Source organism: Oncorhynchus clarkii, chromosome 17, assembly GCF_045791955.1.
Source record: "Oncorhynchus clarkii lewisi isolate Uvic-CL-2024 chromosome 17, UVic_Ocla_1.0, whole genome shotgun sequence".
Lineage (NCBI taxonomy): Eukaryota > Metazoa > Chordata > Actinopteri > Salmoniformes > Salmonidae > Oncorhynchus > Oncorhynchus clarkii.
The window spans coordinates 65,467,556-65,589,451 of NC_092163.1; the positions used below are offsets into that span (position 1 = coordinate 65,467,556).

The 121,896-nt window shown below is 41.5% G+C and overlaps 4 protein-coding genes across 6 annotated transcripts; 1 reads left to right on the plus strand and 3 right to left on the minus strand.

The window, feature by feature from the left end:
* Nucleotides 1-22,517: 22,517 nt before the first annotated feature.
* On the minus strand, nt 22,518-23,797 carry LOC139369883 (vasopressin V2 receptor-like). The gene is made up of 2 exons (XM_071109165.1): nt 22,933-23,797; nt 22,518-22,723 (listed from the first exon to the last, which is right to left on the minus strand). The coding sequence occupies exons 1-2, from the start codon at nt 23,795-23,797 to the stop codon at nt 22,518-22,520; spliced, it is 1,071 nt and encodes a 356-aa protein (XP_070965266.1).
* A 566-nt stretch (nt 23,798-24,363) lies between these two features.
* Nucleotides 24,364-29,524, minus strand: LOC139371281 (tRNA nucleotidyl transferase, CCA-adding, 1). Its single transcript, XM_071111566.1, has 8 exons — nt 29,401-29,524; nt 28,921-29,063; nt 26,903-27,096; nt 26,529-26,667; nt 26,303-26,429; nt 25,965-26,158; nt 25,496-25,749; nt 24,364-25,343 (listed from the first exon to the last, which is right to left on the minus strand). The coding sequence occupies exons 2-8, from the start codon at nt 29,054-29,056 to the stop codon at nt 25,095-25,097; spliced, it is 1,293 nt and encodes a 430-aa protein (XP_070967667.1). The 5' UTR covers nt 29,057-29,063; nt 29,401-29,524; the 3' UTR covers nt 24,364-25,094.
* A 447-nt stretch (nt 29,525-29,971) lies between these two features.
* On the plus strand, nt 29,972-33,639 carry LOC139369884 (PRA1 family protein 3-like). The gene is made up of 3 exons (XM_071109166.1): nt 29,972-30,244; nt 32,124-32,341; nt 32,532-33,639. Exons 1-3 carry the CDS (start codon nt 30,066-30,068, stop codon nt 32,708-32,710), a joined length of 576 nt encoding a protein of 191 aa, XP_070965267.1. The 5' UTR covers nt 29,972-30,065; the 3' UTR covers nt 32,711-33,639.
* A 15,964-nt stretch (nt 33,640-49,603) lies between these two features.
* On the minus strand, nt 49,604-117,141 carry LOC139371283 (FERM domain-containing protein 4B-like). Of its 3 annotated transcripts, none has more exons than XM_071111569.1 (22): nt 116,947-117,141; nt 84,734-84,799; nt 84,520-84,614; nt 83,956-84,048; nt 83,181-83,265; nt 78,072-78,128; nt 77,618-77,640; nt 67,117-67,200; nt 66,327-66,392; nt 65,766-65,823; nt 65,178-65,264; nt 60,621-60,697; nt 59,865-60,003; nt 57,071-57,212; nt 56,804-56,940; nt 56,605-56,721; nt 56,101-56,329; nt 55,814-55,870; nt 55,541-55,688; nt 52,791-53,536; nt 52,422-52,554; nt 49,604-50,789 (listed from the first exon to the last, which is right to left on the minus strand). In XM_071111569.1, exons 2-22 carry the CDS (start codon nt 84,797-84,799, stop codon nt 50,666-50,668), a joined length of 2,763 nt encoding a protein of 920 aa, XP_070967670.1. In that variant the 5' UTR covers nt 116,947-117,141; the 3' UTR covers nt 49,604-50,665. The 3 variants fall into 3 exon arrangements, with proteins under 3 accessions (XP_070967670.1, XP_070967668.1, XP_070967669.1); XM_071111567.1 differs by lacking the exon at nt 116,947-117,141 and adding an exon at nt 54,769-54,906 and having other exon boundaries at nt 84,734-84,964; XM_071111568.1 differs by lacking the exon at nt 116,947-117,141 and having other exon boundaries at nt 84,734-84,965.
* Between the last annotated feature and the right edge of the window lie 4,755 nt (nt 117,142-121,896).

Here is a 121,896-nt window from a genome sequence, read left to right on the forward strand (position 1 = left end):
GAAAGAGTCGACGATTTGCTGAACATATGTGCTCTACAAATGTTTTATTTCCTTTTGGATGCAGATGTAAGATGCAGAGAGTGAGCTCTGCTTAATTAAAACTACCTGATCTCCAAAGTCCACGTCTATTTTCTCAATCAACCACACACAACGCAGAGTTACAGCGGTGCCGTATAGCACCGTTTACACAAACATTAACTAGCTGGCTTGCTCACTAAAAACTTGTCAATAAAAAGGTCACACCAGTCATTATGCTAGCCTACGCTGGTTTTCATTTTACTTGTAAGGAAGGGTAACGTGTGTTGTAAATCTAAATACATTCGGTGGTTATCTAGAAAGTTTTCATAAGCACCTAGCTAACCACAGATCTTTACCGGAACCAAAATAGCTTGTTAGCACCTAGCAAACAGAGCTTACCTTATCACACGGCTCCAGCAATGCCTCTAGCTTACAGAGGTCGGAAAATGATAAAACGCACGTGTGCTTATCAGAGTAGTATTTACAATCTGGTAGATAGCACAGAATCATCCTTGCTTCTGATTGACAGAGAGACCTAAGGTTAGCTAGTTAGTTACAAAGGCTGGGGTAATTAAAACAATTACAGTAATTAAGAAAATGCTAAGGTAGGTCATTTGAAAGATGTTAAACAACAACACACATGATAAATACATGTTATTAATTATTTAAACGAGAAAAGGCTATAATATCTACTAGTTATTCTATTTTACTTTACTTACTAGGTTACTTGCTACTTGTTGCTGAGAGTTCTTTGTGGAGAAGTTTTGTGGGGGTAAATACAGGTGAATATATTGATTAAAGTTACGTTTTCCTAGAGAAATGTACGTGGTTATCAAAATGTCACGCCATGTTAAGCATACACGAAACACAGGCCTTATATGAAGTCGTTCTAATGTCCCCTATGGAAAAATTAATGGTGGAAAAACGATTGTAACCATTACCATGTTTGACCACTAGGTTTTATGGGTATTTTGACTCATACTGTGGTACTCAATAGACAACAATATTATACAAAGTTAACATTGATGATATTGAACAATATCAATTTATTGCCATTTACATTCTGTATAAATTGGGTGTTTTTTGTGCTACTGTACCCTTTAAGACCACTTAAGCCCACTTGAGATAAATGTCACATTTACAAAAAAGGCATCTACGTATAACAATGCAAGGTTCATTTAAATTAACAGTAAATAAGACATATTTTCAATTGGCAAGAAATAGTCATTAATAACCATGTAGTAAGCTATCATATGCAACACATTCATTTCTTAATTTTACATTCAAAATTTGGTGTGGTGGCGACTCGCAGATTAAATGGAAGAAGTTTGGAACCACCAAACTCTTCCTAGAGCTGGCCGCCCTGCCAAACTGAGCTTTCGGGGGAGAGGGGCCTTGGTCAGGGAGGTGAGCTTTCAGGGGAGAAGGGCCTTGGTCAGGGAGGTGACCAAGAACCCGATGGTCACTCTGACAGAGCTCCAGAGTTCCTCTGCTTTGCATTCCAGAAGGACAACCATCTTTGTATCACTCCACCAATCAGGCCTTTATAGTAGAGTGGCCAGGCGGAAGTCACTCTTCAGTAAAAGACACATTACAGCCCGCTTGGAGTTTACCAAAAGGCACCCAAAGTATTCTCAGACCACGAGAAACAAGATTCTCTGGTCTGATGAAACCAAGATTGAACTCTTTGGCCTGAATGTCAAGCATCATGTCTGGAGGAAACCTGGCACCATTCCCACGGTGAAGCATGGTGGTGGAAGTATTATGCTGTGGGGATGTTTTTAGAAGCAAGGACGGGACGACTAGTCAGGTTTGAGGGAAAGATGAACAAAGCAAAGTACAGAGAGATGCTTGATGAAGCTGTACTCCAGACCTGCCAAGAGGAACGATGTTAAGTGCCACATGCCTTTTAATGCATGACTTTGAACACCTTGAAATGCATTTGTTGTTAGAACTGTGCTATATAAATAAAGTTTGATTTGATTGATGACATTACAGCTGTAGAATATTTAATTTTCACGAGGATAGGTTTTCCATTAACGTTTAGTTGATAACTTTTTTAGCACTTGACATAGCAATCATACAGTGTGAAAGATCCTATACATGAAGACTGTCTGGCTTCATGTACCACTCCAAATAAATAAATACTGTGCCTTTGAAGATTTGTCTCTGGTAATGTAACTACAATACAGGCTGGATGTCTAAACAAAGTCAAATTCTGAATGTCAATGTATTTGTTGATTAATTCTCATCAATGAAAACATTCTAGAACTAAATTATCACTTATCTCAAGTCTGGTATCGGGGGTAATCTGGTTAATGATTATATAATAGCATTTTAAGTGGCTCTTTCCTTGCAGAATGTTAACAACTGTATAGAACACATTGTATTGCAAATATGCTCAAACTTAACTTAATAGCTACACTCAGTGACACAGGATAAACGTTATCCCTCATGCTGGCCCTAACCAAAATGGTAAGTTGCCTAGACACCAAAATTCGACATACTGTTGTCATGACGTTGGCCTGGGGGGTAGGTTTATGTCATAAATACCTCTTCCCCCCCTTTTCCTCTCTCTACCCTACCGAGGTTACATTTCTAAAACACTTGGTTAGCATAGAGTTTCTGGGAACATCAGAAGGTGGGGGGAAATGAACTATATTCTGGTAATCCGACCAATGGAACATATGCGGTGGTACTTAATGAATATGATGTCAGTTCGGTTGTCATCTGAGACATTCTCATCAATGATAAGATGACATAAACTATACAGTGGAAAGTCTACACATCAGAGTTATCGGATTCACATGGAATTGTTGTTCAACTTAAATGTTTGAATATGAAATTATTCGTGATGGGATGAAATGCGATTTTAGCTTCTAAAATGTGAGATTTGGGTTTTCATAAGACAGGGCTCTGCTCAATCAGTGGCCCGCCCCTGTGAAGGGACATGGGCTATACAACTTTTCAAACACGCCCTCCTCTCCCTTCCTATATAAGCCCTTGACGACAATGAAACCTTCTGTTCCGAAGATGTAGGACGACGGTCCGATATCAGAATGGTTCAGATAATAACTACAGAATGAAACCAACATCAGCGTGAGCTTGGTTGCGAATGGTATGAACTTGGAAGTCTTATTCACTACAGAAGTGATACCTCCTAGCTGTTGAGTTAGCAACAGCAGCTGCAAATGCAGGATAGGAAGGAACAGACAGAGTGTCCCGTCTACCACACAACGACGTTACTACAACGTATCCAATTGACAACCAGAGACATTCTTCAAAGGACTCGGTTGGGCAACACTGCCTTCCATCTACCACCAACCAACAGAAGCGCAGCTCAGAGTAAATATTTATTGCATTTTCCTTTTCCAAATGGACGGTAATTTAGAATGCATAAGATACTGTATTTACGATAGCACAGCTTCGGCCTTTGTTCCTCAGTCTTCCCGCTCCTTCACTCAAACCCAGCCCCTTTTCGTTTGTGTAACAAGCTGTCATATCTGTTCTGCCCGCTAGGGACGTTTTCCTTTATGACGTCATTTGTAATCAAGTTATGATTTGATTATGTGTATGTGTAATTCTGTGTGATTAGTTAGGTATTTAGTAAATAAATAATTAAACCCAATTTTGTATTGCTGATTCAACTTGTGAGCCAGGGTTCGTGCAGTTAACCAAGAATTGACAACTTTCAGATGAGACTGAATTAAGATGACGATTAATATTGACTGCTATTGATGTAAAATATTACTAGGTCTTTAAGAGTTAAGAGTTTAAGTGCCCGACTCTCTAGTTAATTACATTTACATGATTAGCTCAATCAGGTGATATTAATTACGGATAAATTATTTTATAGAATAGCATGTCATATCACTTAATCCAGCATAGCCAAAGACACAACACTGTACAAACAATTATCTAGGCTAAGTCAAACAAAATATGTTTTCATCTACTGCTCTGCCAGCTAGCCAGCTAAAGTGTAGCCAGAAGCTAACTAAGACAGAGAAAGGGGATGTAAGAAGTTCAACACTTTATTCAATTAATTTCAATACACCACATGGATTCATCATGGATTGGGCACAGAAGTTCTCTGATTGCTCTGGTGAATGATAGCTGACAGTGTTGGTTAGAGATGACATGCAAGAGCTTCCTGCAGGAATCTTTAGTCTTACTGAGGTTTTCTCTGTTGCTAATTAGCATTTCAATTTAGAGTAAATGTAGGTAAATATATTGATAAAACTCACTTTGTCCGAGAGAGAACTACACGGTTATCAAAACGTAAGCCTACACCACACACATACTTCATTTGAAGTGTTTGTAAAATTCACAATGAATGATGGAAACATGATTGAGCGCTAGGTTTAATGTGTGTATTATGACCGTCCACTATGGAGGACTATAGTGTATATTTACACACCAGACCATTGGTTTCCAAATATTTTATGAGTAAACTTTGATATGCTGTCTTTTTTATCATAAATCATTGTTGTTCCAACTAAGCCCAGTATGCTCCTATTAAGCCCGGTTTGCATTAAAACACATGGGGATTTTTCCTATCACTAATATTTAATTAATCTGAGCATGAATGTTTTATGCATCTATACATGGTGCCTTTACAAAGATTGAAAAACAATTAACCTCTTATGGCTGCATCCCTTATTAAGAACATTTAAATGCCTCTGTACTCTCCCCTGTACTCTCTCTGTCACGTATACTCCCTCTCTGGTGCTCTAGGTCACCAGGCTGCTCATTACTAAGCACACCTGTCACCATCGTTACGTGCGCCAGCGCCTCATCAGACTCACTTGGACTCAATTACCTGCCTGATTACCTTCCCTATACTGTATATGTCACTCCCTTTAGTTCCTTCTCCAGTTGTTATTGTTCCTGTTTCAATGTCATGTCTGTGCTTTGTGTTGTGTCATGGTTCTTGGTTTGTATGTTGTTAGTTTATTTATTAAATGATTCACTCCCTAAACTTGCGTCCCAGCTCACAGTGTTACACTCTGATGCAGAGAGAGAGAAAAATAAGATCAAATGTCTTTACAAATGAGGGACAAGAAGATGACTATTAGATAACTACTCATACAGTTAGGGCTGGGGAATTGTCATTTTGTTGTCCCTCTTTTATCCATGTTTACATTTTTGGGTTCACCACATTCATCATTGAAATACAACAGAGGGAGATATAAAACTGTCTTCAAACATGCTTTAAGGAGATAAGTTGAACAAATAAACAAAAACAGTACAGCAAAATGCAAACCAGTTTTGCGACAATTCAGTATAAATGGTTTGCGGTATGGTCTATGTGCATGGTGTCTTATCCACAGAGGTGTGGGTGCAGGTTTTGTTCTAATCAAGCAGTAGCACACCTGATTCAACTAATCAAGTCGTGATTGAAGAATATGATTAGTTGATTATATATTAGTTGATTATATGATTAGAACAAAAGTCTAGGCCTAGATCTCTGCAGATACATTTGGGCACCCCCTGTTATGAGTGCTACTTCCATGATGAGTAATAATGATAAATAGATTTTAATAACTTTGGGGGAGAGGATTATAATTTAAGCATACATGTCAGTTTAAGTTTTCAACATCTGGAAATGAATTACAAATTGATCATTTAAGAGGTGGGCTTCTTTGTAACACCCTTAGGCTTAAAGGGTACATTCAATACCCATTAAGCCCAATGTGGATTTTCACATATTTTATCAAAGATTTTTCTCTTACATAACAAATATGGTGTACGTCTAGTCATAAAATTTCACATGAGAGATTCATCTCTCATTTGATCTCCAAAAAGTAGAGCAGTATATATTAGAAATGTCTAAAAGTAGATTTTGGTGGGCTTAATAGGTCAACTTACCCTGCACACTACTATATCATTTAAATTCTCCAGTCCTTATATATACAGGTCAATCAACATAGGTAAGTCATGACACTTGTGGTTCAATGAACAGTCCTCATTTAGCTTTTTTTCATAGGGAGTGTTTGCTATGTATGATAATACCATATGTTTTGTAAGCTACTTATTTACACAACTTTCCTTCATTACCATTGTCCCATTCTGGTCTTAGTCACTGTCCGCTCCCACGTTGGGATGCATTGACACTGACTTGTTATTTCTGGGATAGCTGGTCATATTCTTCTCTCCTCCTGCTCTCTCAGTATAGTCACTCACTATCAGATCTGAAGTATCATTGACGTCAATGTGATACCTTTGTGGTATAATCATGTCAGGTAAAAATAGAGTCAATTGCCTCAAAATACAGCTGTACACTTTAATAGACCAACCTTATGTAAGGCCTCAGAGACACATAACAAAGCAAATCATCTCCGGTACTTGTTTTTCTCAATAGGCTCCAGAGCTTCCATAGTCTAGGCTACTATTAAGTAATAAATAACCTTCCTGTCAATCTGAGCTTCCATAGTCTAGACTACTATTAAGTAACAAATAACCTTCCTGTCAATCTGTGCTGCCTCCGCTCCCCTCCAGCTCCCCTTACTTTGACGCAAGTGATTGTTTCACTAACAATGATCAGAGAGGCACTAGCTATCTACCTGCTCTCTGGCAGAAGCACTGTCTTATTTAAAATCACAGAATGCAGAGTAACTTGACAACTCTCTCCTAAATAATCCCACGTCTGCACCTGAGTTTGGGGGCTTGTCTCTTTAGTTTGTCCCCTTGATGACGCCAGTGTACCACTAATTAACAATGAGTGGAAGCCATAAGGCAGAGGAGGCAACAGGATTCCAGCACCGGTTTTGATTCTTCTCTTCTTAGTGTCACACAGTTGTCAACCGTTCAGTGTGTGGTACTCAGAGACAGCGTATGTATTAACAGTGCACTCCGTGACTTATCTGTATTGTGCCTTATGAGTTTAGCTACGACTCTGTTACTGTTGCATCCCTTGTTTAGTTATTGCAATGAGAAACTCGACAGTATAAAGCATTATCACAAAGAAGGTTTATTTTCAACATGACAGCGGATATAACTTACCGGTTCCAAGCTGAGTCCATCTGCACCTGCTCAAAGGTAGCACACTTGAATACCATGGCCAACAACCAATGAGGACCTGTCAATAAAGCTATGCACATCCAAACAGATACATATTTCCAAAACCACGCACTGAACACCAGCATACCATTTTAACCAGGTGTGCATAATAACATGCTGCTTATCTCTCAAACACAACAGTTACTTGAACCTTTCCTTCACTCAGCATTATGCAGTTATAACAAATCTCAAGGGGCACAGCTCTCAGACGTATCTCAACCCTCACACCTGGAAACGCCAACATAAAGTGTTTTAACAGGGCGTTGGGCCACCACGTTCCGCCAGAGACATTGATAATGTATGATGATTTGATTGTATTGTTATGGTAGGGGAATAGCTCATTTATTTCAATTTGATGGGAGAGGGGTGCCAGGTAGCCTGCTAGTGGTTAGGGCGTTGGACTAGTAACCAAAAGGTTGGAAGATTGAATCCCTGAGCTGACAAGGTAAAAATCATTCTGCCCCTGAACAAGGCAGTTAACCCACTGTTCCTAGGCCGTCATTGAAAATACGAATTTGTTCTTAACTGACTTGCCTGGTTAAATAAAGGGAAAAAATAATAATAATTTGGAACATAGTAACAACCCACTGGGCACAAACAGGTTGAATCAACATTGTTTCAATGTCATTTGTCAAGATATTGGTGACGTGTGGAAAATACATTGGATTTTCAAAAAGTCATCAACTGGATAGCTGTTGATAGGTGGTGTTTTGAGGATGAACACACAGCATTATGTCATCATGGTAACCAATTTTCAACATGGACAAACCTTATATATAATATGTTGAATCCGACCTTTGAAACAACGTCATATCTTCAACGTTATATCTACTATCAGAAAAAAATAACAATAGGCTGGGCAGCACCTGAAGAGTTTAATAAAATCTAACTTGAAATGCACTTTAAATATAGTTTGATTTGGTTTGGCCTATTCTTAAACTTTTTTTGGTTGAGATGGAGTCCAAACCGAACTGGAGTTAAAGCCAGACTAAGTCTGTGGCACAGATGGAACTATACAAGCAGAATATCCATTCCCTTCAAACTGTCAGGTTCTAATTCTCAGAGTAAAACAGTCAACAGACATTATGAAAGCTTAACCAAGTTTATTCTTCCCAGAGGATCAATACAGCTGCATTAGACAAAAAACCACCACAAGTATATATACTCCAATTTAGGCACTCTTCCTCTCCAATCCTTACATGTATTATGGTTTGACAGGAAGACGAAGTAATAGGGTAATAAACCATAATTTCTCCCTTAAGGGGATCTGACCTTACCTCAACCCCTCATTTGCCTAATCCACAGATGTCCACCCATATGCGCAATAGCAATCCTATGACTTCCTCCCGTCCACCCAGCACATTCCAAAGCCATCTGTCTCCTACAGATAAGCATTAACTTCTGATGTAAAAACAAGTCTCTAGGATAGCAATGTTCACCCATTTTGAACATTTTAACTCCATACTGTTCAACATTACATACCTTGGAAATGACTTATAAATGAACAAACAATAATAATAAAACATGAACAAAAATAAATAAAACATGATTATAAATGAATGAACGATGATAACAAAACATTCACCGGGAGGTTTACAAACTCAGAGACTTATGGCCTCTGATCTATGATCACACCATACACAATCTTATTTTCATCTCTCATCACACAACAGAATGACATTCCAGCTGAAGCTGGTGGATTCCTCCACTTCAGCTTTTAGTTTCTCCACTTTCTGCTTCTGGTTCCTAAGAGAGTGACAGTATAAGACTTGGAAAGCAACAAAAAGACACACAAGACATAACATTATTAACAATGTGGTAAGCTATGCATAATTATATATGCATGAAAACCAAAGTTTGAGACCATGACAATTTCCACTCTCTCTTCACCTGACTCTATGCCTCCAGGATACTTTTCTGCTGGATTCCACAAAAATGAAAGCCCTAAAAAGCCTCCTCATGCTTTCACCCAGTCTTTCCCTTTCTGGCCACAGATTCCGAGAGGTGTTCCCAAGTCATCTCATTTTCACTTTGTTCCCCATCTCCTCCATTTTCACCTGATAGGCATGTCACCTGATAGGCAAGTGCATATCCCTAATCAACACTACATCCTCTTGAGGTAACTCAGCACTGTATATGCTTTCACATCAATGCCTTCAAAATGTTGTTTAGAGTACAATTACCCCAACGTCTATCCTCTTTCATATGATGCATATGATGCTAACCCAACTAAACTATGATGTTTATAGTAGCTCCCAGCCCCAACCCATTTGCATGTCATACAGTGGAATCTAGCCTCTCTTTCTCTCTTTAGCTCCACTTTGTCTGTCATGGTGTCTTCAAGCTCACCCATTATGAGCAATGCTCTCACTTCACATGAGAACTATGCACCCACCGAGGAGAGACATGATCATTACCACTGCAGGTGCTGTAAGGAGTACTGACCAGACCAAAGCTGTCCCAACACCCCCGCCTGGTGTATCTTGATGTAACAGTATAGCTTCCGTCTCTCTCTTCGCCCCTACCTGGGCTCGAACCAGGGACCCTCTGCACACATCGACAACTGACACCCTCGAAGCATCGTTACCCATCGCGCCACAAAAGCTGCAGCCTTTGCAGAGCAAGGGGAACAACTACTTCAGGTCTCAGAGCAAGTGATGTCACTTGATAGAAACGCTATTAGCGCGCACCACCGCTAACTACCTAGCCATTTCACATCGGTTACACTGATCTCCACACTCAATCTCCAGAATTCAGCCCCTGCCCTCAATTATCTCCTGCTCCTCATGTGCTGCTTTAACCTGAGGAGAAACACACTGCAACACATGGGTCATTTCCTGACAACATAGACTCTCCTCTTATGGCAAGATTACTAATTTGTGACATTTGAATAACAACCCCTTCTGTACTCCCATCGGTATCTCAGTTACCAGTTACCAAGCCATGTGGCATGAGTCTTCATAAACTGATATGCCAACAATGCTACTAAAATAACCCCTGCTACTACTAACATGGCCCATGACTATAGCCTCCTTTAATTACAGTCCCTGCAGCGACTGCCGTGAGAATAACTACTGCATGTAAAGTGTTTTCCGGCTGTTAGAAATTGGGATAGAATGAAAGAGTTGGAAGAATATCCAACCTAACAAAACTCATAGTCACAGGTTGCTTGAAAGTTTACCATAGTGTCTGAAATGCCACCACTATTTATTCTACTCTCACCATGATCTGGGTATGTTTAATGTTCAATTTAACTTCATAATAGTCCCTATATTGTGCACAGTTAGCTGTCCTCCCTCTCCTATGAGCTTTATCCTGCAACAATATACATAGTCTCTGGAAATGATACCCCTCTACCACCACAACCTTAATTTATGAGCCCCCACAGATCTCCACTGCAGTCACGTTCCATCCCACTTAACAGCCCTATGTAAACATTCTGTGTCAAACACCTCACCTCCTGCTACAGATACATTTGCACATATAACATTCAATCTAACCCATAACACACTAGTCACTAGTCCTAATGCAATTCTACTGTCACAACTTCCGCCGAAGTCGGTCCCTCTCCTTGTTCGGGTGGTGTTCGGCGGTCGACGTCACTGACCTTCTAGCCATCATTGATCCATTTTTCATTTTCCATTGGTTTTGTCTTGTCTTCCTACACACCTGGTTCCAATCCCATCAATTACATGTTATGTATTTAACCCTCTGTTTCCCCTCATGTCCTTGTCGGAGATTGTTTGTTGTACTGTATGTAGGTGTTTATTGTTAATTCTGGTGTGCGAGGGGTCAAAACATCAGAAATCCCATAATTTAAATTCCTCAAAACATACAAGTATTATCCACCATTTTAAAGATAAACTTCTTGTAAATCTAACCACAGTGTCCGATTTCAAAAAGGCTTTACTGCGAAAGCACACCATGCGATTATGTTAGGTCAGCACCTAGTCACAGAAAACCATACAGCCATTTTTCCAGCCAAAGAGAGGAGTCACAAAAAACAGAAATGGAGATAAAATGAATCACTAACCTTTGATGACCTTCATCAGATGGCACTTATAGGACTTCATGTTACACAATACATGTATGTTTTGTTCGATAAAGTTCATATTTATATCCAAAATTCTTTAGTTTGCATTGGCGCGTTATGGTCAGAAGGGCATTGTCTCAAACAAACATCCGGTGAAAGTGAAAGTGCCACATCAAATTACAGAAATACTCATCATAAACATTGATAAACGATACAAGTGTTAAACATACAAATAAAGATAAACTTCTCCTTAATGCAACCGTTGTGTCCGATTTCAAAAAGGCTTTACGGAGAAAGCACAATTTGCGATTATGTTAGGTCTGCACCTAGCCACAGAAACCCATACAGCCATTTTCCAGCCAAGGAGAGTGTCACAAAAGTCAGATATAGCATTCAAATTAATCACTTACCTTTGATGATCTTCATCTGGTGGCACTCCCAAGTCTCCATGTTAGACAATAAATGTTTGTTTTGTTCAATAATGTCCCTCTTTATGGCCAAATACCTCCTTTTTGTTTGCGCGTTTTGTCCAGTAATCCGAATGCTTAAGGCGCGTGCACTAAGTCCAGACGAAAAGTTTTAAAAAGTACAATAAAAGTAAGTATAAACATGCCAAACGATGTTTAAAAACAATACTCTGGTTGTTTTTGTCATAAATAATCAATTATATTTCAACCGGACAAAAGCTTTGTCAATAGGAAAGGAGAAACAAGAAAGGCGCGTTCCCGAATAGGCGCATGGCTGATGAATGGAAATTTCCACTGGCCACTGATTGAAAGTGCTGTATCTCCCTCATTTTTCACAGTAAAAGCCTGAAACAATGCCTAAAGACTGGCCACAATGCCTAAAGAAAGCCACAGAGCTCATGAACTGGGTCTTAAGTCTTTGTATGGTGGATAGGCTTTCAATGGAAAAAGCCTTTCCAAAAAAAGCCTTTCAAAATAATAGTACTTCCTGGTTGGATTTTCCTCGGGTTTTCGCCTGCCATATCAGTTCTGTTATACTCACAGGCATTATTTGAACAGTTTTGGAAATGTTAGAGTGTTTTCTATCCAAATATAGAACCTGCACGCACCACATTACATCTACAGTTATAAACATACTAAAACATTCTCAAATCAATCAGTCAATATACATCAGTCCCATCAGTCTGTCATCCCTGTTTAACATATATCCTTTCCTTCTATATGCAGACTGAACAACGAACAGTTGTATATTTACCCAAAGACCAGGACCCCAGGGAACTGGTAATTTTCCCTTCAGACACATGACTCACATCGTGATTCAAAAACAACATGTTAAATAGAAAATAAACACATTTGAATAACCAATCAACTTATCTCATAAGGCAATGGTGAAATAGAACAAAAAAAATTGTTTCTCATTCATTTTATAATTAAATCCCACCTGTTTCTATAATTTCTGGTGAGATTGAGCAGACCTCACCAGAAAGTCAGGATACAGGACATTTAACACCATGGTGCCAGGTTTCCTCCAGACGTGATGCTTGGCATTGAGGCCAAAGTGTTCAATCTTGGTTTCATCAGACCAGAGAATCTTGTTTCTCATGGTCTGAGAGTTTTTAGGTTCTGCAGAGATGGTTGTCCTTGTGGAAGGTTCTCCCATCTCCACAGAGGAACTCTTGAGCTCTGTCAGAGTGAACGTCGGGTTCTTGCACACCTCCCTGACCAAGGTCCTTCTCCACCGATTGCTCAGTTTGGCCTGGGTGCTAAGCTCTCGATGGTTGCAATCTTCTTCCATTTAAGAATGATGGAGGCCATTGTGTTCTTGGGGACCTTGCTGCAGAAATGTTTTGGTAGCCTTCCCCAGATCTGTTGATCGACACAAAGCTGTCTCGGAGCTCTACAGACAATTCCTTCAACCTCATGGCTTGGTTTTTGATCTGACATGCACTGTCAACTTTTGGACCTTTCTAAATCATGTCCAATCAATTGATTTTACCACAGGTGGACTCCAATCAAGTTGTAGACACATTTCAAGGATGATCAATGGAAACAGGATGCACCTGAGCTCAATTTCGAGTCTCATAGCAAAGGGTCTGAATCCGTATTTAAATAAGGTATTTCTGTTTTTATTTTGAATACATTTGAAAACATTTCTAAAAACCTGTTTTCACTTTGTCATTATGGTGTATTGTGTGTAGATTGATGAGGGAGGAAATGATTTCATCCGTTTTAGAATAAAGATGTAACACAACAAAATGTGCAACAAGTAAGGTCTGAATAATTTCCGAATGCACTGTAGATAAGTATTCATCCCAAGTATTCAATACATGTTAGAATCACCTTGGGCAGCAATTACAGCTGTGAGTCTTTCTGGGTAATTCTCTAAGAGCTCTCTACACCTGGATTGTGCAATATTTGCCGATTATTCTTTGCGAAATTCTTCAAGTCTGTCAAGTTGGTTGTTGATCAATGCTAGCCAGAAATTTCCAAGTCTTGCCATAGATTTTTAAGCCGATTTAAGTCAAAACTATAGCTCGGCCACTGTCTTCCTGGTAAGCATCTCCAGTGTAGATTTTGCCTTGTGTTTAGGTTATTGTCCTGTAGAAAGGTGAATTAATCTCCCAGTGTATGGTGGAAAGCAGATTGAAACAAGTTTTCTTCAAGTATTTTGCCTGTGCTTAACTCCGTTCTGATTCTTTTTTATCCTGAAAAACTCCCCATTCCTTAACAGTTACAAGCATACCCATAACATAATGCAGCCACCACTATGCTTGAAAATATAGAGAGTGGTACTCAGTGATGTGTTGTATTGGATTTGCCACAAACATAACACTTTGCATTCGGAATAAAAAGTTAATTGCAAACAAGATGCATGCTTTGGAATATTTTTGTTGTGTATGAGCTTATTTTCACTCATCATTTATGTTAGTATTGTGGAGTAACTGCAATGTTGCTGATCCCTCCTCAGTTTTCTCCTATCACAGCCATTAAACTCTGTAACAGTTTTAAAGTCACCATTGGCCATTGGCCAATCCATGATTGGTTTTCTTCCTCTCTGCCAACTGAATTAGGAAGGACACCTGCATCTTTGTAGGGATTGGGTGAATTGATACACCATCCAAAATGTAATTAATAACTTTACCTTGGACAAAGGGATATTCAATGTCTATTTTTTTTTTACCCATCTACCAACAGGTGCCCTTTGCGAGGCATTGGAAAACCTACCTGGTCTTTGTAGTTGAATCTGTGTTTGAAATTCACTAGTCGACTGAGGGACCTTACAGATATGTGTGGGGTACAGAGATGAGGTAGTTAATCAATAATCATGCTAAACACTATTATTGCACACGGAGTCCATGCAACTTATTATGTTACTTGTTCAGCACATTTTTACTCCTGAACATATTTAGGCTTTCCATAACAAAGGGTTTGAATACTTATTGACTCAAGACATTTCAGCTTTTCATTTTTTATTAATTTGTAAACATTTCTCTAAACATAATTCCACTTTGACATTATGAGGTATTCTTTGTAGGCCAGTGACTCAATTTAATATATTTTAAATTCAGGCTGTAACAAAACACATTGTGTAAAAAGTCAAGGAGTGGGAATACTGTATACTGTATAATTCTCCTGTGAAATTTCCATTACATCTTGGTAATATTCATATTTACCCTTATGCAATGAATGGCATAATTTGAACATAGTAAACATGAGGCATTTCTTATTAGAAAGAATCCTGTCTGTCAAGTGGTTGTTGTTAAAAAATATATATTTCACAAATATCAGTGTGATGGTAATGGGTCCAACATGAGCAATGCATTTCTGTCTCATTAATGATCCGATTAAATACGGAGAAGGGAACATTGGAACACCAACGGATGACATCCAACATTGATGAACCAATCTGATTCACAAAGTAGCCTGCGTATGTCATACATCAAGAGATGATTGCTATTCCCTGCCATTTTGAAGACATTGTGTGCTTTGTCTGTGTCGCACAACCATGGAATCGATCATACGTTATTTGTCTTTGTTCGTTTGTTCGTTGTATTTCTAAAAATAAATCACTTTCAGCTGTCCTATTTTGCCTGGGGATCTTAAATTTATAGCCTATCTCATTGCATTATACAACCATCACCTCAACAGGTCATTATTTTTGTCTTTCATTATATCACATACTCTAACAAAACCATACAAATGAAATCGAATGTAATGAATACATCTCGTTAAACACTAACACTATCTATCAGTCAGTGCTACACTCCCCATGTTTTCACTTCTCCACTGGTTTTGTTTTCATGCGGTACTCATGGATCGACTTTGGTGATTGTTATCACAGCATGGAAATACACCTCTTTGGAATTGCAATGAGATACATTAGTGGAGCCTAAATACAAAGTAAATCTAAAACACTGTGTTTAAAGGCACTTATTAGAGCTAGCTAGTCTTACTTTCCTATGTTGACGATTAGATTTGTTTAGGGTTAATTAAGCCATCTGTAATAACATTTGTGCACATGCAATCATTGGTATTTAGAAATTACTATTGCATTTTAGCAAATAACGGTGATTATTGGTTTAATTTGTATTTCTAATCAAATATATTCTGTGCAGCAGATTTTAATGGAATAGCTTTCAACCATAATGTGTGAGTCATCCCTTTTACACGCTTACTTTTGTAAGGTGGCTGGTGTGAGGGAAGGAGTGAGTGAGTGAGTGAGTGAGTGAGTGAGTGAGTGAGTGAGTGAGTGAGTGAGTGAGTGAGTGAGTGAGTGAGTGAGTGAGTGAGTGAGTGAGTGAGTGAGTGAGACCAACAGACAGACAGACAGACAGAAAGAGAGAGAGAACATTACGAACGTACATGTGTGTACTGCAGTATGTGGTTTGATTTCTAATACAGCTTTGATTCCACTCCCCAGGACGTCTTCCTGAAGGAACAAACTGATTGACAAAGTAGTCTGTTTGTCAGGAAGCTGGATAATGATGGATGGTGTGAATGCTTTATCAGAAAAGGTCAAAGCTGAGACCTGAGACAGCTGCCACACTGGAGAAGATAACAGATAGCAGGACACTGGGCTCAACACACACCCTACTGCTCAAAGGCTTTTAATGCACCAGTCTTCCAGTGTTATGAAGTGGGACTGGACTAGATTCATTGAGCGTCCTTAATTCAGGATATTGAAACATGATAAGAACCTCATTCTCTTTTTGATTAAATGTGCTGTGCATGATCATTTTCAAAACGTCTCAGAGAATGGACCATGGTATGATAAAATAACAGTTCCAGAATATTATAATCATGACTAGGGACCATACTATTTCAACAGAACTTCAATGCACGACTACAACAACAACCTTTTTTTATTAAGCTAGGCCTACTGAGTCAGAGTCAGATTTAGCTGATGGAATCAAACGGCCCTCATCATTAGATGTGATAGCCGTCGATGACAGGCTGCTATTTTGCTGTAAGCAGCAGATTTTTTCCAAACCTTTGCTTGGCAATACTCAATCCATTCTCAATTGAGAAGTCAACGTTGTCTTCTAAACTCTCATGGCTAGTTGCAGGGGGAACATTTAAAATTTGAAAATGCCCCGATTCATTATTAAATTAAATCAATTTTTGCGCCATGAAGTAATCCAACAATGTATACATCATCTTGTTTATTTTTGATCCTCTCTCATTAATAAAGCCAGGTGAGTGACATTCAAAGCAACGCTTGATTTCTTAGTTTCGCTCATGATGTGCAGCCCTTTGGGCTGGACACCCACCTGTCTCGAACTTCGAGAGAATGTCAGAAATGGACAAGAGGATGGCGTATACATTGTTGGATTACTTCTTGGAATTTTTTAAAATTTAGTAACAGAGCATTTTCTCAACACTAGCCATGGGATTTCAGAAAACACAGGTGACTTCCGAATTGAGAACAAAGAAAGTATCACCAAGTAAAGGTTGGTTAAGAATCTGCTGCTTACTGCTAAATAGCAGCGTTTTGAACAGCCATCACAGCTGATGATGAGAGCCGTTTCATTAGAGAGCCATCAACTAGATAGAATTGTGGATGGGCCATAGTGAGAAAGAAAGTTTAGTGCCATAGTCCATCACAATTTTTATAATGTGGGAACCAAAGAGCTGATCAGACATTACATTGAGGATTAGTTTGAATCCATATTAGGTTTTCAAATGCCATGTGAATGCTCAGCAGGGACTCCAGTTAGACCGTGATTTGGCAGAATAGGCAATTCATGTCTCAACCATATCCTCTGTAGCTGACTACAACAACATTTAGTATATTTTCTATGCCTTTGAGTAATTATTAATGGTTCACAGAAAAGCTGTGAAACCTATTGTTATTGTTAGATTTTTTTTCCCCTTGACATGGTCAAATAACTCAGCTATAGATAGGTTTAAAAAAAATTGGGGGGCACACAAAAATAAGAGGCCATGAGTAACTTGGTAAAAAATAATAGCCTATAGGTGACGCTGTTATAAGCATTCTCAGTTAGACCCTTATATCCAACACCCCATTTTACCTAGAAACTTGAAACTTTGTATGTACAGTTGAAGTTGGAAGTTTACATACACGTAGGTTGGAGTCATTAAAACTGTTTTTTCAACCACTCCAGAAATGTCTTGTTAGCAAACTATAGTTTTGGCAAGTCAGTTATGATGTCATGGCTTTAGAAGCTTCTAACAGGCTAATTTACATCATTTGAGTCAATTGGAGGTGTATCTGTGGATGTATTTCAAGGCCTACCTTCAAACTCAAAGCTTCTTTGCTTGACATCATGGGAAAATCAAAAGAAATCAGCCAAGACCTCAGAAAAAAGATTGTAGACCTCCACAAGTCTGGTTCATCATTGGGAGCAATTTCCAAACACCTGAAGATATCACGTTCATCTTTACAAACAATAGTACGCAAGTATAAGCAACATGGGACCACGCAGCCGTCATACCGCTCAGGAAGGAGATGTGTTCTGTCTCCTAGAGATTAACGTACTTTGGTGAGAAAAGTGCAAATCAATCCCAGAACAACAGCAAAGGACCTTGTGAAGATGCTGGAGGAAATAGTTACAAAAGTATCAAAGATCGTACTTTTTGGAGAAATGTCCTCTGGTCTGATGAAACTAAAATAGAACTGTTTGGCCATAATGACCATCGTTATGTTTGGAGGAAAAATGGGGAGGCTTGCAAGCCGAAGAATGCCAACCCAACTGTGAAGCACGGGGGTGGCAGCATCATGTTGTGGGGTTCCTTTGCTGCAGGAGGGACTGGTATACTTCACAAAATAGATGGCATCATGAGGGTGGAAAATTATGTGGATATATTGAAGCAACAATTCAAAACATCAGTTAAAACTTGGTTGCAAATGGGTCTTCCAAATGGACAATGACCCCAAGCATACTTCCAAAGTTGTGGCAAAATGGCTTAAGGACAACAAAGTCAAGGTATTGGAGTGGCCATCACAAAGCCCTGACCTCAATCCTATAGAAAATCTGTTGGCAGAACTGAAAAAACGTGTGCGAGCAAGGAGGCCTACAAACCTGACTCAGTTACACCAGCTCTGTCAGTAGAAATGGGCCAAAATTCACCCAATTTATTGTGGGAAGCTTGTGGAAGGCTACCCGAAACGTTTGACCCAAGTTAAACAATTTAAAAGGCAATGCTACCAAATACTAATTGAGTGTATGTAAACTTCTGACCCAATGGGAATGTGTGATGAAAAAAAATAAAAGCTGACATAAATCATTCTCTCTACTATTATTCTGACATTTCACATTCTTAAAATAAAGTGGTGATCCTAACGGACCTAAAACAGGGAATGTTTACTTGGATTAAATGTCAGGAATTGTGATAAACTGAGTTTAAATGTATTTGGTTAAGGTGTATGTAAACGTCCGACTTCAACTGTATGTGTCTTTCTTCATGCTGAACCAATTTGCCTCAAGGACCCAAAAGTTCCATTAGTATAGATTTTCCTCAATCTTGGTAATTTTGGATAACCTTTGACAAACGTATTTTCATTCAAATTTATGTCCAAATTCAGTATTTAAGCTCATGTTACATCCCTTAACTTAATTTGAGAAGAGCTAAGGCATTGGTTAGGAGATGGCTGAGTTATTCATACATCAGTAAATCTGATATTATGTGTCCATTTAAATCTTTTGTAAATCCACATCACAATGGTCTCCACTCTAAATGTTTTAGCATCATCAAAGGGGATCCCGAGTGGCGCAGCGGTCTAATGCACTGCATCTCAGTGCTAGGGTTAGGGTTAGCGCAAACTGGCTCTTATGGTTAGGGTTAGCGCAAACTGACCCTCTAGAAAGAGTTCCTCTGTCCAGTGTCTGTGTTCTTTTGCCCATCGTAATCTTTTATTTTTATTGGCCAGTCTGAGATATGGCTTTTTCTTTGCAACTCTGCCTAGAAGGCCAGCATCCCGGAGTTGCCTCTTCACTGTTGACATTGAGACTGGTGTTTTGCGGGTACTATTTAATGAAGCTGCCATTTGAGAAGTTGTGAGGCATCTGTTTCTCAAACTAGACACTCTAATGTACTTGTCCTCTTGCTCAGTTGTGCACCGGGGCCTCCCACTCCTCTTTCTATTCTGGTTAGTGCCAGTTTATGCTGTTCTGTGAATCAAATCAAATCAAATCAAATGTATTTATATAGCCCTTCGTACATCAGCTGATATCTCAAAGTGCTGTACAGAAACCCAGCCTAAAACCCCAAACAGCAAGCAATGCAGGTGTAGAAGCACGGTGGCTAGGAAAAACTCCCTAGAAAGGCCAAAACCTAGGAAGAAACCTAGAGAGGAACCAGGCTATGTGGGGTGGCCAGTCCTCTTCTGGCTGTGCCGGGTGGAGATTATAACAGAACATGGTCAAGATGTGAAGGGAGTAATCCACAGCGTTGTACAAGATCTTCAGTTTCTTGGCAATTTCTCGCATGGAATAGCCTTCTATTTCTCAGAACAAGAATAGACTGACGAGTTTCAGAGGAAAGTACTTTGTTTCTGGGCATTTTGAGCCTGTAATCGAACCCACAAATGCTGATGCTCCAGATAATCAACTAGTCGAAAGAAGGCCAGTTTAATTTCTTCTTTAATCAGCACAACAGTTTTCAGCTCTTCTAACATAATTGCAAAAGAGTTTTCTAATGATCAACTAGCCTTTTAAAATGATAAAATTGGATTAGCTAACACAACGTCACATTGGAACACAGGATTGATGGTTGCTGATAATGTGCCTCTGTACGCCTATGTAGATATTCCATTATCAATCAGCCGTTTCCAGCTACAAATAGTCATTTACAACATAAACAATGTCTACACTGTATTTCTGATCAATTTGATGTTATTTTAATGGACAAAAACAGTGCTTTTCTTTCAAAACAAGGACATTTCTAAGTGACCCCATACTTTTGAACAGTAGTGTATGTTGATTTTACTGTGTATATATCATGTAACCAGCTCAATGGTTGGATTTTAAAATTCATGCCATGAGATTTAGAACATCTCTGAATCATCATTAGCCTTATCTCTATGTTCAAATGTACACGTGCAACAAGGTTTCTTAACATTGTCAGTGGGCCTATTTACATATTTGTACACAGCTCCCAGTCTATATTCATTTTCAGAGTTAAAAAAACAAACAGATGTGCTATAACATTTTGTTGTGTATGACATGTACAAAAATAATTATCATTTTTTCCCTAAGATATAGATGATCTTAGAATGACCTGTATACGGAATATGCTCTTTATATCTACAGTTGAAGTCGGAAGTTTACATACGCCTTAGCAAAATACATTCAAACTCAGTTTATCACAATTCCTGACATTTATTCCTAGTAACAATTCCCTGTATTAGGTCAGTTAGGATCACCACTTTATTTTAAGACGGTGAAATGTCAGAATAATAGTAGAGAGAATGATTTATTTCAGCTTTTATTTCTTTCATCACATTCCCAGGGGGTCAAAAGTATACATACACTCAATTAGTATTCGGTAGCATTGCCATTAAATTGTTTAACTTGGGTCAAATGTTTCGGGTAGCCTTCCACAAGCTTCCCATAATGAGTTGGGTGAATTGTGGCCCATTCCTACTGACAGAGCTGGTGTAACTGAGTCAGGCTTGTAGGCCTCCTTGCTCACACATGCTTTTTCAGTTCTGCCAACAGATTTTCTATAGGATTGAGGTCAGGGCTTTGTGATGGCCACTCCAATACCTTGACTTTGTTGTCTTTAAGCCATTTTGCCACAACTTTGGAAGTATGCTTGGGGTCATTGTCCATTTGGAAGACCCATTTGTGACCAAGCTTTAATTTCCTGACTGATGTCTTGAGATGTTGCTTCAATATATCCACGTAATTTTCCACCCTCATGATGCCATCTCTTTTGTGAAGTAGACCAGTCCCTCCTGCAGCAAAGCACTCCCACAACATGATGCTGCCACCCCGGGGGTTCACGGTTGGGATGGTAGTCTTCGGCTTGCAAGCCTCCCCATTTTTCCTCCAAACATAACGATGGTCATTATGACCAAACAGTTCTGTTTTTGTTTCATCAGACCAGAGGACATTTCTCCAAAAAGTACGATCTTTGGCCCCATGTGCAGTTGCAAACCGTAGTCTGGCTTTTTCATGGTGGTTTTGGAGCAGTGGCTTCTTCCTTGCTGAGCGGCCTTTCAGGTTATGTCGATGTAGGACTCGTTTTACTGTGGATATAGATACTTTTGTACCTATTTCCTCCAGCATCTTCACAAGGTCCTTTGCTGTTGTTCTGGGATTGATTTGCACTTTTTGCACAAAAGTACGTTAATCTCTAGGAGACAGAACACGTCTCCTTTCTGAGCGGTATGATGGCTGCGTGGTCCTATGGTGTTTATACTTGCGTACTATTGTTTGTACAGATGAACGTGGTACCTTCAGGCATTTGGAAATTGCTCCCAAGGATGAACCAGACTTGTGGAGGTCTACAATTCTGGCTGATTTCTTTTGATTTTCCCATGATGTCAAGCAAAGAGGCTTTGAGTTTGAAGGTAGGCCTTGAAATACATCCACAGATACACCTCCAATTGACTCAATGATGTCATTTAGCCTATCAGAAGCTTCTAAAGCCATGACATAATTTTATGGAATTTTCCAAGCTGTTTAAAGGCACAGTCAACTTAGTGTGTGTAAACTTCTGTCCCACTGGAATTGTGATACAGTGAATTATAAGTGAAATAATCTGTCTGTAAACAATTGTTGAGAAAAATGACTTGTGTCATGCAGAAAGTAGATGTCCTAATCAACTTGCCAAAACTATAGTTTGTTAACAATACATTTGTGGAGTGGTTGAAAAATGAGTTTTAAGGGCTCCAACCTAAGTGTATGTAAACTTCCAACTTCAACTGTGTACATCAAGCTCTATCAGCCCGAGAGAGCGCTGTGCCGCTTGTTTCATCTGGATTCGGAAAGGCTCTTAAAACTGATGTACAAGGAGCTGACCACAGTGGCTTCTTCTTGTATGGAGTCCTTAATGTCCGACTGGCTAACACACACCGCCATGAGTCTCTTGGGGAGCTTCCCGCTGAAGAGCAGGTAGATGCAGGGGTTTGCACAGCTGTTCAGACTTGCCAGAAGCATCAGGATAGAGAAAGTTGCAGCTGAAATCGATATTAAAACACAGAATATTATTAAAAAGTAGCAGCATCCTGATTCATAATTCTATACATTTTAGCATAGGCCTACCCCAATAGAAGATAAATAAATTAAACCTACGTTGTAAAGTTTTAATTCAGGCATTAAAACATTTGACAATATGATTGAATTCTAGTAGAATTGTAAGTTTTTCTGAATATTGAAGAGCACTTACTCTCAGTGGGTGCTTGGACATCCCAGACAGACCACAGCTGGACAGTGAAGAAAGGAGTCCAACAGATAATGTAGACAAGAACAATAACCACAGTCATCTTCACGGTCTTAATCCTGGCTTTGGACACTCCAGCAACACTACTGGTCCTGGAGTGCAGAGGTTTGGTGACAATTTCCGATGCTTGATGTGTTTTCATGTGAAAGTTGATTTGAACAGCTCGGCAAATACGCACCTGGCAAACGATAACAGTTAAGATTGGCAACACAAATATCACCAGAGTGGTCCAGGTCACGTAAGCTTTTAGTCCCCAAGGTTTGATGAAGTCAGCCCAGCAGTCATAGACACCAGGCGCAATTTGAACTCGGGAGAAGATGAACAGTTGAGGGAGACTGCCGAAGAGGGACACGGACCATGCAACGCACACAGGCACGTTCCAGCTCGCTCTGCGCCTTTGGAAAGTCACCATGGGGTTACAGATGGCTTGGTAGCGATCAATGGTCATCACTACAATCATGTAAGTGGAGGCAAACATGCCAACGACCTGCATGTATTTCACCAGGCGGCACATTATGTCAGGACCAATGAATCTGTCCGTTACATCCCACATCAGCTGCGGACAAACTTGGAAAAAGGTGACCACCAGGTCTGCCAGGCAAAGGTGAAAAACAAAGACGCGCATCCTCGACAGCTGCTTCCTCCGCTTCCACAGCACCAATAGCAGTACAAAGTTTAACATTGCGGCACTGAAAAATATGATGCTCAAAAGGGCTATTTCAACTCGAGCCAAGCGCTCATCACGAGGCACATCTTCTGCCAATTCCGTTTCCAAACTTATATTACTATTATTTGAAGTAAAGAAAGTCATACTTTAGCTACAAAATGACACAATTTTAAGAGAAAAACTCAAATAATTCGGTCTTTAAGTTAATGTTCACGAATAGTTCAAATATAACCTATCAACTGCACAGCATATCACAATTACCAAAATCTGCCTTGGAAAATATATGCAACTGAAATACAATTTTCCTTGTGAAAATGTACACATAATTATTAACAGACTAAAGACGTGAACTGTTCTACAGCAATTGTTTAAAGGATAGACCTAGAAAGCGTCTTGACGCGCGAAAACTTTGGAGGTGGATGTCACCAAGTGCGTGCAACGATGTGAATAGAGGAGAGTCGGCAGCAGCAAATTATTTATATATACATTGGATGCGCAGCAGGAGGGAGGGGCTATGCTTCTGCGTCCTTACAATAACGCCTTCTATACATTTTATAAATAAATTATACATCTGGAAAGGTTATACCGGTACTCACTGCAAAAGGCAGAAAGTGGCATGCAATAGTACAACATGATAGGACTAATAGGCATCACACAGTAAGCAGCATATATATATATATATATGAATATCAAAATTAAGTAGAATACCATTTGTATTTTGTTCAAGTCAAGCTTGGGCTTTATTATGTGTCACTTAAGTATCATCCTTTCAAAGTTAGGCTATAGTTGAACCTTTTACACACCATCTGCTTTATCTATGAAACATTAATTAAATAGACTAAATATTTAATAAGAGAAAACACACTATACACAAGCTGATTTCACCCTCAAGCCATTTGATGAGTTGTCAAAAAAAAAAAATCTAAATTCCTGGAGTCATGTTTTTTCTCAGCCCATGAAATACAGATTTATTCAGTTCACTATATTGGTCAAAGAAGACCAGCTTTCTGAGATATGATTATAGGGCATTTAAAACAATTACACATTGCTCATTAGCCTTTCATTGCTCAAATCTCTCCAATCACCATTGAGAATTGGCAAAATATCCAGTTTTCCACTTAATCGTATTGACTGAATCCCAACTAAAATCCCAACAGCAGACTGGCCAATCTCAAAGGAATTGCGGGGGCAGGAAATGTACAAAATAATAGTTCTGATATCAATAATGCCACAGATGTTGAGATACTGCAGTGGCTTAGGTTGATTACAAACTTTCTTCATAGGACAGCGGTGCAGCTGAGAGCATAATACCCAAACTCTAAGTGCTGCACTGGGCTAAATTAGTTAAACACAGTAAATATGATTCAGTCCTTGTGGGTTTCTTTCTCATTCTCATATTCAACACTGTGTATGAGCGGGTAACACCTGATACACACTGGAATTATGTCTTGTTAACATGACAAAGCAGCTCGTCTTTGTCCATCTGGTAACGGCTCCTTTTCCACACGTCTCGTAGGTTCTGTAGGGTAGTACCGATCTCCTTGCCTGAGGTGATGCCCATCTTCCTCAAGTCATGCCCACTCACAGGGAAGCGAGGAATGGACCATCTGCTCATCTCTGCCAGTAACTTGTCCTCTCCCTGGTACTTGAGCAGTTCACATACTTTACTCTGAGCATCCACCTCCCGACTCTACAAACAAGATACATAGAAATGATCTATCAGACCATGTGGTTCTGTCAGATTGGGCTTCATACACTCAGTTCCAAAAAGGACACCATCTTGACAGTCTTAATTTAAATACAGTAAGTGGTATTACATCAACTCATTTTGACTGTGCTTACATCGATGATAAAGTCAGTGTAGGGCTTCAGGCTGTCTGGATCATCCTGGGACTTATGGAGGTCCTGTCTGTGTTTGACCAGGAACAGACCCAGGTTCTTCTCCTCCCTGGAGACCTTCAGCCTCAGGTCCATCTTCTCCACATCCTGGGAGCAGCGGAACAGGGCCGACAGAACAGTCACAGGCTTGGGAGAATGGTCCTTCACATGCTCCCAGATCCGCTTCATCTCCTCCACGTCGCCCTCTGCAGGTAAACCTTGGAATAAAAGTATAACTCTTACACAACTACAATTACAATAACATCTAAAAATACCTATGCTCTAGCTGAGAACATTTCTAGTGGTCTGTCACCGGGACGCCCTAAATATAGTGCTTTGAGGTATGCTTTATGTAGTTGGTTGCATGGTTACTATAATTGGTTGCATGATTCCCCATAACATTGTTCTTAGCAAACAGGGCTTTCTCCCTCACCTATGTACTGAGCCAGGCCCAGCTCATACATGACCTTTAGTAGGTGGGCAGCATGGTTACCCACCACCATCTTCTTCAGCTCAACCCAGATGCGCTCCCCTGATATGGCTGCCAGGCCACGGGCGTTTTCCCTGATGGCCTCCAAGGTGGCAGGGTCATGTTCTGCTGCCTTTACTGACACCCGGCCATAAAACCTGGGGGCAGACCGAGGGAAATACACAAGTAAGGACAGAAATAACATGCAGAAACCCTCATATACTAAAGTTGAATTTGTTAATAGCCATAGCCAAGTCCAACAAACACCTGCCCCATTTACACCCCAGACAAGTCTAGATTACCTGAAGTATCGTAATATTCTCAAGTAGTCCTCCTGAATCCTTTGCTCAGCACAGCCAACAAACTGAACCTTTCGGTTCTTGAGGTCCTCATATCCTTGGAAGTAATCATATAGGGTCCCATCTAACCCTGTTTGGTCAGAAATCAAATAAGACATGGTTTATCCCCCCTTCTAATGTCAAGTTTGGCATTCATTTCAGAAGGGGTGAAAATATACTATAAACACACCTAAAAACATGGAGTTGATGGTGAGGTCTCTACGCTCTGCGTCTTTTTGCCAGTCTGTTGTGAACTCTACCTCTGCATGACGTCCATCCGTCTCAACATCTACACGCAGTGTGGTCACTTCAAAGTTCTCATTGTGAAGCTAGAGATGAAAAGACAAATGTCATGTGTTTTAAAGCAACAAACACACAGGCCTACGGTACAGCAGAATTCACGCTACATTGACTTTTAACACTTCACCCCATCGTAACAAAATCAGACTGTAGAAAGAAATGTAGTGTAAGAGAACATTTCAGCATCCAAAATGTGAGACTGATGTGATCTGGAATATTTGTGTATAGCTGGTCAAACTGCACATCAATCTTGGGTACTCTTACTCGAGCAGTGATGGTCCCATGCTTCTCCCCTTTATTGTTGATCATCCTGATCCCTGCATTCTGGAACATGCTCTTCATCTCCTCTGGTGTTGCTGTGGTCGCAAAGTCCACATCCTCTGGCCGCTTCCCAGACAAGAGGTCCCTCACAGCACCCCCTGCTATCCTCAGCTCAAACTTGTGCTTCTCAAAGATCTCTATGGAGAAATACAGTGGGGCAGAAAAGTATTTAGTCAGCCACCAATTGTGCAAGTTCTCCCACTTAAAAGGATGAGAGAGGCCTGTAATTTTCATCATAGGTACACTTCAACTATGACAGAGAAAATGAGAAAAAAAATCCAGAAAATCACATTGTAGGATTTTTTATGAATTTCTTTGCAAATTATGGTGGAAAATAAGTATTTGGTCACCTACAAACAAGCAAGATTTCTGGCTCTCACAGACCTGTAACGAGTGGAGGACAGGCTCCTCTGTCCTCCACTCGTTACCTGTATTAATGGCACCTGTTTGAACTTGTTATCAGTATAAAAGACACCTGTCCACAACCTCAAACAGTCACACTCCAAACTCCACTATGGCCAAGACCAAAGAGCTGTCAAAGGACACCAGAAACAAAATTGTAGACCTGCACCAGGCTGGGAAGACTGAATCTGCAATAGGTAAGCAGCTTGGTTTGAAAAAAATCAACTGTGGGAGCAATTATTAGGAAATGGAAGACATACAAGACCACTGATAATCTCCCTCGATCTGGGGCTCCACACAAGATCTCACCCCGTGGGGTCAAAATGATCACAAGAACGGTGAGCAAAAATCCCAGAACCACATGGGGGGTCCTAGGGAATGACCTGCAGAGAGCTGGGACCAAAGTAACAAAGCCTACCATCAGTAACACACTACGCCGCCAGGGACTCAAATCCTGCAGTGCCAGACGTGTCCCCCTGCTTAAGCCAGTACATGTCCAGGCCCGTCTGAAGTTTGCTAGACAGCATTTGGATGATCCAGAAGAAGATTGGGAGAGTGTCATATGGTCAGATGAAACCAAAATATAACTTTTTGGTAAACTCAACTTATCGTGTTTGGAGGACAAAGAATGCTGAGTTGCATCCAAAGAACACCATACCTACTGTGAAGCATGGGGATGGAAACATCATGCTTTGGGGCTGTTTTTCTGCAAAGGGACCAGGACGACTGATCCGTGTAAAGGAAAGAATGAATGGGGCCATGTATCGTGAGATTTTGAGTGAAAACCTCCTTCCATCAGCAAGGGAATTGAAGATGAAACGTGGCTGGGTCTTTCAGCATGACAATGATCCCAAACACACCGCCCGGGCAACGAAGGAGTGGCTTCGTAAGAAGCATTTCAAGGTCCTGGAGTGGCATAGCCAGTCTCCAGATCTCAACCCCTTAGAAAATCTTTGGAGGGAGTTGAAAGTCTGTGTTGCCCAGCAACAGCCCCAAAACATCACTGCTCTAGAGGAGATCTGCATGGGGGAATGGGCCAAAATACCAGCAACAGTGTGTGAAAACCTTGTGAAGACTTACTGAAAACGTTTGACCTCTGTCATTGCCAACAAAGGGTATATAATTGAGAAACTTTTGTTATTGACCAAATACTTATTTTTCACCATAATTTGCAAATAAATTAATTAAATGCTACAATGTGATTTTCTGGATTTTTTCTCCTCATTTTGTCTGTCATAGTTGAAGTGTACCTATGATAAATTACAGGCCTCTCATCTTTTTAAGTGGGAGAACTTGCACAATTGGTGGCTGACTAAATACTTTTTTGCCCCACTGTACAGGGCTCCCTTGTGAAAGCGTTCTCTCAATGTCCCGGTTTAAATAAAGGTTCATAATATTACAAATCACTAAGTAGAGAAATGGGTTATTTTTAAACTCCCGAGGATAAACTTATTCTGAGCAGTTCTCATCTTCCACTTTCTGCTTGTGAGGTTAAGTGCCACTGACCTAGACTTTGATATAGCCAAATTGGTTGGTAGCAAAAATGTACCTGCTCTCACCTGCTATGCCATTCAGTCCATCGCTGAATAAAGACTTGAACTCTGTAGTCTTCAGCTGCATGGTGAAGAGACTTCTGGCACTCCAAGTGAGACGAACTCTGCTACTCACCACAGGATTCAGGATTCTCCCCCACATCTAGATACTGTCGTTGAGCAGAGCAAGTCAATGTTAGCTATAGCTAGCTGTGGTTAGCTAGCTAACGTTAACTATTGATGTGCAATTGCAGTGAATTAACTTGTGGGGGTTGCCACACACATTCAGCTAGTTTAGAGACCAAACAACTATCGTAATATTATCATTACAGCTAGTTGCTGGTTAGCACAGAAATTGGATTCCATGTTCCACTAGCTATTGCTAGATAATTTAGCAAACTGAAGCGAGCATATTGGCTCTTGTAAGCGACATATATTTAAAAAGTTAATCTGGTAAAATATAATTGTATCATCATGCAGCTGGCTATTAATTTCATATGGACGGACCTGCAATAAAATATGAATAATTTCCCTTCTTTGGGGATGTTGGTAGAAACATTATTCCCGTTCCATACTTGTTCTGCTACAACAGGAAGTGTACTTCCTTTCACCACAGGAAGTCGCTGACTGTGACCAATAAGAGTGTGATTCGTCATAAAAAGGGCGGGGTACAGAAGAAACAACGCGCGATTTCATTCGAATAATTTTTTGAATTACTGTTACTTTGTTGCAATTTATTTGACACTTTTGGTCTCAGTCACTTTGTTACTACAGTTGCGCAATGTCTAGCAGCGTAGAACATTTCCCTAAACTAAGTACTAATGCCATATTTCCACTTGTCAGCTCATTTTGACTGAGCGAGAGAGAGATGAAAATACTGTAAATATATGTATGGTTGATAACTATTTTAAATTGATTCAATAAATTACTCTAAAATCAATTAACTGTTATCAGAGAGATGATAAAACGCATTTTCAGCACGTTAGATAAATGACTCCGTGGCCTTTGATCAGACCATTCATTGATCTATGGGTTCTACAGGGTGGTACTTCGAAAGCTATCGCGAGAAACTGAACATTTTTTATTTAGTGACTCTTGAATCTGATCTTCTGTTTGCTGTAGCCTACAACAAGCCGAGTCATTATATTATACACTCTTCACACAGTAGCCACATGGCTAGGGTAGAACTCACACCGCTGAAACCCTGGGACGATTTCTTCCCAGGTTCCGACCGATTTGCTAAACCAGACGCGAGAGATTTACCTAGATGGAACAACAGGGTTGTCAACAACTTGCTTTATTATCAGACAAACTATTTTACAATGGCTATCATTGTTTTCCTTATTGTGGGGTAAGTAGCATGAGACACTGTCCACAATTTGTATCGAGAACATAAAATATCTGGTGTGTCATACTACACTCAGGTTAAAATGGGCTGGGTGGTATATTAAATGTGCAGAAATCACTCAGCCATTTCCTGTTTGCTAAAATGTTAATAGTTTGCCTAATTTCAGTTTATGTGATTAAACAAGCAATGAATGGTGTCGATAATCATTGTACCTTCAAATCTGCAGTACAATATATTTTCAATGCCAGGAAATAGTATTTTCAGCTGTTTGGAGCTAGTTTATAAAATCGAAAGTAAAAAGACAAACTAAACGTAAGGACGGGAAGCATATAAATAGTGAACATTTAATAGATATACTGCTTCTTAGACTTGCTCTATAACTTTCATTTTTATGTGAATCTGGTCTGTCGCCTAAAAAGTTACATATTGCAGCTTTAAGTGTTGGGAAATCTGATTTACTGTAGTTCACCATCACTAGTTATAACAGTTAACATCAATTAAAACTACAATCTTGGATTCGTTTATCAGCTAAATGTTTTGGTATACATTGTTAGGTTTTTCTTGTTTGTGTGTGTGTGTATGAACAATGGAGTATAATTTGTGATGTGATAGGGTAAAACAGTTGTGCTATTGAGCTGAGCCATTTATAAGTTCTTAAAGAATAATTTTATCAATGGCCATTAAACAGATTCTCAGATCCCAGATTGCACCTTTCACTAATGCCTGAAATTAAAGTTGGGTCTCATTAGCTAATTATGGATGCAGGGACTCACTTTAAAGTCTAAACATAGGCGCTGCCCATAGCAGCTGTTATGGCACTATGTGGCTACTATGCATGATGTTGATGTTCCTCCAAACGTCACTCTGTAGGTACTGGTCCTCTATTGCCAAACATGTAGCACCCACCTGGGTGATGCAATGGCTGCTGAAAAGCACACAAAAAGCCACCACATCTTGGCAGTGGTTAATCTCTGGATGCAGCATGCAGTCCTTGTTGTGGTTATTCCCAACAGATGAAAGCCGGGACTGCATTATTTAAATTCAAACAGCCATTTAGTCAGCTATTGCAAATGCAATGCTTTTCTATGTATGTTATCACATTAACATTTCATTTATTTAATTTCACAATGCTTTTAGAAAATTAATATAAACCCTTGCTAGTGTCTAATTCGTTATTTTGTTTTCTAGAATTGCTCAGATTTACAATGTGTAATTTCACAAATGGTGGTATCCTGTCATGACTGCATAACTAACAATTGATCACCAAAATCACTATAGAGGAAGGGTTTTTACTTTAAAAATGTGGATTCAGTTTTTCCCAAAAAAATTCATCTTTTGGCTAGACCAACATGGTTATGATGACACACCGCTGCTATGGTGGTCAACTACTAGGCCCCTAATCCCTGCTCACTTATCAGCTGCTGTTCTAGATCACAGGGATATGAGAAACAGCTGTCGTTATTCACTGGAGGTTGGGCAAAGTTCACTATTGGAGTCAGAAGACATAACGTCCAGGAGTCATCTTATCTTAAACAACACTCTTGAATTAAGTTTGAGACAAACCATTGGAAATGATAGCCCTATGGTGCAATGTTAGGAATGTTATGTCAAAACTACTTGCTGTGTAAATGTCCCACTCATCCTTCAGTGGGTTATTCTTTTGTAGATTCACTTCTGTAACATGTCATCATAATCTTTGAAATTGCTCTCATTGTGGTTGTTAATGAAACATCTTTTGTATAAATATTTGCATTTGGGCTAAAAAGTCACGTTGATGTGTTGACAACCTATCACCACTAGATGGTATCCATGACTACATGAAATATCAACTGTTCCACCCACCCAGCCCTCTCATTATGTTGTGGTATGTGTTTCCCTGCAGGTTTCTCAACCCTATGGGGATGTTCATGGGCATGGCAGTGGTGTCGCTGGTCTTCCTGGGCTCAGTGTGGGCTGGAGAGAATAAGGCCATGATCAAAGACTTTAAGAGGCAGAACCCCACATTATTTGTCATGGCAGTGATGGTAGCCAGCTACTTTCTTATGTCTCTCTTCGATGGTGTCATGGTCTTCATGTTTGGGATCACATTTCCTATTCTCTGTAAGTTTAACGGTTTGGTATTAAATGTTTCTTTAAGTTACACCACAATTATGCCATTGGTAAATAAATAGGCAAACTTGAATTGAAGTTATTCCAATTTGAAAATATCCTGGAGGTATTACTTACATTGGTGTTTTTACATTAGTGCAAAGTAAGGGTATTAATCTGCTTCTATATATTTTGACTTCAGTGATCTTTGTACACGCCTCACTTCGACTTCGCAACATGAAGAATAAACTGGAGAATAAGATAGAGGGGGCGGGGCTGAAGAAGTCACCAATGGGTATTCTACTGGAGGCGCTGGGCCAGCAGGAAGAGAGCCTGCAGAAGATCCAGGAGTTCCTTGAGGGGAAACCCAAGGAAGGATGAACTCTACACAGAAAACCAACAACACACACGCCACAGTCCCTATGTTGTCATAGGTCCCCTATCACATCCCTGGCCTCTGATTAATGGGAACGCGTTCCTTTGCACACCCCCTTTAATGTGCAGTCTCAATGCATTCAATCAATGTTGGATAGAAATCATTGTAATACATGTTTGAATACTTCAGCTACAAACCGTATAGCCTATCTCGCATGCAGGTATATGTGTTTGTTGGTTTATTCTAGAGAACATGTGTTGAAAACCAAAGCTTTAATTTTACTTCAGAATATTTGTTACTCCACCCAGAACTTGTCAGAACCCTTCTTTCAAGTAGTGATGACAGCATCTCGATACTGGCTCACATCCTTGCTATGCAATGTTGCAAACAAGTTGCAAATTACTATTCCTTGTTGAATGTATTTGTGTGTGTAGGTGGGCAAATGTTTCCAAATCCCACATGCAATATTTACACAACCTGTTCATGCTTTGTGACTTTTGTAAATATAACAAGAGTGAAAACATTGTGGTGTTAAAAGCACATATGTGACCTGACAGATTGAGGTCACTTGGTTTGAAAAAATAAACAAACAGAACTATGTTTTATTGTTCCATGAATGAATTCAGTTCTCGCAAATGACGCGGTAGTGAATTAGTTTTTTTAAACGCTGTGGATTCTCTCTGAAGTGTATACAAACATTGTAATGTGAAAATCCTGATTTGTGGAGAGTAGAACTTTACTACCTTTATTTCTAAGCTTTACTACTTTTTGGGTTACCGTCTTCAAAGGATCTGAATTATTTAATTTATGCATAATTATTTTCAATTAAGAGAATCTGACAGGATTGCCTATGAGAGGCTGTGAAATCACTGTGGATGATTCATTATTGTGTGAAATAAATATATCACTGCCAAACTATTCTGAAGGCAAGAAAGTATCAAGTGTTTTATTTTGTACAGGGTGTTTTTCCTCACTAAATTCAAAGGTGTATTTAACTACAACATTGGATGGAAAGTAGCCCTACATTTTACTCTAATAAAATGAGAACCAGACTAAAGAACCAAGCCAATGCTTTGTGTCCTGGTGCATATGAGAGAGATGTAGAACTTTAATGTGGTGTATTTCATAATCGCATCAAATGGTCTTTAAACAAGTATTTGATTTAGAACTTCAAAGTAATAAGGGGTACTAACCTATGTCCATCAGCATTCACTCAGCACCTCACACTATCTAATCTCCATAGTACCTCCAAGGTTATGGATGACCTAACTTCTCCCTCCTTCCCACTTGTCCCAATGCTAATCAATAGGCTGCAGTAGATTATAGTGAAGAGCAGAGTACTGCACAGTCAGTGACAGAGTGGATTCATCTGCAGTCACTCGCTTCCCAACCCCTAAACCTTCTCTGGATTGCGGTGTCAGCTACTTCAACCAGGCTCACATTGGAAATGTATTACAAATCCCAAAGTGGGCTCTCTCTATTGCACTCTCCACTTAGACATCTTGCACATAAAGTTTTTAAGAAAGGTTTATGATTTACATAACAATAGTCTTTAGGGGTGTGTGTGCATATGGGGGAGAGAGAGATAAAGACAAAGTAGAGGGCAGGAGCTGATGACCTCAGGTGCAGTGCTTTAAGTTCATGTTCAGCTGCAAAGCCTTATTTGAGCTCTCAGAGAACTGATTCATGTCCCCTCCTGCAGTACTCTTCCTTCATGCAGACTACATTGATCAACCTGGGAGCACACGAACGCACACGGCCCAGCGGCAGTAAACCCAAGTAAAGTCTCAGAGCAGAAAACACAGTGGAGGCCCTTGTTCTCTATCTCTCTCCCCTGCAGCTGTTGTACTTATCCACACAAACATAAGTGTCTGTTGTGTGCAGCAGCTCACCCAACAGGCATGTGTCTTTGGTCTATTGCCTCCTGATCTGAACAGACGTGAAGTGTGAGGCTTTAAGAACAGACACATTACTCTGGCAAGGAGCCTGGTGAGGAAACATCCTTTGTGCTGCAGAGACTCTCAAAAACACATGAATCTTTGTTGTAGTGTGTTTGGAATATTTCAACCTGGACTTAGGGGTAGACGTAACATAGTAAATGTAAATCTGGAACACTACAATTAGAATGATATGTTACGTTTCATATGGTATGTATTAATTTGAGGATTTCCATTATCCATTTTGTATGATATATTACGAATTGCAATTCTTACAATCTGTTAAGAATTTCTTGTGGCTAATATTAGCTAGATGGCTAACGCTAGCTCAGTGGATAATGTTAGCTAGACTAGGGGTTAGGGGTTAAGGTTGGGGTTAGGTTAGGAGTTAGGTTACAGGGTTAGTGTTAGGGTAAGGGTTAGCTAACATGATACGTAGTTGCAAAGTAGGTAAAAAGTAGTAAGTAAATTTGTTAAATAGCAAAGTTGTTAAATAGCTAAAATGCTAAACTTGCCCATGATGAGATTCAAGCACGCAACCTTTGGGTTGCTTGACGTTCACGTTATCCGCCCACCAATCCATCCACCACGACCAACCACGCTACTTTCGTTTTTGCCTTAAGTAACCTTCTGTCTTATGTAACCATACCAAATGTTACATATCATACTAATTTGAATGTCCCGGATTTAGGTTTACTATGTTATGTCTACTCTGAGACCTGGATGAGTCATTTGAACTGGGATTCAACAGTGTTATCTAATTGGTCATCACTGTCAGACCATGACCACACCAACAGGTGTCTTTTACTTTCCTGTATGAATACATTTGACCACAGTTGGCTGGCATGTAGTTTGTATTTAGCATTTTGACACACTGTGTTTTCCTCATGTGCTGGTTTGAAGATTACATCTGTCTCTTGTTCTCTTTGTTGCAACAACTCAGTCGTTGGCATGAAAGGTAGTAATTCAGCATAACGCAACATTCATTAAGTGTCAGCTAATCCAGACACACTTCAACCCTGTGAGCTGGCTGTGCATCCATTGACCCATCATGCCCCCCGGCATGCTTGGCTTGCCTGAGAGGCTTTGGGATGGTTAAGCTGGTTAGCCTCATCATCACTCCAACAAACAATCTGTCATTCACCAGCTTTGTGCTATGGGGTCTCTCATCGTAAAGCGTGATGTTCACTGTACAACACAGAGATGATGACCATAACAATCCTGTCAGTCTGTTATATCCTGATGAGACCACTTTAACCTGCAGAGGAGATATCTCTACCCTATATTACTCATGGGAATGTTATACATGATCTCATGAACAATGAACTCCAAGTTTAAGTGTGCAGGACACTGATCCAGCTATCCACTCCTCAACTATAAGGAGTATCCCACTGGGCAAAAACTGGTTGAATCAATGTTGTTTCCATGTCATTTCAACAAAAAAATGTAATGTGATGATGAATCAACATGAAAAACAGATTGGATTTGAAAGAAATTCATCAAAGTGAGGGAATTTCATTTTTTTTCACCAAATGTTTAACCTAAATCCAATGACATTGTGAATTTTTGATGATTTCACATTGAATTCACATTCGTTGATAACTCAACCAAATGCAAGTCAAGGTCTGTGCCCAGCGGGATTGTTCCCTGAGCAGAGATAGGATCTGCTGCCCTGAGGCGTGATGACTTACCATCCTGACTTACAGTTGCTTTAACCTGAGCATGGGTTAGCAGCAGGCACGGTCTAGCCACACATGGGACACATACCTGCATTTGACATCGGGGGAGTGTGTTTGTGGTGTATAGACATACAGAACATAGGGAGCCCATTGTTTGTGTAGTTGTGTGTCAGCTGGAACAGCAGTAGTGATATTCTAGTGCAGCTGGTGTCTAGGGAGGAAGCAGAGAGAGACTGGGGAAGACAGCTGCAGAAGAGTGTCTGTCACTCCCTCCCTTTCTCTTTCTCCTTCTCCCTCTCTGTCCAGGGTAAACTCAAGGACTTGGAAACCTCTGAGACCTACCCAGAGTTCACTGGAGTTTAGAAGCATAACACTGTGAGGAGATAGAGTTGAAGTCGGAAGTTTACATACACTTAGGTTGGAGTCATTAAAACTTGTTTTTCAACCACTCCACAAATTTCTTGTTAATTAACAAACTATAGTTTTGGCAAGTTGGTTAGGACATGACACGTAATTTTTCCAACAATTGTTTACATACAGATTATTTCACTTATAATTCACTGTACCAAAATTCCAGTGGGGCAAAAGTTTACATACACTAAGTTGGCTGTGCCTTTAAACAGCTTGGAAAATTCCATAAAATAATGTCATGGCTTTAGAAGCTTCTGAAAGGCTAATTGACATCATTTGAGGCAATTGGAGGTGTACCTGTGGATGTATTTCAAGGCCTACCTTCAAACTCAGTGCCTCTTTGCTTGACATCATGGGAAAATCAAAAGAAATCAGCCAAGACCTTAGAAAGAAAATTGTAGACATCCACAAAGTCTGGTTCATCCTTGGGAGCCATTTCCAAACACCTGAAGGTACCACGTTCATCTGTACAAACAATAGTACGCAAGTATAAACACCATGGGACCACGCAGCCGTCATACCGCTCAGGAAGGAGACGCATTCTGTCTCCTAGAGATGAACGTACTTTGGTGCAAAAAGTGCAAATCAATCCCAGAACAACAGCAAAGGACCTTGTGAAGATACTTGAGGAAACAGGTACAAAAGTATCTATATCCACAGTAAAACAAGTCCTATATCGACATAACCGGAAAGTACGCTCGGCAAGGAAGAAGCCACTACTCCAAAACAGCCATAAAAAAGCCAGACTACGGTTTGCAACTGCACATGTGGACAAATATCGTACTTTTCGGAGAAATGTTCTCTGGTCTGATGAAACAAAAATCGAACTGTTTGGCCATAATGACCATCGTTATGTTTGGAGGAAAAAGGGGGAGGTTTGCAAGCCGAAGAACACCATCCCAACCATGAAGCACGGGGGTGGCAGCATCATGTGGGGGTGCTTTGCTGCATGAGGGACTGGTGCACTTCACAAAATAGATGGCATCATGAGGGTGTAAAATTCTGTGGATATATTGAAGCAACATCTCAAGACATCAGTCAGGAAGTTAAAGCTTGGTTGCAAATGGATCTTCCAAATGGACAATGACCACAAGCATACTTCCAAAGTTGTGGCAAAATGGCATAAGGACAACAAAGTTAAGGTATTGGAGTGGCCATCACAAAGCCCTGACCTCAATCATATAGACAATTTGTTGGCAGAACTGAAAAAGCTTGAGCGGGCAAGACGGCCTACAAACCTGACTCAGTTACATCAGCTCTGTCAGAAGGAATGGGCCAAAATTCAACCACCTTGTGAATGTGATGAAATAAATAAAAGCTGAAATAAATCATTCTCTCTAATATTATTGTGACATTTCACATTATTAAAATAAAGTGGTGATCCTAACTGACCTTTTTTTACAAGGATTAAATGTCAGGAATTGTGAAAAACTGAGTTTAAATGTATTTGGCTAAGGTGTATATAAACTTCAGACTTCAACTGTACATACAACCCAAGCTGTTGAACCAGGGTATTTACAAACAGCACAGGAATTAAATCCTCCACATGTATTGATCACATATTTTGCTTTAAAGCAGTATCGAAATACATCGGATGTAGTGATTACAATTTGGTGGCCATATCTAGGAAAACCAAAAGTTCAAAAGGCTGGACCTAATATTGTGTATAAGAGGTTCTGCAAGAGGTTTTGTAGTGATTCCTATGTTGATGATGTAAATAATATTTGCTGGTCTGTGGTGCGTATTGACGAGCAATCAGACGCTGCACTTGACACATTTATGAAATTGCTTACTCCAGTTACTAATAAACATTCACCCATTAAGAATATGACTGTAAAAACTGTTAAATCCCTGTGGATTGCTCAGGAATTGAAAAATGTTGTGGTTGAGAGGGATGAGGCAAAAGGAATGGCAAATAAGTCTGGCTGCATAAGCGATTGGCAAACCTACTGCAAATTGAGAAATCATGTGACTAAACAGAACAAAAAGAAGAAGAAACTATACTATGAAACAAAGACAAATCATACAGTATATAAACCCAGCAAAAAATAAACGTCCTCTCACTGTCAACTGTGTTAATTTTCAGCAAACTTAACATGTGTAAATATTTGTTTGAACATAGGATTCAACAACTGAGACATAAACTGAACAGTTTCCACAGACATGTGACTAACAGAAATTTAATAATGTGTCCCTGAACAAAGGGGGGGGGGGTCAAAATCAAAAGTAACAGTATCTGGTGTGGCCACCAGCTGCATTAAGTACTGCAGTGCATCTCCTCCTCATGGACTGCACCAGATCTGCCAGTTCTTGCTGTGAGATGTTACCCCACTCTTCCACCAAGGCACCGGCAAGTTCCTGGACATTTCTGGGGGGAATGGCCCTATCCCTCACCCTCCGATCCAACAGGTCCCAGTCGTGCTCAATGGGATTGAGATCCAGGCTCTTCGCTGGCCATGGCAGAACACTGACATTCCTGTCTTGCACACCGAACGAGCAGTATGGCTGGTGACATTGTCATGCTGGAGGGTCATGTCAGGATGAGCCTGCAGGAAAGGTATCACATGAGGGAGGTGGATGTCTTCCCTGTAACGCACAGCATTGAGATTGCCTGCAATGACAACAAGCTCAGTCTGATGATGCTGTGACACACCACCCCAGACCATGACGGACCCTCCACCTCCAAATTGATCCCGCTCCACAGTACAGGCCTGGGTGTAACGCTCATTCCTTCGACGATAAACGCGAATCCGACCATCACCCCCGGTGAGACAAAACCGCGACTCATCAGTGAAGAGTACTTTTTGCCAGTCCTGTCTGGTCCAGCGACGGTGGGTTTGTGCCCATAGGCGACGTTGTTGCTGGTGATGTCTGGTGAGGACCTGCCTTAAAACAGGCCTACAAGCCCTCAGTCCAGCCTCTATCAGCCTATTGTGGACAGTCTGAGCACTGTTGGAGGGATTGTGCGTTCCTGGTGTAACTCAGGCAGTTGTTGTTGCCATCCTGTACCTGTCCCGCAGGTGTGATGTTTGGATGTTACGATCCTGCGCAGGTGTTGTTATACGTGGTCTGCCACTGCGAGGATGAACAGCTGTCCGTCATGTCTCCCTGTATAGCGCTGTCTTAGGCGTCTCACAGTACGGACATTGCAATTTATTGCCCTGACCACATCTGCAGTCCTCATGCTTCCTTGCAGCATGCCTAAAATACGTTCACACAGATGAGCAGGGACACTGGGCATTTATCTTTTGGTGTTTTTCAGAGTCAGTAGAAAGGCCTCTTTCGTGTCTTAAGTTTTCATAGCTGTGACCTAAATTGCCTACCGCATGTTCATTAATTGTTTATGGTTCATTGAGCGAGCATGGGAAACAGTGTTTAAACCCTTTACAATAAAGATCTGTAAAGTTAAAGGGATTTTTACGAATTATCTTTGAAAGACAGGGTCCTGAAAAAGGGATGTTTCTTTTTTTGCTGAGTTTAGTAGCATAGTAAAAAGCTTTGGAGCAGCTTAAATTAAATTTTGGGCAAAAAGGCAAACTCAGCTCCATCATTTATTGAATCAGATGGCGCATTCATCACAAAACCAACTGATATAGATTTTTTTCATTGGCAAGATGAGCAAACTCAGGCATGACATGCCAACAACAAATACGGAACCAACACATCCAAGTAAAACCGACCAAATTATGAAAGACAGAAACACATTGTGATTTTGAATACTGTAAAGTGAGTGTGGAAGAGGTAAAAACATTATTGTTGTCTATCAATAATGACAAGCCACCTGGGTCTGACAACTTGGTTGGAAAATTGCTGAGGATGATAGCGGACGATATTGCCACTCCTTTCTAACATTTCTTCAATCTAAGTTTACAGAAAAGTGTGTGCCCTCAGGGCTAGAGGAAAGCAAAAGTAATTATACTACCTAAGAATAGTAAAGCCCCCTTTACTGGCTCAAATAGCTGACCAATCAGCCTGTTATCAACCTTTGGTAAACCTTTGGAAGATGTGTGTTTGACCAGATACAATGCAATTTTACAGTAAATAAATTAACAACACACTTTCAGCACACGTATAGGGAAGCTCATTCAACATTCACGGCATTTACACAAATGACTGATGATTGGCTGAGAGAAAATTATAACAAAACGATTGTGGGAGCTGTTTTGTTAGACTTCAGTGCGGCTTTTGACATTATCGGTCATAGTATGTTGCTGGAAAAATGTATATGTTATGGCTTTTCACCCCCTACTATACAGTGCCAACGGAAAGTATTCAGACCCCTTGACTTTTTCCACATTTCATAACGTTACAGCCTTATTCTAAAATGTATTAAATGAAGATAAAAAATCCTTAGCAATCTACACACAATACCCAATAGTGACAAAGCAAAAACAGGTTTTAAGAAATACCTTCTTTATATAAGTATTCAGACCCTTTGCTATGAGACTCGAAATTGAGCTCAAGTGCATCCTGTTTCTACTGATCATCCTTGAGATGTTTCTTCAACTTGATTGGAGTCCACTTGTGGTAAATTAAATTGATTTAACAGGATTTGGAAAGGCACACACCTGTCTGTATAAGGTCCCACAGTTGACAGTGTATGTCAGAGCAAAAACCAAGCCATGAGGTGAAAGGAATTGTCTGTAATGCTCAGAACAGGATTGTGTCAAGGCACAGATCTGGGGAAGTGTGCCAAAAAATTGCTGCAGCATTGAAGGTCCCCAAGAACACAGTGGCCTCCATAATTCTTAATTGGAAGAAGTTTGGTACCGCCAAGACTCTTCCTAGGGCTGGCCGCCCGGCCAAACCAAGCTATCGGGGGAGAAGGGTCTTGGTCAAGGAGGTGACCAAGAACCCGATGGTCACTCTGACAGAGCTCTAGAGTTCCTCTGTAGAGATGGGAGAACATTCCAGAAGGACAACCATCTCTGCAGCACTCCACCAATCAGGCCTTTATGGTAGAGTGACCAGACGGAAGCCACTCCTCAGTAAAAGGCACATGACAGCCCGCTTGGAATTTGCCAAAAGGCACCTAAAGACTCTCAGACCATAAGAAACAATATTCTCTGGTCTGATGAAACCAAGATTGAACTATTTGGCCTGAAAGCCAAGCGTCACGTCTGGAGGAAACCTGGAACAATCCCTATGGTGATGCATGGTGGTGGCAGCATCATGCTGTAGAGATGTTTTTCTGTAGTAGGGACTAGGAGACTAGTAGGGATCAAGGCAAAGATAAACAGAGCAAAGTACATGAAGTCCTGAGCACTCTGTAGCAGGTTTTCAGACTGGGGTGAAAGTTCTCCTTCCAACAGAACAACGACCCTAAGCACACAGCCAAGACAACTCAGGAGTGGCATCTGGACACATGGAACTCTAATTCCACATCAAGTAACTCACTCAAGCAGTAAAATAAAAACGATAAAAATACACCTAATGGAACAGCGAGGACTGTGAAGAGTCACACACACGTACTGTATACCTAGATTGTGTGTTGTAGTACAGTGTCATGACGTTGCCTCTTTGGGTGTGGCGAGCCCCATCCCCCTCTCCCTGCCTCCCCCTTCCCTCCTTCAACTAGGCTGCTGTTGCCAGAGAGACGTCGTAAATTCCTGAGGATCTCCCCATGGACACACAGTATAGAGAGAGTACATTTTAATAGAGAACAAAGGAATTCCTTCCACCTCACAGAACTTGAGGTACGAACAAATTTCATGTTCCGGAGAAAGTATAAAGGATCGGTGAAGAATCCAGCTACGAACTGGTTAGTTTGTTACAACTTGGGGAAGCTCATGGGAGACGGGGTGGCCACATTACCATAACGGTGTTTATATAATAGCCTCAGATATGAGGTTTACATCTAATTGTTGTATAAGATGAATGAGTGAGTATGATACTGTTTACACAATTTTACAATGTGATTTTGGACTGTTTAATGAATGAAAACTCAAAAAGGGAATTGGAGTTAACTAAATCAGAGGACCGCCCCTGAGCCCAGTTAGGGACAGGCGTCCTGGGACAGCCCCTTTCTGCAATTCCGAATAAAACCCAACATTGAGAAATTATCACCAGGCCATGTACAGTGCCTTGCGAAAGTATTCGGCCCCCTTGAACTTTGCGACCTTTTGCCACATTTCAGGCTTCAAACATAAAGATATAAAACTGTATTTTTTTGTGAAGAATCAACAACAAGTTGGACACAATCATGAAGTGGAACAACATTTATTGGATATTTCAAACTTTTTTAACAAATCAAAAACTGAAAAATTGGGCGTGCAAAATTATTCAGCCCCTTTACTTTCAGTGCAGCAAACTCTCTCCAGAAGTTCAGTGAGGATCTCTGAATGATCCAATGTTGACCTAAATGACTAATGATGATAAATACAATCCACCTGTGTGTAATCAAGTCTCCGTATAAATGCACCTGCACTGTGATAGTCTCAGAGGTCCGTTAAAAGCGCAGAGAGCATCATGAAGAACAAGGAACACACCAGGCAGGTCCGAGATACTGTTGTGAAGAAGTTTAAAGCCGGATTTGGATACAAAAAGATTTCCCAAGCTTTAAACATCCCAAGGAGCACTGTGCAAGCGATAATATTGAAATGGAAGGAGTATCAGACCACTGCAAATCTACCAAGACCTGGCCGTCCCTCTAAACTTTCAGCTCATACAAGGAGAAGACTGATCAGAGATGCAGCCAAGATGCCCATGATCACTCTGGATGAACTGCAGAGATCTACAGCTGAGGTGGGAGACTCTGTCCATAGGACAACAATCAGTCGTATATTGCACAAATCTGGCCTTTATGGAAGAGTGGCAAGAAGAAAGCCATTTCTTAAAGATATCCATAAAAAGTGTCGTTTAAAGTTTGCCACAAGCCACCTGGGAGACACACCAAACATGTGGAAGAAGGTGCTCTGGTCAGATGAAACCAAAATTGAACAAATACAGGACCATTCTGGAAGAAAACCTGATGGAGTCTGCAAAAGACCTGAGACTGGGACGGAGATTTGTCTTCCAACAAGACAATGATCCAAAACATAAAGCAAAATCTACAATGGAATGGTTCAAAAATAAACATATCCAGGTGTTAGAATGGCCAAGTCAAAGTCCAGACCTGAATCCAATCGAGAATCTGTGGAAAGAACTGAAAACTGCTGTTCACAAATGCTCTCCATCCAACCTCACTGAGCTCGAGCTGTTTTGCAAGGAGGAATGGGAAAAAATGTCAGTCTCTCGATGTGCAAAACTGATAGAGACATACCCCAAGCGACTTACAGCTGTAATCGCAGCAAAAGGTGGCGCTACAAAGTATTAACTTAAGGGGGCTGAATAATTTTGCACGCCCAATTTTTCAGTTTTTGATTTGTTAAAAAAGTTTGAAATATCCAATAAATGTCGTTCCACTTCATGATTGTGTCCCACTTGTTGTTGATTCTTCACAAAAAAATACAGTTTTATATCTTTATGTTTTAAGCCTGAAATGTGGCAAAAGGTTGCAAAGTTCAAGGGGGCCGAATACTTTCGCAAGGCACTGTATTTCTCCATTAGGAGGGGACAAAGGTTGTAGACCATTGCTGAATCTTTTAACCATACCACGTGGTTAAACTCTTAGACTATCGATACCGACAGAATAAGAACAAGTCTTTGATATTAATTACTAGTCTGCAGCTCATGGGGGTCTCCACTGACAGATGACTAGCAACAACAACTGGAACCTGAAAGACACCCACCATGAGTGCCCACTGAATTTGCCCAAGAGGCAAACAAAAGAAAAACCCACAACTTAAAGATAAGAAGCAAACCAAAAAGGTGGAGCAAAACAAAATCAGATAAAATATTGTTTGTCTAGAAAAATAGGGCGAGTCACCTAAAGGTGTTAACCCTCCGCGTCTATCAAGACAACTTACAGTGGGGCAAAAAATAATTTAGTCAGCCACCAATATTGTGCAAGTTCTCCCACTTAAAAAGATGAGAGAGGCCTGTAATTTTCATCATAGGTACACCTCAACTATGACAGACAAAATGAGAAAAAAAATCCAGAAAATCATATTGTAGGATTTTTAATGAATTTATTTGCAAATTATGGTGGAAAATAAGTATTTGGTCAATAACAAAAGTTTATCTCAATACTTTGTTATATACCCTTTGTTGGCAATGACAGAGGTCAAACGTTTTCTGTAAGTCTTCACAAGGTTTTCACACACTGTTGCTGGTATTTTGGCCCATTCCTCCATACAGATCTCCTCTAGAGCAGTGATGTTTTGGGGCTGTTGCTGGGCAACACGGACTTTCAACTCCCTCCAAAGATTTTCTATGGGGTTGAGATCTGGAGACTGGCTAGGCCACTCCAGGACCTTGAAATGCTTCTTACGAAGCCACTCCTTCGTTGCCCGGGCGGTGTGTTTGGGATCATTGTCATGCTGAAAGACCCAGCCACGTTTCATCTTCAATGCCCTTGCTGATGGAAGGAGATTTTCACTCAAAATCTCACGATACATGGCCCCATTCATTCTTTCCTTTACACGGATCAGTCGTCCTGGTCCCTTTGCAGAAAAACAGCCCAAAAGCATGATGTTTCCACCCCCATGCTTCACAGTAGGTATGGTGTTCTTTGGATGCAACTCAGCATTCTTCATCCTCCAAGCACGACGAGTTGAGTTTTTAGCAACAAGTTATATTTTGGTTTCATCTGACCATATGACATTCTCCCAATCTTCTTCTGGATCATCCAAATGCTCTCTAGCAAACTTCAGAAGGGTCTGGACATGTACTGGCTTAAGCAGGGGGACACGTCTGGCACTGCAGGATTTGGGTCCCTGGCGGCGTAGTGTGTTACTGATGGTAGGCTTTGCTACTTTGGTCCCAGCTCTCTGCAGGTCATTCACTAGGTCCCCCCGTGTGGTTCTGGGATTTTTGTGATCATTTTGACCCCACGGTGTGAGATCTTGCGTGGAGCCCCAGATCGAGGGAGATTATCACTGGTCTTGTATGTCTTCCATTTCCTAATAATTGCTCCTACAGTTGATTTTTTCAAACCAAGCTGCTTACCTATTGCAGATTCAGTCTTCCCCGCCTGGTGCAGGTCTACAATTTTGTTTCTGGTGTCCTTTGACAGCTCTTTGGTCTTGGCCATAGTGGAGATTGGAGTGTGACTGTTTGAGGTTGTGGACAGGTGTCTTTTATACTGATAACAAGTTCAAACAGGTGCCATTAATACAGGTAACAAGTGGAGGACAGAGGAGCCTCTTAAAGAAGAAGTTACAGGTCTGTGAGAGCCAGAAATCTTGCTTGTTTGTAGGTGACCAAATACTTATTTTCTACCTTAATTTGCAAATAAATTCATTAAAAATCCTACAATGTGATTTTCTGGATTTTCTTCCTCATTTTGTCTGTCATAGTTGAAGTGTACCTATGATGAAAATTACAGGCCTCTCTCATCTTTTTAAGTGGGAGAACTTGCACAATTGGTGGCTGACTAAATACTTTTTTGCCCCACTGTAAATAGCACCTGGGCCAGCACAGGTGAAACACCTTTCCACTAACGAGATGGCAAATAGCACAGGTGTAACACATACTGACTAACAAGCTGACATCAATCGGTGCGCCCTACGTGCTATACGTGCTAACAAGCTATACGTGCTAACGCTAATGGGCTATACATGCTAAAGTCCAACCTTGATACATAAATGGAAAAACCAATGCTTGTAACAGTATATTACTGCCTTCATTTTTGCTGGACTCCAGTAAGAGTAGCTTCTGCCTTGGGGTCACATACTGGTCCACGCGGAAGAGTGGAGGCTCCATGTTCAGGAATCACACTCTCACTACATTGAGTATTGACTATCCAGTGAGGTGAAACCTTCAGAATGTAGAAAGAAATGTGATAAATAGAGCCAACACTTTTCCGCAGGTTGGCATTATTGGAATGACTCATGTACTGGAGGAAGCTCTGCAGGGTAGTCACTAGCTGCCACAGTCATAAAATATTATTTAAAACCTAACCACACTGCTAACCTTATGCCTAACCCTTATCTTAAATTAAGACCAAAAAGCACATTTTTCTTTTCATTCATCTTTACAATATATAGCCAATTTTGACATTGCAGCTGGCCCATCTAGTGGAAATTGCTCAGTTCAGCCTCCAAGACAAGATCAAATCAAATTAAATTACTGGTTGTGTAGTTTTGCACATTTTATCACAGGTGCAGCGAAACTCTTATGTTTCTATCTGTGTACAGATTCACCCCAATAAATGTCAACCTGCCTCATTTCCCAATGAGCATGACAATCATATGTACATTTCTATCTGAATGTTCTTCAATGTTGCACCCTCCTAAACGGGCCCAGGTTCAGTGCGGTTGACTTTAGCTTGTCATTCGTGGGAAGGACAGAGTGGGCGTCTGTCTTTAAACAAACTTTTTTCTCACCGCTGTGTAGTCAAACTGGTTTTGTCTCTGCATAAGCTGTAAACCAGACAAAACCAGTTTGACTACACAGCGGTGAGAAAATGGAGCCAAAACCTGAAGCTAGCAACAGTTGTTTACAGTTATGACACTTTCAATTGTTTACAGTTATGACACTTTATACTCTGCTACTCTGATATAGGTCAATCAAAGGTATTTATAAAGCCCTTTTTACATCAGCAGATGTCACAAAGTTCCATACAGAAACCCAGCCTAAAACCATAAACAGCAAGCAATGCAGATGTAGAAGCACGGTGGCTAGGAAAAAAACCCTAGAAAGGCAGGAACCTAGGAAGAAACCTAGTGAGGAACCAGGCTCTGAGGGGTGGCAAGTCCCCTTCTGACTGTGCCGGGTGGAGATTATAACAGTGCGTGGCCATTAAGGCCAGATTGTTCTCCAAGATGTTCAAACATTCATAGATGACGAGCAGGGTCAAATAATAATCACAGTGGTTGTAGGAGTAAATGTCTCTTGGCTTTTCATAGCCGGGCATTCAGAGGTTGAAATTGCAGGTGTGGTAGAGAGGTAGCACGTCCGGTGAACAGGTCAGGGTTCCATAGCCGAAGACAGAAGAGTGAAGCAGCAGCATGATCAGGTGAACTGGGGACAGCAATGGCATGGTCCTAGGGTTCAGGTCGTCCGAGAGGGGAGCGAGAGAGAATTAGAGGGGGCATACATAAATTCACACAGGACACCAGATAATACAAGCGAATAACACCAGATATAACAGACTGACACTAGCCCCCCAGCACATAGACTATTGCAGCATAGACACTGGAGGCTGAGACGGGGGGGGGCATATCAGATCCTGGACTTCCTGACGGGCTGCCCCCAGGTGGTAAGGGTAGGTAACAACACATCCGCCACACTGATCCTCAAACAGGGGCCCCTCAGGGGTGCGTGCTCAGCCCCCTCCTGTACTCCCTGTTCACTCATGACTGCACGGCCAGGCATGGCTCCAACACCATAGTTACATTTGCCGAAGACACAACAATGGTAGGCCTGATCACCGACAACAACGAGACAGCCTATAGGGAGGAGGTCAGAGACCTGGCCGTGTGGTGCCAGGACAACAATCTCTCCCTCAACGTGATCAAGACAAAGCAGATGATTGTGGACTACAGGAAAAAGAGGACAGAGCACGCCCCCATTCTCATCAACGGGGCTGCAGTGGAGCAGGTTGAGAGCTTCAAGTTCCTTGGTGTCCACATCACCAACAAACTAACATGGTCCAAGCACACCAAGACAGTCGTGAAGAGGGAACGACAAAACCTATTCCCCCTCAGGAGATTGAAAAGATTTGGCATGGGTCCTCAGATCCTCAAAACGTTCTACAGCTGCACCATCGAGAGCATCCTGACCGGTTGCATCACTGCCTGGTATGGCAACTGCTTGGCCTCCGACCGCAAGGCACTAGAGGGCAGTGCGAACGGCCCAGTATATGCCTGGGGCCAAACTTCCTGCCATCCAGTACCTCTATACCAGGCGGTGTCAGAGGAAGGCCCTAAAAATTGTCAAAGACTCCAGCCACCCTAGTCATAGACTGTTCTCTCTGCTACCACATGGCAAGTGGTACCAGAGCGCCGTCTAAGTCCAAGAGGCTTCTAAACAGCTTTTACCCCAAGCCACAAGACTCCTGAACATCTAGTCAAATGGCTACCCAGACTATTTGCTTTGAACCCCCTCCCCTCTCCACACCACTGCCACTCTGTTGTTATCTATGTATAGTCACTTTAATTAACACTACCTACATGTACATACTACATCAACTAACCGGCACATCGACTCTGTACTGGCAACCCACTGTATATATTGTTCTTTTTTACTGCTGCTCTTTAATTACTTGTTAATTCTTATCCGTATGTTTTGAAACTGCAGTGTTGTTTAGGGGCTCGTAAGTAAGCATTTCACCTGTTGTATTCGGCGCATAGGCCACGAAGATCTCCTCCACCGCACAAGCTCGAGGGGTTAACATCTTCTGTGTCAGGCATATTTCATCCCTCTAACTTGTCCCTAGCAAGTGCAGGGAGATAGATATGTTACTGTGGTGATGGTTAGAAACAGAAGTAGTAATTACATAGTCTGGTGGGAAAGAGGTTGAAAATGTTTGTCACAGTCACATTGAAAAACATCCCAATCCAAAGCCATTCATCTGACACTTTACTGAAACTGATTTATTTAGGGAGGGATTATAGCAACGTAAAAGAGTCATTATCGTCCTGAGCTCTTTAAGTTCATTATCTTAAGTTTAAAAAAGCATTGAACTTTCTTTACGGCTCTAGATTTAAATCCTATGTTTTACTGAATCAGTTACAGGAGATTTGTTTTTCACTTCTTCTCAGATCCTCAACAGACAGTCATCACAACCATTTTATAGACTAAAACATGAATAAACTGAGGACATAGCTCAAAATATTTGTTTTAATTCAAACGCATTTCAAATTATACAAACGACTAAGAACCAGCTTGACAAATGTGATGGTTTACTATTCATAACATGCTTCTTAAAATATATAAAAAATGCTCCAAAAACAGTTCTGTACAATCTATTTACATTATCAACATGTACATACAAATTCCTTATTGAGAGGAATCGAAAGCACCAGTCCATGGATTCCAGCATGGGATGCAATAAGCATTTAAAACTGACATTTTGTCTCACTGCACTGAGCAATAAAATGAAGCCATGTAATAGAGTGGACATATTACATAACTGGCATTGATAGTGTTAACATGGTCTTTGAAAGTATAAAAGCTGACATGGTTGAGTCTAGACTTTAATGGTTAGACTGAAGCATTTGGCAGTAAAGATGATCAAATTACTGAGAACAAGAGAGAGGTCCAAATACTGTGTTAAATGGCTGGTGCAAAAAGACTGACAACCTAAGAATAGCACAAAGTGCTGTACAGTATCTACAAACACTATCATAGAACGGGCTCTAGAAATTAGTAGTGACTGGAGAACGTTTCAGCAGGTCGCCATTGCTAGTCATCTTCACACTCAAAATCCAATTTCAATCCTTCATTTCAACATTTAAAAGTGTCAATATTGGAGAGATCTGTCATTGTAATGGCGAGTATAAAGCTTGCCCAATTATCGAAGTCATGTTCATTATCCTCCATCCTCATGCCAGCCTCTCAGACTAACCCAACCAGCCACAGCACCAAGTGCAACTCAGTGCATAGACAACCCCCCCCCCCAGCAATCCAGAACATTCAGATCAGGTGACCGTGTTGTAATTCTGCTTTTAGAGAGCGTACGCAGGTGGACCTACTTTGTTTGACAATTCCTTGTATGGGAACTCAAATCAGCTGTACTTAGACTTAAGGTCCTCCCCTGTGTGAATTCCACAGTGGTTGATATTTGATTCTTTGGATCCTTTTTCCATCCAGAAAAACAGGTAAGTGCTGTCCAAGGCACATGTTAGTGTCACAAAGTGGAAGTTGAGAGAGTTGATGGCCCTGACTGCTACACTATAGTTCCAGGTTTGGAGGAGCCCTCATGCCAGTAAAGTCTCTGGTCATCTGGATCCAAGCTGCAGTTCGTTTGGCTGTTGATGTAGGTTTCTGTTTGGTTCACATCTACATTGGGTCTGCAACACATACAGGATGTATACAGGTTAGGCTAGCAACAAAAAACTGATAAGTTGAAAAGTTATTTGAGTAATTTAACCCTGGGTTGTTACTTCATTGGAACACAGCACTGGAGAAATTAAATGGAGTTATATCCCAGTTTCAAAATGGCAGGTGTTAGTTAGTGTGTTCCACCAGGATTAAACTATTGACACACCTTAAAACAAAGCAGATGGACAGATGAACAACAAGCATCAAACACACGCAGCATTCAAATATCCAAAATGCAGGGTCACTTGCCTTCTTCCACAGATACCACCACTTCCAAAGCTGCTGCCCCACCACCCCCACCACCACCAGTGTACACCACCATAGAGTAAAGAGTACTAGGACAACCAAAGCAGTCTTGTGTTGTTGTTTTTTTACTGCCACACACAAAATGAGTCACCACCAACACCATATAATCTGTGGCGGTAGTTTGTTTCTTCTCCCACCCTTTCTTTAGCACGGGTGTTGATTTTCGGTGGTCAGAACTCAGTACCATGACAGGCACCAGAATCAAACCTCTCTAATGACCCTGTAGCCACTGCTGGCCCCGGCACCAGTCTATCACAGCTCCTCCACCCATACCCTGCCGTGGGACATCTGTGCACGAGAGGGTCAAAGGTCAGTGATAGTGATAATGGGGTGGGAGAGGAGACAGCGGGGGTAACTGACAGTTTAAGTGGTGTATGTCTATGCACACCCCTTAAGAGAAATGTGACCGCTGGATGACAATTTGGTATGGCAGCTGAAAGAGATGGCAGAAATGAACAACAATCATAAAAGCCATGCAGTTCCCTTATCATAGAGAGGGAGAGAGAGACAGCCCAAACAAACAGCTTTGATACTAATTGAAAAAGAGAAGCCCAAAGCACAGACCAGGACATTGTTTAAGCTCACTTTTAAAAAAAACAAGCAAGCAATGAAGTCACGCTGAGGACAGACTGGTAGCTGGTTACTTACTACTATCGTGGGCTACACTTAGCAAAGGAGACTTTACAAAGCCTCTGGCTTCTGTAGCTGTGGGGCTGCTGCAGGGGACTGGAGCCCTGGCCCTGGGCCCAGCCGGAGCCCACAGCCAGGGGAGGAGGAAGGAAAGGAGGAGAGGTGGTGGAGGATAAAGAGCTAGCAGGGACAAAGGCACAGCACCTCTGGCCATCAGGGATGTACCAAGAGCCCTTAGAGTGCTGGTAGGAGGAGCAAGAGGAGCCATATCTATGAAGAGAGCAGCCCAGTGGACAGTTAAAGCAGGAGAAGAAGAAGAACTATTCCTAAGGCCAGTAAGATGAAAAGCTAACCACTGGCTGCACAGACAGACGCTATAATCCATTTCTAGCAGCCATGCTAATTGGCCTGCAAGTGAGTGAGCTCCAACTATCAAACTGTTTCCAACACTTCTGGGACATATCATGGCCAGCAAGGGAATGTCAGACACACAGGTCACAATGGTGTGTGGCCGATAAAACCAAAGAGAAGCTTCATTTTTTCAGCGAGCATCCATTCTCCACAATGACACAGTAGTGGTGTTTAGCTCCATTGTTAATTAAGTAGGATCAGGGACAGCCAATCAGATACGGAGCTGAATTGGGACTAAGAATGACTTCTCTCACCTGTTGTGGGCGTGCTGGCTGTAGTGAGCGGTGCCGTAAGGCTGCTGCACCGGTAGGGGCATGTGGAACTCTGACATACCCCCTCCTAGGTGACCGCGCCAGCCTCCTGCTGTGGAGGACTGCTGTGACGAGACTGGAACAGAAACCACAACAAAGAAAAGTTACAATAGGATCATTTATCTCTGAGATATAGAACGCATATGAGTGACTGAATGTTAGCATTCATTGACATGCTTGAATGCAGAGAAGGCTGATGCGTGTCGTTTTGCATTGCCCATTTAAGTGAAACCAAATAATTGCCTTTGACTAACAGACTGGAATATCATTCTGTTTGCATGTGAGATGAGGGAGTTTGCAGGCTGTCTGTACCTGAGGAGTAGGATGTGTTCCTGCTGTAGGGAGCTGGCATGGTCTGGTAACCCAGGCTCTGCTGGGAACCCCTCTGGTTGTAGTCGTAAGTCTGTGGTTGCTTGTGGCTTGCATTGCGCTGGTACCAGCCTTTCAGGTGCTCTGCCACCAGCGCCTTCTGGATGTTCTTGGTCAAATGTTCCGTCCTGGGCAGAGCTTGACGGTTCCTGGGCGGCCTCAGGGTGGCGTAGGGGTTCTGAGCCATACTGTCCATCTCGTCATCACCATAGCGACTGCTGTACACATCATGTCCGTGGTTGGCCGGCTCGGCGTGGTATGAAGGGTTAACGTTGTAGTGACCCTCTAACTCGTTGTTGTACATGTAGACTCCATTAGAGTAGGGCTCTGGCTCTGTGTAGCTGGGGTAGCCCGTCACATAGTAGGCCGTGGTGGTGGGTCGTGGTGCCCGGGGGGGCTGGTATGTGTTGTAGCAGGCATCAGCCTGTGCCAAGTTGGGCATGCTGCCCGTGTTGGCGTAGATGTTGCCCTTCCTGCCACGCCAGCGGTCCCTGGGGCGGTGGGTATGGTTCCCAGGCACTGTATACTCTGCGCTGGATTGGCTGGTGTAGGATGAGCCATCGTCCAGGACCTCTGTGCTGTTGCTGCGGCGGAACGGGACGAACGCTGGCGCCGGGGGTGTGGTCTCTTGAGACTGGGACTCCAGACTGCCACTCCGCTGGCGGAAATGCTGGGGGTCGTCATCTGACCTGGAAACGAACAACATCATGATGAACAACATGATCCTCCTTCTTATATACAGAGTTAGATTGATCACTACCTGACATAGGGTTAGAAATCCCATACAGAAGTTATACAGAGGACAAAGGTCTAGACAGGACGCTAGTCTAATTGGGGCTCCTGGTCGGTGTTGAGGAGCATCAGAGGCATCTTTGTATGTGAGGGGTGTACGGAGGTCATGGAGGCCAGGGCCTGTATTCACAAAACATCTCAGAGTAGAAAATTGGTGCTGAGAACAAACATTTTACTCCTACTCTTAAGGGTAAAAATAAAAGCTATACACGAAGCCTCTTTAGTAATAAGAGTCCCACCTAGTCGACATATTTAGGACACCTCATGAGCTGTCCTAACCAGTTAAGAGTTACCAGCAGGTGTCTTGACAATAGAAAAACGCAGCAAGTCAGTGGTTCCTGTTTTGATATTTCTACATGATCAACCCATAAATAATCTAAACCTACATGCAACAGTACCTCTTCCACTTTTGATAATGATTTCTTATGAGGCCTATTTCACATGATACACCTAAATAAACAATGTTTTTCTTTCACTTATTGAATTACCTACATTATGTCATTTCAAGTTATCCCTTTGGAGCGCAACATCAGGTTGTTAAAACAGTCTGAATTGGGCATGCCTTAATGTTTGGCAGTTGAATTCGTCTTGATCCTAGGGTTATGTTAACTTGATTGTGTTCGATGAAAGTTAGATCTTTTAAACGCTGTATGCGACATTATCGGCAAGTGACTTCATGCCTACTGTTCCAAAAAGATTTAGAGTTGTTAGACAGGAGTGACAAGTGTATTGATAAAACAGTTTTATTGTAAACATTCAGCTGTTAACAACAATCGGAATAAAAAAAAAAAGCCTTATGCATGTACTGTCACATTCACCGTGGTTGTCTGAATAGTGCTATATAGTTCACAGAGTACTATGTCTCATCGCGATTGGCTATTCCCCATCACTTGCAACATGTCAATGAGCGTCATCACTATCTTTACTTTGCGGTACCTCGAACTGTCGTGATTAACAGTTGAATAATTTTTACAAGTTGATTTTACTCCTGGCTCAGAGTTTGTCTGAGCAGTCTTTTAACATTGTCCTAAAATCTGCTCTGAGCTGGGAGATTCTTTATCTTAAAACAGGTTTGAATAGGATTCCTAGGACCTTTCTGAGATGCTTTGTGGATACGGGCCTGACCTACCTGAACTGGATGCTGCTGTAGGCATTACGGGTGAGGAGGGGGGTGGGAGGCATGCTGTGTGCAGAGGCAGGCTTGTGGCTCGATAAGGCATCTTGGTGATTGTAGTGGAAAGGTTCCTGGACTTTGCCATAATTTAATCTGAAACACAGATAAGAACCATGCTTTTCACAGACTTGTAGCTTCTACCTTGATTACACGGCCTCTCCCTCTCCTCGCCACTCAAAACATAATATTAAAGCTCTATCCTCGTGTGCAGGGATTTCAGTCATAATTTTCACCTGGATGACTGTCATTTCATAGGTCATTGATCTTTCTCTTCATGGAACGGTAAACAAATAACATTACCAAACAGTAGCAGTAGAACTCCTGCTCTCCTCTCTCCCAGCAGCATATCATCCAAGTCATTTGGTAAATGTTCACACAGTGAGTGAATACGTTCAAATTCAGAGTTTCCAGAGCAGCTTTCCGGTCCCAGACTATTTTCCCCTCCTTGGGATTGTGGTTTCTTCCTTAGCAGGCAGAGACATGCTTACTGCTGTCTATTTCTTTTTTTACATGGAGCGTGTTGGGGCTGATAAGAGAAGGTTGTGGGGGCAGCAGGAGAAGAGGCTGGTAGGAATGCAGGCAGCTCTCCCTGGTTCTCCTCTACAGGTCTATACTCGCTGCTGATCCCTGGGCCCCAAGAATAACAGTCTGAAACAGACTGGGTAACAAAACAACCCAGAGCCAGGAGAGCTGTAGCCAGTGGCCAGGCCCATGCAAGAGCTCTTACCTGTTGTTGGGGTTGAGGTCCTGGGACTGCTCGTGGGCTGAGGCCAGTCGGTCAGACTGGTAGTGGAGGCTCAGGGTTTCTGAGTGGTGGGGCCGGGGAGAGTACTGCACAGAATGGGACTGTTGCCTTTGGCCTCCCAGATCCTCGTCTAAAACACACAGGTGAACAGAAGGAACTGTCATTGTCACAGCCTGCTAAAAGCTATGGGGATGCTACAGATGTGAACAGAGAATTTAGCTAATGTATGTATGATATAACCTCCGCAGCACTCACCATCGTCCAGAGTAAGACTGTCGGACAGTGAGCTGAGTTCTGCAAGGTTCACATCATCTGAGAAAAGGGGAGAAACGGAGGTTAACACATGCTTGTGTTGGGCTTTTCATTAGAGGCCACATCTGATAAAAACCCATGTCCTGAAGTCTTCTTTCTTTCAGACTAGTACAGACAAGGTGTTTCTGACAGGAATTGTGATTCCTCAGTATGCTACAGTCAATCTAAACTGTGTTATCACTGTGACTGTATGCAATGTCTGGCTGTTGGTATGGCGTGGTGTAGGCTACCTGCTATGATTATTGATGCTCTCTGGGTGGGCTTTTTGCCCATCTTGATCCTGTATTTGTTGATCTCCTCCTCAATCTCCTGCAGCTTCCTCATGGCATCCAGGCAGTTCCTCCTCCTCTTCTTCTTCACCGTCTTACAGAGCTCAGCCTCGTTGGCTAGTTTCTTGGCCGCTTCCACGATCTTCTGCTGCAGGGCAAACATGCTCTCCAGGTTTCTGAGATGGGGATCCTGCAGGACAAGAAGACACAGTAGAAACAGATGAGATTAGTAACTTGCACACAGGCACGCAAATCAGTGCAAAGGGGATTTTCATAGAATAAAATAAGCATATTCATCACTATAAATTCCTTATCCTGGTCGTATATAGAGAATGTCCTCCACACACACACACACACGATTAAAATGTTGCATTACAATGTCAGTCAAGTCTAAGAGTTATTAGCCAAAAGAACACATCATATTTATGACAGCCAGTGCTCTCATCCTGTGACTCCTATACTAACCGCATCATAGGGGAAGAGATCGTCCAGTTTGAAGGCTGTCCCCATGCGCCGACGCACCGCGGGGGGCTTTTCACCCGAGTCCAGAGGGTACTCTTTGGGCAGCCTGCCTGTCAGATCCTGGAAAAACAAAAAGAGAGCAATCAGCAGTGATATAATCTAATTGAAATTATTTAATTCAAGTACTGATGAAGATGCTTACAGCTTCTCGCAGGCAGATCTTCTTGAGCTCCTCTAGTTTCTGAGTCAGAGAGTCCTGCAAGTCCTTCTCTTTATTCTTCAGGTCAGCAATCTTCTCCTTCTTTATTAACTCCTCGCTCACATCAGAGTCTCCTGACCCTGCATCAGGCAGACATTCTATTAAAACCATTATGATCACTTCAATCTCATCTAATCAGCATTTGTCTTTATGAAGTCAATAGGACCGATATGTCCGTCAAGCATTGTCCATTGTTAGCTCATTGTCTACCTGCTGAGATGAGGGATCTGTTGCTGGCCATGATGAGCTGGTCTTTACTCTCCATGCTGGACAGCTTACTGATCCTGGGCACTCCAATCTCCGTCAGGTCCATGGCGATGTCACCCAAACTTCTGGCCGTGGTAACTTTGGACTGGAGAGAGAGGGGGAGGGGAAGAAGGAAAAAGAGGGAGACGGTAACAGTCACACACCAGTATTTATTCTTAAATGACTGCGCAGCGAGATAAGAGCCCCATTTTATGCTTTAGCCCAGGCTGGGAACAGAGCCCCCTCTCTCTCTCAGCACGATTCCTGGATGAGCACCATCTGCTTCTGAAAGGCTGAAACCCACCTAACTGCAGCCACACACTCATTCACCCCTCGGAGCAACTATCATAACTTACACTCAGCTTGGGTAACGACAGTAATGCAAAATAACCCACCAAAATATGCACCATCTAAACAAACACGTAAAAAAATGTCCTTCTGTGTTGATTCATCAAATAGAGCAGCAAGGAAAGTCGACATGAAATCAAGAATCCCCACAGCTATGCTTAGGCTATTCTAAGAACACTATAATATACATCAATTAAAATGGGGCAGATACATTAGGCCTGTCCCAGACAAAAAAAATCTTGGACGATCAAGAGTCGTCTGTTCTTTCGACCAATCGATTGGCTATTCAGTAGGCTATTCTTTTGACCAATCGATTGTGCTGGGCCTGGCTCAGACTAAAAAAAAAAATGTAAACAACGAGTGACTGACTAGCACCTGTTGTCTCTCTCTCCTCCCTGCTGCAGTCCCCACCACATAACTTCAACAGTGTTTATATTGTTGTCTCTCTCTCCTCCCTGCTGCAGTCACCACCACAGAACATCAGTGTTTATTGTGTTGTCTCCCTCTCCTCCCTGCTGCAGTCACCACCACAGAACTTCAACAGTGTTTATAGTGTTGTCTCCCTCTCCTCCCTGCTGCAGTCACCACCACAGAACATCAGTGTTTATAGTGTTGTCTCCCTCTCCTCCCTGCTGCAGTCACCACCACAGAACTTCAACAGTGTTTATAGTGTTGTCTCCCTCTCCTCCCTGCTGCAGTCACCACCACAAAACATCCGTGTTTATAGTGTTGTCTCTCTCTCCTCCCTGCTGCAGTCACCACCACAGAACTTCAACCGTGTTTATAGTGTTGTCTCTCTCTCCTCCCTGCTGCAGTCACCACCACAGAACTTCAACAGTGTTTATAGTATTGTCTCTCTCTCCTCCCTGCTGCAGTCACCACCACAGAACTTCAACAGTGTTTATAGTGTTGTCTCCCTCTCCTCCCTGCTGCAGTCACCACCACAGAACATCAACAGTGTTTATAGTGTTGTCTCCCTCTCCTCCCTGCTGCAGTCACCACCACAGAACATCAACAGTGTGTATTGCACTGTCCATGCTGCTGAAGTTACAACATAATTACAGATATTTCTGACTGAAAAGTTCTATTCTCAAAATGCCTCATTTGTTTAGGAAACAATTCCCTATTGCCTCAACACTTGCTCTCCTTACATGACACATGTATGCATCACATGCACGTGACCAATAGGGTCTGACTTATAGCATATCATAATATGTAGGCCGTCATTGTAGTAGGCCGTCATTGTAAATAAGAATTTGTTCTGAACTGACAAGCCTAGTTAAATAAAGGTTAAATACTAAACAATCACATCAATAAATTGGTTATAACAAACTCCTAACACAAAATGGATGCAGAGGAAGTAACAAATAAACTCGATACCAGGGAATGTTCACCTGTTACTTATTAGGAAAGGAAAATTCAGACGTGTGGAATAAATTTGACTTGTTTTTGGGACAATTTGGAAGAGTGTAAACAACAATAAATAAGTTATAAATAATACCAGAGGCTGGTCTAACAAACAAATATTGTAAAGCATTTAATACAGCATAGTAAAGATTTAAAAAAGCAGAATTTGTGAAATTGTTTATCTGACATGTGGTTGCATGAGGCTTGGTGCACACAGAATCAGTAGGCTATTAAACGAACATCCAGCAGAAGAAGGATCAGTCTTATTTCTGGAGATATATATGGATGATTTATAAAGCCAGGCACATTTAACAGTTAGGCTGTTGATTATAGACCTAATTAAGTTGGGGTTTCCTTTCTCCTCACTTTTCATAGACAATTAAGTCAAGGGCTGTTTTCTCGTCTCCTAACCGCCGCTGCCTCCATCGCATTGTTCTCAACACCAATATGCTGGTTGGCTTTGCAATTATGCACACAGCAACATCGTCTAGGAAGCGCACTGATATTTTTCAAAACCACGGACAGCGACCACTATCCAACATGGGAGAAAGCGCATTTGTTATAAAATACAATTATTTTTTTGTGTTGCACCATTATTCTTACATAATATAACCATAAACAATTTTAGTAGCATGTCGTACACTGATGGACTGTGCCATCCCAACAATGGATCAGTCCACTCAGACAGGTGTCTTGTACACCATGCTTTAACAAAAACATTTTTTGCTACTGCTCGACTAAAGAAATCTTGGTCGACCAACAGCCGATCGACCAAACAATCGACCAGTTGACTAAATTGAGTCAACCATAAGAAACATGTTAGCAAACAGAGGAGTAAAGGTTAAGACAAGGACAGGAGCACTCAGATGTGGAGTGGAGTGAGAAGGAGTGTGGTGGGGGTGACAAGGCCCTGATAAGGCTAGGAACAGCACAGAGGCACAGATGCAGGTAAGGGGATGAGGGTAGGAGAAGAGCAGTAGTGCTGTGCTGCTGACACACTCACTTTGCTCTGCTTCCTGTCCAAATAGAACTGATGCTGACTGATGGCCATCACCCAGATGGTCTTAATCAGAGAGTGGCTGGCATACCACGTGTGAATGACCAATCCAGTCTGCCCGAAAGTATGCCTGGAAACTATCCTTCTGCGGATAAAAAGAGAGACAGACACAATTTGAATCCCTCATGTTACTGCTAGGTAGGAGTAATTTCATCTCTTTAATCCAAACTGACAACACAACAACTGAAAACCTGGATATCTAACTATAGATACACTTTTAATAACATGATGGGTACTGATATCAGAATCATACACAATCAGAGATTAGAAAACAATTCCTTGCATAAACTAATCTCATGACTGGTTCTGTAATACAATACATTGATGGGGGAGAGATGCAGTGTTGGAACAGAGATTTTTAATTCCAACCAAGGTGGCTAGCAGCACCATATTAAACATGTGATACAGCACTGAGGCTGGAAGTGCTGTAATGTCCTGAGAACACTGACTGCAGCAGTCCTTTACAGCAAGAAGGAAGGCCTTCATTCGACACTAGCAAGATATTGTATTGGAGTCCGCTCATTGACACTAGGCTCTGAAATTACGCCTGTTATGATTCAGAAAGGCTAGGATCAGAATAGAAGACAACAGATTCCTGGGTTGAGTTCAGTAGGCACCAAACATTTTGAGGTGCTAAAAAAACTGACCCTACAGAACACAACCCAGGATCACTATATGCATCCAGTGTCTGTTCCATCTCACCTGTCAGGGTCGTTCACCTCTACAGCAAATTTCTTCTCACGGAAATACAAATTCTCCAGCTGCTTCCACTGAAACAACTGCAGAGAGAGAAAACAGGACACACCACTTAGTAAATAGTCCACTGGACCATGCCCTGTTTGAGTGAGTGGCAGACCTAGAAAGATGTGCTTTGATACATCCATATTTATTCCAAGCGGCTTGAGGCATCCAATGTGTGGACCATCTAAACTCAAACACAATGCCACTAGCATGGAAAGACACTCGTTTAGTCCCAGATACACCAGCCTTTCTCAATGTTAACAATAACAGTATCAGCTGTGCACAGAGGACAGCCACTCAGTCAGGTGGAATTTACTTACTACTCATTAATGAAGCCAGTGTAGAGAGCAAGACTTGCCTAGCAAGAAGCCTCTCATTTCATTCTGTCCTGGAGGGAGAGCACTGAAAACAGGAGGAGGAGTGGGGTGAAACATCTGCATACAGCAGAACCGGGCTTTCTTTAGAGAGAATTGGAGCTCTTTTCGCTGAGAGCGATGGACTCTCCCCTGGTCTGGCTGTGTGAGAATCCACCACTGGCACCAGGGTCTGGGGTGTAGATTTATGGCAGAGGGATTTAATAAACATTCTCTACCAGGTACTGGCAAGCCAGGCAGATAGCCATAGCTCTAAATAATAAAACACATGACCCTTGACTACAGTCCTCAGCGAAAAATCTAAACGATATCACAAGCAACCCAGCCCATGATACTGTGTACTGCTCTTTTTTTTACCCCTCATCCCATATGGACTGAGAACTGATTTTAGTACATTGAAGTCTTGGTAAAAATGTTAATAACACAATAGGGAATCGTATTCTTCTAAACAGGTTCTACATGTTTCCAGTATAGTATATACTGCAGTCACTGCTTTACAACTGTGGATTGTACAGCACATTAACATACAATTACTTACAGGTAACCCAAAAACAGAATGACAACAGCAACTCAACTGAATATATCCTGAACTACCTAGTCTGGTAAAAAGTCTGGTAAAAGGGGGCTTACCAGGGCAGGTTTTAGTGCTTTTTAAATCCCGGGTGAATTATCAGGGTGGTATTGAATCCCCTGGTCAAGTTTCCAACAGGGCTAGAGCGTCCTTGAACAATACATTCATCTGTTCTCAGGCAGCCAGATAGGTGTTGCAAGAGTGTCAGCTGAGCAGGCTCCGCCTCTCTCCGCCTCTCTCCTCCCATCCCCTCTGACATCACAGACACCTCACTCTGACCTCGCCCACCTTGCACTGCTCTGCTCTCTCTCCTTTCCTCATGAATTCTCTCTGTGTAACTCACTCCTTCTCTCCCTCTATCACAATCTTCCTCCTCAGTCAAACCAGATGAACAAGTTGTGCACAGAGAGGTATTCAACCTCCTCTCGTCTTCAGGGAAAAGACCATTATGACCCCCTTTCTTTCAGTGTGTTTCCCTTCATCCACAGATCTTAGATTAGCCCTCCACAGTCATAACCCTTTGTGATGTGTTATCTGGGTTCTAAATACCATGCCAACCCCTGTTGTTCAGTGTGCTATCAATTCCAGCCTCCCACCGCTCCCCAAGACAAATATTTCAGGAATCTACTACTTTGGTCTAATCATTAATAGCGGGCCCCTCTTCACCTCCATGTGAATACAGGACAGCTCTCGGTCAGCTCTCAGAACTGGGCCCAAGCTGACAAGGAAGAATCTCTCACTACACCTATAAAGTCCATTATTAAAACCAAAGGAAAATGTAAAACTACATTTCTGCAACTCACAAAGCAAATGCTGTAGCCAATAACAGTGTATTAGGTGTCAATATTTCATAAGATGTTACTTCATGCTTTAAGTAAAGTGATCCAGACCATTTCTCCATTGCTGCTCCAGCCAATACTGTAGGCCTAGCCTAATCAATTAGATCCCCAGTCTAACTGTGGATTGGGAGCATGGTAATTAGTGAACAATGGGAACCAGCAGGCTCCACACTTCCCACAGACTCACCCCATTGTGTGGGACACCCCTCTCTAATTCACAAACCCCCTGGATACTTACTACAGCACATTCAGAAAATAAACAGATAACACTCATTTACATAACTAGATCATTAGACAGTTTCAAACACCACACACACACACACATAACCATTTTAATGAGTGCTCATGTATGGCCGAAGGTAGTAAGTGCCAAAATATATCAAGGATGTGTGACACACCTTTAACTCTGATCACAAGAACCCACTTACCATTTGGACAGAGGAAACAGTCCAAGCCAGTGCTGCCAAACTGCATTGCAGAGAAACCACCACCAAAACTAAACATGAGGTGAATGGTAGAGAGACAGTCCAGTCATCTGGAGAACAGAACAGTAGTTCCCCATCTCAATCTCGTTTATTTCAGATGTTAGCGGTTTCACTTCTCATTAGAGCCCATGCCAAAATACCTGTGGTTTGAGATATTCCCAGGACATTCTGATGCAGACCCAACCCTGAACCCACAACAACCTCCCCAGACTCCCCCAGGCCCTGTGACGTGATGGAGGAATCCTCTGAGGAAGATAAATAAAGTGTGTCAAAGGTCGGGACTTACACGCAGGAAGAGAACCACCACACCCTTCTCATACAGTCACATGGCACGCTGGTTCACTGAACATTTCCAGCAGAGGCATGACGAGAGAGAATGCTACAGTCCACTACAAACACACACATTACTTAAGGCTATGGTTTTAACCTATTATATACGGAGGTGAAAGAAGTGTGAAGACGGCTTTTAGGGAATGGGGCTGCATTGGTCCACTGACACAGCTAGCCTTGGATTTTAGCACCCTTATAAATATTTGAGCAGCCTTTTATTGTTCCAAGATAAAAAAATTAAGGGTCTAATCATATTTGATTATTACCATTACAGAAATGATTTTACCCTTACTGAGCTGTGCTTACATTGGTTTTATTGGTTGACCATATAACTGGACCTGCAAGTGATTATAATACAAGTAAGTGTTAAATGACTTGCTGATAAGAGGAAGAGAGAGATGGACTGAAACAGACAGAGACATGGAGAGAAAAAGAGAGATAGAGTGATAAAGCCCTTTGAATTGAAATTGAGAGAGAGAGAGCGAGAGACAGAAACAAACAGACAGAGACACACACAGAGAGCCAGAGCGAGAGAGAGAGAGCGCTCTCTATATCACAGCCATTTGCTCCTCAGACCATCTTAGAAATAACTTTTAATTTAAAGTACGGCCTTTGTATAAAATGTGGTGCTCTAGCATACATTTTATTCTCCTGTTGGTTACTATTGAGATTTTGGAAAAAGCCCCAGTTCTCTTTTACCCAACAGACAGGGATAAGAAGTTGTGGTTCATCCCATCTATTAAGTTGTGATAAAGCTGACAAGAGGTTAAGCTACAGTAGCTTCTTTCAGCGCATGTCACTGAAGTCTGGGAAAACGTCAAGAATCCCAAGATTCCTCACAGGACGATTGGAGTGCTGCAGTGGGATTCCTTTTCTGCAGCCCCCCCCCTTCAAGACCCCTTCAGCCTCCCACACTTCAAGACCTCCTCAACCCCCCCACCCTTCAAGACCCACTCAACCCCCCTTCCAAGCCCCTCACACCCTTCCAAGCTTCTCACAGCCCCCCTGACAAGGTGATTGTGTTTTATTGCTTGATCAATTGTTTGCTCTCCGAGAGAAACACACACACACACAATAACAGGCAGCTTTGCATAATGAGCACAGCATGCTTGGAGAAGGGCAGAGGGGGGCTGCGATGAATACAAAGGTCGCCAGCCTTGATAGGAAGCACTATCAATATTCTACCAGATGACAGGCCCCTCTAGAACAGCAACAAGAGTTGTGCACTTTAAAAAAAAGCATATTACAAAAGTCCACCATTTCACCAGGGGTCTGCTACGGAGGAGTTTTGGCATGAGTGCTCCCTCCCTCCATGTGTGGTTGGTTGGCCTGGGTAGAGCATAGCTCTCTCTCAGAGCTGAGCCCCTCACAGAGACCGCCCAGGCTGGCTTGGTGCCGGCTCATCCAGCCCCAGAGCCCTGCCTGCTCCCCATCCTGCACCATAATTACACCTTCCACTGGAAGGGCTGCTGAGAAAGGAGCAGGGATACGCTGGGTTTAATATATGGGACACGCCCAGTAATGCCTTGGCATTCACTGGAACAGCATTCCCAGCTGTGTCAACAGGGATCCAACATGTGAACAGGTAAGAGACATAGTAATGAAGCGTGCGGAGGAAAACACAAGAATAAATTGTAACTTTTTTACATTTAAGGCCAAAACTGTAACTTTAGGTTTCATATTAGGAATCACAGTCGTGATTATTTCAATCACACCCTAAATGAGGAATGCCACAATCTTATCACCATAATCCAGATACTATCACACCCACATTGATAACAACTTTCCCTCCCTTTACCCTGGCCAAGAACACAAGCTTTTTGTTGCCATTATTTACAGTTTGGTGGATTATTAACCAGAGTGGAGCTGGTTGTTCAGTTAGACCATTATGAGAAACAAGTCACAGAAGGCCAACCTACCTTCCGAGGTTTCAACTTGTCCTGTAAATCGTACTGTCCAATGCCTTTATAGCTGACTCCCAGCCACCACGGCAGGCCCTGCTTGTCCTGTTGGGAAGGCAAGGCAAGGCACACCAGTCATTAGGAGCAGCTTAAGTGGTACATTTTTAAAAGAAAAACGGGCCATTACTGTGACAATTACCCCATTAGGCTAGCAGCACTAGCAACACAAGGAGAGATCAAATGCATTGAAGCAGCCCTAAAAAGCTACAGACCGAGTCATTTTAACAGCACCGTTTGATGTGCTCAGACACCCTGCTTTAATGAGTGAGGTTGGAGAGCGGGGCTGGTGGGGCTGAGGCTCTGGGAGTGAGAGAGTTTCTGAGAGAAGGATCACTCAATCATTATTTAACTAAGCACGGAGCCTGAGAAAACAGCCAGCTAAGGTCCCTGTCCAGCCTCCAGAGGGAAAACGGCTGTATTTCTATCTGAACACACAACTTTTTTATATTTAAAAAAGGCTAGCTAGATGGGAAAGCAAACATGAAAACAAATGTACAAATGTTTGATGCTTCCTACTGTAAGATACAGGGTTGATTTCTCTCTTACCTTTACTGGATAATAATGAACTCCATATGTAGGGAGGGACTCCACTAAGGCCAAATACCTTCAAAACGGAGAGGGACGCGTTAGCAGTAATTCAGGCAGTTACACTTCATCAACGTCTGTGAGTGGCTGCTCTACAGAAGTTTGAATGGGCTTTAAGCCCCAGTCAGTCATTCACCAGACACAGTCATTTACAGTGGCGGAGCCATCGATTTCTTTACAGGGCCTTGGAGAATAAATTGATCAAGTCAAGGGCACAAATCATACAGCCGTGTGTGAATGACCTCGCTAGGCTAAGCCCTCCCAGGGAAAACAGAGTGGACCTCTGTCACACACTGCTGGCTGCCCAAAGCATAGTAAAAGTTTGCTGTCCCCTAATTAATGACACATTCTGGCAGTGTGACAGCAACCCCTTTTAAACAAAAACACAGGAGTAGACGCTACAGAGGACTGCAGAGTGTGTTGGACTGATGAACGTGCTAAACTAGAGGTCCACAGCAGCTCATTTCCTCCATGCACTTGACCCAGATTAACATAAAAATGCCCATTTATTACACGACTTACCGCACAATTGCTTGCCCTCTGCTGAGGCCCTTCAGGTTCTCATAGTGCTTGATCACTCGGTCTTCACTGTAAGAAAAAAATAAAAGCCGAAATTAATAAGCCATTACTGATTGTAACATATCCCAAAACAGAGACAAGTGGTGAGACAGTCCTTTCCTGACACGCATCATTCCTGTTCATGGAGAGAATTCTGTCTGGCCTACTGGCCTGACCATGGTTCTCATCTCCTCTCAACTCACACACACAGCCCTGTAATTCCAATCTGCCCATTAATCCATACAGCTGCTGTTCATCAGTGGGCTGGGCTGCAGCCTCAAATGAATGCTGAGGCAAAAGAACAAGATGCAGCAGCATACACTCAGACAGACACAGGAGCTGTTAACAAGCGGCTGGCCTGGCCGTCTCGTTCTCTCACCCTCCTGTCTAGCCCAGCTCCCATGAAGACATGATGAAGTCGGCACCACCCTGGCTGTTCATGATGCAGCCAGACGTAATTAACACAGAGCACTAATTAATACAGCCCATCTGAGATAAACAGCCTGGCAGGACTCTGGGTGTACCTCCACCTCGCTGCCCACACCAGCTCATCTGCATGGGAAAATAATTGCTTTGTGCATCCAGGTGTTAGCTACAATTAAAAAGCCATTTGATGAGGATAGGGACGGGGTGAGGGGAGGATTGGTATTGACAGGACTGTGGTCTGATATCTTTTGAACTGTGTTTAATCCAATTTGATCAATACCCCTTGTGCATTTGTGGTTAAAGTGTTTTTTAATGTGGCACTGCTTACCAGTATACCAGGGAGGGGTGCTCCCTCAGGACTCTAGTGGGTAAAACCGGGAGCTTGTTCAGGTCCGACCTGGAGCTTTCAACACTGTAAATACAGAATGATTGAGACATAATGATCAACTGAATTAATTCACAAGAACAGTAACAGTTGTCTCTTAAAAAGGCTCATTTACATCTCCAATAGGACCAGGGGGCATTTGAATGCTCCATAATAATAACACTGCTGATTGATCAAAAGTTCTTATTACTGTCATTACGCCGTTATTAGACTGTCATTACACTAGTAGACTGTCATTACACTAGTAGACTGTCATTACACTAGTAGACTGACATTACACTATTAGACTGACATTACACTAGTAGACTGTCATTACACTAGTAGACTGACATTACACTATTATACTGTCATTACACTAGTAGACTGTCATTATACTATTAGACTGACATTACACTAGTAGACTGACATTACACTATTATACTGTCATTACACTATTATACTGGCATTATACTGGCATTACACTATTATACTGTCATTACACTATTAGACTGTCATTACACTAGTAGACTGACATTACACTATTAGACTGACATTACACTATTATACTGGCATTACACTATTATACTGTCATTACACTATTAGACTGTCATTACACTAGTAGACTGACATTACACTATTAGACTGACATTACACTATTAGACTGGCATTACACTATTATACTGGCATTACACTATTATACTGGCATTACACTATTAGACTGTCATTACACTAGTAGACTGACATTACACTATTAGACTGACATTACACTATTAGACTGGCATTACACTATTATACTGGCATTACACTATTATACTGGCATTACACTATTATACTGGCATTACACCGTGTAATTACTACTCTAGATCTCCATGATGACCATCTCTGAGTTCAATAAACCCCTATATCCAATAATAACCTCAAATTAGTTCTACAGAGCAGAACACAGGGGACAGAGATCATGTGAAATTTCAACATTAAAATGTTTTACAAATTGTCATTGATGCGTCGTACAGAACAGGTAAAGTCCCACATCATATAGGAAGAAAGTGATAACCAAATCAAAATAAAAAAAGTGGTCATGACTGGACATTTTTCATATTTTTATCTAGCAGGCTATTGATGCATTCCAACAGACTAGGCTTAATATCCACTTAGGTATTGTCAAAGTGTCTCAATAGAAACAGATAAAAGCCCTTTTAATTAACAGAGGAAATTGAAATATAGTTCTATCATGTCAAGGCGCAGTTCCAGAATGGGATGGTAATTATGACTCACGAGTAAATGTTTTTCAATGTTATTACATGTGCATTCTTTGAGGTGTGTGTGTACAGTACAGGCGTTGACCTCAATCTTTGCATGCCAGTGTAAAGAGTGCGAGATAGTCCTACCATACGTCATTTACCATACAATTTCATAAACACACAATTAAGACCTCATGTAATCATAAATGCCACAGGTACCTCAAGTCTGGAGGTGATCTAATACACAGCAATAGAAAATGACCTCTCTGTATTAACTGTGTTGTATGTCACTGTCAAGGTCTGAGATAGTGAACTATGAGTCACTCCAACACAAGATGGGGGAGCATTTGCTCTACAATTACTGATCGACAAAGAGGGCTATGACTTGGCAGGCCAGAGCACTGGAGCCCGGAACAAAAGCCATTCACCAGTTTTGGCAGCCCATGCAGTGTTGAAAGGTACTGTACAACTCACAGAGGAGAGCTTTTCAAAAATAGGACTTGGCCTCTCAGACAGGACTCAGACCAGTAGATCCTTCATATCTGTATCATATTCTAAACTACTGGGACAACATAGTATACTTATGTTTTGGTATTTTTTCATTGAAACTATTTGATGTAATAACTACTGAAGAAAATCAACAAAGAAACTACAAAGCAGGAGCTGAACTTTTTAAAATATGTCAATTGCAGTTTCTCAATGATCTCCAAAGTGAAATGAAAAGAACTAAACAATCCTTAGAATGCAGAGGCCATAATGATCTAGTAATATGAACCTGCTCACTCAGTAGAAAGGTAAAACACTACAGAGAGAAAGCCACTTGAATCATTGTTCCCTAGCTAGCTGCCTCCCGGAGGTTCACTAGTCTCTGCTGCTATATGGCAGTTAGTTCACTGCTGTGCAGTTGGATAGCATACATTTTATAGGGCGCTGGGGATGGTGTTGTTAGGGTGATCTACTATGTAGCCACATTGCACTGTCAGCAATCTGGAATTCATTACACGTCCTGTGACGTGGGCTGGGGGCAGCTCCTCCACCCTGCCAGCCAGCAAGGGGGTTGGCTAAACACTCATACAGTAGGTCAGCTATTTCAGTGGGCTGATAGTAAGTCCCTGTTAAGGAAATGCAAAGAAAGAGACCAGGATATCCCCATTGCTGTGAAATTCCCAGTAAAAGCAGGTTGGGTCTACATTTGAGTGAGTAAATCGACAGTGTCAGGGGTGCTGTAGCCTATAGGCATAATGGTTTATACTAACAACATTTAACTGGGATGTGACAGTTATCAGCTGAAAAGTATTACATGGTGATATTACACTGCATGTCATCTAGGCTACTACATTAACACTGCATAACATCAAAGGTAAAATGATAACCCCTAGAATACATGTTTTTATTCCCCTATATGCACATGATCCCAATGAACATGCAAAGTCAATCCAAGACTAGAGGCACAACAGGAAACTAACTATAAAGTGATAGCTCAGCAGGGGGGCCGGCTTTGACTACAGAGAAATGACATCACAATGGTTAGTATTTGACGCCCGGCAGTCTACCGTGGCCTAGTGAGGACTGCACTCCTGAAGCTCATCCCTTTTAGAACAGGGGGTTCTCCCTAACTCCTACACATCTAATCTCAGAGCTGCAGGGCCCTTTGCAATGTGTGTCTAGAGCTGCACATGTTTTATGAGAGGATTTGCCAACCTTCCTTATCCAAAAAGGTAGAAATTAAAACCATCAGAGAGGAAAAATATGTATTAGTCTAAAAACAACCCAGGAGAGAGTAGGCTGGGATATATAGTTAGACAGGCTCCCATCCACACTAATTTTACAGACTTTGCTGGCAGGGTCTGTTTCGTTGTGCTTTCAGACAAGACAAAGTGCAGCTGAAACATTAACTGACGAAGCTGCTTGACACCTCAGGGCTAAACAATCGGAAAATGCACCCTTAATATACTGCAACACAAGGCCGTGAAGGGCTCCACTGGGCATCCTGAATACTATACAATGAACTGAAGCTTGCCCAAGAAGTGGGATATTAAAAAACAGGTGCTGCTGAAATTAGAGTTTTGCGAGTACAAAGATAAGACCTTGATGTAGAAACAAACTGCATTTTAAGCATCAAATATCACAGTGTGCATTCACACAATACATTTCCTTACAGAGCAGATCAATGCTTCTGTGTTCAGATAGGCCTGATGCCCAGCGGTCTCTAGGAGACCCAAGCTGGGGATAACACCCCACAGGTTCAACCTGCTCAGTGCTCGTCCATTCTGACGGACAGGACAATATTTCCTGATTACCTCAGCCCTCACTTCTCCACCTGATGACTAAAATAACAAACCTTATCACCAGGTCAAGCCTTTCAGTGCTTTATCTCTCCACCAAAACACATTAGGCTTTGTAAAAAAAAAAATATATATATATATATAGATACAGTTGAAGTCGGAAGATTACATACACCTTAGCCAAATACATTTAAACTCAGTTTTTCACAATTCCTGACATTTAATCCTAGCAAAAATGCCCTGTCTTAGGTCAGTTAGGATCACCACTTTATTTAAGAATGTGAAATGTCAGAATAATAGCAGAGAGAATTATTTTTTCAGCTTTTATTTCTTTCACCACATTCCCAGTGGGTCAGAAGTTTACATACACTCATTTAATATTTGGTAGCATTGCCTTTAAATTGTTTAACTTGGGTCAAACGTTTCAGGTAGCCTTCCACAAGCTTCCCACAATAAGTTGGGTGAATTTTGGCCCAGTCCTCCTGACAGAGCTGGTGTAACTGAGACAGGTTTGTAGGCCTCCTTGCTCGCACAAGCTTTCTCTGTTCTGCCAACAAATTGTCTATAGGACTTAGGTCAGGGCTTTGTGATGGCCACTCCAATACCATGACTTTGTTGTCCTTAAGCCATTTTGCCACAAATTTGGAAGTATTCTTGGGGTCATTGTCCATTTGGAAGACCCATTTGCGACCAAGCTTTAACTTCCTGACTGATGTCTTGAGATGTAGCTTCAATGTGTCCACATAATTTTCCTCCCTCATGATGCCATTTTTTTGTGATGTGCACCAGTCCCTCCTGCAGCAAAGCACCCCCACAACATGATGCTGCCACCCCCGTGCTTCACGGTTGGGATGGTGTTCTTCGGCTTGCAAATCTCCCCCTTTTTCCTCTAAACATAACGATGGTCATTGTGGCCCAAAAGTTTTATTTTTGTTTCATCAGACCAGAGGACATTTCTCCAAAAAGTACAATCTTTGTCCCCATGTGCAGTTGCAAACCGTAGTCTGGCTTTTTTCATGGCGATTTTGGAGCAGTGGCTTCTTCCTTGCCGAGCGGCCTTCCAGGTTATATCGATATAGGACTTGTTTTACTGTGGATACAGATACTTTTGTACCTGTTTCCTCCAGCATCTTCACAAGGTCCTTTGCCGTTGTTCTGGGATCGATTTGCACTTTTCTCACCAAAGCATGTTCATCTCTAGGAGACAGAACCCGTCTCCTTCCTGAGAGGTATGACGGCTGCGTGGTCCCATTGTGTTTATACTTGCGTACTATTGTTTGTACAGATGAACGTGGTACCTTCATGCGTTTGGAAATTGCTCCCAAGGATGAACCAGACTTGTGAAGGTCTACAATTTTTTTCTGAGGTCTTGGCTGATTTCTTTTGATTTTCCCACGATGCCAAGTAAAGAGGCACTGAGTTTGAAGGTAGGCCTCGAAATACATCCACACGTACACCTCCAATTGACTCAAATGATGTCAACTAGCCTATCAGAAGCTTCTAAAGCCATGACATCATTTTCTGAAATTTTCCAAGCTGCTTAAAGGCACAGTCAACTTAGTGTATGTAAACTTCTGACCCACTGGAATTGTGATACAGTGAATGATAAGTGAAATAATCTGTCTGTAAACAATTGTTGGAAAAATTATTTGTGTCATGCACGAAGTAGATGTCCTAACCGACTTGCCAAAACTGTAGTTTGTTATATCTTGTGCAGGCAACAACAATCTAATTCAAGACATATTTAGACTGAACAAGATGGGAGGGGGAAAGGAAATTCAATAGCCAGGACAAACAGAAAGCAATTGAGGTCAGGTTTGCCAGAGTATAGAGCCTATAGCTTTTGGCTACTGAGGAATGGACTTGAAAACAATAAAACACTGACCAGGAAAACCGGATCTAGATACATCACGTTGTATGTTCTAAAGATGCCGTTATTGTTGAGTAATACATCATTATAATATATAAACAGTCACAGGTAAAGCAGATATGTACAGTGGTTCGTCCTTTAAAAAGTTGCAGCATCCAGCAGCACAGCAGAATTCTATGGCACGTTATTTAAGTGCCAACCACTGGTACCATTAATGCTAGTTAGTGCTAGTTTGACCACCAGAGGGCATCTTTCAGAAGCATTTGATAGCCTTCAATAGTGGCTGTAATAGAGAATTTAAAGCCTTTTTTGTAAGAATATAATATTTGGCTTAATTAATTTGATTAATATTATGGTGTTTCTATTCCAAAAAAAAAACGAAAAACCCTCTGGGTTTGCATTAGGATGGAACGGAAAATATGGCGATGTACAACGTGACAGTCGGGAGTAGGCTACAGTGCTGGGCTATTTAGCTAAAGAATCCCCATGTCGTAAGGGCATGCGGGAGACCGGGGTTCAATTCCCTGATGGGGAGGAAGGAGTAGGCTGTCCTTGTAAATAAGAATTTGTTGTTAACTGACTTGCCTAGTTAAATTAAGGTTACACTAAGCGCATAACATTTCTACACAATAATTTTAGTCTAACCAATACCCAAACGGAGATTCAGTCCCCAAAAAAATCTCATTGATTTATCAAGACCAGTCCCCATGCTTGACACGAAACGGTGCTAAAATAGTTGAAGGCTATTGCTTCAAATCCTATTGCTTCCAAATTCAATATGCTCTTTAAATAAGACCTACACCACATTTACCAGCATATTACTCAACACTAGTGAGACTCATGTCGCCTATGGTGGGCCTACAGTACATCAAAAAATATGACGTGACTCTCCATCGATAATTACATATAGAGGATTGGAGGATTCTAAATTAAACCATAAGCCGCCTCATGGGTATCAAAATACAGAGAGGTGTTGGTAAAGGTATATTGTCCTGATAATAGCTCATAAATGGGCTATTATAATACTGTACATGGTGTCCAGGTCAGGATAACCAAAACATGTATTTATTAAAGACCATCAGAAAGAATGTTGGTACTTATTTATTTTGATCCAAAGCCATGAATGAGTGAGTCACTCAGCTTTATGTAAGTGCCAGCTATTTATTTATCTGTTATTTTACCAGGTAAGTTGACTGAGAACACATTCTCATTTGCAGCAACGACCTGGGGAATAGTTACAGGGGAGAGGAGGGGGATGAATGAGGTAAATGTAAACTGGGGATTATTAGGTGACTGTTTGATGGCCAGATTGGGAATTGAGCCAGGACACCAGGGTTAACACCCCTACTCTTACAATAAATGCCATGGGATCTTTAATGACCGCAGAGAGTCAGGACACCCGTTTAACATCCCATCCGAAAGACAGCACCCTACACAGGGCAGTGTCCCCAATCACTGCCCTAAGGAATTGGGATATTTTTTAGACCAGAGGAAAGACTACTGGCCCTCCAACACCACTTCCAGCAGCATCTGGTCTCCCATCCAGGGACTGACCAGGACCAACCCTACTTAGCTCCAGAAGCAAGCAAACAGTTTGCAGGGTGGTATGCTTCTGGCTATATGACGGTGCCATCAACTTGATAATATATAACGATATTTTGGAGGTTATTTCATTTCATCAAAAAAATGAAAGTCAGCGATTATAATCTGAATAAAGGCCAAAATAATATTTGTAAAGGCCAAAACATTTATTTCTGTTTTTAGAGGGAGAAAAACGCTGGGCCAATTGTGCGCCGCCCTATGGGACTCCCAATCATGGTTGGATGTGAGACATAATAATAATAATACTTAACTTAGAACCTAACTTAGAAATACATTTGACGAAAGAATTCTCCCCCTATCCTCCATCTAGGCAAGTTATTATCCAGCTACCTGCTAGAACGTTTCCCAAGTCAGCGCCATTATTAGTGCAATTCCCCTAAAATTGTTGCTCTGTGCTGCCCAGTGTGGTGGGGTGGGGGTCCACCACCCTTTCCTAGGTCAGGGCTAGGTCTGTCTTCTGTGTGCGGCTCTGCGGCGCATCCCGTGCCTTGAACCTTGTGTGCTTTCAGTGGATACAGCTGAGAACTGCAAGGCAATCCCTTTGTGCTTCACTCGGGAGCCATGACCCATATGACCAATATATATTGTCCTGCTAATAACAGGGTTAATAACAGAACTCAGAGAATATCCAAGGGGCTTTTATATCATTCTAAATTAATAATAATAATCGCTTTGTTTAAAAAAAAATACAATATTTTGGAGATGATAACGTAAAATTATCGAGAAAAAGGACATTCTTGAACATGGGGTGACACATTGTTACTCATTTGTAAATACATTTGTTATTTAGAATGATGAATTTATGTTTTTAGAGGGAGAGAAACCAAAAACCTAGAGTCATCTCATGGGTATCCCAGTTGAGGCCAGCACGAGTATTGAACCTGCATCTGTAGCAACACAGCTTGCACAGCTATGCAGTATCTTAGACTATTGCGCCACTCAGGTGCTGTACAATGAATAAACGTTTTGTTTTCGAAATGACAGTTTCCCGATTTGACCATATTAATGACCAAAGGCTCATATTTCTGTGTGTTATATTATAATTAAGTCTATGATTTGATATTTGATAGAGCAGTCTGACTGAGTGGTAGGCAGCAGCAGGCTCATAAGCATTAATTAAAACAGCACTTTCCTGCGTTTGCCAGGCAGTTCTTCGCAATGCTTGAAGCACAGCGCTGTTTATGACTTCAAGCCTATCAACTCCAGAGATTAGGCTGGCAATACTATAGTGCCTATAAGAACATCCAATAGTCAAAGGTATATGAAATACAAATAGTATAGAGAGAAATAATCCTATAATTCCTATAATAACTTCAACATAAAACTTCTTAACTGGGAATATTGAAGACTCATGTTAAAAGGAACAACCAGCTTTCATATGGTCTCATGTTCTGAGCACGGAACTTAAACGTTAGCTTTTTTACATGGCACATATTGCACTTTTACTTTATTCTCCAACACAATACTAAAGTGCCTATAAGAACATCCAATAGTCAAAGGTATATGAAATACAAATGGTATAGAGAGAAATAGTCGACACGTCATAATTCCTATAATAACTACCCACTAAAACTTCTTAACTGGGAATATTGAAAAACTGGGAATATTGAACCACCAGCTTTCATATGTTCTTTGTTCTGAGCAAGGAACTTAAACGTTAGCTTTGATATATGACACATATTTCACATTTACTTTCTTCTCCAACACTGTGTTTTTGCATTACTTAAACCAAATTGAACATGTTTCATTATTTATTTGAGACTAAATAGATTTTATTCATGTATTATATTAAGTTAAAATAAAAGTGTTCATTGTTCATTCAATATTGTTGTAATTGTCATTATATATATAAAAATCGTCCGATTAATCGGTATCAGCTATTTTTGGTCTCCAATAGTCGGTATCGGCGTTGAAAAATCATAATTGGTCGACCTCTAAAGGAAACACTTTGAAGTTTGTGGAAATGTGAAAAGAATGTAGGAGAATATAACACAATAGATCTGGTAAAAGATAATAAAAAGAAGAAGAAAAAAAACATTTTTTTTTGTACCGTCATCTTTGAAATGCAAGAGAAAGGCCATCATGTATTATTCCATCCCAGCTGCAATTTAGATTTTGGCCACTAGATGGCAGCAGTGTATGTGCAAAGTTTTAGACTGATCCAATGAACCATTGCATTTCTGTTCAAAGTTTTGTGCCAAGACTGCCCAAATGTGCCTAATTGGTTTATTAATAACTTTTCATGTACAAAACTGTGCACTCTCCTCAAACAATAGCATGGTATTCTTTCACTGTAATAGCTACTGTAAATTGGACAGTGCAGTTAGATTAACAATAATTTAAGCTTTCTGCCCATATCAGATATGTCTATGTTCTGGGAACCTCATGCTAATAGCATTAGCCTACATTAGCTCAACGTCCCGCTGGGGACCCACCGACCCTGAAGAAGCTTTTAAGGTCATTCCACCTCAGAAAGCAGAAGAAAGAGGATTTCGACACCCCCCATTTCAGATTGTTCTGAAAACGTTTCTCTAGTTAGAAACGTATAAGATTAACATTCCTGAAACATTATTTTGTTGAAATATTGGACTATTCAAGGAAAATTGGTTTTAAGCATTAGGTTGCTAAGAGAAGAACAAACTGAATTGCTTTCTGGCTTGACCACACTATTTATTTTCATCATGAGCAAAAGCTATCGGGTTTCTACCAAAGGTTGCAAAGAAAACGTTGAGTCCTATTTATTAAACACAAGATACCAGCAAAATTGATCAAAGGATGTGGTGGCAGTAGCAGGAACAGTGGTATCTAGTGTGCAGAACTTGGTACTTTCAAACTAATTTATGGTAAAGAATGTAAGCGACTTCAATGGCTCATTTCTTTGAACAGGGGAAGAAAACCATCACCAGATTTACAGGGAATACATTACAAAGGTTGAAGAAGCAATACACCAAGCAGCAGCTCCATACTACTTATCAGACAGAGAGCTGATACTTTATACATTAGGTACTATATTTATTGAAGATGATAAGAATCCTATGAATTAAAATGGCCAATTTGGGTGAAATCAATTTGCTTAATTGCTCATAGAGCAAATGATATTTCAACAAAATAATATTTCAGGAATGCTGATCTTATGGATTTCTAACTACAGAAACCATTTCAGAATAATTTGAGATGGTGGGTGACATGGCTTGCTGAATTGACACGGAATGACCCTGAAACTTTCACAAAAACATATTTAATGAGTTAGCCCCAGTAGCATACCAGTTTTACTCTTCCATAGGCCTACATGTTTTAGAATGTCCTTTTGCAAGTAGCCTACCGTGGCTGACAAATTTGACAGAGTGAGTAACTTAATGGTGCAAGCTGAAGCAATTTATGATATTTAACTAAATATGTATGCAGATAAGTGATCATTTTGATCTAATAATAATAATAATCTATTAGTGTTGACATGAGTGACTTACCTTGTGTAGTCTCCTTTGGCCTCCTGGGAAACAAAATCGTTTAGATTAGAATAATTAATATGCATCAAGTACTAGCCTGGAGCACTTATTAAAACATGATCAATACGTCATCAAATCATATTGTATTGGTCACATACGCATGGTTAGCAGATGTTAATGCGAGTGTAGCGAAATGCTTGTTAATAAATCATTAATAGGTCTTCAACGATATTTAGGACTACGGTAACACTTTTCAAGCTTACTCAGCTTTGAATATAATTTACAACAAAACATCTTATTGCACACTATAAGAAGTACAATGATTTCAATATTGAAGCTGTACGTAGCTGTACATCACTCACAAGACGATTCCTGAAATTAACTTATTTTAACAGCGTGCATGACAGTGTTGATTCAGTTTATATTCAAATCGTTGATGAATTACAACTCACACAAGCTACAAAAATGCACTTACCTGCAAAGCATATGCAGCTAATTTGAAAACATTTTCACTCTCAACTTCGATGATCTCCTGCCGTTAAAAAATGAGAAAATGTGTTATAGTGTAAAAAAAACAACAAAGGTACCACGTTCGAACAGTAGCACTTGACTTAATATAAATATCATTCCCACCAGTATGTACCTCAACGCCACAGTTACCGTCTGAACCAATGTCAATGAAAAACGGTTGTAAGTATTTAAGGTTGATTCGGAATCTTAAAAGTTATTCATATTCTTCATCGACGTTCGGAACTAAATATTGTTGCGTAGACTACATAATGAAGTACATACAATAGCTACACAAAGCCTCTATAACCACAGTTATTTATAAATTTAACCACCTAATCATCAAAATGGTACATTCTACGAGCAAGTTCACGCTCCTCCAGTGTTGAAAAAAAATCGTCCTGGGCACTGAGCCGTATGGTCCTGGAGCGTATTCATTACGCCAATTCTGTCTCAAACCATTTCCTAAACGGAAGCAAACGGGACGAAACGAGGAGATACCTACCTGAATTTGTCCAACAGAATCTCTCGTTTTGCTCTGTTTGCTTCCGTTTAAGAAACATCCCTGGGGTCCAAAACGGAAACAAACAGAGCAAAACAAGAGTATATATTGGATAAATTCAGGTAGGTACATCGCCGTTTTTCAACAGAATTAGCACAATGAATGCACCCCTGGCAAGTTGTCAGCATTATATCTAAGATGGTGGATAAATGAAGATAATTCACTCAAGTCATTTACCATTTAAAAAAATAGTTAGTTTCTGTCTACCTAACTGGGTGTGTCTCCCATAGACACCAACCCAATAGCAGCTGGGTGTGGTCTTCTTAGTTCTTACGCTGCGTTCAAAACAACTGGGAACATGGAAAATACGAGGTCAAATTCAAACGTCATAACAAAGTAACTTTGTGTTGTTGTTTTTGTCGAACTGCTTTGCTTTATCTTGGCCAGGTCGCAGTTGTAAGTGAGAACTTGTTCTCAACTGGCCTACCTGGCTAAATAAAGGTGAATAAATTACATTTTAAAAAATCAGGTCAGAGAGTTGGAAATATAGAAAGAAGCCTGAGTTCTCGAGTTGCAATGACCGTTCAAATAGATTTTTCCCAGTCAGAGCTTGTTTTTCTTCAGAGTTCCTAGTTGTTTTGAATGCACTGAAGTTGGAAGTCTGAGATTTACTAGTTCTCAGTTGTTTTGAAAGTGGCGATTGAGCCCCAAAGTGGAGGTGTCATTGTAAAAGAAAGTATGTCCTGCTTCTCTCCTCTCTCCTCTCTACCTAACTTGCCCTCGCAGTCCCTTCAGTTTCCCATTTGTTTGTCTGCTCAGCCTACCTTAGTTATACCTCACCCATCATAGCCCTGCTATTCCTAATCAATCAGAGAGCTTGGAAATGCACATCTGGACACTGCATCCGCCCACTCAGTTCAGAGTGTTATCATCAACCGAAGAGAGAAGATGCACATCTGAGGACTTTTTATTATCGACAGTAACATGAATGTCATAATGGTGTGCATGCATCGAAATAAACACGACAATAAGACTTCAAGTCATTCAGATTACCCCAATCAAATAAACATCTTCAAATGGAAACAGCTGTGTGTGTGTGTGTGTGTGTGTGTGTGTGTGTGTGTGTGTGTGTGTGTGTGTGTGTGTGTGTGTGTGTGTGTGTGTGTGTGTGTGTGTGTGTGTGTGTGTGTGCGGTGGTGACTATCAAATCAAGAGTACAGTGATGGGCCTCAACATCATGTTCTAACCGGACTGCACTCTAGTTGGCAGAACCAAACCAAACACATTAAGTACAGTTGAAGTAGCCAAATATATTTAAACTCAGTTTTTCACAATTCCTGACATTTAATCAGAGTAAAAAAATCCCTGTCTTAGGTCAGTTAGGATCACCACTTTATTTTAAGAATGTGAAATGTCAGAATAATAGTAGAGAGAATGATTTATTTCAGCTTTTATTTCTTTCATCACACTCCCAGTGGGTCAGAAGTTTACATACACTCAATTAGTATTTGGTAGCATTGCCTTTTAAATGATTTAACTTGAGTCAAACGTTTCGGGTAGCCTTCCACAAGCTTCCCATTCCTCCCGACAGAGCTGGTGTATCTGAGTCAGGATTGTAGGCCTCCTTACTCGCACACGCTTTTTCAGTTCTGCCCACACATTTTCATTTTCTATAGGATTGAGGTCATGGCTTTGTGATGGCCACTCCAATACCATGACTTTGTTGTCCTTAAGCCATTTTGCCACAAATTTGGAAGTATTCTTGGGGTCATTGTACATTTGGAAGACCCATTTGCGACCAAGCTTGAACTTCCTGACTGATGTCTTGAGATGTTGCTTCCTCCCTCATGATGCCATCTATTTTCTGAAGTGCACCAGTGCACTGAAATGCTCCCAAGGATGAACCAGACTTGCTGGTGAAGTGTGCCTTAAATTCTAAATAAATCACTGACAGTGTCACCAGCAAAGCACTCCCACACCATCACACATCCTCCTCCATACTTCACGTTGGGAATCACACACGCAGAGATCATCCGTTCACCTTACTCTGTGTCTCACAAAGACATGGCGGTTGGAACCAAAAATCTCACATTTGGACTCATCAGACCGAAGAACAGGTTTCCACAGGTTTAATGTCCATTGCTCGTGTTCCTTGGCCAACGCAAGTCTCTTCTTCTTATTGGTGTCCTTTAGTAGTGGTTTCTTTGTAGCAATTCAACCATGAATGCCTGATTCACACAGTTTCCTCTGAACAGTTGATGTTGAGATATGTTGAGATATGAACTCTGTGAAGCATTTATTTGGGCTGCAATTTCCGAGGCTGGTAACTCTGGTAACTTATCCTCTGCAGCAGAGGTAACTCTGGGTCCTCCTTTCCTGTGGCCGTCCTCATGAGAACCAGTTTCAAATCAAATCAAGGTCCTGGACGGCAGGAGTGATGTACTGGGCTGTACGCACTATCTTCTATCGTGCCTTGCAGTCGGAAGCCGAGCAGTTGCCATACCAGGGGGGTGATGCAGTCAGGATGCTCCCAATGGTGCAGCTGTAGATATTTTTGAGGACCTGAGCACCCATGCCAAATATTTTCAGCTTCCTGAGCGGGAATAGGTGTTGTCGTGCCCTCTTCACGACTGTCTTGGTGTGTTTGGACAACAATAGTTTGTTGGTGATGTGGAAACCAAGGAACTTGAAGCTCTCATCCTGCTCTACTACAGCCCCGTTGATGAGAATGGGGGCGTGTTCGGTCCTCCTTTTACTGTAGTCCACAATCATCTCCTTTGTCTTGAGGGTGAGGTTGTTATCCTGGCACCACACTGCCAGGTCTCTGACCTCCTCCCTTTAGGCTGTCTCATTGTCGTCGGGGATCAGCCTACCACGTAGTATCGTCAGCAAACTCAATGATGGTGTTGGAGTCATACGTGGCCATGCAGTTGTGGGTGAACAGGGAGTACAGGAGGGGACTAAGCACACACCCCTGAGGGGCCCCTGTGTTGAGGGTCAGCGTGGATGATGTGTTGTTGCCTACCCTCACCACCTGGGGTATAATTGTGTAATTACACAAATATAAATGTATGTTCATGTAATGACAAACAGTATGAGTGCTATTGATCATTGATCAATCAGTCTGCCAAAATCAAATTGCAATAAAACGTTGTTGATGGTCAAAAGTCAGCTTTCAAAAGTCAGACTAATAAGGAAAGTGAAGGGTGGGTGCACCACTCAACCCATTACAATCACTGCTGTGTGTGTGTTTGTGTGTGCGTGTGTGCGCGTATGTGTAAGTATAGGCTAATATGTGATGTATGTGTAACGGCTGTCGTGGGTTGAAGGTGAGGACCAAGGTGCAGCGTGGTATGTGTTCATCTTTTTATTTTGAACTGAACACTGAATAATAAAACAACAAAGAGCATGAACGAAACAGTTCTGTCTGGTGCAGACACAAAAACAGAAAACAACTACCCACAAACACAGGTGGGAACAGGCTACCTAAGTAAGGTTCTCAATCAGAGACAACGATTGACAGCTACCTCTGATTGGGAACCATACCAGGCCAAACACATAGAAATACAACACACAGAACAAACATAGAAATGAAAAACATAGAATGCCCAACCCAACTCACGCCTTGACCAAACCAAAATAGAGACATAAAAAAGGAACTAAGGTCAGGATGTGACAGTATGTGTGTCTGTATGTGTTTGATATGTAAGACCTGTTTCTCCAGCTCCATCATCCAACATGTATGGTAAATGATTTCCTCCTGTTAATTATCACAAATGCTATCTAATATTGTACAACAATTCAGTTCATTTCTGCTACTCTGGCTGTGTGTGGCATGGGAAATATACACAGGTTTCTGAGGGGAGGCAGTGAATCAAGATATTGTTCTTGTTCATGTTGTTAAAGTGCAGCGTTTCCAAAAGAAAGCCCTGAGTCAAATTATATTTTGGAGGATTAGGGAACTATTTGATGCTCATTGTGTTGAAGAATGTAGAATTAGAGTACATAAAACAAAAGTGGGAAGTCTCTGTGAAGTCAGCAAGTGAAGTGAGTTTAGCCCCATGAGTAATGAACTATGTACAGAACAATTACTCTTAACAATGTTTTTGAAAGAGCTTGAAATAATGAATAGTAATGGCCTTCAATTTAATAGTGTCCAGTCAAACAGGCACTCCTTACAAAACAACTGTCTTCTGTAAATGATGTGTAGACAAAATAACTCTGGCCACCAACTGTGTTTTGGGCCCACCTTGCTTGTTTTAAGATGTTGACATCTGGAGCCAACTTTCAGTTCCAGCAGCAACTCATCCTACCAACTAGAATGCCCACAATGATTCCACAGCAGGAACGTTTGTCTTGTAATTCCATTTATGGGATTATATTTCACCCAAATGATCACAGGTCACACAATTGGTTTATGTCTGTGCATGCAGTGGATGAGCCCAAACAGAGTAAGCACATTATTTGTACAATGGCATGGAAATTGAAGGACAGGCTATGGAGGGCTGATTCGTGGCATGCTCAATACAATCATATTGAGTAACAAATGTAAGAAAATGAGTTACATCCACTTACATTGAAGACTGACGATTTGGCATTTAGGAAAAACAGCTCCACTGTTGTATTCTCTTTCAAGAATGTTATCTTCTCAATATAAAACCTGTAAAACACATAATGTAAATTATGGAGTACTTGAATAAGGGTATATAGTGCCCCCCCCTTCCAATTTCAGAACATCTTCTTATTGCAGATTGTCACATTAGTGCCATCTACTGGACATTAGTCTCTACATATGATCCAGGTTACAAGTTTCATTTTATTTAACTAGGCAAGTCAGCTAAGAACAAATTCTTATTTTCAATAAGAGCCTAGGAACAGTGGATTAACTGCCTTGTTCAGGGGCAGAATGACAGATTATTATTATGTTTTATAATTTTTTATAACCTTGTTAGCTTGGGGGACTCGATCTTGCAACCATTTCAGTTACTAGTCCAACGCTCTAACCTGCCACCCCTACAATAACTGTACCTCCGATTAACGCTGATTAACACTGGGGGTTGTCACTTTAGTAGCTTTTTGAGCCTTCTCTTGGGCAACATTGATAGATACCTCACATTTTCAGATGGATTTTCAAATAAACTATATGTAGTCTAGCTCTCAAAGAGGAAGGGGTGTCTATGGATTAAAGTGTGTAAGATACACTGTCAACGTCTAAGACTGATGCTATGTTTGTGATAGAGTACACTTTGGGTATGGTAGTGTACTGGTGGTACACTATGGTAGCTACTACAGTATGGTAGTCCATACTGTAGGCTACCAGCTGAGAGGCAGTGAGAGAGAGATCACTCACCTGACCAGGAACTTGAGCTCCAGTGGACCAGTCTTTTTAGTGAAGTCATGATCCAGGACCCTGCGATCCAGCTGGAGCCATTTACTCTGACCGCTGGGGAAGAATACGAGCAGATGCTACACCGTTAACTATGATGTCAACTGCTAGACTGATACAGAGTTGTCTCACTTGTGTCATGGAGATGCATGCAATCAGCAGCAAGAAAAGGAGCTAAACCGGTTTGCACCCATTCACAGTATTTTGTACCTGACACCACAAGATTGAAAATACATCAATGAACTAGAAAGTAGTTACAGATGTACTATCTTAATTTGATCAGTTTCTCACAGCAGGAAAATAATCCTGCAGCAACAGGAATTGTGAATTATTATGTGTATTATAATGAATGGACATTTATGTAGGGGTTGATACATATTTTGTTAGAATGAATAAAGTCTGACATGTTAAAGTAGAAATTACAAACTTTAGAAGCATTTTTTAAACTTTGAATACACTACAATTTGCATTTCCTGCGACAACAGAGTGATCAAATTAAGATAGAACATCTGTAGGAGTTGTACGTACGTGTCATCAATGAAGGATATTCCAAAATACTCCTTCTCCTTCAGGTTAAAGTGTGAGGACACCAAGTCTAACAGATCCCGGGACAAGAGCTTCGGCTAGGAAAATGAAACCAGTATAAATAAACACAAATTTATGAAGTGTCCACACTAGAGTGTAACATCACAGTGAACAACATTAGAAGTACGGTGGTTGAGGATGTGTGAAGGGTGGGTACCTGGACCATTAGGTCCAGCTTCCTGTCGTCCAGGAGGTGCACCTGACACAGCCGGCCCTCTGTCATCTGTGGGAAGGGAACAGACATGATGAGATCCCCTGGAATAGAGGTGGGCAACACGCGGTATGCCCCCCTTTTGAAGGCCCGCGGATCAATCCCCCCTACCAGGGAAAGACGCTGCACATGATTCATGTCAGTGTTGACTCTCAAGGCTGCTTGATTATGGCGAAGGGTTGTGTTGAGGGAAAAACATGTGGCTCCCACTGGTTAGGCTGGCCTGGCCTCTGTGGTGGAAAGTGACCACGGGGTGGAAATAGAAGTTCTGGGCTGGTGTTAACTGCAGTCTACCAGGGTATTGTTCCCTCCACCACCACAACAGAGCTGCTTTTAAGCTGTTATACAGGTTACTTTTTTGCTTTGTTTTTGAACACATTAAATCTAAATGAAATTACTGACTTATGGGCATGTCTGGACAAAGTATTTTATTTACTGTCACTCACTTAAGCGGATGACATGGTTCTGGTAGGACTCTTTTTTAAAGATGCTACGTCAGATGTGGACAGCTATTTTAAACAGACCAACAACCTTGAAAAATGGTGCTGGTCAAGTGCCTGTGGTCGACCAAAGTAATTGGTAATCGACCACAGGCACATTTGAGCAGTCTGTTCCACAACCAAAAAGAAGGCACTGGTGACCCCACCCACCCTCTACCAACTCAGTTCGAGAGGCTTGCCTCTGGCCGGCACTTCAGAATGCCCTTGGCCAAGTAGAATGTGTTCAAACATTCATTCGTTCCTTGTGCTGTTGGACTACTAAATGGCAAGTCAATTGTATCATTGCAGTTGGGACAGGGGTCGGTTGTGAGTGAATGTATCAGTATCCTTTATGTTTTTAGTGTATGCAACATAATGGACTGACTGGTTTAAATGTGTATGATGTGAGAATGTTTGCATATGTGATCCTTTTAATGGAAGGTGATGCCAAAGAAAAATGTCCATCCTGGATGGACAAAGTTGAATTCTATTCTATTATGTAAACTCTATTTTTCTGAAGTCAAACTGTAGTTTCTAGGCATTTCAAAAGCAAAGTTGAATCTCTAGAGATGATTCTCTTGAGAATTCAAGCCCTTTCGGAATGGTTCAATAGCCCACTTATATAGCAAAGACCAAGAACCTTAATCAGAAACACAAGCATGGATTACTAGATGACAAGTTTCTATAACACAGAGAAAAAAAACACAAGACTTGTCTTCATAGAACATAGGATTGTGTGTCATCCGTATTAATAGAGAATTTTTATAGCTGTTGATTACACAATCTCCATTGTCTAAACAGGGATTAGTCACTATAGTGATTGTGGGGGTTGTCAAGTGCATGATCCACACTACGGTGCATTTATCAATGCTGCATTGTTACGGACAAATGACATCCAAGCATACAAACAAAGAGGCCAGTAGCTCCATGGTCTAAAATGTGTTAGTCTTCCAACATTGTTTCATGGGATGAAGTGGGACAATATTAGTACAAATTTTGAGTTAAAGTATTTTAAAAAATCAAGTATCTCCAACATGCTCCCTGCTTTTCTGCTCCTTTTCTGTGCCTGTCTTTGTCTACCCCAAAAGCCCCCTTTACCTACAGTAACTCCATTTCAAATTCACCTTAGCAAGACATCTAATGAGCTACTGCTCAGTCTGAACCCTATCCCAAAATCATTACACCACAGTTCACTGCACAACAATTCATGTTCCTTACTTTAGTAGCGTGGAAGTAAAAGAAGACCCACTGGGCACAGACATACCTATCCCCACATTGGTTCAATGTAATTTTCATTGTAAAGACTTGGAAACAATGTTAATTCAACCAGTCTGTGCCCAGTGGGAAGTTTTGTTGGTGACTACCTATCCTATCCTATCGGCATGGCCGATTAATTAGGGCCGATTTCAAGTTTTCATAACAATCGGTAATCGCCTTTTTGGACGCTGATTATGGCCAATTACATTGCAATCCATGAGGAAACTGCATGGCAGGCTGACCACCTGTTACGCGAGTGCAGCATCAAAACAACCTTGTGGCTGCAAGGAGCCAAGGTAAGTTGCTAGCTAGCATTAAACTTATCTTATAAAAAACAATCAATCTTCACATAATCACTAGTTAACTTCACATGGTTGATGAAATTATTAGTTTAACTAGCTTGTCCTGCGTTGTATATAATCAATGCAGCACCTGTTAATTTATCATCAAATCACAACCTACTTCAACTTCGCCAAACGACTGATGATTTAACAAAAGCACATTCGCGAAAAATGTACCCAAACTATAAACACCAATGCCTTTCTTAAAATCAATACACAGAAGTATAGATTTTTAAACCTGCATATTTCGTTTTTAAAAAATCATGTTAGCAGGCAATATTAACTAGGGAAATTGTGTCACTTCTCTTGCGTTCAGTGCAAGCAGAGTCAGGGTATATGTAACAGTTTGGGCCGCCTGGCTCGTTGCGAATTGTGAACTAATTTTCCAGAATTTTACATAATTACGACATAACATTGAAGGTTGTGCAATGTAACAGCAATATTTAGACTTAGGGTTGCCACCCGTTCGAGAAAATACGAATGGTTCATAATTCACTGAAAGAATAAACGTTTTGTTTTCGAAATGATAGTTTCTAGATTTGACCATATAATGACCAAAGGCTCATATTTCTGTGTGTTATATTATAATTAAGTCTATGATTTGATATTTGATAGAGCAGTCTGACTGAGTGGTGGTAGGCAGCAGCAGGCTCGTAAACATTCATTCCAACAGCACTATTCTGCGTTTTCCAGCAGCTCTTAGCAATGCTTGACCCACAGTGCTGTTTATGACTTCAAGCCTATCAACTCCCGAGATTAGGCTGACAATACTAAAGTGCCTATAAGAACATCCAATAGTCAAAGGTATACGAGATACAAATGGTATAGAGAGAAATAGTCGACGCGTCATAATTCCTAAAATAACTACCACCTAAAACTTCTTAACTGGGAATATTGAAGAACTGGGAACATTGAACCACCAGATTTCATATGTTCTTTGTTCTGAGCAAGGAACTTAAACATTAGCTTTGATATATGACACATATTTCACTTTTACTTTCTTCTCCAACACTGTGTTTTTGCATTATTTAAACCAAATTGAACATGTTTCATTATTTATTAGAGACTAAATAGGTTTTATATGTGTATTATATTAAGTTAAAATAAAAGTGTTCATTGTTCATTCAGTATTGTTGTAATTGTCATTATTACAAATACATATATAAAAATCGGTCGATTAATCGGTATCGGCTTTTTTTGGTCCTCCAATAATCGGTATCGACGTAGAAAAATTATAATCGGTCGACCTCTAATCCTAACCAACAAGTGTCAGGATGGACCGCTGAAGAAAGCAGTGTTTTGGAACATTTTCCAAATTTGACAGAAATATACATAGTTAGAACATGTCTCATTTGTTCATGAACAAGATGCAATAAATTACTGGAAGCTTATATATAACGTGCAACTCCAAACATTTTGGGCGTGCACCAGCTCATGCTTTTCACTAGACTATGGGTGTGTTCATAAATTCCCTCTGTAGTACCAGAGAACGAATTCAGAGTGTAGTCAGATTGTCAGTTCGTTAATTCAGAGCGTTCTGACCTCACAACGGCAGTCAAGCACCCAATCTAACTGGCTAAAGTTAGCTAGCATGCTAGCTACTTCCAGACATAAATGAGAGAACACCTCACTCTGACAATTTTTCCTAACAATTTTTTAACAAGTGTCAAGATGGACCGCCCCTCACATAAGGCAGAAAGGCTAGAGGCCATGGCTTTAGAGAGAAGTTGACTCGCAGGTTTAAAGGAAGATAATGTGATGTGTAATAGTCATGCCAGAGAGGTCATCCCCCTAAAGGCCTGTCATTGGGGCGGGGCGTTCCAGCCGTGGCCTCTTCACACGACCTCCAGCCACTGACCTACATAGGCTTAGCTCCAACCCTGCAGCATTAGGCCATGCCTGTAATTGACTGCTTATCAAGCTTATTCACATATTCTCACTGATTACCATCTCCTAACACCAGCTATCTTCACTGACAATGTAATTTAGCTTTTAATGGTAGTTCATAAACAACCTTTCCTAATTTGAATTCTTGACATTTTTTTACGTTTGGAACTAAAATGTATATAGTTAGAGGATGTCTCATTTGTTCATGAACAAGATCCCATCCAGGTGCTCCAACAAATGACAGCACTTCAAAGACAACCTTCAAAGATCAAAAGACTGGCCGTGCTGCTTCCTGATGACTTCCATATGTGCAATGAGACCCATGTTAAACCTGTCTCTGTGACTCATAAAGAAACACCCTGTCCTGAGTCCTCACAGGCACAAACAGTAAACTTTCACCCAACAGACAATCTATCAAATACAATATGCAATTCTAAAAGTCCAATTAAAACATGGTACCCTTTGGATATGATTCATAGTTATAGCCACAATGTGACGGTTATTCTACAGACTCCAGACAACTCCTGACAGATATATACATATACAGAAAGCAAGGTGTAAAACAGTATCAACAAGACAGGTCAAATTAGAATATATATTAGACATGATCTTGCTCCAGCCACCAGTACATCCCAGTCGGCAGCCGGCACAGTAGCTGTCAACATAGTAGTCAATAAAAACCACATTGATTAGAGCTGCATGTACAGAACAACTTTTCCCCTGGAGTAAAGGGATTGATTGGTAACACAGTCCCAGCGTACCTGATAGAACTCCCCGAGCTGCCACCATGTCTGTAGGAAGCGGCTGGCTGGCATGATCCCCTGAGAGGACCACCTTCTGAGGGTCTGCTCTGCCAAGCTCCACACAACCTTGCTGCTTGATGCCAGCAACTCCTCCACTCCAGACATGAAGCCCAGAGCCATGGCTGTCACTTCACCGCTCACTCACTCACTCCCAGAGACCAGACTGAGATACCCTGTGCCCGGTACAGTCTCTCTCTACCGATGAAGTTGTAGAAAGTCTGTGATGCTTGAGAGATGCTTGAAAGGTAAGCACACTACTCTGTCTTCTTGGCCCAAGAGAATGTACGCTGCTGAGTAAAACACCAACTTCACTCTGTGTCTAGAGGATGTTGTGACTCAGAATGTCAATGCCCTGGAGGAACGTCAGTAGTAGTCTACTACTACACACACACTTTACTATGTCTCCCTGCTGATGTAATCTGTGAGAGTCACAGCTCTGGTCTAGAGAGACTGGAGTTGTAGAGCTGGAGTGGAGTGACACGCCGTAGGGTGAGCTCCCAGCCTTCTGCCCTGGGCCCTGGTCCAAGACAGCCTGACACTCACATGGCAAAGGGCTGGACAGAGCCACAGAGAATCAGCCTATAGAAGCTTGGTCTGCAGTGCACGCCACATAAACACACTTTACACATACATGCTGTACCTACACTCACAGGCAGACAGCTCAGTCACTCCATCCCCGCCTCATAAACACTCTATTTTCTTTCTGACTTAACGCTTAATCTTTTTCTTGAGGTTTTCCACTCTGTTGGTAGCGTCATTTTAGACTGTAGTTGTTCCTTCATTAGGGAAATGGATCAACTGTAATGCTAGTGTTATACGCCATTTGGAAGGTTCAGAGAGTGGAACGTCAACTATATGACAGTTAAGACCAAATAGAGGCAGCATACAGGAGTTCCAGAAGCTGTGATTTTTTTCTTGACAGGCAACCACCATCTCAATGATCTTGCTTGACACACACCAATTTATAGGCACTCGCCAGGCATTACTAATCAATCACTAACATCCCATTCCTATCCTTTATCTGATAATGGTATTCAAATATATAATATCACATTAGATATAAGATATTGCTATATAATAGTGTGAAATAGCGTGTGTAGATTTGAGTGATTCAGGATGGTTTCTGAAGGTCATTCATTTTCTCTGTACAGTACTCTGGGTGCAATTTCCCGAGGACAGTGGCCGTCTACACCCATCATATTCCACACTACTCCACATATTCCACACTACTAAAAATACTAAAACTGAAACTGTATTTTTTTGGAAATTGTTTAATGTTGGAACCTACATGTGACATCAGAATGTAGCGGATATAGCTTAGGTGTCACATCCTGACCTTAGTTCCTTTTTTATGTCTCTAATTTTGGTTTGGTCAGGGTTGGGGGTTGAGTTGGAGTGGGCATTCTATGTTTTTGTTCTATGTTTTGTATTTCTGTGTTTGGCCTGGTATGGTTCCCAATCAGATGCAGCTGTCTATCGTTGTCTCTGATTGAGAACCATACTTAGGTAGCCTGTTCCCACCTGTGTTTGTGGGTAGTTGTTTCCTGTTTTGTGTTTTGTCACCTGATAGGAATGTTTCGTTTTTTCGTTGTTTCACCTTTGTTATTTTGTGTTCAGATTAATACCATGCTGCATTTTGGTACGATCCTTCATATTCCTCATCAGACGAGGACGAGAATCGTTACATTAGGAAAAGTGGGGAAAGATTTCCATAGTGTAGTTACTCTTGATATCAAACATTGACATTTGAAATACTGTGGGAAAAACATACTCATATTGGTTAATTTATTTTGAATATTTTTACATTCCTTTTAGCAAAGAAGGATGTGCATATTTCCCCAAAGAGCCGTACACCATTCTGACAGAAACTGAAGAAAACAAGTGAAAAGAGATAAAATGTGTGGACCTATACGTTTTTAGTTGAGTCAAACTAGCGGTGTCTCATCTGGCAACAATAGCTTGCTGTTTGTTTGTGCGTTCTGAGTCTCATAAAACACGTTTGCAGTCAGCACGTACAGAACATGTCGCAAAGCCCTCTGAACAACATCCGAGGGATCATCTGAAACAAAGCTGAATCATGGAATACTCGTAACAGGCCTGATTACTGTGAGAGTAAAATCAAATAAAATCCAAATTTTATTTGTCACATGCGCTGAATACAACAGGTAATACTTACAGTGAAATGCTTACTTACAAGCCCTTAATTAACCAACAATGCCGTTTTTAAGAAAAATAAGTGTTAAGTAAAAATATAAGTAAAAATAAAACATTTAAATAACAAATAGTTAAAGAGCAGGCATCTATTATCTCATCTATGGAAAATGTATCTCTTATCATCTCTGCCCACTGCCAATTGTCCTGACTGGAAAGACATGCATGATTGTTGAATCTTTTGGACTTCATGTGTATAGTCTGATAATTTATGGTAGTTTCCTAGCGCAGTAAAGACAAACACTTATTGAACTAAACAATCACCCAGGGTAAAGTCCAACTGGCATTTTTGCAATAACATATCTATTGCAGATGAGACACAAAGTATGGCACTGCAGTCTAGCTTTAACATATACAGTAGCTCCATGATGACAAGACCTTCAGGAGGAATTCAATTATTCTATTTCGAGGTGACAACCATAAAGTATTTTGTATTTAAGATTTCAAATAGTTGAATCAAAAAGTTGTTTGATAAAAACATCTAATGACAAAACCTAGGTATTTAATGTGTGTATTAGGGGATGACTGGATTTTGATAGATCCATTTCAGGGTGATATTGTCACACCCTGATCTGTTTCACCTGTCTTTGTGCTTGTCTCCACCATCTACCAGGTGTCTCCCATCTTCCCTCATTAATCCCTGTGTATTTATACCTGCGTTTTCTATTTGTCTGTTGCCAGTTTGTCATGTCCTGTCAAGTCCTACCAGCGTGTTCCCTGTGCTCCAGTTTGTGATTTTCCTAGTCTTCCCAGTTCTGACCTTCCTACCTGTCCTCACCCTGTACCTGCCTGACTCTGATTTGGATTACGACTCTTTGCCTGCCCCTGTAATAAACTCTAAGACTTGTACTATCTGCCTCCTGTGTCTGCATCTCAGTCTTAGCCTGAGCCATGATAGATATAATTAATTAGAGGCCCACATTGAAGCTATACAAGAGTGCAGTGGGGGAGGGGGGTGTATTCAATCAATCATGTTGCTTATGACACACACACAGAGTGGTAACAACTATGAAGACCACAGCTGTGGTGGACACAATACCATCGTTATCACCAATATACTGTATGTCACCATATTTAGCGACAAAAAATAAAGAGTACAGAGTTTTTGCCTGTGTCCACTAGACAATGCAAGCACTTACAACATAAAACCAGTGCAGAAGCTATAGATGGCATCCTTAACTGTCAATAGAGTGGAGGGTTCCTGTGATATTACATGAAAGTGTGATATCACATTCCCTCTGGCCATATCTCCTGTCCCATTCTATCCAGAGACCAGGGACCAGGCAGTAGCCAGATGATTCCCTCCACAGTGAGAGGAGTAAAGGTCTGTTTGCTTGTATAACACACACGGACATGCAGGGGCTGCCTTCCATAGAGAGACAAAGGAACAGCCAAAACACACACATGTGCACACAGCAACTCGAGAACACAGAAACGCACACATACACACACCCACTCACCCACACACCGCCCGCAGGTGCCTGCTATTCACAACTGATATCCATGTGTGATGTGTTTCATTGGGCGGCGGGGGGGGGGGGGGGGTAGAGGTAGGGGTGAGACCAAAACAAGAAACCGTTTGTGAATTTGCAGACAGAGGTGATCCCAGGGGGATGAGAACCGTCGACCACTCTCACCTCTCATAGGGAGAACCACTCTTTATCTATTCCTAAAATCATCTGTCTGCAAGAATCCATGTCTCAAGAGGATATTCTATTCAGCTCTGTAAATGGATGCCCCAGGCCAGTTTGACATTTCCCCTCATACTAGTCTTGCTTGGCCGATCTTACAGTGCAGTGCATGGGAATGAGACTACCCTCACACTACCCTCACAAAATCCAAACCGGCAGTTAATCTGGGCCTTTTGAAGAATGGCGGTGATACAATGCAGAGGTGTGTAGGATATTTTCTGCCACAGATCTGTGAAACCTTAAATATTTCCTTATATTCCCTGATGAGAAAGAAAGGATAGATCTATCCTCTCCTCTCACTCCTCTGGTTGTTGATGCATTGTGAGGGGACACAGGTGCTCCAGCTGTCTCTCTCACTCTGATTCACCCATCTGTTTCCATAATGAGAGACCCGCCGCTAGAGAGGCTGGTAACACTGACTGCAGCTCTGCTCTCAGCTGTAAACAGCATGACCTCACACTCTGGCCCACTCTCCTCTCTGAGGTCACTCTCGTAAACACTTCACTGACAAGCCCCCTCCAAGTCATCTGCTCCACAGAGGAATACGTTTATTTGAATGATGATTATTGTCGTCATGACTTCAAGAGTGTGCTTTACCATCAATTGCGTTTTTTATCTCCTAATGAGTTGAATACAATCAATTGCGGAGAATGAAGTCACTGTTGACTTGTAATTCATACTGCAGTTGCCAGACAACACCAGTAGGCAGAGTAACATCACACTACTAGACCAGACTCCACTACTGAATATGTATAAGGCAGTGGTCAGTCTACAACTTTCGTCCTTTTGTTCTAGCCCACTGAATCAGGTGTGTTAGTCCTGAGCTGGAACAAACCCCTGAACATCCTGTCGTTCTTTAGAATAGGTATTTGAGACCCCTGATTTGTAAGGAGTACATTTAGTGCTGAGAATGTTCAGCCAATCATGTCCTGGGTGCTACCTTTATGACAATCATGTCCTGGGTGTTACCTTTATGACAATCATGTCCTGGGTGTTACCTTTATGACAATCATGTCCTGGGTGTTACCTTTATGACAATCATGTCCTGGGTGTTACCTTTATGACAATCATGTCCTGGGTGTTACGTTTATGACAATCATGTCCTGGGTGTTACCTTTATGACAATCATGTCCTGGGTGTTACGTTTTCTGATAATCATGTCCTGGGTGTTACCTTTTATGACAATCACGTCCTGGGTGTGACCTTTATGACAATCATATCCTGGGTGTTACCTTTATGACAGTCATGCCCATCCTCCTCTCATGTTCCTAAAGCGTTCTCATCTGATTAGTGAGTCCTTTGAGGAGATGATTACACACCACAGGCATGCTCTGGTTCTGGTACTGAGGCAGCGGATGTCTGTTTCAATATAGATACCTCTCAGTCCAATTCCATAACTCATCAGTTTTAATAGGCTTGGGTCTGTAGAGAATACAATGAGGGCATGACAGTACAGCCCGTGCTACCGAGATCATCACACGTCTGTGTCCCCGAGCTAATTTCATTAGAATGTCAATTACCATGTGCAGTAAACGCTCAGTTAATTGTCTAAAAGAGGATGGCCTCCCACAGTAGCAGACACACAGCTCCAGCACAGGGCAGGGTAACATCTGTTAACACACAGCTACAGCTGACAGGCAGGCAGGCTGGGACAAGAACACACAGAGTACAGTACGGCTGACAGGGCACAGCCCCATGCCACATACAGAGATACAGCTGTTAGGCAGGCTAGGACATGAACACATATAGTACAGTAGGACTGACAGGGCACAGCCCCATGCCACATACAGAGATACAGCTGTTAGGCAGGCTAGGACACGGACACATATTGTACAGTAGGACTGACAGGGCACAGCCCCATGCCACATACAGAGATACAGCTGTTAGGCAGGCTAGGACACGGACACATATTGTACAGTAGGACTGACAGGGCACAGCCCCATGCCACATACAGAGATACAGCTGTTAGGCAGGCTAGGACACGAACACATATAGTACAGTAGGACTGACAGGGCACAGCCCCATGCCACATACAGAGATACAGCTGTTAGGCAGGCTAGGACACGGACACATATTGTACAGTAGGACTGACAGGGCACAGCCCCATGCCACATACAGAGATACAGCTGTTAGGCAGGCTAGGACACGGACACATATTGTACAGTAGGACTGACAGGGCACAGCCCCATGCCACATACAGAGATACAGCTGTTAGGCAGGCTAGGACACAAACACATATAGTACAGTAGGACTGACAGGGCACAGCCCCATGCCACATACAGAGATACAGCTGTCAGGCAGGCAGGCTAGGACACAAACACATATACTACAGTAGGACTGACAGGGCACAGCCCCATGCCACATACAGAGATACAGCTGTCATGCAGGCTAGGACACAAACACATATAGTACAGTAGGACTGACAGGGCACAGCCCCATGTCACATACAGAGACACAGCTGTCAGGCAGGCAGGCTAGGACACGAACACATATAGTACAGTAGGACTGACAGGGCACAGCCCCATGCCACATACAGAGATACAGCTGTCAGGCAGGCTAGGACACGAACACATATAGTACAGTAGGGCCAAGGCAAGGCAAGGGCCGCATGGTGGACAGTGTTAGCATTCCATCTATTCTCAGAGATGACGCCCATGACATGCCTTCAGTGACAGGGAAAGCCTCCTGACTGCTGCCTCTGTTCCAGGATATCACATTCCAGTAGTGGCATTTTGTAGTCATAATTCAAATATGAGTGGATTAAAATAAATAAATACAAAAATGTAAAAGTATCAAGTCTAGTTATGCATTAGTGATTGCTTGATTATTATGCTACGTCTCATACGTTGTAGTGTTTGTGTTTACCAAATTAAATGGATTTTGATCACTTTTACTCTTCCTCACTGCTCTAATATGCTCTCCCTATTCAGACGGGTGGCTTTATAAGCACACATTCTGCATTTAATCAACAGGGATGAACCTATAGATTCTGAGAGGGCTGTATCTTCTCCCCTCTGTGAGCTCTTAAAGTCACACCACCATGTCTGTGAATGAGAGGTCCACATTATACTCCTTGAGGAAAGTTGTCAGTACATCTTTGTAATACACACACAGGACATACCCGATTATACCCAATTAAAGCCATGTGATTAAGCTCTAGTTGGTGAATGTGGAGAGAGAGAAAAGCTTTTTGTGTGCTGCCGGGCGGTAGAGTCAAGCCCGGCTTTGTGCAGCATGGCAGGGGTTGGAGGAGAGGGGCCTGGGGGTCTGGACTGCCACCACCGTCCCATTGAGATGTCTGTTATGGCTGGGGATGTGGGGCCTGGTTCTCTGCACCCTAGGACACTGCTCTGGGGCCTGCTGAAGGCCCTGGCCTGTGACAAACACTGTGCGTGCATAACCCAGATGCCACTGAGCTGAAGGGGCTGAGGGGGTGAGACAGTGTCCATGGTGTCAGTCGCACACTGTCTGACCCTATCAAATAAGCCCATGGCCCCAAGGGATTGTGGGTGCTGCTGAGATTTTCAAAGGCAGCAGTGGTGGAAAAAGTATCCAATTGTCCTACTTGAGTAAAAGTAAAGATACCCTAATAGAAAATGACTCAAGTAAAAGTGAAAGTCACCCACTAAAATATTAATTGAGTAAAAGTCTAAAAGTATTTGGTTTAAATATAGTTAAGTATCAAAAGTAAATGTAAATCATTTCACATTCCTTAAATAACCAAACCAGACAACACAATTTTCTTGATTTATTATTTTACGGATAGTCAAAGGCACACTTTATTTTATTTATTTATTTTATTTCACCTTTATTTAACCAGGTAGGCTAGTTGAGAACCCCTTTATTTAACCAGGTAGACTAGTTGAGAACAAGTTCTCATTTGCAACTGCGACCTGGCCAAGATAAAGCATAGCAGTGTGAACAGACAACAACACATAGTTACACATGGAGTAAACAATAAACAATAAACAAGTCAATAACATAGTAGAAAAAAGAATCTATATACATTGTGTGCAAAAGGCATGAGGAGGTAGGCAATAAATAGGCCATAGGAGTGAATAATTACAATTTAGCAGATTAACACTGGAGTGATAAATGATCAGATGAACATGTGCAGGTAGAGATACTGGTGTGCAAAAGAGCAGAACGGTAAATAAAATAAAAACAGTATGGGGATGAGGTAGGTAAATTGGGGTGGGCTATATACCAATGGACTATGTACAGCTGCAGCGATCGGTTAGCTGCTCAGATAGCAGATGTTTAAAGTTGGTGAGGGAGATAAAAGTCTCCAACTTCAGAGATTTTTGCAATTCGTTCCAGTCGCAGGCAGTCCACCATGCGGCCCTTGCCTTGCCTTGGCCCTACTGTACCATTCACACACTGATGACATAATTGACAAATGAAGTATTTGTGTTTAGTCAGCCAGATCAGTGTGTGAATGGAAAAAAATCTGTCTGCTAAGCATTCAAAATGTAAAGCATACTTCTGAGTTTCAGGGAAAATGTATGGAGTAAAAAGTACATTATTTTCTTTAGGAATGTAGCGGAGTAAATGTAAAAGTTGTAAAAAATCTATGACTTAAGTAGTACTTTACTTAAGTCGTACTTTAAAGTACTTTACACCACTGAAAGGCAGAACTGTTAGAGAGAAAACAATGACCTGGAGCTGCAGGGTTTTAATATGATTTGCAAGAGATGGAGGACATGAAGGGCTGCTCTTAACATCTCTGCGGGGGTCCTAAGAGACAGACAAAGAGAGGGGGGAGAGAGAGAGAGAGAGAGAGAGAGAGAGAGAGAGAGAGAGAGAGAGAGAGAGAGAAAGAGATTCATATAACATGTATGCTGATATCTCATGCTTGATTGTCTAGCTCCTCTAACGTACTGTTTCTGTTTAGCTTGTTTACGTATTCATGATTGAGGAATTGACTTTATTCTATAAATGACATGAGTGTCACGCTATGCCTGCTCAACAACACATCACTGTTCAGTCATGTTTAAAATATTTTTTTCTTTTTTCATTTTAGTCAACACAAAAACAAAAAAATCTGTGGAGAAACTAAATTTTCCTTTGAGCCAGCCCTTGTAAAACAAGTTTGTGCTGCCTGGTTTTATTTAAAGCTATATATTCAACAATAACATTGTCCTTGTTCAGTAAATATAGATGAATTACCACCACCATGCATCCAATTTCCAGAGTAATGTGAATGGTGCCCAGGGGAAGGTCTTTAGGGACTTTAGTGAAAAGGTTATTCTGAATGCTAAACCAACTGTCGAGAACGCAGTGTTGTAGACACACACAGTGGACATGTGTCGCATTATCAATGCAAAATATCTATACTTCGAAGACCTATATAACCAAATATCTCGCTCCAGTTAAATCCTACAACCCAACCCAGTCTTATCACTCACTGACTTATTTTATGCACTTTCTTGTACATCCTTTAGAGAGTGTTTGTCAGTTGATAACTACCATAACTACTGGATAATGTAATGAGACCCTCTGGTGACTTAAGCTGATCACTGTCAAACAGCTTTATCAGGCCAGCAAAACATGTGTAGGGAAGACCTCCCTGACTTAGAGGGGCAATGAAAACCTCAGAACATTACCACTCCAAATTTGATAAGGAGTAAAGACTTTTCACTATGTGTGGATTTTATAGACAGAACAGACCATGAGGCATTATGGGAAAAAGGCTAGCGGATACCCAACAGTCACTGTGGATTACTCACCATTGGTCCATTGGAGCAAACCACCAATGTGATAGAGGACCTCTCAATCTGTCATAGTGTGAACACTTATGCCAGGGTCTGTCTATTCCACTTAGGAGGCAAACTGAGCTCATGGAAAGTCAGGATTTGGCATTGAGTTGTGCTTTGGTGGGGGTTGCATATGCAATGGTGTGTATTCATGGATACAAAAGGAAGCCAGGCTACCACAAATATTTGACCAATAAAAACATTTCAATTATAAAATAATTTATCTTTTGTCTCTCTGGATTGTCATAATTTTTCTGTAAATTCGCAAGTGGTTGAATCTCACCTGAGAAATCATCAGAGCGAGGGAAACAGCACCCCTCTTTCTTAGTATGTGTAGACCATGTATATGTTGGCGCCGTAGTATTTCAATAATTGATGCCAGCAAGTATTTGGACTCCCTTGATCATTTTTAAAAATAAAGTAATTAGCCAATCAGAGTTGAGCTGAGCTCAACTGTAGGTTGTTCTGGGGCAGCAAAACACCCACCAAGGGTGGCCAGTTTGGATTTGGCTTCTCATAAAATTACATCCTGAGCAAAACGTCCATCATTGCCAGAATAACGTGTCTGTTTCTTGTCTGCTTGTGTTGATGTCCTGCAGTAGCTAGCTTGCTAAATTGGCCCTTTCCTAAGCCATGGACGGTGATGGGGATTTGGACATGTGGTTATGACTTAATTCTATGTAGAGGCCAATGATTATGATGGTGATTCTGATTTAACCATATATTAAAATATTGTGCCACTGGTCTGAGATGATTGAAGTTCAATATGTAGCCTACTGTAGATGTAGCCTAGTTGGCTCACATTAGGTAGCTAGCTAAACTAGCTGGTTCATTGTTGCCCATCGGAGGAAGTTAGGCTAGCAAGCAATTTAGCTAGATTGCCTATGGAAAAAAAAAACAAAGGCTTACAGAGCCATAGACCATTTGCCAACATGAAAGGAATTAGGACAGCATTGGTGTTCAACAAGTCTACAAGTAGGGTGAGTGCCCCAAAATATATTTTCTTGTGCGAGCACGCACACATAGACAGACAGAAGTACCATGAATAGCCACATGATATTTTGGTATCTTTAAGTTTGTTTTCAGTGTATTAAAGTAAACACATATTGCCTTGTTGATTTGATGATGTTTAAGTTGAAATGGTGCTGGAATAGCAGAGGCAGTACTCCCGTTGTCTTTGTGCTGACTTGCGGTAACGCCATGGTTCTAAATCAGTAGTTAGTAAACTGTTACATGCAATATTCACTTTGTGACCGTCACTGGACAGATGTTGGTCTTCGGTTTTGTGTAGTTGAATTTATTCCGCCACTGGGTCACTGTTGTCTTTTTGTTGTCACAGACTTATTGTATATCACAGTGGCGTATGAACAAATGGGTTATAAAGAAAACAACGCAAATATCACAACATAGGTTTCTTTACAGTGGTGTAAAGTACTTAATTAAAAATACAGTACTTGAAAGTACTATTTAAGCAATTTTTTGTGTATCTGTAGTTTACTATTTATATACATTTTTTTACTTTTACTTTTACTTCACTACGTTCCTGAAGAAAATAATGTACTTTTTACTCCATACATCCCTGACATCCAAAAGTACTTGTTACACTTAACATGTTTAGCGAGCCTGGAAAATTGTCCTATTCAAACACTTATCAAGAGAACATCCCTGGTTATCCCAACTGCCTCTGATCTGGAGGACTCACTAAACACAAATGCTTTGTTTGTAAATTATGTCTGAGTGTTGGAGTGTGCCCCTGGCTATCCGTAATTAAAACAAAAAAAAGAAAATTGTGCAGTCTGGTTTACTTCATTAATATAAGGAATTTGAAATGATTTATAATTTTACTTAGATACTGTATATGCCGATGACATGCTGAGACATCGACATGCATTTCTTTATGTCAGATGGCTTTTGGGTCTGCTTTGCAGATAGACGTACAGAAAGAGGGTAAATTGTAAATTTTCTATCAGAATATTTTGCATGAAGATAAGCATTATCTTGTCAGATTATAGGAGAAACTCTGGTAGGCCTGAAACAGTCTTCCTCACCTCTTATGCACGATCCAGCTTTACAGCCGAGCACACTGCCACTGTATCAGGTTTGTTTCAATGTCCAGGTCACATTATCAGGGGCTGTACTCAACAACATTGACTGAAAACATTAATTTACACTGTAAGCCAATTATTGTACGTGACTAAAGTGTATTGCCATATAGAGACCAATGCACACTGATGGAAGAGGTGAGTGATAACAGGCCATGGTGCTATGAAGGTGACTGACTGCTGCTGGCTACCTGCTCAGTGGCTTGCTGTGTGGAGGGGAACAGGACAGGTGGCCTCTAATGAGGGAGGGAGGAGGGCTCATATAACACAACATTAATGATGCAGGGCTCATCCACTCATGGATGACACATTGTCTTCGATCTGCCAGACAGCACTGAAATTACTTCTAAATCCTCAACATATGGCCTACAGCTTTAATGAAAAGTGCCAATATGAGCAAACACAGAATATAGAAAATAAGAATAAAGAGTACACTTTAGGCTTTAAACAAGCTATTGAGGAGAAAACTAATATATATATATTCAAGCAATAAGGCCCTAGGAGGTGTGACACTGTATATGTAGAAGAAAAAGAAACGCACACCTATTTAGGCGAGGTGCTGGCTAGCGGAGTAGAAAACTTGAAAATAAAAGAGAAACGTTGGTAATTACATTTTTGCATCTGAGCTCCTAGAGTGTGCGGCTCTCTTTTATTTTCAAGTGGTACTGTATATGGCCAATATAGCAAGGCTAACGATTGTTCTTTGCACGACCCAACTCGGAGTGCCTGGACACAGCCCTTAGCTATGGTATATTGGCAATATATAACAAACCCCCAAGGTGCCTTATTGCTATTATAAACTGGTTACCCAAAGTAATTATAGCAGTAAAAATAAATGTTCTCATACCTGTGGTATACGGTCTGATATACCACGGCTGTCAGCCAATCAGCATTCAGAGCTAAAAAAAAACAAGGTTAGAAATGTATATATATCACAGGTTCAGAAGGCTCTTTAGCGAGCGAACCATCTCTTTACCAAGCCATCCCCTCCAGCTGTAGCTCTGTGAAACACACACTTGGGGGTTGAATCACTGAGCAGTATTGATTACTCTGGTCTCATGGCTGTGGGATATGTCTGCTGCCTGAACACGGCTGCTTCCATGCTCTACATACACATCACTATTGCTGCTTCAGTATGAGAATAATAGCTGCTCATCTCAGGTCTATCCGTCCATTACCATCCCCCCATTCAGCACAGTCCTCTCAGTGGTCATTATAATTCAGGCCCTCAAACACAGCTCCTAAATGAGCACTCCAGCTCCTCTGGTGTGTGTATGTGTGTGTCAAATTAAATAGTTTTTGTCACATGCTTAGTAAACAACAGGAGTAGACAAACAGTGAAATGCATACTTCCAGACCCTTCCCAACAACTCAGAGAGAAAAATATTGAAAAAAAGAATAGGACAAGGAGTAAATAAACAACGTTTAATAATACAGTGGGGCAAAAAAGTATTTAGTCAGCCACCAATATTGTGCAAGTTCTCCCACTTAAAAAGATGAGAGAGGCCTGTAATTTTCATCATAGGTACACTTCAACTATGACAGACAAAATGAGAATTTTTTTTTCCAGAAAATCACATTGTAGGATTTCTAATGAATTTTTTTGCAAATTATGGTGGAAAACAAGTATTTGGTCAATAACAAAAGTTTATCTCAATACTTGTTATATACCCTTTGTTGGCAATAACAGAGGTCAAACGTTTTCTGTAAGTCTTCACAAGGTTTTCACACACTGTTGCTGGTATTTTGGCCCATTCCTCCATGCAGATCTCCTCTAGAGCAGTGATATTTTGGGGCTGTTATTTGGCAACACAGACTTTTAACTCCAGGACGTTGAAATGCTTCTTACGAAGCCACTCCTTCGTTGCCCGGGCGGTGTGTTTGGGATCATTGTCATGCTGAAAGACCCAGCCACGTTTCATCTTCAATGCCCTTGCTGATGGAAGGAGGTTTTCACTCAAAATCTCACGATACATGGCCCCATTCATTCTTTCCTTTACACAGATCAGTCGTCCTGGTCCCTTTGCAGAAAAACAGCCCCAAAGCATGATGTTTCCACTCCCATGCTTCACAGTAGGTATGGTGTTCTTTGGATGCAACTTGGCATTTTTTGTCTTCCAAACACGACGAGTTGAGTTTTTACCAAAAAGTTATATTTTGGTTTCATCTGACCATATGACATTCTCCCAATCTTCTTCTGGATCATCCAAATGCTCTCTAGCAAACTTCAGACGGGCCTGGACATGTACTGGCTTAAGCAGGGGGACACGTCTGGCACTGCAGGATTTGAGTTTCTGGCGGCGTAGTTTGGTTTGAGGCTTTGGTTTGTTTAAGGCTTTGTTACTTTGGTCCCAGCTCTCTGCAGGTCATTCACTAGGTCCCCCCGTGTGGTTCTGGGATTTTTGCTCCCCGTTCTTGTGATCATTTTGACCCCACGGGGTGAGATCTTAGATCAAGAACAGCAAGGAAATGACTTCGTCAACAGTGGCCAGGAGTTGATATTGCTTACTTGATTTAAAAACTATTGTTAGAAAACTAGCCATGTACATATGTGAATATTTTCATATTTTGTTTCTCATTCCAGATCGAGGGAGATTATCAGTGGTCTTGTATGTCTTCCATTTCCTAATAATTGCTCCCACAGTTGATTTCTTCAAACCAAGCTGCTTACCTATTGCAGATTCAGTCTTCCCAGCCTGGTGCAGGTCTACAATTTTGTTAATGGTGTCCTTTGACAGCTCTTTGGTCTTGGCCATAGTGGAGTTTGGAGTTTGACTGTTTGAGGTTGTGGACAGGTGTCTTTTATACTGATAACAAGTTGAAACAGGTGCCATTAATACAGGTAACGAGTGGAGGACAGAGGAGCCTCTTAAAGAAGAAGTTACAGGTCTGTGAGAGCCAGAAATCTTGCTTGTTTGTAGGTGACCAAATACTTATTTTCCACCAAAATTTGCAAATAAATTCATTAAAAATCCTACAATGTGATTTTCTGGATTTTTTGTCTAATTTTCTCTGTCATAGTTGAAGTGTACCTATGATGAAAATTACAGGCCTCTCATATTTTTAAGTGGGAGAACTTGCACAATTGGTGGCTGACTAAATACTTTTTTGCCCCACTGTACATGTAGTAAGGTGAAGCGACTGTGTGTGTGTGTGTGTGTATGTATGTATATGTTTGTGAGAGAGAAAGATGGAGAGATATAGTGATAAAGAGAGTAGGATAGTAATAAAAAGGAGAGAGAAACAGACAGGGTAATTACAGGAAGGATCATCGACAGCTCCCACAGCTTGCAGGCAAAGCAGCAGGATAGCATCCACAGCCAGCAGACCGAACACAGAGCAAGAGCTAAACATGGGGTCTGCTTTGCTGTTATTCTCATTTTCTAAGCCTCAGAGCAATTGAGTGCTGGTCTGCAACGCAGAGGAAGAGACCAAACATAACCAAAGGATGGTAATGTGCTTTCTACACTGTGGTGTGGGAACTACAGTAGATAAAGCCTCAGGGCATTCCTCACTGCACAACCATTGCCCACTGGGACACAGGTTGCTCTATAGCTCAGGCTCCATCTTAGATCTGCTAGAAACAGTCTTCCTATACAACACAATATCCTCTGAGAGGTGAAAAGTGACCAGAATTTACACAAATAATGGTTTGTCAACAAAGCTAGCTACATTGATCATTCTCAGAGTTCCCCTACAATGACAGATTTCCTCTTCTTCGTCTGAAGAGGTGTAGCAAGGATCGGACCAAAATGCAGCGTGGTAAATGTCCATGTTTTAATAGTATAAACTGAACATGACAGAATACAAAATAACAAAGTGGATATAAACGAAACAGTCCCGTGTGGCACAAACACTGACACAGGAAACAAACATCCACAAACCAACAGTGAAACCCAGGCTACCTAAATATGGTTCTTAATCAGGGACAACGATAAACAGCTGCCTCTGATTGAGAACCATATCAGGCCAAACACAGAAATAGAAAAAACATAGAAACACAAACATAGACTGCCCACCCCAAACCACGCCCTGACCATACTAAATAAAGACAAAACAAAGGAAACAAAGGTCAGAACGTGACATCCCCATAAATAGACTTTAACGCAGGGAAACTTAAATCAGTTCTAAATCAAATCTCTATCAACATGTTAAATGTGCAACCAGAGGAAAAAAATTCTAGATCACCTGTACTCCACACAGAGACGCGTACAAAGCTCTCCCTCGCTCTCCATTTCGTAAATCCGACCACAACTCTATCCTCCTGATTCCTGCTTACAAGCAAAAATTAAAGCAGGAAGCACCAGTGACTCGGTCTATAAAAAAATGGTCAGATGAAGCAGATGCTAAACTACAGGACTGCTTTGCTATAACAGACTGGAACATGTTCCGGGATTCTTCAGATGACATTGAGGAATACACCACATCAGTCACTGGCTTTATCAATAAGTGCATTGAGTTTGTCATCCCCACAGTGACTGTACGCACATACCCCAACCAGAAGCCATGGATTACAGGTAACATTTGCACTGGGCTAAAGGGTAGAGCTGCCGCTTTCAAGGTGCGGGACTCTAACCCGGAAGCTTACAAGAAATCCCGCTATGCCCTGCGACGAACGTTCAAACAGGCAAAGCATCAATACAGGACTAAGATTGAATCATACTACAAACTATTACTTGCTTGCAAACTATTACAGACTACAAAGGGAAGCACAGCCGCGAGCTGCCCAGTTACACGAACCTACCAGACGAGCTAAATCACTTTCTATGCTCGCTTCGAGGCGAGCAACACTGAGACATGCATGAGAGCATCAGCTGTTCTGGACGACTGTGTGATCATGCTCTCCGTAGCTGACGTGAGTAAGAACAGGTCAACATACACAAGGCTGCGGGGCCAGACGGATTACCAGGATGTGTGCTCCGGGCATGTGCTGACCAACTGGCAGGTGTCTTCACTGACATTTTCAGCATGTCCCTGATTGAGTCTTTAATACCAACATGCTTCAAGCAGACCACCATAGTCCCTGTGCCCAAGAACACAAAGGCAACCTGCCTAAATGACTACAGACCCGTAGCACTCACGTCCATAGCCATGAAGTGCTTTGAAAGGCTGGTAATGGCTCACATCAACACCATTATCCCAGAAACCCTAGACCCACTCCAATTTGCATACCGCCCAAACAGATCCACAGATGATGCAATCTCTATTGCACTCCACACTGCCCTTTCCCACCTGGACAAAAGGAACACCTATGTGAGAATGCTTTTCATTGACTACAGCTCAGCGTTCAACACTATAGTACCCTCAAAGCTCATCACCAAACTAAGGAACCTGGGACTAAACACCTCCCTTTGCAACTGGATCCTGGACTTCCTGACAGGCTGCCCCCAGGTGGTGAGGGTAGGTAGCAACACATCTGCCACGCTGATCCTCAACACTGGAGCTCCACAGGGGTGTGTGCTCAGTCCCCTCCTGTACTCCCTGTTCACCCACGACTGCATGGCCAGGCACGACTCCAACACCATCATTAAGTTTGCTGACGACACAACAGTGGTAGGCCTGATCACCGACCACGACGAGACAGCCTATAGGGAGGAGGTCAGAGACCTGGCTGGGTGGTGCCAGAATAACAACCTCAACGTAACCAAGACTAAGGAGATGATTGTGGAGTACGGGAAAAGGAGCACCGAGCATGTCCCCATTCTCATCGACGGGGCTGTAGTGGAGCAGGTTGAGAGCTTCAAATTCCTTTGTGTCCACATCAACAACAAACTAGATTGGTCCAAACTAGAGGTCGACCGATTATGATTTTTCGACGCCGATACCGATACCGATTATTGGAGGACCAAAAAAGACGATGCCGATTAAAAAATATATGTATATGTAATAATGACAATTATAACAATACTGAATTAACACTTATTTTAACTTAATATAATACATCAATAAAATCAATTTAGCCTCAAGTAGATAATAAAACATGTTCAATTTGGTTTAAATAATGCAAAAACAAAGTGTTGGAGAAGAACGTAAAAGTGCAACATTTCAGTTCCTTGCTCAGAACATGAGAACATATGAAAGCTGGTGGTTCCTTTTAACATGAGTCTTCAATATTCCCAGGTAAGAAGTTTTAGGTTGTAGTTATTATAGGACTATTTCCCTCTATACCATTTGTATTTCATCAACCTTTAACTATTGGATGTTCTTACAGGCACTTTAGTATGCAGTCTCCTTGTGTAGTGCAACGAGAGAGAGGCAGGTCGTTATTGCGTTGAAATAGTTAACTGTAAGGTTGCAAGATTGGATCCCCTGAGCTGACAAGGTGAAAATGTGTCTTTCTGCCCCTGAACGAGGCAGTTAACCCACCGTTCCTAGGCCGTAATTGAAAATAAGAATGTGTTCTTAACTGACATGCCTAGTTAAATAAAGATTAAATAAAGTTGTAAAAAAAAATATATATATATATATATTATTTTTTAAATCGGCGCACAAAAATACCGATTTCCGATTGTTATGAAAACTTGAAATCGGCCCTAATTAATCGGCCATTCCGATTAATCGGTCGACCTCTAGTCCAAACACACCAAGACAGTCGTGAAGAGGGCACGACAAAGCCTATTCCCCCTCCGAAAACTAAAAAGATTTGGCACGGGTCCTGAGATCCTCAAAAGGTTCAACAGCTGCAACATCGAGAGCATCCTGACCAGTTGCATCACTGCCTGGTACGGCAACTGCTCGGCCTCTGACCGCAAGGCACTTCAGAGGGTAGTGCGTACGGCCCAGTACATTACTGGGGCAAAGTTGCCTGCCATCCAGGACCTCTACACCGGGCGGTGTCAGAGGAAGGCCCTAAAAATTGTCAAAGACCCCAGCCACCCCAGTCATAGACTGTTCTCTCTACTACCGCATGGCAAGTGTTACCGGAGTGCCAAGTCTAGGACAAAAAGACTTCTCAACAGTTTTTACCCCTATGCCATAAGACTCCTGAACAGGTAACCAAATGGTTACACAGAATATTTGCATTGTGTGCCCCCCCCAACCCCTCTGCTGCTACTCTCTGTTTATCTTATATGCATAGTCACTTTAACTATACATTCATGTACATACTACCTAAATTGGCCCGACCAACCAGTGCTCCCACACATTGGCTAACTGGGCTATCATCATTGTGTCCCACCACCCGCCAACCCCTCTTTTTACGCTTCTGCTACTCTCTGTTCATCATATATGCATAGTCACTTTTACGATACCTACATGTACATACTACCTCAATAAGCCTGACTAACAGGTATCTGTATATAGCCTTGCGACTCTTTTTCAAATGTTTTATTTCTTTACTTACCTACCTACCTGCACACACACACACACACACCTTTTGCTCCATTGGTTAGAGCCGGTAAGTAACTGTTGTATTCGGCGCACGTGACAAATAAACTTTGATTTGATTTGAAATATACCAATTAAAGATATATCCAAAGCAAGCAATTTTTGTTTCCATTTTGTTCATAATTGGGGCTCATGCCCAAAGAATGAGTGTCTGGAATCTGGATGCTTGGAATTGTGACATTACTCGTTATTCCGATTAGACAGGGGCACTTAATGTATTGTGCTTCTGTCAATGTCCACTGACACAAATGGGTAATCTATAAATCCATCTTTACAGTATGTCCATTTTTGAAATTATTTTTAAGGAGGTGCATGTGCTCTGGCAATTTTAGGTGGAATTTGTCAACAAACTGGAAATCCTCTCTCCTCCTTAAATATATTGCTTGTTGTCCTAATAGTCTCTTTCATCTAAATCAGTGGTTCACAACCAGGGGTACTTGGCCTATCCACAGGGGGTACTTAAGAAAACTTATCAGACCTACTTACCTTACTGGTACTTCAGGGGTATTCCGGACAGAGCAGAATTCAGTTGGTGGTACAGTAACCGACAAAGGTTGGGAAACACTGATCTAAATGATATGGGCCCTGCCTCCCAGAGAAATTCCCTACCTGCTGAGGAGCCTGTGTCCGGCCTAATCCCATTGCTTTCTGCTCTCTGCATCGTACTGAACACCAAACACACAAGTAGTCAAAGAGGAGAAAGAAATGCATGTCACCGTCAGTCAGTAAACCAAGGTATTCAAACCTTCCACTAATGAAGGAGGATGAGTACGGTCACTCAAAAACCATAACACCAACAAAAAAAATCAACCAGGAAAAATAAACATTTAATTCCTAAATGTCTGCTAAATCAAAAAAAACATTCTGTTTATTCATGTATTTCAAAAGACTGTGCCTAAATGGACAACGGGACAGTTCAGTGTGTCCATGGTTTTGTAAGTGAAAATAAGTTACTGACTATTTATTTTACACAGGATGTCCTGTGGAAGGACAAATGTCAGACGTAAAACAAGGAAAAGGTCCAGAGATGCTCTGCCTGGGGACTGCTTGTAAACCGCCAACAAGGTAAAGGTCCAGAGATGCTCTGCCTGGGGACTGCTTGTAAACCGCCAACAAGGAAAAGGTCCAGAGATGCTCTGCCTGGGGACTGCTTGTAAACCGCCAACAAGGAAAAGGTCCAGAGATGCTCTGCCTGGGGACTGCTTGTAAACCGCCAACAAGGTAAAGGTCCAGAGATGCTCTGCCTGGGGACTGCTTGTAAACCGCCAACAAGGTAAAGGTCCAGAGATGCTCTGCCTGGGGACTGCTTGTAAACCGACAACAAGGTAAAGGTCCAGAGATGCTCTGCCTGGGGACTGCTTGTAAACCGCCAACAAGGAAAAGGTCCAGAGATGCTCTGCCTGGGGACTGCTTGTAAACCGCCAACAAGGAAAAGGTCCAGAGATGCTCTGCCTGGGGACTGCTTGTAAACCGCCAACAAGGTAAAGGTCCAGAGATGCTCTGCCTGGGGACTGCTTGTAAACCGCCAACAAGGTAAAGGTCCAGAGATGCTCTGCCTGGGGACTGCTTGTAAACCGCCAACAAGGTAAAGGTCCAGAGATGCTCTGCCTGGGGACTGCTTGTAAACCGCCAACAAGGTAAAGGTCCAGAGATGCTCTGCCTGGGGACTGCTTGTAAACCGCCAACAAGGAAAAGGTCCAGAGATGCTCTGCCTGGGGACTGCTTGTAAACCGCCAACAAGGAAAAGGTCCAGAGATGCTCTGCCTGGGGACTGCTTGTAAACCGCCAACAAGGAAAAGGTCCAGAGATGCTCTGCCTGGGGACTGCTTGTAAACCGCCAACAAGGTAAAGGTCCAGAGATGCTCTGCCTGGGGACTGCTTGTAAACCGCCAACAAGGTAAAGGTCCAGAGATGCTCTGCCTGGGGACTGCTTGTAAACCGCCAACAAGGTAAAGGTCCAGAGATGCTCTGCCTGGGGACTGCTTGTAAACCGCCAACAAGGTAAAGGTCCAGAGATGCTCTGCCTGGGGACTGCTTGTAAACCGCCAACAAGGAAAAGGTCCAGAGATGCTCTGCCTGGGGACTGCTTGTAAACCGCCAACAAGGAAAAGGTCCAGAGATGCTCTGCCTGGGGACTGCTTGTAAACCGCCAACAAGGAAAAGGTCCAGAGATGCTCTGCCTGGGGACTGCTTGTAAACCGCCAACAAGGTAAAGGTCCAGAGATGCTCTGCCTGGAGACTGCTTGTAAACCGCCAACAAGGTAAAGGTCCAGAGATGCTCTGCCTGGGGACTGCTTGGAAACCGCCAACAAGGAAAAGGTCCAGAGATGCTCTGCCTGGGGACTGCTTGTAAACCGCCAACAAGGTAAAGGTCCAGAGATGCTCTGCCTGGGGACTGCTTGTAAACCGCCAACAAGGAAAAGGTCCAGAGATGCTCTGCCTGGGGACTGCTTGTAAACCGCCAACAAGGTAAAGGTCCAGAGATGCTCTGCCTGGGGACTGCTTGTAAACCGCCAACAAGGAAAAGGTCCAGAGATGCTCTGCCTGGGGACTGCTTGTAAACCGCCAACAAGGTAAAGGTCCAGAGATGCACTGCCTGGGGACTGCTTGTAAACCGCCAACAAGGAAAATATTCCTGTTTACACAACTGACATTGTGAACCATGTTCACTACAGTTGCCTTCTCTGTGAGACTAGGAGTACAGAGGGCAATATGTACAGATAATTTGAGATTTTTCTGTTTGCATTGTACAGTGGCAAGAAAAAGTATGCGAACCCTTTGGAAATACCTGTATTTCTGCATAAATTGGTCATATAATTTGATCTGATCTGCATCTTGGCCACAACAATAGACAAACACAGTCTGCTTAAATTAATAACACACAAACAATTATACATGTTCATGTCTTTATTGAACACACCACATAAACATTCAGTGCAGGGTGGAAAAAGTATGTGAACCCTTGGATTTAATAACTGGTTGACCCTCCTTTGGAAGCAATAACCTCAACCAAACATTTTCTGTAGTTGTGGATCAGACCTGCACAACGGTCAGGAGGAATTTTGGACCATTCCTCTTTACAAAACTGTTTCAGTTCAGCAATATTCTTGGGATGTCTGGTGTGAACTGCTCTATTGAGGTCATGCCACAGCATCTCAATCGGGTTGAGGTCTGGACTCTGACTGGGCCACTCCAGAAGGCGTATTTTCTTCTGTTGAAGGCATTCTGTTGATTTCCTTCTGTGTTTTGAGTTGTTGCCCTGTTGCGTCACCAAGCTTCTGATGAGCTTCAATTGGTGGATAGATAGCCTAACACTCTCCTACAAAATGTCTTGATAAACTTGGGAATTAATTTTTCCATTGATGATTGTCACAAACCATCTCAGGGAAGCTCATCTGAGTGCTCGTTGTCCTCATCAGGGTCTTGACCTGCAGTTCGGCGTCATAAACAACTTCAGTAGACAAATGCTCACCTTCGATGGCCAGTGGCATGCTCGAGAAGTATACTCTTCGCAGATGAATCCCGGTTTCATCTGTATCAGGCAGATGGCAGACAATGTGTATGGCTTAATGGGGGCAAGCGGATTTGCTGATGTCAACATTGTGAACAGAGTGCCCCATGGTGGTGGTGGGGTTATGGCATCGGCAGGCGTAAACTACGGAAAACGAACACAATTGCATTTTATCAATGGCAATTTGAATGCACAGAGATACCATGACAAAATCCTAAGGCCCATTATCGTGCCATTCATCCACCGCCATCACCTCATATTTCAGCATGATAATGCACGGCCCCATGTCGCAAGGATCTGTACAGAATTCCTGGAATCTGAAAATGTCCCAGTTCTTTCATGGCCTGCATACACACCAGACATGTCACCCATTGAGCATGTTTGGGATGCTCTGGATTGGCGTGTACGACAGCGTGTTCCAGTTCCTGCCAAAAGGAGTGGAACAACATTCCACAGGCCACAATCAACAGCCTGATCAACTCTATGTAAATGAGAGATGTCGCACTGCATGAGGTAAGTGATGGTCACACTAGATACTGACTGGTTTTCTGATCCACATCCATAACTTTTATTTTAAGGTATCTGTGACCAACAGATGCATATCTGGGAGGTTTTAGTATGCCTCTCCAAGAAGGGCACCTACTGCTAGAAAAAGTCAGACATTGAATATCCCTTTAAGCATGGTGAAGTCATTAATTACACTTTGGATGTTGTATCAATACACCCAATCACAACAAAGATACAGGCGTCCCTCCTAACTCAGTTGTTGGAGAAGAAGGAAACCACTCAGGGATTTCACCATGAGGCCAATGGTGACTTTAAAACAGTTACAGAGTTCAATGGCTGTGACAGGAGAGAACTGAGGATGGATCAATAACATTGTAGTTACTCCACAATACTAACCTAATTGCCAGAGTGAAAAGAAGGAAACCTGCCCAGAATACAAATATTACAAAACATGCATCTTGTTTGCAACAAGACAAATAATACAAGTAACACAGCAAAACATTTGGCAAAACAATTAACTTTTTGTCCTGAATACAGTGTACATTTGGGGCAAATCCAATACAACACATTACTGAGTACCACTCACCATATGTTCAAGCATGTTATGGGTATGCTTGTAATTTTTAAGGACTGGGGTATTTTTCACAATAAAAAAAGAAACAGAATGTAGCCAAGTACAAGCAAAAAACCTGGTTCATTCTGTTTTCCAACAGACACTGGGAGATGAACTCACCTTTCAACAGGACAAAAATATAAAACACAAGCACAAATCTACACTGCTTACCAAGAAGACAGTGAACGTTCCTGAGCGTTACAGTTTTGACTTAAATCAACTTGAAAATATATGGCACGACCTGAAAATTGTTGTCTAGCAACGAACAACAATCCATTTGACAGTTGAAGAATTTCGAAAAGAATGGGCAAATGTTGCACAACCCAGGTGCAACATTTGCTCTTATAGACTTACCCAGAAACATTCACAGCTGTAATCACTGCCAAAGGTGCTTCTACATGTAAATTAGATATTTATGTATTTCATTTTCAATAAATCTGTGTGTAGATGGGTGATAATGTTTTTATTCAATCCATTTTGAATTCAGGCAGTAACACAACAAAATGTGGAATAAGTCAAGAGGTATGAGTACTTTCTGAAGACACTGTACATATGAAGTGGGTAAAACAGTATATAAACATGATTAAAGTGGCCAGTGTTCAATGACTATGTACTGTACATAGGGCAACAGTGACTAAGGTTCAGGGTAGAGTACCGTGTGGAAATTGTTAAAAGGCATCCTTGTGCATAGAGTTGCATGGTTTGTTTAACTTTGCAATCATTGGTTTCTGTTTGACATGCATTTTAAAGTGAAAAATCGGAGTCTCCGCATTACTTTGTTACCGTGGAATTGATTAGCACTGCTTTGGGGCATAAACTTACATTAGAACCCACCATAATCAAGTTGAGTAGCCACACTATTAGGCCTATTCATAAAAGTAAGCATACTGAAGCACAGACAAACTATTTCAAACTCTACCAAAGTACAGAATTTTGCAAAGAGAGAGATGCCATCAATTTATTGCATCATTCCTTTTCTTTCCTATTTTGTCTTTTTGTGGAAATCTGTACGCAGTAAGGGGTTTAGAGTATATCCTGTAGACTAGAGGAATGACTTGGGTGGAAAACCTGTTCAACAGGACCTGCTCCCTCTGTCAGATGACACCTGCATGAGCACAGAATCTAATAACTACCAATCCTCCTGCTCTATGTGCATGAAAAACGTTCAAATGATATGTGTGTGAAAAACAGAAAATGCTGATAACCAAATCTCAAGACAAAAGAAAGGCTGGGTCTAAAGGTGGGAAATGATAATAACCCTATTCTCAGACCCAGGTTTCTGCATGTGTCGCCTTTGTAGGTTAAGTTACGTATAGACAGAAAAGGTTTCTACTGTTTACTCTCTGAAAGGCTGGTTTGTTTGAATGGCTCCGTGAATTAATGTATTCTGATTAGCAAATAACTCTTATCTGTGCTGGCTGAGCACCCAGCCTGGTCTCATAGACTAGACGTAACATAGTAAACGTACATTCAGACACTCAAATTAGGGAAAGGGGGATACCTTGTCAGTTGTACAACTGAATGCATTCAACTGAAATGTGTCTTCCGCATTTAACCCAACCACTCTGAATCCGAGAGGTGCAGGGCCTGCCTTAATCAACAACCACGTCTTCAGCGTCCGGGGAACAGTGGGTTAACTGCCTTGCTGGGGGCAGATGACAGATTTTTACCTTGTCAGCTCGGGGATTCGATCCAGCAAGCTTTGGGTTACTGGCCCAACGCTCTAACCACTAGTATGATATGTTATGTTTGGTATGGTTACAGAAGACAGATGGTTACTTAAAGAAAAACTAAAGTAGGTGGTTGGACGGGCTGGATAGGTGGGTGTATAACGCAAATTTCTATCAACCCAAAGGTTGCGAGTTCGAATCTCATCACTGCAATTTTAGCTAATTAGCAACTGTTCAACTACTTACTACTTTTGAGCTACTTTCAAACTACTTAGCATGTTAGCTGACCTTTACCCTAACCCTAACCCCAACCTTAACCCTTTTAGCTAACCCTTCCCCTAACTTTAACCCTTTAACCTAACTCCTATACTTAACCTTAATCCTAACACCTAACTCTAACCCCTAGCCTAGCTAACGTTAGCCACCTAGCTATAATTTGTAAAAGATCATATGTTTTGCAAATTCGTAACATATAATACGAATTGGGCGATGAACATCTACAAATTAATACATAACATACGAAATGTAACATAAAAAAATAAAGGGAGTGTTTTAGATTTTAAGTACAGAATAACACAAAATGCTCTGAGACCAGGTTGGAGCACCAGCAACGGAATCTTAGGTGACAGTTAATAGCTTTATTGAATTGGAAGCACTGACCCCATTAAAACCAACTGAACATCCCAGACTGAAGTAAACAAAATGCTGTCCTGCTTTTGTACTCTAATGTAGTGTGTGTGCGCGTGCGTGTGTGTGCGTGTGTGTCTGTGTGTATCTGTGTGTGACACTTATTTTATGAGCCTCTAATTTAATATTGTCCCCTTTACAAACCAGACCCATGCAGTGTAGTGACAGGGACAGGACAGGCACATTAGCACTGGCTGTCCTCAGCATGTACAGCTATTTAAACTACCTGAGGTGACTGAGTGAACTGAGCTGCTGAGGTAAACTGAGGTCTATTAATCAAACTTTGTAGGCTACCAATCCATATTGTTCACAGTTAGTTGTGGCTTTTCTGTCCTATAAAGTTAATACTTTGAGTATCCTATCTGTAGCCTACAATTCATTACAGTCTAATTCCTCTTATGGGCCTATTTTGGTACTTGAGTCCAGAGTGACACAAACCCCATACAGGATATCACATTCTTTCTCCCATTGTTTGTCTTTCCCAGGAAACAGGAAACTCAGGCAGAAGTTGTGAGTCTGTGACTTTAAAACCTGTTTGTTTGTGTCTCAGCCTGTGTGAGTGTGTGTGTGTGTGTGTGTGTGTGTGTGTGTGTGTGTGTTTGTGTGTTGTCTGTTATGTCTTTATTGTCCCTCTGGACGAGGTATTGACATAATCAACACCCTGTGTGCATGTTAGCAGCAGCATGTCTATTAGAAAACAAGCGTACACTTGTTTTGGTTTGATACCTCAGTCGGTCATCACCTGAGAGCAGCTGTGGGAGTAAGTAAATGAAGGTGATGGAAAGAATTGCATATTATCTCTTTCTTGAGACAAACAAATAAATTAACATTACTTCCAATGATGAAATGGCAAAAACTAAATACAACCTATAAACTAGGGAATACTGATTACTGTATAAGTGTCTAGGTACAATAGGTAGGCATATTCATGCTGTTGGCTACTAGAGTGTTTAAAATAGTTTTATGTGCATAACATGTGCCAAGTAATGCACAATGCAACAAGATAAAGGATGAGAACAGAGTGAGATAACAAAACAATTACGAGCTTGTTTTACATAGGTTTACTTATTGTTGAAGAAAACAATAGTGTAGATTACAATGCAGATGAAAATATAACTTATACCATACATCATATGATATGAGCATGGCACAATTACAGATGGTTTGCCACCATCAGTTTTGCTTTTGATAAACATAGCTTCAGTTACCATCAAAAGCATGATTGATTCGTTTGAAAAGAAACTGGATAGTTCCTTACCTTTTTTTTTATTGTCGCCGTTATGGTCGAATTGAACTTTTTGTGTGAACAGAAGGTTTTTTACCGGCAGCGATAAAAACAAATTATTCCACCGGCGTTCTCTCCGGCTGTAGCCCACCAAAACGAATAAAGAACGTAAAATTAACCGCTGCTCTTTCGCTAGTGATCCATTGGGGCCAGAAAGCGAAGCCGTCTACTAGGTCCGCATATCCTTATCGTCCACAGTCTCATCCATTCACTCTCTGCCTCCTCCCCTGTATCCTTCAGCCAATTCAGAGAAGACGAATTTCCCACTATTTATTCTGTGCCAGTGCTGGCATGACCTGAACAAATGCACGGTCCACGTACAAGCGATGCGGGACCTGCTGAACTATAGTCTATATAAACAAAGCTCTCAGTCTCTGCTCTGCAAACGTAGCTCTACATTTGTATTTTATATTTATTATTGGCAGCAGCTACTCTTCCTATGGTCCAGCAAAATTAAGGCAGTTATAACATTTTTTAAACATTACAATACATTTACAACAGATTTCACAACATATTAAGTGTGTACCCTCATGCCACTACTCTACTACCACATATCTACAACAAAAAATCCATGTCTAAGTGTGCATAGTGAGTATGTTATTGTGGGTTTGTATGCATGTGTCTGGGCCTATGTTTCTGTTGCTTCACAGTCTCCGCTGTTCCATAAGGTGTATTTTTTATATTGTTTTATATCTAATTGTACTGCTTGCATGAGTTACTTGATGTGGAATAGAGTTCCATAGTCATGGCTCTATGTAGTACTGTGCGCCACCCATAGTCTGTTCTGGGGACTGTGAAGAGACCTCTGGTGGCATGTCTTGTGGGGTATGCATGGGTGTCCGAGCTATGTGCCAGTAGTTCAAACAGACAGCTCGTGCATTCAACATGTCAATACCTCTCACAAATAGAAGTAGTGATGAAGTCAATCTCTCCTCCACTTTGAGCCAGGAGAGATTAATATTAGCTCTCTGTGTAAATCTAAGGGCCAGCCGTGCTGCCCTGTTCTGAGCCAATTGCAATTTTCCTGTTCCTCTTTGTGGCACCTGACCACACGACTGAACAGTAGTCCAGGTGTGACAAAACTAGGGCGTGTAGGACCTGTCTTTTTGATAGTGCTGTTAAGAACGAAGAGCAGCGCTTTATTATGGACAGACTTCTGCACATCCTAGCTACTGTTGTATTAATATGTTTTGACCATAATAGTTTACAAAAGTTTTATATTTTTGTATTGTATTTATTTAACCTTTAACTAGACATGTCAGTTAAGAACAAATTCTTATTTATGATGACAGCCTACCCAGGCCAAACCCTAACCTGGACCATGCTAGGCCAATTGTGCGCTGCCCTATGGGACTCCCAAACACAGCCAGTTGTGATACAGCCTGGAATTGAACCAGGGTCTGTAGTGATGCCTCTAGCACTGAGCCACAGTGCCTTAGACCACTACGTCACTCGGGAGCCCCCCTCCAAGTAGTTTAGACGCCCTCAACTTGCTCAATTACCACATTATTCATTTCAAGATTGAATAATGTTTTAATTGAATGTAGGATAGCTAGAGGGGTTTAAATATTTACAGAACTGTAAAATGTATTCATGCTGGACATTCAAATTAGTTAACGTTGGAACAAACATTGCATTCATCCTTCAGTTGTCGGAGAAATAGCAAGCCCACTTGATGAAAACAACCTTGGGGAGCCAACCTCTCAAGGTATTGATGCTAAAGAGCTGAATGTGTATTTTCTTGTGAAGGACAAAACCTATCCAACAGTAATATTTGTATGCTAATATATTTGCAGGTGCACTTCATTCAATTACATTGATCACAGAAATTTGTATTTTGCTTTCAGGGAAATGTAATAACTACTATCAATCCTGTCCAGACCTCTGATTTCAAACATGGATGGCTCTGTGGATGCTTGTCACATTCGTCGTAACGATGAGACCAAGGCGCAGCGTGATTGGAATACATTCTTATTTTATTTAACAAAGAACACTTAAACGTGACGCTATAAACAACTAGTGCTGCCATGCAACTACACATAGACAATAACCCACAAAATCAAAATGGAAAATGGCAACCTAAATAGGATCCCCAATCAGAGACAACAATTTATTTTTTTATTTTTTATTTCACCTTTATTTAACCAGGTAGGCTAGTTGAGAACAAGTTCTCATTTACAACTGCGACCTGGCCAAGATAAAGCATAGCAGTGTGAACAGACAACACAGACAACACATGGAGTAAACAATTAACAAGTCAATAACACAGTAGAAAAATGTAAAAAAAGAAGCTGTCTCTGATTGGTAACCAATTCAGGCCACCATAGACCTACATATACCTAGACATACCAAAACCCCATAGAATACAAAAAACCCTAGACAAGACAAAAACACACATACCACCCTTTCACACCCTGACCTAACCAAAATAATAAAGAAAACAAGGATAACTAAAGTCAGGGCGTGACAATGCTGCTGTTCTCTCTTGAGCACAGTGATAGTCTAACCAATGGGGTAATACGTTTTTTAGACGAAGTTTGCAGAAAGTTCAATTTTTATGATGATTAATCTATTAGTCAAAAAAGGAAGCTACTAGAGTTATCATGAAAATTATAACATTGTTAAAATGATGAACAGGCCCATTACTAAAAATAGAAATTGATTGAGTAGTACTTGGTCAGTAGAATTTATGTGAATGTGCAAAATGCATATCTTTCAACTGACAGAATTGTGGAACAAGTTGTACGGGAAAGGAAGGGAGTGCCAGATCATTGTGGAGTCACTGGAAACTGAACAATGGAAAAACTCTGAAATCCCCAGAAACTGCAGGACTAGGAAATGGGAGGAATTGAAAAAATGACTAGGTTTACTGTAAGGTAGCTCAACCAGGTCAAAGCGTTAACAGACAAACTAAAGGTGGGTGGTGCCCTGTTCTCAATCTCACCCTTGCATACCCATTTAAACAAAAGATTATCATTTTCATTTGTGTCTAGGCAACCTACTGGTGTGTACGGAGACAAAATGTTTAGTTCAAAGCCTAAATTAGTCACCCAGGGGACTGCCTCACCCCCATCCCCCATTTTGGGGGATTTCTGCTTGCGAGTGATTAGGCTTAACCCAGTGCCATGTGTGCACTAAGCATCTCTAGCCCCAAATCTCAGCCTGGCCTCAGGTCCCATGGCGATTACCACAGAAGGCCTTGTCACTTTGACACTTCCTATATCTGTCCTATTCATGATACACAAAAAAATAAAGATATATATAAAGATAAGATAAGATAATATATAAGATATAAAGATAAGATAATATAGATTGCAAAACAGTTTTCTTTTTATAAGGATGGAGCCAATTTTCCAAAAGAAAATCAGTCTGGTCATTGATGAGAAAGAAGGTATTGGCTACAGAGTAAAACCTCTATTAAATTCATATTGTACATAAATAAGAATAAGACCTATTTGTGCAGGTATGAACAACCAAAAGCCTCACTGTACAAGTATTTATTTATAAGCTAAAAATGTACAGGTCCCTTGAGATGAAAAACAAAACAAATAGAAAACTGAATATAGATGAATAACTTGTACAGTAAGTCATATTTTGATAGTTATTCTTCTCAAAATAACTATCAGAGATATCAACCGCTAAAGTGGAGTGATCATTGTTTTAGGGGAGATTAACACCATGAATATTAAATAGAGGGGATTATGTTCCATCAGTAACCCTCATGGAGCAGATGTTAACATGGAGAGGAGGGATAACCTCCTGGGACGTGATGGGGGCAGGAGAGACCCGGAGCTGATTCACACTATGCCAATCTCCTTCGTAGGGCCATTGTCAGTGTGTCAGTGTGCATCCCATCACCATGCATCTCCAAGTATCTGTCTCCTATTACAGGCCTCAGGCCAGATTAACTCTGACAGCCACTGCCATTAGACTTGACCTTGGTTAACTGGTAATATGATATTTGATGCTCAGACATCACCTCTCATTAACTTTGCAAATCACATTGTTTTCTGTGTTTTGAACTTGTTTACATCCTTAATATAAAAGGACACAAGAAGAATTGCGGGTGTGGAACCATATGGGCTAGTGTCTATATGGGCTATAGACATCCCATCTCATAGAGCAGAGCAGCCGAAACAGGTCGACTGTATAATGGTATTGTATTAATACAGCCACCAGCCCTCATTCTGCTTGTTCATTTCTTTGGAATGAAAGGACAATTTTAGTATTTTCCAGGTCACAGTGAAATAATCCACCATTAGTCTCTCCTTCAGTTTTGTTCGCCCATCCCCTATCCCCCATCCCTCATTTAAAGATTAGGTGTTATGTGACTGGGGGATACTGTGGAGGAAGCTTGAGGGATTTTTGTTTGTGAATTTCCAGTTTTTCTTCCGTGTGTCTCTCTGTAACTCTTGCTCCACATTTTCTTAGCTAAAGCCATATTAGCATATTAGCATATTAGTAGGATATCATTGTAAAATGTATTCTTAATTAACTGACTTGCCTAGTTAAATAAAGGTTAAATAAAAATGAAATACAAAAATAACAGCACTGTTCATTTCCTGCATATATTTCATAATGTTGATCTTAACGAAAGTGTAACAAAATGCAATATTAGAAAAAATATATATTTTAGACCAGACCATGTGACATAGGAAGTGTTCGTTTTTGTGTTAATTTGAAAAAAGTGCAAAACATTCTTACTCTAGAAAACACTTTCAAATACAATTTTAACATTAACGACTATTCTAAAACATTAATATATTTTTTATAATATTTTCAAGCTACGTTTTTTATCCTGGTTTTGATGACATCAGTTTGTTCAATATTTGTACAGCGATAACAGATTTGAGTGGATAATCCTGGACTTCCTCTTGATTTACACTACCATCTAGTGGATTTAATGCACAGTCTGTATGTACA

Excerpts from the sequence above, each read along its gene's own strand:
- LOC139369883 (XM_071109165.1), bottom strand. The coding sequence starts at position 23,797 with ATGACTTTCTTTACTTCAAATAATAGTAATATAAGTTTGGAAACGGAA. Across the intron at positions 22,724-22,932 it reads TGTCCAAGCACCCACTGAGA|CTGCAACTTTCTCTATCCTG; the intron begins GTAAGTGCTCTT and ends TATCGATTTCAG.
- LOC139371281 (XM_071111566.1), bottom strand. The coding sequence starts at position 29,056 with ATGTGGGGGAGAATCCTGAATCCTGTGGTGAGTAGCAGAGTTCGTCTC. Across the intron at positions 27,097-28,920 it reads TGGACTGAATGGCATAGCAG|AGATCTTTGAGAAGCACAAG; the intron begins GTGAGAGCAGGT and ends ATTTCTCCATAG. Across the intron at positions 26,668-26,902 it reads ATGGGACCATCACTGCTCGA|CTTCACAATGAGAACTTTGA; the intron begins GTAAGAGTACCC and ends TTTCATCTCTAG.
- LOC139369884 (XM_071109166.1), top strand. The coding sequence starts at position 30,066 with ATGGCTAGGGTAGAACTCACACCGCTGAAACCCTGGGACGATTTCTTC. Across the intron at positions 30,245-32,123 it reads ATTGTTTTCCTTATTGTGGG|GTTTCTCAACCCTATGGGGA; the intron begins GTAAGTAGCATG and ends GTTTCCCTGCAG. Across the intron at positions 32,342-32,531 it reads GATCACATTTCCTATTCTCT|TGATCTTTGTACACGCCTCA; the intron begins GTAAGTTTAACG and ends TTTTGACTTCAG.
- LOC139371283 (XM_071111567.1), bottom strand. The coding sequence starts at position 84,925 with ATGAATCATGTGCAGCGTCTTTCCCTGGTAGGGGGGATTGATCCGCGG. Across the intron at positions 65,265-65,765 it reads TTCATTATTATCCAGTAAAG|GACAAGCAGGGCCTGCCGTG; the intron begins GTAAGAGAGAAA and ends CCTTCCCAACAG. Across the intron at positions 53,537-54,768 it reads TACAGCAGCATCCAGTTCAG|GTCAGATGACGACCCCCAGC; the intron begins GTAGGTCAGGCC and ends GTTCGTTTCCAG.